At 51.4% G+C, this 141,553-nt stretch overlaps 3 protein-coding genes across 3 annotated transcripts; 1 reads left to right on the top strand and 2 right to left on the bottom strand.

Annotated features, from left to right (window-relative positions):
• Nucleotides 1–44,870: 44,870 nt before the first annotated feature.
• On the top strand, nt 44,871–102,547 carry ALPL (alkaline phosphatase, biomineralization associated). The gene is made up of 12 exons (XM_047084893.1): nt 44,871–44,936; nt 83,818–83,982; nt 87,845–87,964; nt 88,294–88,409; nt 89,558–89,732; nt 90,503–90,678; nt 93,881–94,024; nt 95,973–96,042; nt 98,357–98,491; nt 100,438–100,629; nt 101,074–101,193; nt 101,922–102,547. Exons 2-12 carry the CDS (start codon nt 83,922–83,924, stop codon nt 102,185–102,187), a joined length of 1,575 nt encoding a protein of 524 aa, XP_046940849.1. The 5' UTR covers nt 44,871–44,936; nt 83,818–83,921; the 3' UTR covers nt 102,188–102,547.
• Nucleotides 53,555–53,747, bottom strand: LOC124515857 (ATP synthase membrane subunit K, mitochondrial-like). Its single transcript, XM_047084895.1, has one exon. It carries the CDS (start codon nt 53,729–53,731, stop codon nt 53,555–53,557), a length of 177 nt encoding a protein of 58 aa, XP_046940851.1. The 5' UTR covers nt 53,732–53,747.
• Nucleotides 102,548–115,294: 12,747 nt separating the features above from the next.
• RAP1GAP (RAP1 GTPase activating protein) lies at nt 115,295–137,268 on the bottom strand. The gene is given in 25 exon segments (XM_047082385.1): nt 115,295–115,359; nt 116,600–116,710; nt 116,713–116,869; nt 117,602–117,705; nt 118,051–118,153; nt 119,143–119,266; nt 120,808–120,921; nt 121,871–121,980; nt 122,707–122,790; nt 122,793–122,963; nt 124,750–124,881; nt 126,726–126,863; nt 127,301–127,387; nt 128,031–128,102; nt 128,539–128,694; nt 129,740–129,869; nt 130,003–130,103; nt 130,310–130,393; nt 131,475–131,528; nt 131,887–131,965; nt 132,227–132,330; nt 134,475–134,660; nt 135,124–135,162; nt 136,092–136,139; nt 137,236–137,268. Coding segments are annotated over 25 exon segments (2,571 nt in total). The 5' UTR covers nt 137,254–137,268.
• Nucleotides 137,269–141,553: the final 4,285 nt, after the last annotated feature.

Genomic DNA, 141,553 nt, shown 5'->3' with positions numbered 1-141,553 from the left:
GATCCAGCAATTCCACTCCTAGGTACATGGGCGAGAGATATGAAAACATACGCCCACATAAAACCTTGTTCACGAATGTTCATCGCAGCACCGTTCCTAATTGCCAAAGAGTGAAAACAGCCCAAATGTCTACCAGCTGACAAACATATAAATAAAATGTGGGATGCCATTACAATGCAATATTATTTAGCAACAAAAAGAAATGAAGTAATGATTCGTGCTATAACATGAACAAACCTCAAAAATATATAGTACTAAATACACGGAACCAGACAGGAAAGGCCACATATTACATGATTTCATTTATATGAAATGTCTAGAACAGGAAAATACATAGAGACAGACAGAAAGTAGATTAGTGGTTTCTAGGGTCTGGTGGGGTGTGACTGCTAATGAGTATGTGGTCTCTTTGGGGATGCTGAAGCGCTCTGAAATTAGATAGTGGTGATGGTTGCACAACCTCGTGAATATACTAAGAACCACTGAATTGTTTTCTTTAAAAAGGTGGACTTTAGAATATGTGAATTATACCTCATTTAAAACAAATCTGTACACAAATTTTGATAGCAGCATTATTCATAATTGCCAAAAAGTAGGGGGGAAAACCAAATGTCCATTACCTGATGAAGCTATTTTAAAAGTTTATTGAGGGGCGCCTGGGTGGCTCAGTCAGTTGAGTGTCAGACTCTTGATTTCAACTCGAGTTGTGATCTCAGAGTTGTGGGATAGAGCCCTACGTTGGGCTCCATGCTGAATGTGAAGCCTGCCGAAGATTCTCTCTCTCTCTCTCAGATTATAAAATAAAAAAAAGTTTGGAGCACCTGGGTGGCTCAGTCAGTTGCCGGTTCAGTGTCCCAACTTCAGCTCCGGCCACAGCTCAGGTCACGATCTCACAGTTCATGAGTTCAAGCACCTCATGACATTCTGTACTGTCAGAGGGGAGCCTGCTTCGGACCCTCTGTCCTCCTCTCTCTCTGTACCTCCCCCATTTGCGCGTTCTCTCTCTCAAAAATAAACATTAAAAAAAAAGTTTAGGGTCACCTGGGTGGCTCAGTCAGTTGAGCATCTGACTCTTGATTCCTCGGTCATGATCTAATGGTTCATGGGATCGAGCCCCACATCTGGCTCTTTGCTCACAGCGCAGAGCCTGCTTGGACTCTCGCTCTCCCTCTCTCTCTCTGCCCCTCCCCTGCTCACACTTTCTTTCTCAAAATAAATAAATAAACTTAAAAAAATTTTTTTAACTAAAAATTTACAAAATGTTTATTGAATGAATGAATGAATGATAAAGTAGAGGAGGAAGATATGGGAGGAAAATCAACTGAGAAACTCTTCCCTATGTCTGGGCGGAGCTGATTCCCTAAGACACCCTCGCTGTGGAGCCCAGGGCACCTGTTAGTGCCCTTCTCTCCCCTCTTCTGCTTCTCACCTGCACCTCCTCTCCCCGCCCTCCAAGTCGGAGATTCTGGTGGAAAGAGGCCCTTGCTGGGCTGGAAAGGGAACGGGCTGAGACGGAGCACCGCTGCCCCCTGGTGGTGGCCTGACGGGAGCACTTGCGGCAGAGGGGACGGCCTTGGGAAAGGAGCCAGCATTAGCCAGCCAGGGAGGCCTCAGGGACAGGCTGGGGGTGGAAGAAACTTCCCAAATGCCCAGAGGCAGGGACTTCTATGGATGGCGCCTAGGACACTTCGCTAAGTTTCTGCGGCTGATATCAGGATTCATAATTATTACTGGACTTTTCTGTTTGTTTCCTCCTCCTCCCAAAGTGATGTGGGCACCAGGAGTGCGGGAACGTGTCTGCTGCTTCACTCTGCTTCCCCAGCTTCCAGCACGGTCCCTGGCACTTAGTAGGTACCCAACCAAAGTGCGCGTGCTGTAGTTTGTTGTAGCAGAAAGAACAGGTGGAGAAGCCAGGCTGTGAATCCAGCATCTACCTTGTTCACCCAGGGACTTTGGGTACGGCACGAGACCTCAGTAGGGATGGTGGCGGGTGCCCTCTGCAGGGTCTACAGACCTGGGGTGAGATCCCAGAGCTCCACTGACTCGCTGGGTGACAGCAGGCAAGGCTCTTGACATTTCAGCCCTCTGCCACACCCCCTTTAAAAATTGGGAGAGTAAAACTTTCACCTCTGCTCCTTTGACCCCTTTAATGAAGATGTACTCAGAACCTGCCGCATGTCAGGTGTTGTGCTAGTGCTGGGTTCACAGCAAACAAAGAGCCGTATCCGTCTCTGCTCTCAGGGAGCTTGTATTCTGGCGAATGGAGCCAACAACAGTCAATTATCACACACCTAACATATTCCAGATGGAGCCTGCAGGTTATAAAGCACAGGTAGCTGTAGGAGAGGACAGAGGGAGACGGCACCCAGGATTAGGTCAGAGAAAGCTGCTCTGGAGAAGGACGTTCAAACTGAGACCCAAGGAAGGTGAGGCTTGGTGAGAAGAACGTTCCAGAGATGTGGGAAGGTATTCAGGAGAATAGCAGCTCCACCTCGCATCACAGGGAGTCACATGGAAGCCAGGGCTGTCCCGGCCCAGAGGGAAGGAAGGCAGGAGAGGTGGGCAAGGGGCCTGGTGGGCAAACTTCAAGATTTGGATTTCATCCTAAGTGCAACAAAAGGGCATGAAGTAAAGAAATGAAAATCATGGGCCACCTGGGTGGTTCGGTCAGTTAAGATTCCGACTCTTGATTTCAGCTCAGGTTGTGATCTCACAGTGATCTCTCGAGTTCAAGCCCCACATCGGGCTCTTCACTGACAGCACGGAGCCTACTTCGGATTCTCTGTCTCCCTCTCTCTCTGGCTCCCTCTCTCTCCCACTGGCTCTCTCTCAAAAATAAATAAGCATTAAAAAAAAAAAAGCAAAAATGAAAATCATGCTTCCCCCACCCAATGCCTCACCCTCCCAGATCCAGTCAATATTGACTTAACTCTGGAGAAGAGACCAAGTTGAGTGAGACGGAAGTTTGGCAGTATGGCTCAATCATCTTTATCAGTGTACAAGACCACCCTGAGAATCAGCTTTCTGAAATAATCTAGAACATTTGCTAGGGCAGGCATAAGATTCTAACTGCTGCACAAAAGATATAACAAAGTGTTGGATCCTCCCTTTGTGGCAAAAAAATATAGAGGATTTGGTTCAATCAGTGGTTCCCAGCCCTGGTATGCCTGTCAGAATCTCCAGGGGAAAATTTTAAAGTAGCATTACCTTAGGGCGCCTGGGTGGCTCAGTTGGTTAAGCATCTGACCTCAGCTCAGGTCATGATCTCACAGTCTGTGAGTTCGAGCCCTGCCTCGGGCTGTGTGCCGACAGCTCAGAGCCTGGAGCCTGCTTCAGATTCTGTGTCTCCCTCTCTCTCTGCCCCTCCCCCACTCACACTCTGTCTCTCAAAAAAATAGATGTTTAAATAAATAGATAGATAGATAGATAAAAGTAGCAATACCTGGGACCCACATCAGAATCTCCTGAGTGTAGAGTTTGAAATCTGTATCTTAACATGCTTCCCAGATGTTCTAATGCAGCAGGCCCACTGAGAGAAAACCTATGCTCTTGACATATAATGGGATATTTTGCCGAAAAAACAATATTACAGAAATATACCTTCTGAGGCCTATTGGTCATGTTTTATTGCTTAGGATAAAAAGTAGTTTGCAAAATAGTATAGGAGTATATCTTCCTTGTTTTGTTTTTGTATTCTCTGGTTTTCCACAAGCATTGATTGCTTTGGTAAAAGGCAATGAAATATAAGAAGGAAGGGAAAGGAAAAAAAAAGAAGAAGGAGAAGGAATGGAAGCAAAGCCTTACAGGGCCGGAAATGTGATAACTCAGATACTTCTTGGTGTGATCATTGTGTGTTTAGGTGGAAAGATTGGATTTCACTCACTCTATCCTTCAAAGGTTGTATTGACCCCCTCTATGCGCCCTGCCTGAATTAGGGGCTGGTGCGCAGACACAGATGCGGTCTCACTGTAGTGGGCACAGAGTCAAGTCAAGAGACAGACATTAATCAAGTCATTGTGTGAATGAGCAGAATTACAGCCCAGACTAAATTTCTGGCAGGAAAGAAACATGGGTTTTTTTAGAGAGTTTACCATAAGACTTGACCTAGACTCCAGGGTCTCCAGGGTCATGTAGGATCTCACTGAGGAGGTGACCTCTGAGGTGAGATCTAAAGGGTGAAGAGTAGTTAACTAGGTGAAGGAGTGGAGGTGGAAAGGAGAGCAGTCCAGACAGAGCAGGAACAGCATATGCAAGGGCCCAGGGGTGGGAGGGAGTCCAGTGGATTTGAAGAACTGAAAAATAGGGCCAGAGTGCAAAGAAGTGTGTAAGTAGGGGCCCTAAGAGAGGCTGGGGAATTACCAGGGGCCAGAACATGTAGGCCTTGCAGGCTGTGTTAAGGTTTGGGGTCTCGGTCCAAAGAGCAATGGGAAGCCATCAGTGTTTCAAATGTGGAGATGTCATAATCAGATCTGCATTGTGACGTGACCACTCTGACTGCTGTGTGGCGAAAAACCTGGAGGGGGTCCCTGAGACAACGCCGGGAGACCACACGGGATGGTTTCGGTCATGTTTCTTCATAAAAGCCTAGGCCGGAGATGATGGTACCTGGAGTAGTGTTGGATAGAGGTTGATAGAATGGGCGGTACCCGGCGATGGACTGCATATTGAGGTGAGCGCGAGAGAGGTTTCCAGGATGACTCGCAGGCTGATGGTGGGAAGGATCCTTAGACAATCAGGTTGGGGGAGATTACGAGTTGGATTGGACAGGCTGGGTTTGAGGTATGCTTGAGACACCAGGTGGAGATGTGGTACAAGTGGCTGGATGTACTGACCTGGGGTTCAGAGGGGGAGCTAGGTTAGAATGGGGTCCTCAGTCTTGGCATTGCTGACAGTTGAGGCTGGGTAATTGTCACCGGGGCTGTCGTGTTCACTGCGGGATGTTTAACGGCATCCCTGGCCTCTGCCCACTAGATGGCAGCACCCTCCCGAGCTGTGGCAACCCCACAAGTCTCCAGACGTTTCGCTGAAGGTCCCTTGGAGCACCCAGTCACCCGCGGTTGAGACACCCTTGGCTAGAGGTGTTCGGGAGTCATCAGCACCTACGGGAGTGTGGCCACGATTGCCCAGGGCGAGAGTGTGAGACGGAAGAAGAGGGTCCAGGACCCAGTGCTGAGGAGTGCCAGCCGCAGGCGCAGGAGGCCAGGTCAGGAGGTGGGAAGAGGACCGCAAGGCAAAAAACTCTCAAGTGAGGGAGTGCTTCCAGAAGGAGCGTGTAGCCAACAGCGTTATGTGCTGCTGAGGGAGCGTGAGTGCCCTGAGCCTGAGCCGTGTCCACTGAGCTTGGTGACCTGGACAGTGTGGTGACCTCAGGGTGCTTTGGTGGAGCTGAACCCAAATGGCCAGGCCACAGAAGATAGAGGAGGAAGCGGGGAAGTGAGTGCAGTGAGAGCAGACAGCTCTTCCGGAACTGTTGCCAGGAGGAGAAATAGTGGGGAGAAACAGGAGGGTGGCTTGAGTTGAGGGCTGGGAGTGGGGGAGGTGGAGGTTGTTTGCAGGTACTTTTAAGATGAGAAAGACTTAAGCATGCCAGACATGCGGGGACAGTCTGGCTCAGAGGGCGGAATGTGCTGCACAGAGGCGATAATTAGATGAAGACAGGAAGGAACGGGACCAGGGGGCTGGGCCGACTGGCCAGTGGTGGGCGGTGGGAGGGGGAGCCGGGGAAGGCGGCAGGAGTGGGGAGTTTTGCCTATTTTGTGGGTGATGTGAGGGTCCCCAGCTGAGGGGGCAGGCCTGCGGCTGTGTTTGTGGAAGGAGTGCTGAAGACGTGGGGCAAATGGAGAACCTTGATAGGGTGGATACCAGGTTGCGGAAAGTGGGAGAGAGGGTTTAAGGAGACATATTTAAAGAGCCAGTGCAGTTCTGGATCCCGAGGAAGAGGCAGGTTATGAGCTGCTCTCCTTGTTATCCATTGTCTGGAGTCCAAAACTGGCTCTACCCTTTAGTTCAGTGGCATACCGTCTCAGTGTCTTAGTTTCCAACCTGTAAAATGGGGATGATACCAGAACCTACCCCGTAAGTTTGTGGTGAAGATTCGATTAGATACAGTGCGTCGAGTTCCTACAACTTGGAAGAGCACAAGGGGTGACCCCATTGGCATCCCTGGGTCTGGAAAACCCAGCAGGTGTTACAACAGGCTGACCAGCAAGGGGCAGCATGTCCATGCAGGAAAGCACTTGGAGCTTGCCTTTAGGTCAAGGCACCTAAGCCAGCAACGACGCAGGCCCAGGCTAGCGTGGATCCCCATTTGGGTGGGGAAGAAGGTTAGAGTGTGGTGGGGTGCCCCAGCTCAGGTGGGATGGGGAGCAAGCAGTGTGAGGGCTCACGGAGTGTCTCTGGGAAGAGGAAGGACAGCTTTGTGGGCAGAAAGGGGCAATAGCCTTGATGCGCCAAAAGGAAAACAGACGAATTCATACTAGCTGTTTTCCTGTGCCCAAAGCCAGACTATGCTGGGTGACCACGGATGTTCTGGGCAGAACAGGATGAAGAACCCAGTCTAGCTTAAGAAGTAGCCTTGCTGGATATCTGGCTGGCTCGGTCGGTGAAGCATGTGACACTTGATCTCAAGGTTGTGGGTTTCAGCCCCACATTGGGTGTAAAGATTATTTAAAAATAACATCGAAGCAGAAGGAGGAAGGAGGAAGAGGAAGGAGGAAGAAGGAAGAAGGAAGAAGAAGAGGAGGAGGAGGAGGAGGAGGAGGAGGAGGAGGAAGGAGGAATAAGAAGAGGAGGAGGAGGAGGAAGGAGGAAGAAGGAAGACGAAGAGGAGGAGGAGGAGGGGGAGGAGGAGGAGGAGGAGGAGGAGGAGGAGGAGGAGGAAGAAAAGGAGGAAAAGGAGTTCGCTGAGCCTGGGGACGGGAAGGGAACTATGCTGACTTGAAGAGGGCAGAGTTCAGCCTGGGATTTGGGCTGGGAGTTGGGGAGTGAAATGGCTGTTAGGGATTTGCAAGCTAGGAATTAGAAAGCAGAGTGAGAACATGAGACAGAGAAGCCAGATTTGGGGGCCGGGGGCGGGGGGAGGGGTGGTGGTCTAACAGAGGAAGGATGGAGAGAACCAATCAGACTCCGGGAGGCCCAGGGCCCCAGACACAACCTTCTGGCAGAGTCCCAGACCCAGTAGCCAGAGAGCCAGGCTGAGCAGGCCTCACCCGGCCTGAAGTCCTCCCCTGCCTTAATGAAGCCTCTGTAGAGCCAGGGAGGTCCTGGGCGGGGCCGCTGCCCTCCAGGCTTGATTCCCCTGCCAGGAAGTAGTAAGGCGGCCTCTTCTTTTTCCTGGTCCTTCTCCCAGGTCCCTTTGCTCCCCTGCCTGTTGTCACAGTGGACATACCACCCAGAGCCTATTCTCTCAGATATGGGGATCCATACCAGGGTGCAAACTCAGCCAAGGCTGGGATTATAAACAAGGCCAAGGCTACCCGCGTGGACCATGCTCCCACCCGGTTACTCCTCTTTACCGGATTCCATTTGTGCCTGGCCTAAAACCCTAGGAGGGTGCCTGAGAATGAGATGGCCTCAACTGTTTGGGATAGGGCAGTCCTCGGGGCTACCTGATCCCATGCCCTCATTTTACAGGGGAAGAAACCAATGCACAAGATCACAGAGGCAAAGTCTTGTGGCAAAGCAAAGACTCAAACCTGAGACCCCAGTGTTCTTTACCCTGATTGGTAGAGCTAAGAACAGATAGCCATGCAGTGGCTGGAGAACTCCTGCCTGACAGAGGAGCCCAGGCTGGGTGTCATCTCCAAGAGGGATCTTTTTCAGGACAGAGTATGTCCCTAGCCCCCTGTGTGATCTTTGTCAAATCCATCCCTCTCTCTGGGTATCAGAGCCTCAACTCTAAAGAAGGAGGATCAGAAGAAAGGTGGGGGACAACTGTTTAACACATTTTATTACGTGGTATAATCTTACTTTCAAAATTGGAAAAACGAACAAGAAAAGAAAATTACAGGTTCATTTTACCTATGAACATGAAGATACAAATCCTAAATAAAATACTGGCTGATTGAATCCTTTTTTTTTTTTTTTTTAAATCATGGCCAAACGGGGTTTATTAGAGAAAAGAAAGGGGAATTAACAATCAGAAAATTCATCCATTAGGGGCACCTGGGCGGCTCAGTGGGTCCAAATCTTGATTTCGACTCAGGTCATGACCTCTCGTTCATGAAATCAAGCCCCATGATGGGCCCTGAGCTGACAGCGTGGAGCCTGCCTGGGATTCTCTCTCTCCCTATCTCTCTCTGTCCCTCCCCCTGAGCCACCCAGTCACTCCTAGGGCAAATACAGTCTTAATGGACAAACTTTAGGTGCCTCTAGGATCACCGACAACTCAAAGATACTTGGTATCACAGCTACTATTAATTTAGCCCTGGGGTTGTGGCTGAAATTACAAAGAAAAGGAAAAGAAGTGGGAGAACTGGAAGATAAGAGGTAAAACTGTCATTATGTACAAAGTATATAGTCATCTACAAAAAAAAAAATAATGCAATAATTACGCAAGAAAAGACTTACCTATAAGAATTCGTAGCATGTTTCCATATCAGCAATAACCAACTGGAAAATATAAAGGAAAATAAAATACCTAAGTATTTAGGGAATTTGCTTCTTCTTCCTTTTTCTTCTTTTCCCTTTCCTTCCCAAAGAATCCAGTCCTAGAGCCATTAGATGGGGCACAAGGTGACATCTGTGCAGAGGGGTGGCCTGTTGCGGTCTTGGGGCCCAAGTGGGGCAAGGAGGATCCAGCATGGGGGAAGCTTGGCATGAGATGTCAGAGCCTGAGCAGAGTGAAGAGAATGACATATATTCTCTTGCTCTGTCCACTGAGGGCGGGGGGGGGGGGGGGGGGGGGGCCGGGCAGTAATACTCGAGCAGCAATGAGCACTCCTAGTACTCAGATCTTAGCTTCTAAAGATCATTCTCCACTAGGGGCACCTGGGCGGCTCCATCGGTTAGGTGTCCAACTTCGGCTCAGGTCATGATCTCACAGTTGGTGAGTTCGAGCCCCATGTCGGACACTGTGCTGACAGCTCAGAGACTGGAGCCTGCTTCACATTCTGTGTCTCTCTCTTGCCCCTGACCCACTTATACATGCTCTGTCTGTCTCTCTCTCTCCTCCCCAAAAATAAACATAAAAAATATTTAAACATAGGGGCACCTGGGTGGCTCAGCCATGAGCCACCTGGGTGAGATCAGTCATGATCTCACGGGTTTGTGAGTGCGAGCTCTGCTTCAGGCTCTGCACTGACAGTGTGGAGCCTGCTTGGAATTCTCTCTCTCTCTCTCTCTCTCTCTCTCTCACGTGTGCATGCGCTCCCTCTCTCTCTGCCCCTCCTGTGCTCTCTCTCTCTCTCTCTCAACATAAATAAACTTAAACAAAATTTTTTAAACATCTTTAAACATAAATAAATAAATATCATTCTCCACTAAAAGGAACCAGGTCTCCTTGGATGAATGACTGATTTCAGGATTGGGGCAAAGAAAGTAGAAAATAAACATAGCTCATGTTGTCATAAGAGAAAGCAAGGAAGTGCTCAGAGAATGATGGGACGTGCCAAACGGACATGTCCAACCTGGAAGGGCTCCCCCACAAAAATGAGACAATTTGAAAGCAAAATATGTATTAGTGATACACTGAATAAAATAGAAAACCCATGACTCCATATTGCTACAACTAAATACATGAATAAATTGAAAGTTTGGTAAAAATAGAATATATATGGGTGCCTGGGTGGCTCAGTCAGTTAAGTGTCAGACTCAATTTTGCTCAGGTCATGATCTCACAGTTTCATGGGTTCAAGCCCCGCATCAGGCTGTGTGCTGACAGTGCACAGCCTGCTTGAGATTCTCTCTCTCCCACTCTCTCTCTGCCTTTCCCCTATTCATGCTCCGTCTCTCTCAAATAAAGAATATATATTTTTTATTTAAAAGTTTATTTATTTATTTTGAGAGAGACAGAGATAGCATGAGTGGGGAGGGGCAGGAGGAGAGAGAGAGACAGAGAGACAGAGAGACAGAGAGAGAGAGAGAGAGAGAGAGAAAGAGACAGAGAGAGATCCTTGGGGCTTGAACTCACTAAACTATGAGATCGTTTCCTGAGCTGAAACCAAGAGTTGTATCCTTAACCAACTGAGCCACCCAGGTGTCCCGAGAATATTTATATACTTGAAAAAAATTTTTTTAATGTTTATTTTTTATGTTTAAGAGAGAGAGAGCGAGCGAGCAGGGGAGGGGCAGAGAGAGACACACACACACACAGAATCCGAAGCAGTCTCCAGGCTCTGAACTGTCAGCACAGAGCCCAGTGCGGGAGCTCGAACTCACGAACTGTGAGATCATGACCTCAGCTGAAGTTGGATACTCAACCAATTAAGCCACCCAGGAGCCCCTAGAATATTTATATACTTTTAAAGAACCACTCCACCAAATACTTTCAATTACAAAGGGAAAAAGAATAGCTTGCCAGTGGCAACACCTGGCAGATACGGCCTTCATCAGATGATCAAAGTAAACACCATTAGCAATGGGACAAATCGAAATTGTGTGCCATCTGATAGGATGCCATGGGAAGGATGCAGCATTGTCACTGTGATGTTCCTGCCAAAGATGCACAATCTGAATCCAATTGTGAGGAAATATCAGACAAACCTAAATTCAGGGACATTCTGTGAAATAATGTGAAAAAACAAACTTGTCTGTGCTCTCCAAAAGTATCAGGGTCATGTAAGTTAAAGAAAGACTGAGGACCTGTTCCAAACCAAAGGAAATTAAAAAGACATAAAAACCAAACGCAAGGTGTGGCCTGAACACGTGATTCCTTTTGCCATGAAGAATGTTATTGAGGGGGGCACTTGGGTGGCTCAGTCGGTTGAGCACCCGACCCTCGATTTCAGCTCAGATCATGATCCCAGGGTTGTGGGATGGAGCCCCGCATTGAGCTTCAACCTGAGCATGGAGCCTCTCTCTCTTTAACAACAACAACAACAACAACAACAACAACAACAAAAGAAAGAAGCAAACAAGCAAGCGAGGGAGGGGCACCTGGGAGGTGGCTCAGGTGGTTGAGCATCTGACTTCAGCTCAGGTCATGATTTCACGGTTCTTGAGTTCAAGCCCCACTGACAGCTAACAGCAGCTTCAGATCCTATATCTCCCTCTCTCTGACCCACCCCCATTCTTGCTCTCTCTCTCACTCAAAAATAAATAAAACAGGGGAGCCTGGGTGGCTCAGTCGCTTAAGCATCTGACTTCAACTCGGGTCATGATCTCAGGGTTCATGAGTTTTGAGCCCCACATTGGGATCTGTGCTGATAGCTCAGAGCCTGGAGTCTGCTTTGGTTTCTGTGTCTCCCTCTCTCTCTGCCCCTCCCCTGCTCGTGGGTTATCTTTCTCACTCTCAAAATTTCAAAAATTAATAAACATTAAAAGATAATTTAAAAATAAATAAAACATTAAAAAAAAGATTCTCTCTCTACCTCTTCCCCTCTTCCCTGCTTGTACTCTCTCTAAAAAAAAAAAAAAAAAAAAAAAGGGAGAGAGAGATTGAGAGAGAGAGCGAGGCACCTGAGTGGCTCAGTCAGTAGAGCATCTGACTGTTAGTTTCAGCTCAGGTCATGATCTCACAGTTCATGGGTTTGAGCCCCACGTCTGGCTATGCTTAGCCTAGCAAAGCCTGGTTGGGATTCTCTCTCTCTCTCTTTCTGCCCTTCCCCATGCTTGTGCTGTCTCTGTCTCTCTCAAAATAAATAAATAAAACTTTAAAAAAATGTTACTAAGATTATTGTTGAAACTTGAATAAGGTCTCAGGATGAGATGGAGATGGTGGTAATGTATCAATGTCAATTTCCCAATTTTGATAGTTACGTTGTGGCTACATGAGATTGTCCTTGTTTATAAATACTCAATATTAAGTATGTGGGAATGATGGGGCATCAGATTGGCAACCTCAAATAGTTTACAAAGAAAACCTCTTTGTATTTTTCTTGCAACTTTCCTGTATAATTTAAATTGTTTCTAAAATTTTTAAAACCTAAACTTGACATTAAAATATCTAAAAGTTGGGGCACCTGGGTGGCTCAGTTGGTTAAGTGTCCGACTCTTGGTTCTGGCTCAAGTCATGATCTCTTGGTTCTTGGGTTCAAGCCCTGCTTCAGGTTCTGTGCTAACAATGTGGAGCCTGCTTGGGATTCTCTCTCTCTCCCCCCCCCCCCGCCCCTTCCTAACATGCACGTGCTCTCTCTCTCTCTCAAAATAAATAAACTTAAAAAAAATCCTTAATATCTAAAAATTAATTTAAAAAAATTTTTTTTAACATTTATTCATTTTTTGAGAGTGAGAGACACAGAGCATGAGCAGGGGAGGGGCAGAGAGAGAGGGAGGCACAGAATCCGAAGCGGGCTCCAGGCTCTGAGCTGTCAGCACAGGGCCCTACGCAGGGCTTGAACTCACAGACTGCGAGATCATGACCTGAGCTGAAGTCAGACGCTCAACCGACTGAGCCACCCAGGCACCCCTAAAAATTAATTTAAGGAATGGAAAAGATCCCTAGGGTGAAAGCTTTAAAATTCTATTAAAGAGGAGAGCGCCTGGGTGGCTCAGTTGGTAGAACATGCAACTCCTGGCCTTGGGGTTGTGTTCGAGCCCCACATTGGGTATAGAGATTACTTAAAAAAGAAAGAAAGAAAGAAAGAAAGAATTTAAAATTCTATCAAAGTTCATAAAAGAAGACATAAATTGGTACCTAATTCCATTTAGGGAGACGTAACATCATAAAGTTACTGGATCCTCTCAAATTCATCTACAAATCCAGTACCATCCCAAGCAAAATTCTACATGGACTCTGTTTAGGAGAAAACAAATGAGATTATTCTAAATTATATAGGGAAGAATGAAGCCCAGAAAGAGTCAATCTGTAAAAAAAAAAAAAAAAAAAAAAAAAAAGAACTAAATGGGAGAGGTTGTATTTCATCAGATATATAAATATAGAAAGATGGATACACAGATTATAGATATAAAGACAGATAATAGATGATAGAAAGGTAGGCAGGCAGGTAGGTAGACAGATCTGCTATAAAACAAGGGTAGCACTGGGAATGCAAACTGGTGCAGCCACTCTGGAAAACAGTGTGGAGGTTTCTCAAAAAACTAAAAATAGAGCTACCCTGCAACCCAGCAATTGCACTACTAGGCATTTATTCACGTGATACAGGTGTGCTGTTTCGAAGGGACACATGCACCCCCATGTTTATAGCAGCACTATCGACAACAGCCAAAGTATGGAAAGAGTCCAAATGTCCATCGATGGATGAATGGATAAAGAAGATGTGGTATATACATACAATGGAGTATTACTCGGCAATCAAAAAGAATGAAATCTTGCCATTTGCAACTACGGGTATGGAACTGGAGGGCATTATGCTAAGTGAAATTAGTCAGAGAAAGACAAATGTCATATGACTTCACTCATATGAGGACTCTAAGAGACAAAACAGATGAACATAAGGGAAGGGAAACAAAAATAATATAAAAACAGAGAGAGGGACAAAACAGAAGAGACTCATAAATATGGAGAACAAACTGAGGGTTACTGGAGGGGTTGTGGGAGGGGGGATGGGCTAAATGGGTAAGGGGCACTAAGGAATCTACTCCTGAAATCGTTGTTGGACTATATGCTAACTAATTGGGATGTAAATTTTAAAAAATAAAAAATAAAATTAAAAAAAAAAACAAGGGTAGCACCATAAGTCGAAGAAGGAAGGAGCACACTTTTTAGTAGATGGCATTGGGAAAACTGGCTCACTATCTTGGAAACAATGAAACAAAACTGGCTTCATACCTTTACCCACCACAAATGTAGATTTCAGATGTATGGAAGCCCTAAATGTGAATATCTTTATGATCTAGAGATGGGAAAAGTATTTCTTAAATTAGACCCAAAACACAAGCCATAAGACAAGAAATACTGTATTTGATTATATCTAAGATTTTTGCTCAGTGAAGGACCATAAAAACAAAATTAACAGATAGAAAACTGGTAAGAGATTTTGCTATGTCTGAGGCTGACAACGGATGAATACTTAGACTGTACATGGAACTCCTGCAAATCAACAAGAAAAGGAACTAAAACATTGGGGAAAATGAGCAAAGGATATGAATAGGCAACTCACAGAAGGGAAATCCAAATGACTAACAAGATGTGAAGAGATGCTTAGATGCATACATAATCAGAGACACACAAAGTAAAGTATCAGTGAGATGCCATTTCACATCCATCAGGCTGGCAAAAACAACAGAGCTGGACAATGCCGAGCATTGGGGAAGACTTAGAGAAACACCCACCCTTGTGAATTGCAAGTGGGAATAGAGAACAATCAGGTAGTATGTAAGTGAAATTAAGCATGCATGTACCCCAATGACCCAATACTGAGTTGATATCTGTGTAGATGGAATAATGGTCCCAATTTTTCACCCCATGTCCTTGTCATAGCCTCAAGATGGGCAGAGAATTTCCCCAGCCATTGATGTTGGGCTTGGCCATGTGAATTGCTTTGACCAATAATGTGTTAGCAAGTGAGACACATGTGGATGCATGAAAAAGACTTATGCATTTGAGCTTGTGCTTTTACACTTGTGCCATCACCATGGGAACACTGGAGTAGCCCCCTGCCCTTCCAGCCTAGGCTGGAGACGTGCCTGAGAATTAAATGAATATAAGAAGAAGAGAAAACACATGAAGAGCCATTGTTGCAACTCCATTTGGACACGTAGGGTCAACACTGCTTTGCACACAGAACTCAGAACTTTGCACAGAGCCAGAACTCACTCTGGGATTTTCAGTTATGCAAACAAAAGGTCTCTGCTTAAGGCAATATGATTTTGGCTCTTCTGTCACTAAAACAGAGTCCAGAAAAATTCATCTCCCTTTGCAGTATTTTAACTACAACCAAACTGAATTACTTATTATCCCTTAAATATTCAGCGTCTCTTTGCTCTCACTCAAATTCAATGTAACTAATATTTTTATGAGCATATATCATTTCAAAGATAGAAGTTTCTAGAAATAGATACTACCAAGAGCAACTGGCTGGCTCAGTCAGTGGAGCATGCAACTCTTGATCTTGGGGTTATGGGTTCGAGTCCCAGGTCGGGTGCAGAGATTACTTAAAAAAATAAATAGAAATAAGAACTTAAAAAAAAAAAAAGGTTCTACCTGGCACATGTTATGTCATGATCTAGCCTATGGTAGATATGACCTACTCAATTTTATTAATTCTTTCAAAGAACCAATTAGCATTGTTGATTTGCATTTCTGCTCTTTACTATTATTTTCTTTAGTTGATTATTCTTAGATTTTTTTAATATTGGATATTGTTCTTTTTTTTATTTTATTTTTTAAATTTACATCCAAATTAGTATATAGTGCAACAATGATTTCAAGAGTAGATTCCTTAATGCCCCTTACCCATTTAGGCCATCCCCCCTCCCACAACCCTTCCAGTAACCCTCTGTTTATTCTCCATATTTAAGAGTCTCTTATGTTTTGTCCCTCTCCCTGTTTTTATATTATTTTTGCTTCCTTTCCCTTATGTTCATCTGTTCTGTGTCTTAAAGTCCTCATATGAGTGAAGTCATATGATATTTGTCTTTCTCTGACTGACTAATTTTGCTTAGCATGATACCCTCTAGTTCCATCCATGTAGTTGCACATGGCAAGATTTCATTCTTTTTGATTGCTGGGTGGTAATACTCCATTGTGTGTGTGTGTGTGTGTGTGTGTGTGTGTGTGTGTGTGTGTGTATATATATATATATATATATATATATATATATATATACCACATCTTCTTTATCCATTCATCCATCAATAGACATTTGGGCTCTTTCCATACTTTGGCTATTGTTGATAGTGCTGCTATAAACATTGGGGTGCATGTGTCCCTTCGAAACAGCATAACTGTATCCCTTGGATAAATACCAAGTAGTGCAAGTGCTGGGCCGTAGGGTAGTCTATTTTTAACTTTTTGAGGAACCTCCATACTGTTTTCCAGAGTGGCTGCACCAGCTTGCATTCTCACCAACAATGCAAAAGAGATCCTCTTACTCTGCATCCTTGCCAACATCTGTTGTTGCCTGAGTTATTCATGTTAGCCATTCTGACAGGTGTGAGGTGGTATCTCATTGTGGTTTTGATTTGTATTTCCTTGACAGTGACTGATGTTGAGCATTTTTTCATGTGTTGGTTGGCCATCTGGATGTCTTCTTTGGAGAAGTGTCTATTCATGTCTTTTGCCCATTTCTTCACTGGATTATTTGGTTTTGGGGTGTTGAGCTTGATAAGTTCTTTATACATTTTGGATACTAACCCCTTATCTGATATGTCATTTGCAAACATCTTCTCCCATTCCGTCGTTTGCCTTTTAGCTTTGCTGATTGTTTCCTTCGCTGTGCAGAAGCTTTTTATTTTGATGAGGTCCCAGTAGTTCATTTTTGCTTTTGTCTCCCTTTGCCTCTGGAGACCTGTTGAGTAAGAAGTTGTTGCGGCCAAGATCAAAGACGTTTTTGCCTGCTTTCTCCTCGAGGATTTTGATGGCTTCCTGTCTTACATTTAGGTCTTTCATCCATTTTGAGTTTATTTTTGTGTCTGGTGTAAGAAAGTGGTCCAGGTTCATTCTTCTGCATGTCGCTGTCCAGTTTTCCTAGCACCACTTGCTGAAGAGACTGTCTTGATTCCATTGGATATTATTTCCTACTTTGTCAAAGATTAGTTGGCCATACGTTTGTGGGTCCATTTCTGGGTTCTCTATTCTGCTCCATTGATCTGAGTGTCTGCTTTTGGGCCACTATTATTTTCTTTTTTCCGTGGGTTTGATTTGCTGTTTATTTCAGCCTCTTGAGATGGACACTTTAATCATTATTTTTCAAGCCTTTCTCCTTTTCTAGCATATACATTTTAAGGCTACAAATTTTCCCCTAACAGTTGTGTTAGCTACATCCCACAAGTTTTGGTATGTCATATCTTTTTTTTTCTTTTAAAGTTTTTTGTTTTTGTTTTCTTTTCTTTTTGAGCAGGGGAGGGGCAGAGAGAGAGGGAGAGAGAGAATCCCAAGCAGGCTCCATGCTGTCAGCACAGAGCCCAAGGTGGGGCTTGAACTCATGAACTGTGAGATCATGACCTGAGCCAAAATCAAGAGTTGGACGCTTAACCAGCTGAGCCACCCAGGCGCCCCAGTATGTCATATCTTCATTATCATTTAGTTCAAATGTTTTTTTTTTTAATTTCCATTTTGATTTCTTCTTTGACCAGTGTAATGTTGAACTCCAGGCAATTGGGGATTTTCCATTTTTCTTTTGCTATTGATTATAATTTTGTTCCCTTTATGACTACAGAATATAGTCTGAATAATTCCAATCTTTTGAAATGTGTTGTCTTTTTTTATAGCCCAGTTTATGGTTGATTTGGATAAATGTTGCATGCTTACTTGAAAATGCGTGAATTTTGAGTTCTCAGGCCAAATTTGTTTAGCAGACATCACTAATTGATCATAGCCCTTCTAACATTCTATCTCAGAGACAACGTCAGAATCCTTCTTGATGCAGGGCTCCAAGCAGTCACTATCAATTGATAGGAATAGGCACTCCATATGGAACCTATTTCCTGCCTGTATAGTGTCGGGATTCGCGGCAAGGTGTCAGTGCTTGTCTTCAAATCCCAGCTCCTCCGCCTTCTAGCTGTGTGATCTCGGGCAAGTTGACCTAACCTCTTTGATTCTTAGAGTCTGGTCTGAAAAATGCTAATAGCTCCCTTGCTACCTGCAGCTGTGAAATGAAATGAGAATGAAGTGTTTTGCTCAGTGCAGATCATCTAGTAAACACCCTCTAGGCAGACATATCGGTGCCTGCCCGGATTCTAAACTCTTCCACCTTTCCAGCTGGGGTTCTGCTCACTCTTCAAGGCCCTGGTAGAATCAATCCCTCCTCTGGGAAGCTGTTGATACTGAGCCTCTGCTCATTCTTGTTTTGGCTGTCTGGCAACTAAATTCTGGTTCCTATTCTAGAGGAATCCCTTCCTTAGGAGTCATGGCAGGAGATGGAAATGCCTCTCATTTTAAAGGCAACAATCTTTAGATGTGTGTTTTCCCAGCTTCCTTTGCAGATTGCGCATCGTCATGTGACACTGATTCTGCCAATCAGACATTCCTGCTTGGAATTCAAAGCAGAGACAGAAAGACAGTGCCCCATGGGTTGCAGCAGCAGCTGGGAGGAAATGGCCTTTGTCAGCTGGTGTCCTTTGTGGATGAGGATTAACACTGCAGGCTGTGGCTTTGGGGCTGGGCTGTTACTCACCTGACCACTTCCATGGGTGATTTTGGTGGTGAAGGGGTTCAAGACAGCCCATCTGCTCCTGAATGTGCCACTTTGGCAGTGGATTATTTAGAGCTGAAGGCACTTGAGACCCCGCAGGCTGAAAAGAAACTTGTCCCTCCTGTAGCCACATAGAAGAATCTAAATTGGGGGTCTTTCCTAGAATAAGGATTTTAACAAAGATAGATGTAATCTCAGTGACCCATCTGTATGGCACCGCAAACATCTAATTACCAAACATCTACTCTTCTCACTGCCCTGGAAAGGGCATTACCCTTTGAGCCGAGATCCCAGACCTCTACTCCCTTCTCCTTAGTTCAGAACGACAAGTATATCTCATTTCGCCTGTTTTTGGAATTTCCGTGTCTGTGTGGTTTCCCTGTACGTAGTCTATTCTTTCTCCTGTTAATCTGTTTCATGTCAATTTGATTCTTAGTCCAGCTGGAAGGGCTCTTGAAGGAGGACAGGAATTCTTGCTTCCCGACAGTGGCTTCTTGGCCCAGAGGTCTGTAAGCCTGGTTCTCCCACATACCAATACCCTGGAACAAACCCAACACCCTTCCAACAAGTTCCCTTGCTGCTTAAATCAACCAGAGTCAGTTTCTGTCATAACCAAGATCCCCTCTGCTAGGCCTTCCTTCCTCCTCCTTTTCTCTCACCTCTAAGGCTCCTGTGGCACCAAGGGTTTCCCCACTCCCTGCAGCCAGGAAGGCCTGGCTTTGACCAGAGCCATGTCATTTTATGCCCCTACAACAAGCTCAAAGTCCTCTATCCAAAACTCGATGGGCCAGAGGTCATTCAGAATTCAAAACCTTTCAGATTTTAGAAAGGTGATTTGGTGCTTATTCTGGGGCCAAATCCAGTAATCAACTACATTAATATGTTCATAATAAATGGCTTATCCCAGTAAGATTATAAATAGCTTGGTGTCAGTTCAGATTAGGTTTTTGCTATCAATGACTTTTGATTGCAAACTTACAAAAACACTTTGGAGTTTTCAGAGCTATATAAATTTCAGACTGCAGATTAAGGGATTGTAGATATGTAGAAAAAAAAAACTTAAAAAACAAAAACTCTACCAACGAAACTTAAAGATCTAATTTGTTTTATTAAATGATTCATGAACCATGCAGCATCCTATCCGGCAAGAAGAAGAGTGCTCCAAGGAGTTTTACAAAATATAACTCTTTTGCAGGAAGCAAAGGGGCAAGAAAGTTGTAAGCAGAAGAAAAGAAAGGTTTATTCCAGCAAGATCACCTTCCCTTAGGAAAAAGAGCAGGAGGGGGTTACTTATCATGCAGATTACCTCTTCAGCCTTTGGGGAAAGGAGAGGGCCCAGATGATAGATAGCTTCAAGAGTGCTTATCAGCAAATTCCTGATTGATAGGTTAAGATTTATTTTTCTGGGGGAAGTTGAAAGTGCAATTAGGTTAAGTACTAAACTCTGGTTTGGTGATTGGGCCTGGCCCAAGAGAAACCATTTGGGGTCTGTGGTTTTCTTTTTTCTTTTTAACATTTATTTATTATTGAGAGACAGAGAAAGACAGAGCATGAGCAGGGGAGGGGCTGAGAGACGGGGAGACAAAGAATCCGAAGCAGGCTCCAGGCTCCCGAGCTGTCAGCACAGAGCCTGACACGGGCTCACACACCTCGAGATCATGACCTGAGCCAATGTCTGACGCCCAGCCTACGGAGCCACCCAGGCTCCCCTGTGGTTTTAACAAAGCTTAATGGCCAGTATTAGCTGGCATTTATTAAATACCTACTGTGTGCCATGAAACGTGCTGGCAATCCTCACCTCCATGCTATGAAGTAGGTGTGATTTTTATATCCATTTACAGCTGAGAAAACAGAGTCTTAAACATGAGCATAACAGCAGAAACTATCTGACTTTGGGAAGAGATGTTATTTTATTTTAATGTTTTTATTTATTTTTGAGAGAGAGAGAAAGAGAGAGAGAGAGAGAGAGAGAGGAGAGAGAGAGAGCACGAGCAGGGGAGGGGCAGAGAGAGTAGGAGACACAGAATCCGAAGCAGGCTCCAGGCTCTGAGCTGTCAGCACAAAGCCCGATGAGGGCTCGAACTTATGACCTGAGCCTAAGTCAGATGTTTAACGGACTGAGCCACCCAGGTGCCCCAAGAGATGTTATTTTAATGGATGAGAAAATGGGAGGCTCAGAGAGGTGAACTGATTTGCCCTGGGTCACAAAGCAAGAAATTCACAGGACAGAATCCGGAACCGTCCTGCAGTCTCCCTTTGAAAGAGAGCATTCCAGTGCCCGTAGGGGTCCAGTCCAGCCCAGTTCTACTCCCCCGCCTCCAACCTCCTCCCCCCACCTTGTCTCTCTCCTGCTACCTAGAGCCTCACCTCACCTTTGCCCTACTCTATCCCAAATCTGGTAACCCGGATTTGGCAGGCACAGGAAGGAAGTGCCAGCTTCCTACCCCTCCCAACCCCACAATTGCTCAAACAAAAGATAATGCAAATACCTTCTCAGGAACAACCACGAGCAAATGTCTACGCTTCCCTGACCGACTGGTTATAAACATGCAAATGTCTGGCTCATTTCAGTTTATTGACTCCTGGGCTTGGCTATTTCTGGCCACTTTCTCCTTCACTACTCCCAAGCCCCACCCCCGATTTCCAATATCTTTTGAATCAGTGGTTCCCAGACTGGGGGTTTCACAAACCTGTGTGCCAGCAAAACAAAAAGAAGCAGGGGTGGATGTAGAATTGCCATTAAGGGCGTTAAAAACCACAATTCCTGGCAACCCTTCCAGAAACTCGGGACATTTAACATCAGCATAGGGGCACGCTTAACTTCACTGAAGAGTCACAACACTTGTTCTTTGTTCTTTTGTTGTTGCCGCTGACACAAAGAAGCCACAGTTGCCAGGATGGCTATCCTGGTCCCCCAGCAGATGGCTGACCATTTGACACTGGAAACTCCTCAAAATAAGAAGCTAGGCTGGTTAACCTGCAGTCTCAGCCAGCCCATCTTTCTTCACTCTAGAGCAATCCTAGCTGCCTATAATTATTGCTCGTTTTGTGCTAGGACCAAAGATAAGAGCCTTCCATAGGGCAAGAGGCAATTACTATTCTCAGCCTCATTTTACAAGTGACAGCAGGGATTTAAATGTGAGTCTTTCTAGCTCCCAAACCACTACCCTGTAATACCTCTCCGAGAAATGGGGATGAACAGGGGTACGCAGAGCATCGCATACTATGCACACACCTCACTGTAGGGAGAGAGCAATCTGGGAACAAAGTGTTGAACAAGCAGAACAGACTGTTGGGAAAAGGATCTCGAAGCTGGATCTGGAAGTTGCCCAATGTAGGGCTGGAACTAAGAACCATGAGATCCTGGCCTGAGCCAAAGTCAAGAGTCAGACACTTAACCCACTGAGCTACCAAGGTGCCCCTGCATTGGGAACTCTTTGCCATGTTATCATTACTATCCCTCTGTTGAAAGGAAAAATGATACAAGAAACTGTGGAGGCTGCTGTCAGGCTATGGGCTTGAGCAACGGAAACCTAAGTAAGTTAAAAGGGCCCACAGTGACCACCTAGCTGAATGCGAATAGGCTCCTTAGGTGACCCGCCTCAAGATATCTATAGGCCCTAGTTGATCAGTGGGCTACTGAAAACCAGGCACAGGTACCAAATAGGAAAATTCCACATGTTACCGTACCTCCTCACTCCCCCCTTAACTGTGCTCCTCACTACTGCCTCCCAGCAGACAGTCTCTCCTTTGCTGTCCTGCCTGCACTGCCTTCTTGTGGTGTGTTCAATAAATTTCTATCGCCTTTGTTCCGCCTCAGGTGAATTCTTTCACCACCCACGCTGCTGGCTTCCACCTGATCCGGCTGCCCCACGGAAACCCCGATATATGTTTCACCACGTTTTACCATATTTGCTAATATTTTACCACATTTGCTTTATCTCCATACATGTCAGCACTGGTCAGTAGGAACTTCTAGGATGATGGAAATGCTTCATTCCTGCACCGTCCAATACAGTAGCCACTAGCCACATGTGGTTACTGAGCACTTAAAATGTGGTTAGTGTAACTGAGGAACCGAGTTCTTTATTTTTAATTAATGCAACTGTAAAGAGCTACATGTGGCTGGTGGCTACCGCTTTGGATGGCACAGCTCTATGTGAACACGTTTTAATTTTTTTTTTTTTTAAGAGAGTGCGAGTAGGAGAGAGGGGCAGAGGGAGAGAGAGAGAATCTTAAGCAGGCTCCACACTCCGAGTGAAGCCCGACACAGGCTCGATCCCACAACCCTGGGATCAAGACCTGAGCCAAAATCGAGTTGGACACTCAACTGACTGAGACACCGAGGCGCCCCTTGTTGCAAATTGCTATATTATACACATGAAACTAATACAACACCGTATGCTAATTATACTGGAATTAAAATAAAAAACCATTTTTCAATGTTTACTTATTTTTGAGAAAGAGAGAGCACAAGTGAGGTGGGGCAGAGAGATAGACACACACACAGACTCTGAAGCAGGCTCCAGGCTCTGAGCTGTCAGTGCAGAGCCAGAGGCAGGGCTTGAACTCACCAACTGTGAGATGATGACCTGAGCTAAAGTCAGAAGTTTAACACACTGAGCCACCCAGGTGTCCCTAAAATTAAAAACTTAATAAAAAATAAATGGGGTACCTGGGTGGCTCCGTTGGTTAGGCAGCTGACTCTTGATTTGGCTCAGGTCATCTCACAGTCCATGAGATCGAGCTCCACGTGAGGCTCTGCACTGACAGCATGGAGCCTGCTTGAGATTCTTTCTCTCTCTGTCCCTCCCCTGCTCATGTGTTCTCTCTCTCAAAATTATACAAATAAACTTAAAAAAAACAAGCTTAATGAAAAAGAAAAGAAGTTGCAGACATCATGACACTTAAATACTTAAGTTTATATATCTTCAGAACAAGGACATTTTCCTATATAACTAGGGTACCAATTTCACACCTGAGAATTTTTTTATAACAAGTTTATTGAGATACAATTCACATACCAGACAATTCACTCACTTCAAGTTCACGATTCAGTGTATTCACAGAGGTGTGAAACTGTAGGGGTCTAGGGCAGGCTGCCCCAAGATGAGCCATTCCGGCATAAAGATTATTTTGAGTTAAAAGTAATATCCCCCCCAAAGTAATAAAAACCCAGCAGATGCAGGAAAAGCTCTCTGCCTCCCCCTCAACTGCCTAAATTTATGTTGGAAAGGAGAGCCTGTACCAGGAAGAGAGCTATAAAAAGAGACTCCCTTTACCTAAGAAACTTATCTGCATAATAGAGAAACTTTTTCCAAACATCTCCCTTCACCTTCTTGCTAATGGTCTTCCTCCCCTTTGTATCCACAGCCCCCTACCCCTCTCCTTAGCTCACATAAACTTCATGTTACCTCACTGTCTTTGGAATTTCTTATCTGTGTGGATTTCTTATTCTGTGTGTACTTGTGCCTGTTAAATTTTATTTTCTCCTATTAATCTGTCTCAGGTCAATTTGATTCTAAGTCCAGTTAGAAGGACGAAAGGGCAGAGGGAGGTCTTCCTCCCCGACAAAACTGTCACCACAATCAATTTTAGAACATTTTTATCACCCTAAAAAGAAACCTGTACTCATTAGCAGTGACTCCCCGTCTCCTTCTCCAATCCCCAATTCCTCCCTCAACCCCAGCCCTAGGCAACTACCAACCTACTTTCTGTCGTTATGAATTTGCCTGTTTCGGACATCCATAAATGGAATTACACAGTATGTGGCCCTTTGTGACTGGCTTGTCTTACAAAGCAGAACGTTCTTGAGGTCCATCCATGTTGCAGCAAGCCTCAGACCATCATTCCTTTTTACTATCACTAGTGAGGTAAAATTCATACAACGTGAAATTCGCCACTTGAACCCGTACAATCCAGTGGCTTCCAGTAAACTCACAATTGCTGGGCAACCAAAACTACTTTCTAGTTCCAGAACAGTTTCATCACTCGCAAACCCACAAACGAATCCCTAGATCCATTAAGCAGTCCTACCCCGTTCCCCCACCCCACCCCAGCTCTAGGCAACCACTAATCTGCTGTCTCTGTGAGCCCTTTTTTACCTTTGTGGGTCATAGAAATGGTATCACGCAATATGTGGCTTTTATGCCTGCCTCCTTTTACTTACCATGTTCAGCATAATGTCTTCAAGTTTAATCCAGCTTGTAGAGTGTACCGGGACTTTGTTCTGTTATGGCTGAGTAATATTCCGTTGCATAAATGTACCACACTTTGTTTATACATTCATGAGCTAGTGGACATTTGCACCGTTTCCACCCTTTGGCTATTGAGAATAATGGTGCGATGAACATGTGTGTAAGTTTTTGTTTGAACATCTGTTTTCGATCCTCTTGAATTACTCATCAGATCCTAATTCTATGCTTAACTTTTTGATTAACTGCCAAACTGTTTTCCAAGCAGCTGCACCATTTTGTACGTCCCACAAGCGATGTGTGAGGGTTCCAACTCTCTGCATCCTTACACTTGTTATTTTCTGTCTTTTTCATGACAGCCATCCTGGTGGGTATGAAGTGGCACCTCATTGTGACTTTGATTCAAATTTCCCTAACGACTAATGATGCCGAGCACCATTTAATGTTACTGGCCCTGTATATCTTCTCTGGAGAAATGTCTATTTAGGGGTGCCTGGGTGGCTCAGTCGGTTAAGCACCTGACTCTAGCTTTCAGTTCAGGTCATGATCTCATGGCTTCGTGGGTTTGAGCCCTGCATTGGTCTCTGCGCTGGCAGTGTGGACAGAGCCTGCTTTGGATTCTCTTTCTCTCTGCCCCTCTTCCACTGCGCTGTCTCTCTCTCAAAATAAAAAAAAAATAAACTTAAAAAAAAAGAAAGAAATGTTTATTTAAGCCCTTTGCCCATTTTTAAAATTGGGTTGTTTTCCTTTTTGTTGTTGCACAGTAAGTATTCTTTATACAGCATTCTGAATACTAGACCTCTATCAGATACATGATTTTTTCCCATTCTGTGGGTTGTCTTTTCACTTTCTTCATGGCATCCTTTGATGCCTAAAAGTTTTTCATGTTGATGAGGTCCAATTTATCTACTTTTTCTTTTGTTGCTTATACGTTTGGTATCATACCTAAGAATCTACTGCCAAATCAAGGTCATGAAGATTGACCCCTATGTTTTCTTCCAGGAATTTTATAACTTTAACTCTTACATTTGGGCCTTTGATCCATTTTCAGTTAATTTTTGTACATGATGTGAGGGAAAGATTCAACTTCATTCTTTTGCATGTAGATACCCAGTTTTCCCAGCACCATTTATTTGTTGAAAAGACCCTTCTTTCCCCTACTGAATGGTTCTGGCACTCTTGGAAAAAAAAATCAGTTAACCATAAATTTATGGGTTTATTTCTGGACCCTCAGTTCTATTCCACTGGTCTCTGTCAGTCCTTATGCCAATACCACACTGTCTTGAACAATGTAGTTCTGCAGTCGGTTTTGAAATCAAGACTTGAGTCTTCCAACTTTGTTCTTTTTCAAGATTGCTTTGGCTATTCTGGGTCCCTTGAGTTTCCATATACATTTTAGGATCAGCTTGTTGATTTCTGCAAAAATGGTTGGAATGTTTCTAGGAAATGCAATCTTTAGATCAATCTGGGGAGTTTTGCCACCTTATAAATATTAAGTCTTCCAAACCATGAACATGAGACGTTTTTCTATTTATTTAGGGGTTAATTTCTTTCAACAATGTTTCATAGTATTTATGTATGTATGCCATTTTTCTTTCTTTCTTTTAAATTTTTTATTTGAGAGAGAGAGAGAGATAATGAACTGGGGAGAGGGGCAAAAGGAGAGAAAGTGAGAGTGAGAGTGAGAGTGAGAGTGAGAGTGAGAGAGAGAGAGAGAGAGAGAGAATCCCAAGCAGGCTCCACACTTACAATGGAGCCCAACATGGGGCTCAATCCCATGACCCTGGGGTCATGACCTGAGCTGAAATTGAGAGCTGGACACTAAACCGACTGAGCCACCCAGGCATCCCATTATTTTCTTTCTTAAGTTCTGTGCCCAACATGGGGCTTGAACCCACAACCCTGAGATCAAGAGTCACATGTTCCGCCCACTGAGCCAACCAGGTGCCCCTGTTTTGTAGTTTTTAGTGTATAAGTCTTGCACTCCTTTGGTTAAATTTATCCCTAAGTATTTTATTCTTTTTGATGATAATGTAAATGGGATTATTTAATTAACTTCACTTTTGGATTATTTTTTGCTTAGTGCATATAAATACTATTTATGTTTGTATAGTAGTATTTTATATTGTATTTTGTTTTTATCCTACAAAACTGTATCCTGCTAAACTTGTTTATTAGTTCTAATAGTTTTTTAGTGGATTCCTTAAGATTTTCTATATACAAGATCATGACATTTGAGAATATAGTTTTATTTCTTCCTTTCCAATCTGGATGCCTTTTATTTCTTTTTCTTGCCTAACTGCTCTACCCAGAACCCCCAGAACAATGTTGAATAGAAGTGGTGAGAGCAGACATCCTTGTCTTTTCCTGATCTTAGGGAGGAAAGCATCACCAATATACCACCTGGGAGTTTTTCAGAGATGCCCTTTGTCAGACTGAGGAAAGTTCTCTTCTCATTAGTTTGTTGAGTGTTTTTCTCATGAAAGGATGTTAGATCTTTTGGACTGCTTTTTCTTTTTTGCATCCATTGAGATGATCCTGTAGTTTTGTTCCTTTATTGTATTGATATGGTAAATTGCATTGATTGGTTTTTGTATGTTAAACCAATCTTGAATTCCTGGGATAAGTCCCACTTGGTTATAACATATTCGGTTTGTATTTGGTTTGCTGTTTCCTTGAGGATTTTTGCATTTACATTCACAAGGGATATTGGCTTTGTAGTTTTCTTATGTCTTCATCTGGCTTTGGTATCAGGGTTATACTAGTCTCAAAGAATGAACGAGAAGAGTTCCCTCCTCTACTTTTTGGAAGTGTTTTAAAAAGACTGCTGTTAATTCTTCCTTAACCAGCTGATATAATTCACCAGTAAACCATCTAGTCCTGGGCTTTTCTATGTTGGCAATTTTTTGACTACTGGTTTATTCTCTTTACTTGTTATATGTCTATTCAGATTTTCTTTTTCTTCTCTTTTCTTTTTTTTCTTTTAACTTCAGTTTTGGGGGCACCTGGGTGGCTCAGTTGGTTGGGTGACCAACTTCGGCTCAGGTCATGATCTCGCAGTTTGTGAGTTCGAGCCCTGCGTCGGGCTCTGTGCTGACAGCTTGGAGCCTGGAGCCTGCTTCGGATTCTGTGTTTCCCTCTCTCTCTGCCCCTCCCCTGCTCTTGCTCTGTCTCTGTCTCAAAAATAAATAAAACATTAAAAAGAAATTTTTTTAAATTCAGTTTTGGTAGTTTGAGTCTTTTTGTATTTTTTAAAAAAATTTTTAATGTTTATTTTTGAGAGAGAGAGAGAGAGAGAGAGAGAGAGAAAGAGAAAGTGTGAGTGGGGAAGGGGCAGACAGAGGAGGAGACAATGCAAAGCAGGCTCCAGGTTCTGAGCTCAGAGCTGTCAGCGCAGTCACCCAGATGCCCCAATCCTTTTTATCTTTGTAAAATACTCCCCACGTTAATTTCTGATTTTAATAATTTGAGTCTTCTCTTTTTTTTTTCCTTGGTCCGTTTAGCTAACGGTTTGTCAACCTTTTCACAAAACGGATCTTCTTGGGGCGCCTGGGTGGCTCAGTTAGTTAAGCATCTGACTTCAGCTCAGGTCATGATCTCATGGTTCATGATGTTTGCAAGGTTCGTGAGTTCCAGCTGGATGCGGACAGCAGAGAGCCCTGTCAGTGCAGAACCTGCTTCAGATCCTATCCCTCTTTCTCTCTGTTTCTCTCTCACTATCAATAAGAAAGAAAGAAAGAAAGAAAGAAAAAGAAAGAAAGAAAGAAAGAAAGAAAGAAAGAAAGAAAGAAATTTTTTAAGTAAAAAAAATTTTTTAATTGAAATTAAAAAAAAATTGTAAAAACATGTTGGTCTCAAAGAACCAAATTTTGGTTTCATTGATTCTTTCTATTGTTTTTTTTTTATCCTCTTTTTTCTTTCTTTTTTAATCTCCACTCTAATTATTTCCTTCTTTATACTTGCTTTGGAGTTAGTTTGTTCCTTTTTTCTAGTTCTTTAAGGTGGAATATTAGGTTATTGATTTGAGATCTTTCTTCTTTTTTCTTCTTCTTTTTTAGTGTAGGGATTTACAGCTATATACTTCCTTCTGAGCACTGCTTTTGCTACATTTTTATTGCCAAATAACATTCTACCGAGTGGATATGCCACATTTTATTTTTTTCAGACTGAGAATCTGTCTTTGAAAATTATTTATTCATACTCTTTCAAGAAAACGTTTAACCACATTTTATTCATTCCTTCATCAGTTGATGAACATTTGTGTTGTTTCCACTTTTTAGCTATTCTGAATATGCCCCTATGAACATTTATGTACAAGTATTTGTGTAGATATGTTTTCAATTCTTTTGGGTGTATAGCTAGGGGTGAATTGCTAGGTCGTACGGTAACTCTACAGTTCTTTGACACTCAAGAATTTAACTTTGATACAATATCATTTACATATTCAAATTTCCCTAGTTGTACCAAGAATGCCTTTTATAGCTGTTTTTGAAATGCAGGTAAAGTTACATATGGTGGAATTCGTACATCTTAGGTGTACATTTCAATGAACTGCAATAAATGTATACACTTGTGCTACCACCACCCCAATATATAAGCAAAGATACAGAACATATCTATTGCCCCTGAAAATTTCTTTTTCCAGCTACTCCCCCACCTCCCTCCATTTCTATTGTTATTATGGTGATGGCAGTTCTGGAGATGGTCATAAAGGGCTAATATTTATTTCAACTTCAGAATCTGCAAAACACACTCCCTTCACTTTCTTTTTGTTATTTATTTATTTATTTACTTACTTACTTACTTATTATACTAGAGAAAGAGAAAGCATATGCAGGAGCAGGGAAGAAGGGTAGAGGGGCAGAAGGAAAGAGAATCTCAGGTAGGCTCCACACTGAACAATGCAGGGCTCGATCCCAAGATCCTGGGATCATGACCTGAGCCGAAATCAAGAGCTGAACGCTCAACTGACTGAGCCACCCAAGTGCCCCTAAAGATTGTTATTTTAAAGTAATCTCTACACCCAGCATGGGGCTTGAACTTGCAGCCCTGAGATTGATCACATGCTCAACCCACTAAGCCAGTCAGGTGCCCCTCTCTTCACTTTTGCTTTTTAAGTTTTTATTCATTTATTTTGAGAAAGACAGAAACAGCATGAGTGGGGGAGGGGCAGAGAAAGAGGGAGAGAAGAGAATCCCAAGTAGACTCCGCAGAACTTGATGCGGGGCTTGAACTCACAAAACCATAAGATCATGACCTGAACAGAAACCAAGAGTTGGACGCTTAACTGACTGAGCCACCCAGGCACCCCTCCCCTCCCTTCACTTTTTAACTTGGAGGCAGACTGTGGGAAGGGTGAGACCATGAACATTGATGCTAAAAACACCCTGCTCTCATCCTAAGTCTACCATTTATTAGCTGCGTACTATGGGTTGGTTACCTAAAATCTCTGAATTTGTTTTCTCAAATATAAAATATACCATTAGTAAAAACTAGTTAGAACAACGTATCTAAAGCACCTGGCACCATGTGGCCACCTACCAAACATTAATTCACTCTCCATTTCACCTTCTTTTTCCTTATTTAATTCTCAAAACAACAACCTTCATTCAATCAGTTATCTACTGGGTGTTAGGTGCTAAGCTCTGAGGAACAATGTGAATTAAAACAGCCACCATCCCTGCCTGCCTGAAGTTTCCAGTCAACAGGGAAAGATGGAAGAGGAGTGTTAACTGAATAACCATACTGAAGTTAGGAATATGAGCCCAGTTCTCTAAAAGGGTATAATGGGAACCTGAACTCTCTCAGGACTGCTAATCAGGGAGGACATTTGGAAGGAAGTGACTCTTTAGCTGGAAACTGAATAAATAGGAGAGAATAAGGCAAGGTTTTTGGGGAGTAAAGAGGGCTATCCAGGCAGAAAACACAGGATGTGCAAATGCCCAGTGGCAGGCGAAAGCATGGTGCATTCCAGGAACCAAAGGAAGGCTCAGATAGCTACAGCAGCAAAGAGCTAAGTGTAGCTAAGGTGGTGAGAGTGAGACTTTGCAAGGCCCAATCGGCCAAAGGAAGAAATCAGGTCATTAGCACGAGAGCAAGGAGGAGCTATGGATGGCTTTTCAGCAGGGATGGAGATAGGAGCATAATGTGATCAGCTTTGCCCTTAGAATAGAAAGCAGGGTTATATCCTGAGACCACCGGGAGGCCTTGCAGTCATCCTGAGGAGGAACTGGTTGCCCTGAGTAGGATGGTGGGTGGGGTGATGGAGGGGAGTGGTCAGAATTTAGAAATATTTAGGCATTTATTGTGTAAATCAAACAGGAACCGGAGATGGTCTGGACACAGGGAGGGAGAGACAAGGAGGACATTCAAGTTTCTGGTGTGACTGCGGATGAAAGGCTATTCCAGTGAGATAGGAACTCCCAAAGGGGACCAGGATGAGGTGTTGGGGAGAAGCTGGGTACTGTCATCTCCACTGAGTTGAAGAAACTGAGGTTCTAGAAGGCAGAGAGACTGGTTATGGCCAGGCAGCTGGAAGAGGTGGGCGGGGGGTGGGAGGGAGGTAGTGATGCAGTTCTGAGAACCTGCTGCTACTGAGGAAACTTCCAGCTGGTGTGTTTATGACAGGGAGTGGGGGTGGGTGTTAGAAATACTCTATTGCTTAAGATCTGGAAACATCCCTGTCTGGGCATTCTGGAAAGGATTTCAAACCTCATATGGAAGACAGAGCCAGCAAGAATGATGCCAAGAAATGGTTGTCCGAGAGCACAAAAATATTCTGGGCAGCAGTCACCCTGCTGACAGTGTGCAGTGCCTGGAATACAGTAAGTGCTCAGTAACCAGTGACTCTCTACTGAGGCTGGCCTGGCACCTGAAGGCTGGGGCCGTGGAAGTGATGCTTTACCCGCTCACTCTCATCTGCCTCAGATTCAGGGATCATATTGGGAATAGTGGTCCCTTCCTCCACTGGGAAAACCTATGCGCCAGGACAAAAAGGAAAGGGAAAGCCAACTTTTTTGAATACCTGCTATGTGCCAGGGATGTGTTAGGCTTTTACAGCTATTGTGAGGATTTGATAACTAGATTGACCTAAAGAGTAAATGAATTCCCATTTGAAGTTCAGACAGAGCAGTACTTTTGCTCAAGGACACACAGACTGCAAGTGGCCAAGGTGAGGTTCCAACTTGGCTGTCCAACCCCTCAGGCAAGATGGAAACTATGTATCAGACACAGAGATCAAGGTTGGTTCTCAAACCCCTCAGGCTTCAGGGATTTGAAAAAGTGAAACTGATGCTGCCATAATTGTCAAAGCTGGATGTCAAAGCACCCCTCCACCCAAGGATGGGGAGGGGATAAAATTCCAGAACTGGGAAAATAATTACATCCCACTCAAACCCTTGGCAATTTGCCCCCAAAGGTAATTAGCACTGAATGCTGGAAACAGGGAGAAAGCACACACTGGCCAGGGGCGTGGGGAGAAGCAAAAAATTATTGTTCCTTTAGAATTACAAATATCAACTGGCCAATTCAGGGATTGTGTTGGGGCCTTGGGCTCCCAGAGAAGAGATCTGCCTCACCCTGCCCTCCAGTCAGACTAGGCTGACTCAAATCCCTAGTCCCACCCTGCTTGTAAGACCCCCAGGACCCAGCAGCAGTTCAAGACAACGAAACTCTGCTCCATTCTTCGGAATAGGCTCCTCCACCCCTCACCTAACTAGACTTCCAAGGGAAGAGCTGGCCCTGGGGGCTGCTGTGGTCATAAAGGACATCCGTTCATTGCTCTCCCTCAGGGAACTCACAGTCTCATAGAACCTAGGGTAGGAAAGTATTTGGGGTGACACCAAGACGTGGTCTTAAGTAACCTCAAATCACATATTGAGAAAGCTTTCCTTTTCCAGTTTTACTTCAATCTATCATCTATCAAGATCCCTGCCACACCTCCCTAACAGGTGCTCAAAGGCAACAGACTCAAGCTAGAACTCACTGAATCCACGGTCATGGCTACCTTCTATTTAGGGAAAATGAGATCGGTTTTCCATTTACAACAGAGATTTTAATTCTAAAATAAATCAGCCGCATTTAAAGCAAGGGAAAACGCATCTGCTGAAGAAGTATGCCAGGTGCTGACACGGCATGTCGTCATCTAGAGGGAAGCAGAAGAAAACACTGTTTCTAGCCAGTGCCACAGTCTCAAAACTATCCTACGGGATCCCTGTCCCACCTAGTTCCAAAATACCCTAGAGATTAAAGTGTCTGGAGTCCTCTCTTGTCCAGCAAGAGAGTGGACACAGAATTGAATACGAGAGAGGCTAATGTCCGGGAGGAGATGAGAGCCCCAAACAAGGGTTTTGTAGGGGTTTTGTCTCTGTATTTTTGAGCTCACAAGATATTACCCACGTGGTGAACGTGAAGAAAACAAGGTCTTACACACGGGAGCATGGAGAAAACAATCAGACAGTAATCATTAACTGTGTAAGAAGCAAAGGGTCTAGGGGCTAAGTGGTGTTTGTGATCAAGGTACATTGGTGCCAGATGGAAAGTAATTTCCTGCATGTGATATAACAAGTTACCCGTGGTCCCATTATAATATCTCGCTAGCTAAGCTCGGGTGCTTTCACCCCCACCCCGTGGTGGTGGCTTTCTGCCCTAAGCTTTTTACTAACCCATTTATGTAAGTAGAACCTATTTCCCCACATTAAGGGATTTTTCTTTTGGTCTAGGATCAACTGGCAAAGGACCAGCTTGGGATAAAAAAAAAAATAATTGAAACGTTGTTATTGTTTTCTTTAGGGACTGTTTTCCTCCCTCCCACCCCTCCCCCTGGGAAAAAAATAATATAAACAAAACTGCCTTGTTTTGCAACTATGGTCTTAAGATATTTTAAGAGACAGTGATAAGAAAACAGACAAGTCCTTCCAATCAGAGACAGAAAGGTGATGGCTTGGGGCCACCACTCCCAAGGCTGGGGACCTGACTCCCAGCACCAGGACCCCACTTTAGACCTTTAGATGCCTAAGCGCTGTAGTGTCCCTTACCAAACTCTTCTTGTGAGATTAGAAGTATAAATAACATTAAACCACAAATATATACCTAACAGGTATGCCAAAATTAAAACTAGTTTATACCTCTGTATTTTAAGTTTACTGATTGCAAAGTTCTGAATAAGATTGTCAAAATGAACTTCTGTTCTTGGTTTTTGTTTGGATTTGGGGAGATTCCTTTATTTTCCTGGTGTCCTGGGCCTAACCACTGCTTGCTAAGGGAGGGTGGGTTGGGATGGGAGTATGACACAGCCCCACCCAGGGACTGCTGCTGCACCCAGGATTAGAATGTTGGTATGTCACCTGTCAGGGTCACTGCTGTCAGTCTGACCTCAGTCTTTTAGCCAGCCAGTCAGGAATTTGGGATTAGCTGGATTCTCAGCAAGCAATCAGAGTTTCCTCCATACACACCCTCTGTGTTGGGGACCTGGAGAGATCAGGAACCACAGGTGTAGAGAAAGGTCAAGATTAAGAAATAAAATAGTCTTAGGGGCACCTGGCTGGCTCAGTCAATACAGCATGTAACTCTGGATCTCAGGGCTGTGAGTTTGAGCCCCATGTTGGTGTAGGGATTACTTAAAAATTTTAAATCTTAAAAAAAAAAAAAAAAAAAGAAAACAGCCTACCATTCATTACCATAATGCAGATCTCACAACTGATGAGATACCTCATTCCTAGTCTATCAGAGCAGGACAGGGCCCAAGATCATGCCTTGTTCAACCTTGTCATTTCACAAATACAGGAGTTAAGATTTCAGAGTTACTGGTGGCTCCTGAAAAGGAGGGACTTGGGGCATCTGGCTGGTTCAGCCAGCATAGCATGCAACTTTTTTTTTTTTTTTTAATGTTTATTGATTTTTGAGAGACAGAGACAGAGCACAAGCAGCGGGGGGGGGGGGGGGGGCAGAGAGAGAGGGAGACACAGAATCCGAAGCAGGCTCCAGGCTCTGAGCTGTCAGCACAGAGCCCGACGCGGGGCTAGAACCCATGAACTGTGAGATCATGACCTGAGCCGAAGTCGGATGCCCAACCGAGCCACCCAGGCGCCCCACAACTCAACTCTTGATCTTGGGGTCATGAGTTTCAAGCCCTGTGTTGCTCCTGGAGCCTACTTAAAGAAAAAAAAAAAAAAAAGAGGGACTAAGTAAGTACATGTATAATTTAATTATGGACAGGTCCTAGCACACAGTAGGTGCTAGAAAAACAAACAAAAACCAACCAACCAAACAAAAAAAACCTTCACTGAATCTGAATAAATCTTCATCGAAGATCTGCTGGAGGAAAGAAGAGGGTGGACGGGGGTCTAGGTTGAGCTTCTTAGGCATGGTGAGGAGCTAGGTAGAGCCACTCCCAGGCATTGTGACCCCCTCCCACCCAGTGAATGGTTGTCTGGCGGGCAGTGGTTTCGGCATCAGCTTCTGCATATACATGCGGAAGCACCGATAGTGGTGGAAATAGTTTCCTGAAAGTCCTTACTCCAGTCCTGCTTTGACGTGTCATGGCCGGCCCAACTCTGAGGCCGGGAGAAGGTCCCCCCACCCCATGGACCCTCCCCTGCTGCCCTCAGGAATGCAGTGCCCACGCTCTGGGGTGGGAAGCCATACTGTTCATTTCTACAGGCCATTTTGGGCAAGTTGCTTTCTGTCCCCTCCTCCCTGGGAAGATCAGGTGATACTGGGACAAGAAGAGTATTGTGGTGCGAACCAGCATTGAAGTATCCTTAAATGGCTGTGGTTCTGGTGCACGCTCTAGGCACACACATGGGCACATGCCTGCACATCCCCCACCGGCTTTGCCCAGGAGAAATAAGGGGGTGGGTTGGTTGTGCCTTCTCTCCCTGAAGAAACGCGGAAGTTGGATGATTTGTGGCTCATTTTAAGGAGAAATGGGGAAGTGAATTTTCCTGGGTAGGGCATTTTTGGTAACACAAAACAAAAATCGGGGTGAGAGGGAATTGTGAGGCTGGAACTGGAAATTCCAGGGATCTCCACGAGCCCGGGAGAGTAAGCTCTGCCAGGCCTCCTGCGCTGGAGGTGGGGACTGGAGAGTGGGAGCCTGGGGGACTCGCTCAGGGCCTTGGGCAGTAGGTCGCTCTTACCTCAGTTTCTCCCTGAGTGGCTGTGCTCTCCTCCTCCCTCCGCTGGCCTGCTCCACGTCCTGTTTCCACTCGGTTCCACAAGGCGCCCCGCCCCAGGAGAATCTGACGTTGCCTCTCTCTTGATCGATAACTGCCCTCCCCTCAGTTTCTTAGTTCACATGGCCATGGGGTCAGCAGACCAGTCTAGGTTTGGGCTGAACCTGCAGCGTGTCCAGGTGTGCGTGTGCGCGTGTGTGCGTGTGGAGGGGTGTCCTGTGGTGGCTACTAAGAGCAATGGGTAGGGCGGTCGGGCCTCCCCCAGGAGGAGGGAAACTGCGAGCAGGCCCATTACGTAAGTCGGGATGAGAGCTCGGCCTCTCACTGCCAGAACCGAGCAACAGCAACAGTGGCTTCCACGAGGAGGGAACTCATCATCCGGGTGTCCGGTCCCAGCGCTAAGCCGACTACTTCCTTGGGAGCTGCCATCTTGGCACTGTGTGACTCCAGCCCCGCCCAGAGTTGATTGGCCCAGGAGTGGACATGTGACCCAACTGGGCCAATCCGATTCTCTCCTCTGGCCACCCCAAAACTGCTATACCATGTGCACTTTGGCAGGCAGCCCTGGGGAGGCCAGGTCCTGAGGCAAAGACTGGGAAGAGGGGTCAGGGGGTCTGCAGGGAGAGAAATGAAGCAGGTGCAAAGAAACTCAGAGACAGGAAGTGGTCTGGTTGGTGATTGATCAAATCCCTGCTTCTAATTTCTTCTGGAGGCCTGGCAGCCTCCCTGCCTTTGGCTCCTTTGGACAAACTTCCTTTTAATAAATTCCTCCTTGCAGCAGTGGTTTTCTATTACCTGCAACTAGACTCCTCATTACAGATATCTGATAAAATAATAGTAATAATCAGTAATAGCTCATATTTATTAAATGCTTATTAGGTATCATACACTCTTCCCAGGTGTTTATGTAGTTTGTCTTCAACTTCTCAACAATGCCATGTGGTGTGTATTAATATGCCCATTTCACAGCAGACGAAATTCAGGTCACACAGCTCACTTGCTCAGGGTCACATAGCCAGTGAAGCCAGATCTGTCTGAATCCAGGTAGTCTGATTCAGAGTGGGCTGATCATCACTACAGCCTTTTAACTAGAAGCTGTTGGGAGGTAGGGACTCAGGCCTTCTGAGGCCATGTATCACATGCTTTTACTCCAGTCCTGCACCCAAAACTCAAGCAGGGGGAGTTGGCAGCTGAAGTGAAGTGTTTGCCCTCTGCCCTACCCCCAACACCACCCCCACCCTTAGAGGTAGAGGAAGAGTCTGGAGTCCCTGGGTTTCCATGACACTGCACTTTGGGGTGGTAAAGATTAAACCACGGGCGTTCCTCCGAATGCCCAGAGCCCTCTGGAACCACCAACGAGGAGGCTGGAAAGGAGACCGAACTGTCCCGGAGGCATGGCATGTGGTCAGTCTTACCTTCCAGAAACACTTGCTGGCACTTTGTAAAAGAGCGGCAGCGCACCCTTCCTCCCCCACTCAGAGACTGTGAAGCACCATGGTTAGGGGCTAGGAATTGTGTGCCAGCTGCCTGCTCCTGACTCGTTCCGCAAGCCTCTGTTTCATTGTCTGTAGAAGGGGATCATAGTAACCCCCATCCAGAGGAGAAAGTGAATTAATGGCATCCAGAGGATTTAAAAACCTGGGAGGGATTGGGAACATGTGTACAAGTTACATGAGAAAAGCAGGGACCTGCAGTCTGTCTCCTATGATCCCATGCTTTTAGAGTTTTTGTTTTGTTCTCTTCTGTTTTTAAATCTGGAAAGATAAATACCGAGGTGTTAAATGCGATATTTCTGTGTGATAAGATTACAGGGCATTTTCATTTATTTTTCCTTTTTGCATTTAAACTTTAAACTTTCTAGCATGAGCATAAATGAGCATATGTTTTAAAACCTATCACACTTTACACATATCAAATATTTTTATTATTATTTACTTCTAAGTGCTTTGGCAAGTACAAAGTCATCCATAAATGCAAGAGTGTGAGTACTTGCCTGAGTCCTAAAGCCATTGTGTGTGGGGGTGCTTGTGAGCTGCCTCCCCAACACTCACTCCCGTCTTCCTACAGAGCAGACTGGGTGAGCTGAATCCCATTCCATCTCCACCAGCGGGCCTGGATTGGCCGGAATCAATCATTGTGGTGACTTTGTTAGGGAGTCCATGATGGACATTGGGTCAATCCTAAGATTTGTGTTTGTTTGGGTGAGGAAATAGATTTCTACTTTTTAAAAATATCTTAAAGGAGACTTCTGTAACTTGCTGACATTGGCTTGAGTGAGAGTGGGGCCAAGAAGGAGGAAGAGGAGCTGAGACATGGAAAAACAGAGCAAAACCAAGTCCTGATTACATCACTGCGCCACTGCGAAAAGCCTCTCTGAACGTAGACTTTTTGTTTTTGTTTGCCAGAGAATTCCCTTTATTTTCAAAACCAGTCTGAGAAGTTGGATTTTCTATGAGTTACAACTTCCTAGCTGATAGAGAAACTGGGACCAGAAGTGGGATGTTGTGAGTAATAGACCCAGAGCGTGTGGGGCTCAGGAGATAGGAGGGGCACAGGTGGACCCCAGGCTCCCGGCTGAGATGTTGGCAATTCTAAAATAGAAGGTGAAGGAGTTGGTTGTGCTGTAGTCTGTTGAATCTTGGAATTCAAACCAGTGCCTATAAGGCTGCTCTTTAAGGAGACTTGTGGGAAAATCTCAGGATTTTGGAATAGGTGTTCATTTTTTGTCGTCATTGGTTAATTTCTGCAAGAGACAGGACTCCGTGGACATAGGCCTGTTTAAAAGGAGGGAAGGAAGTAGGAGGGCTTTGCTAAGAGAAGCCCTTTATACCCATGGTCTGCAATCCAAGTTGACGGTGAGTTCAGGATTCCTGTTGAAAAGCAGAATGTTCTACGTCAAGCTGTATTTGGTGTAAGCAGAGCCAGGAAGTAAAAGCCTTGGCAGGAGATAAAACTGAACACCCCTCAGGTCCCTCACAAGCATATCCTGTTAGGCACTCTTTGTCTGACAAAGATGCCCAACTCCTACTCTTTTGCTTTTGCTGGGAGTCAAGAGGCCAGTTAGTGGTACGTCTCCACCCCTGCCATGGCTTTGACATGTCAAGGTAGAGGTCATCGGTGAAAGCAAGGGCAGGGGGATGCACTGAACCCAAGGCCAGTCGTCGGGAGGTAGATATCCTCAGCCCACGTTCTGGAAACAAAGATGTGGCAGTGACATCTGGCTTGGGTTACTACTATATGTATTTGATTAAAAGCAAATAGATTAGACACCGACTAAGCCTTTATGAATATCGCTAAAGTAAACCTCAACCTACCAATATCGGCCTGCCATTGTCCACGCCCTAAAGCATGCTCGGGTCCCTGACTGTGTCTAACAGGAAGTGAGGGGCCAAAGGGGTGCAACCTCCAGTGAGAACATGTCTGAGAACCATCTCAGATGTGTCCGTTGGAAGACAGGGAGGTGATAGATAGGCTGAGGCACAGGCAGGAGGATGGACAAATCTTCAAGGAAGATTTTATCAGAGATGATGAAAACCTGGTGTGTTAGGGCAGGATGGAGAGTGGAAAAGTTCTCTCCCCTGCCATCCTGGGTGCAGCCAGCTTTTCTTCTACTTATTAGGGATGGCTTGTCTCCTGCCTCCATTCTGGAAATGCCACGGGACTGCTAAAGCCAGGCCTGCCTGAATCTGCTCTGGCCTCTGGAATCCAGCCCCCAGTAGATGGCCTTAGTCCTTCCTTTTGGCCTACGGGCTTCTCTAAGGCTGAGAATAGGAAGCAACATGCTCCCTTTCAGAGCTGGGAGCTCAGAGCTCAGAGCCTGCTCGCAAGCCCTTTTAGAAATAAAGGACAAAATGGGGACATTGTTCCCTGGACAATGGGGTTTCTCACAAGCGGGCTTCCCCTTTTGTGAGGAGGGCTCCCTTTAAGAGCAGCTGGGACTGGCCAGTTCTTAGGGTACTGAGCGCCAGCTGCGAAGCTGACTGATGGGAGGGACCCGGACTGGGGATGGAGTTGTCCGTGTGAAGGGACGCCTTGGGGTAGTACTGCCTGAAAGATTGGACTAAGAGAGATGGGGACTGGAGCAAGCGCTAGGCTTCAGATGGGATTCAGACAGGGGCTGGGGCAGGATTAGGGAGTAAACCTAGGCCTGGGGCCAAAGCCAAGGCTGGTGTGAGGCTTGGAGGGTAGAACTGGTCTGGGAGGGCATGTCACACACAGCGCAAAAGCCCAGGCATGAGACATAGGCAACTCAGGTTCTCCGTTGACTGGTTGTCCTCAGACGGGCTCTCTCTTGCCTTTCATCTTTGTTCCAGTGTTATCTTCTTGGCCTTCAACACCCTATTTAATGCCACAATCTGCCCCCGGGAGGCACTCTTGTTCTTCCTTATAGCTCTTTATCCACATCCTTAACATTTCTTTTTTAAAAATGTTTATTTATTTTGAGGGAGGGGGAGGGGCAGAGAGAGAGGAGAGGGAGACTCCCAAGTCGGCTCTGCACTGCCAGCTTGGAGCCCAACGCAGAGGTTGAACTCACAAACATGAGATCATGACCTGAGCCAAGGTGAAGAGTCGGTCACTTAACCAACTGAGCTACCCGGGCACCGCCCCCCCCCCCACCACTTAACATCGTCTAATGTACCATATAACTTAGATATTTATAATGTTTATTATCTGTCTTCCCTAACTAGAATGTCAACTCCATAAGGACAGAGATCTTTGTTTTATTCACTTGTGTCCCCAGTCCCTAGAAGAGTGCCTGGCATGGAGCAGTCATCCATCCGTTGGACGAATAAAATTGTTAAGCTTCTCTGAGCTGAGAGCTTCCTCCTTTGAAAAGCGAGGAGGACATTCATGACGCAGCCTCAGTGTTGCGGATTTAGCGGACATAGCGTTTTACACCCGCCCGGCAGGCACTTGCGCAAATGACAGCCTGTGTATGCCTGAGTTTCCTCACCTGTCAAGTGGGAATAAAAGTCCTACTCTGTAGGGTTGTTGTGAGGATCGGATAGGTTAACAGGTGCAAAGCACGTAGACCAGGGCCTGTCACGAAGTCAGTGTTCAGTAATGTTGGGCGTCATGTTGGTCGAACGAAACCGTCTTCTCCTTAGTCTTCCAGAGCCTTTCAGTTCATTGTTCTATGGAGCTGAAGGTGGGGCTGAAAGTGGTACCGGGACACACGTGGCTGAAACTTTGGTTATGCCTGGGCTTGAGATGGAATGATCGTTTGAATACAGGGGTCAGAATAGACAAAGCGTTTCCAGAGCCCAGCGCCCTTAAATGTCAACCTAGAGGGGCTCCGGGATGGCTCAGTCCGTTAAGCGCTGGGCTCTTGGTTTTGGCTCAGGTCATGATCTGGTGGTTCGTGAGATCTAGCCCTGAGATGGGGTCTGCACCGGTGGTACAGAGCTTGCTTGGGGTTCTCTTTCTCCCCCTCTCTCTGCCCCTTCCCTGCTCGTGTGCTCTCTAAACAAACAAACAAACAAACTTTAAAAAAAAAAGTTAAAAAAAATATCCACCTAGATTTCAGGCGGTCTTTCCCCAGCCCCAGGTCAGAGCCCACTCCTCACTGCCCCCCCTCCCCCCACCAACCCCTGGAAACAGACCTCAGAGTTTTGTCTCTTTTCTCTCTGTCCCTTCTCCTTCCTCTCTCTCCATCCAGGGCCTGAGCCACCAGTGCTCTCCATCTCAGCATTTCCCAGTGAAGGAGACTCCCCAAGGGGCAGTGGAAGTCAGAATTAGAACTCTGGACCTCCTGGCCTTCTCATCTCAAACCTGGCTTCTAAGGCCTGGTAAACTTCAGGCCTTGTTAAAAGCAGGGGGCTCATCACATGCTCTTAATAAATATGGAGTAAATAGATGAGTATAAAAAAGTAGAAGAAGCCCCAGCTTTGACCCTGACCTTTATTTTTTAATTAAAAAAAATTTTTTTTAATGTTTATTTATTTTCGAGAGGGGCAGAGAGAGAGAGGAGGATAGACGATCTGAAGTGGTCTCTGTGCTGACAGCAGACAGCCCGATGTAGGGTTCGAACTCACGAACCTTGAGGTCATGACCTAAGCCGAAGATGGACACTTTAACCGACTGAGCCACCCAGGTACCTCGACCCTGACCTTTAAGTAAATAACATCTTTGGACTCCAGTTTCCTCATCTCTTGTGGGGACTATAAATGCCTGCCCTGTCCACCATATGAAAGTGTTGTGAGACTCATTAAATCATTAGTTCTTTGGGCAAAGGGAACTTGGAGGTCAGGCAGTCCAAGTTGCTTACTTTTCCAATAAGGAAACAGAGCTCCAGAGACAGGGGATGTGTAGACGTAGAGAAACCTAATATAATGAATTGCTTTCTACCAGCCAAGTGGTCCCAGAATCCTGGACTCTCATCTGGATTTAGATATTGTCAGTCCATCCAGGCAGAGGGCATCTGAGCCTAGGCAGGGAAAGTGACTTTCTCAGCTCCCCCAGAAAGCTAGGGCAGAGCTGGAAGGTGGGGATCCTGGTTTCCCATCCAGGCCTCCTTCCTGCTTCACTGACAGTACTGGGAAGGGAGGTACCCAGGGAGCATGGGCAGCAGTGGCTGCTGGGTGCCCCCTGCCCCTACTTCAGTTGAATTTTCCTTGTGGGACAGAGCCCAGGAGCAGGCTAGGAGAGGTAAGGCAGGAAGGAGGTGGGGTTGCCCAGGCAGTGGTTCCTCTCGGTGGACCCCCAAGGTGGGATAGTACCTTGGGGAAAATCACCCAGACACAGGGGCCCCAAGCTGGCCACGTGGTGCACCCAGAAGATCCTATCCCTCATAGCTTTGGGGAGATCAGAAGTCAGGGGTTGGTGCTGGGGACCCATGACAGGTGGAATGGAGTTCCCCCAACTTCCTGCTGGCTCAGCCTCCCAGCATCTGTCTACGCTGTGACAGGTAGACTTACCATGCCTGGGGATTTTCCCCTGGCTCACTGATGATGACACCATCTCAAGCCTCCTCCTATCCCTAGACCCTTGCTTGGAGTTTGTAAGCAATGACAGAGGCCTTCTTAGCTTCTGGTCAGTTCTGGATGTTTTCACCCACGATGTCTTATACAAACGTGTATTTCCTAAACTTCACTCATGTACCACATCCATGATTTTTGCTGTAATAACCTAAGCCATTAAATATATAAATAACGCTCTTGAAAAAGAAAAGGGTTGTGCATGGCACCTGGGTGGCTCAGTCAGTTGAGAATCCGGCTCTTGATTTTGGCTCAAGTCATGATCCCAGGGTTGTGGGATTGAGCCCTGCATCAGGCTCTGAGCTGAGCATGGAGCCTGCTTGGGATTCATTCTCTCTCTCTCTCTCTCTCTCTCTCTCTCTCTCTCTCTCGCCACCCCTCTCCTCTGCTAAAGAAACCTTGTATTACTCCTGTAAATGAAGAAACAATATCAATTGCTAAAAATACAGAAAGCAAAAACAAATGCAAAGACATTCTTGGTTTCTGGTGCCAGGTCCCACTTCTGGCTCCAGTCTTACTGGCAAGTCATGTACTCTTTCTGGGACTCTGTTTTCTCTTCTGTAAAATGGGATTGTTGGGAAATAATATATGCAAGATGCCTGGCCCTGGGCTGCCATGGAGCAGGTCAGAGAGTTCTGGGCTGGTATTGGGTTCTGCTGGTGCTGACACCATCTCCCCTCTGCTCTAGACTTGACCCCCTTCTCACCTTTAGGACAAGGTGGCTGCAGGAAGATTGGGGCTTAGATATTGAGGATGGCAGAGATCTGGGGGACCCAACGTCCGTGCCTTCAAATCTCCGACTGGCTTTTGTGGGTTAGAGGCACAGATTGCTCCAGGCAGCCCTAAAGGCCACCGAAAATACCCTTTTCTCGGGAGGCAGTCAGGTCTTTGTCACTGAACGCATTCAGACATTGCTGGGAGACTTGGCAGAACATTGTCAGGAGAATTCAAACTCAGTCTGGTTCTCAGGGAAAGGAGGCAGATCCCCCCTGCTCATGGGGCTGGTCACTGGGGAGTAGGGACGAGGCCTATAGTGCTAGGATCTACTCCTGTCCACCCCCCTCACATTCATCTAGAATTTTAGGGTTTCCTGTGCGCTTTTCAACTATTCCCTCATATGACTCTCCCAGCAAGTGGTGAGGGAAGCCAGGGAATACAGTGGCTATGGAACAGGGGGATCCACAGGGGCCAACCAGGGTGGAGTCTTGAACCCGGGATGTCTGACTCCTTTTCTTGGGAAGTGTGGTTCACTCCTCTGTCACCCAGGAGGCTAGTGGCTGGGAATCTGTCTGGGACAAGTCAGCATGGACCCCGGCTGGCCCTTTCCCTCTCAGGAGAAAAGAGGGAACAGCCCCTGTTTAGTGGAGGCTCCCTTCTGGAAGCCACCCCTCCTAGGTCACCCTCTGCTTCCTGTGGCCCTAGCCGAGGAGAGAACCCAAGGGCAGGGAAGAGAGCTAGCCGGGAAGAGTGTTAGCCGTCTGGTCTGAATTGGAAAGGAGAGAGGGCGGCAGGGAGAGTCGGACAGACAGGTGGACAGAGACAGAGGACACGTGCATAAAGACGAATAGAGATATGGAGAGACCCGAAGAAAGGTAGACAGACACAGACAGACACACAGAGAAGGGCAGAAAGACAGAGGGCAGGAGAAAGACCCACAAGAGACACAGAACGAAGTTAGAACCAAAGATAAAGACAACTGGGCTACGCGAGCGCAGAGACCTGAATCCGCCAGACCTCGCAGACAGGGAGGCAGAGAAGGCCCCGGCGGGAGGAGGACAGGGACCGAGAGAGCGGGGAGGGGAGGGGGCGGTGGGACAAGCCAGCAGCTGGGGCCCCCCCGCCGTCCCTCCCCCACGGGCCGAGGAGCCCGACGGAGCTGGGGCGCCCCGTCTCCCGGCAGGGGGCGCCCTGGCCGCGCTGCCAGGTCAGCCAACACAACTCCGGCGGGGGGCGGGGCGGGGAGGCCCCGGCCCGGGCCGGGGGAGGGGGCGGGGGCGGGGGCGGGCGCGGGGGAGGGCTGCCCTGGCCTCCGTCCCGGCCCCGCGGCCGCCTTTATAAGCCCGCGGGGGAGGTGGCCCCGGCAGCGTTGCGCTCCCGCCACTCCGGGCCCTCGGTCCCAGCGCACCGGCCCCACGTCACTTGTGCCAGGACAGACCTTCGCCCACGAACTGTGCTCAGGTAAGGACCCGATGCCATCCCCCGGCTCTCCGGGATCCCTGGGGACGTGGTCGACACGGGCCCCTCCCACATCCTCCCTTCGTCCGGGACCGGCGGCGAGAAGGGATAGAAATGTCAGCGCGGACCTCCGCGCCTGCACACCACCCAGGGCGGCCCGTTCGCGACCCTCAGCCACCTGTCCCGCTCCCGAACTCGTGCACATCCGAGGCTCTCGGCAGCGCGCTGGGCCAGGCTGGAGGTTGGACGTGGCGCCCACGGGGACCGCGAGCTAAGGGGACCGCTCTCGGGACCGCCGCTGCAGTCCTAGGGTCTCCTGCCTCCTAGGTCTCTGCCTGGGACCTACACCTGTCTTCGCGCCTCTCCCCGGTGTCCCGTGACCGAGCTGCCCTGATGATACCCACCTGGTGGGAGAGATCCAGAGACTCAGGCTGCCAACCCCAGCACCCTGCCTGGTGTCTTTCCATGCCTCCCACCTAGGAGCCTCTAGATCACGCTCAGACGCTTGGGGAGGAGGCTGGCGTGTCCACGTGGGGTCCAAAGTAGTTTGGGGCAAAGCTGGAATGAGCAGAGGGAGGGAGGCTCTGGGGTCCCAGAGCCGCGTGGTGGCGGGGGAGGGGAGAGGGGACAACTGGCGTGTGAGTGTTTGCTGGGAGTTGGGGTGGCCACAGCAGCGGGGGGGCGGGGGGCAAAGCCCTGGACCCCTGGAAGCAGGGGGAGCCTACCCCTCACCTCTGGCTGCCCGCAGGTAAGTGGGTTGCCCAAGGCTGATTCCCATGCCCAGTTTAGGTTAAATGCATGGTCACAATGGTGGGGGAGGGAGCTGAGAAAAGCCCCATCATTGTCCCTTCTGACCCTTTTCTAACACATAATGGGGTTGGGGGAGGGGGGCCTTTACAAAGACCTCTGGGTGGAGGAGGAAAACGGCTGGAGATCAAAAGAAGCTTCAGATTCTGAGGCCAGAAAGGGCTTTTGAGCCCTGGGGAAAACTTGTACAGGTGGGCAGGTTTCCCAAGGAGGCAAGGGTTGGCTCCTTGACTTAGTGAAGATGCCAGAGACTGCATTGAGGGCCTGAGGTGTGCCAGGCCTGCCCCAGCCCTTCACGTGCACCATGTGGTTTACACATGGGGAGACTGAGGCTTACAGAAACTAAGCAAGTGAGGACACCAGGATTTGAACTCAGAGTTCCAAGGCTCCATCCCTTCCCACCCTCCAGACCTGCCTTCTCCAAATGTCCAGCCCTCCCCACCTGTGTTGTCCTCTCTCCACCCACTCTACTGCTCCCTGCCCCTGCCCATCTTGTCCCTCTGTCTCTCTTTTTCTTCCTGAACTTCGTGCCTCTGAAGTCCCTAAGCAGAAGAGGTCCCTGGACACAGCTTCCCAACTTCCCAGCCCCTGGAGTGAGACAGGCTCTGTGTCCGTGTCACCCCCTGTAAAATGGGAGTACGTCTCTCTCCTAAGACTCTTGTGAGGAATAAAACTGAACTGAGGCCAGAAAACAATGCTATCTTTATTCAACAAATACTTATTAAGCTTTGTGCCAAGCCCTGTTCTAGGTGCTGGCAATGGAGCAGGAGAGAACAGACAAAAGCCCTCTTCGTGGAGCTGATATTCCGACATTCCCATAGAATCGCAATCAAGTAATTCACAAGAGAGAAGATGAAAATGCAGTAATACAGGGGCTCCTGGGTGACTCAGTTGGTTGAGCATCTGACTGGATTTCGGCTTAGGTCATGATCCCAGGGTTGTGGGTTTGAGCCCTGCCTCAGGTTCTGTGCTGAGTGTATAGTCTGCTTGGGATTCTCTGTCTCTCTGTCTCTGTCTCTGTCTCTCTCTCTCTCTCTCTCCCTCTCCCTGTCTCTCTCCCTCTCTCCCTCTCCCTCCCCCCCTCCCCTCCCCCTCCCTCTGGCCCTCTCCCCCACTTTCTCTCTCTGTCTCTTTCTCTCAAATAAAAATAAAAATTAAAATGCAATAACATGTATAAAGTTGATTGGCCAAGGAGCTCCTGGGTGCCTCAGTCGGTTGGTTCGGGGCCTAATTCTTTGGCTCAGATCATGATCTCACGGTTCGTGAGTTTGAGCCCCATATTGGCTTCTGTACTGACAGTTCAGAGCCTGCTTGGGATTCTCTCTTTCTCCCTTTGCTCCTCCCGTGTGCTCTTTCTCTCCCAAAATAAATAAAATAAACTTTAAAAAAAGTTAAAAATTTTTTAGAAGTTTTTTTTTGAGAGAGGCAGTGCGAGCAGAGGAGGGTCAGAGAGGAAGACACAGGATCTGAAGTAGGCTCCAGGCTCTGAGCTGTCAGCACAGGGTCCGTTGTGGGGCTCCACCCACGAGCCGTGAGATAATGACCTGAGCCGAAGTTGGATGCCCAACCAACTGAGCCCCCCAGGTGCCCCAAACTTAATTTTTTTTTAATTGGGGGCTCCTGGATGGCTCAGTTGGTTAAGCGTCTGACTTCAGCTCAGGTCCCAATCTTGTAGTCTGTGAGTTCGAGCCCCGTCGGGCTCTGTGCTGACAGCTCAGAGCCCGGAGCCTGCTTCAGATTCTGTGTCTCCCTCTCTCTCTGCCCCTCCCCCACTCACACTCTGTCTCTGTCTCTCAAAAATGAATAAATGTTAAACAAATTAAAAAAAATTGATTGGCCAACATTTTATTCTAACAGAAAAAGCAACCTAGTGGTGTGACCTGAGACAGGTTCTGTCCCCTGCTGTGCTTCAGTGTCCTCCTTGAAGCTGAGGACATCAATAAACAGTACCTACTGTAATTTGAGGCATCTGAGAGGCTCAGTCAGTTAAGGGTCCCACTTGGGCTCAGATCCGGCTCAGATCATGATCTCACGGTTTGTGAATTTGAGCCCCGTATTGGGCTCTTTGCTGTCAGTGCAGAGCTCTCTTTGGATCCTGTCTGCTCCCCTCTCTCTGCTCCTACCTACCCTGCTCGGGCGTGTGAGCTCTCTCTCTTTCTCTCTCAAAAATATTAAAAAGCAACAAACCGGTACCTACTGATGGTGAGGTCTATACATGATTAATGCATGCAAGGTGTTTAGCTAGTGCCTGTACTTAAAGAAAATATTGACTATGATCAGCTCTAATCTCAGCAAAAAATGCAACTCTGACCCTGGGTGTGAGGTTATGTCACTACCCCTGAACCCTGGCCACCCACCTTCGCCTCGGCTCAACCCATTCTCTGATTGGCTGCCCTATTGGATGGCATGAGATACGGCCTTGCTCAGCAGCCTGGAGCTTTGTGCCGGGCACAGGTTTGGAGCTGTCATCATGCATTGCGCCCCGCCCTCTGCCTGTTCTTGTGCCTCGCTGTGTCCCAGCTTGGAACTGGGGTGAAACCAAGCTCAAGTCCTGCCTGTCCCTCGGCTTACTTATCTGACATTCCCTGCAAGCTAGATGCTGTCCTCGATTTACATATGAAGACACTGGTCTTAGAGAGAGGGAGGGATTTGTCCAAGGACACACAGATGTTACCTGGGAAGTGGGGGTGAGGGCTCAGGTGGCTAAAATTCCAAGTCTGGTGATCTCCGTGTCGTACCCATCTCTGGGGATGGGGCCTTCCTAATCCAGGAGTAGGATCCAGCAGCACAGCTCAGAGTTCTCACCTTGAAATAGGTCCGGCTGAAGTTATTAATACAAATCCCAGAGCTCCGAGAGAGCTTTGCGGAGAGAGTGAGCAAGCTGGGCTGAGGACCAGTGCTCAGAAGTCTTCCTGCGTGGCCACAGGAATGCTGACTAAGCTTCCCAGGGCAACGTAGTCACAGGCAGGCTGGAGCTAGGCTAAGAAGCATGGCTTCCTTTTTTTTTTTTTTTTTTTTTTTCCCTTCTAGAGGTATCCTGGCATTTAGAGGGCAGCTGGGGGCAGTAGATGAGAGGTTCATTCCCAGCAGTTCTTTGTGACCCTGAACGAATCACTTTCCCTCTCTGAATCTCAGATGAAGAAACCATCGGCAATGTGGGTTTGCAGCTGCTATGAGGGACCAGCAAGATCATAAATGGTTTTCCAACACTGGGCTAAGTGTTGGTGGCTTAGGAGTTCTATTCCCAGGGCATTTTCCTTCATCACTAGCAGATGGTCCATAAGGGCCAGAGGGAAGGCCCTGTTTAGGTTAAGAGGCCTAGAGAGCAGGGAAAATCCTGGCTTTGGGGTTGGCATTTTGGCTTCCAGTCCTAGCTGTGTGACCTGAGGCAAGTCACTTGGCCTCTCTGAGTGTTGGGTTCACAGTCGGCCCTCAACAACTTTTATAGAATGTTCACTGTCCAAAGAACATTTAAGAGTAGTCTCTACGTTTTCCACCTCCCCATCCCACCCCCCAACATTTCATAATTGCTCCCAGAAAAAGTTCCTGCTTAAAGTTTTCCATGCTGAAATTCTCAACCTCACTGTGGCATGAAATCAATTGTTTGCATTTAATTTGACTTCTCAAATTAAGGGGTAAAATTTGAGATGAGGGTAGGGGGTTGGGGGAGGAGAGAGGAACATGAAGTTAAACCAGATGTGTTTTTGTTTAACTGTCGGATGGTGGTTAAACTGCCTGAGTATTACCCTTGTTCTTTCTGAATTCCAGTAACCAGGAGTTAGGTTTCACTAAAAATTGTAGTGTTCCTTCCCAGCTAATGTGGACTTGTCTTCCCCATTATTATTATTATTTTATATTCATCTGAGGCCACAAAGTACTGACCAGTGAGGATACCTCATAGATGCCTGGGATTTCAGAGCTGGAAGGTGTTTAGAAGCTGACGCAGTCAGCTGGCTGCTTTGCAGACCAGAGAGACTGAGGCCCAGAGAAGGGAGTGCATCTGTAGTGTATCTATTTTTTGAAAAGAATTGTTGAGGGAGGATGCAGGGGGTGTGGATTAGTAGAAAAAGATCCTCAACTCAGGAGAGCAGAGTTGATATGCTAACTACCAGTGTGACCTTGGGCAACTCACTTCCCCTCTCTGAGGCTCAGTTTCCTTATCTGTAAGCCAAGACGCCTGACTTCTCCAAGACTTGGAACGGGTCTAATTCAATCAATTGGCCTTCAAATATTTATGGCCCAGGTAATGGCAGGTCTGGCACAGGCTGCCCTCCAAAGGTGGCAGGGGACAGCTGTGGCAGCTTAGTGACTCCTACGGTGATTTAAAAACATTGATTGAGTAGTTGTTGTTGTTCAGCCAAGTGATTTCATTTTACTTCTCTTGAGAGATCAGATGTGGCCACACGGGCCCACATTCCTGCCTGGCCACTGTGGCTGGAGTGGATTAGCCGCTGCTCTGTCCATGTTGCCACAGTCCTCACGACTGCCTTCTCCCTCACACCCACCTGCCTCACTGACATGACCTGCCTGCCTTGTGAGTTTGCAGTTTCTGAGCAAGGTGCTGTGCAGCCTTGGAAGGAGGGCTCAGATCTCATCTGAATGACTGCATGAGGCTTGGGCCGGCCCTCAGGAGGCTGGCAGTAGGAACGTGGGACATGTGGACATCCTTCTGTGGCTACACGTAGGGGTTTTCTTCCAGCTCTAGTGGTCCCTGGGGAGAATCTAAGGGCTCTAGAGGTCTAGGGGTGCCACCATCGCCTGTCAGGATGCAGATAGCTGGGCCTGGGGCCTATCTCCTTGGGGACAGGCAGCCCTGGGTGCTCCAGGGTACAGATTAATGCAGCTCCCTCAGGAAGGGACTCCCTGGACAAGTACCAGCTCACCTAATGCTCCCAACAGCCCTGTGCTCTGGTGTCACTCCACAGACAAGAAACGCCATCTTGCGCTCTGAACCCATGACTCTGTTGTGTCCCCTTTCCTCGGTGCCAAGACCCGGCCGTGATGGGCAGGCACCATGGTGGCAGCACAGATCTCCAAGTCCACGTGACTGAGCTGGAGGGCAGTGTGGGAGGCCGAGAAGCCTCGTGGTTAAATACAGGGGCTCTGGAGGCAGCTGCCTAGACGTGAGATTCTAGGTGTCCACAAGTGCTCTGGGGATACAAGACGAACAAGCGGGAGCCCTCGTTCCTGGGAGTAACCACGGGCCCCCTGGTCCTTGCCCTTTTGGAGGAGCTCAGAAATGTGCCCTGTGTGGGTTTGCATTTTGTGAGTGCCTGCTGGGTGCCTGTACCTTCAACATTATCTCTGATCCTCACCTCCCCACCTCCTGCTGCTTTGCTGTAAAGACGGAGGCTCAGAGGGTAGATATGTGGGAGTCAAACCCTTTCCCCCAGTACCTCTGACCCAGGGAAGGGAGGAGAGGAGGGGGGCTGGGAAGCTATTTCTGGGAGTAAGACCTCCACCCACCCTGTAGTGAGGCCCTGCCCCCAGGCATGTTTCATAGAAGTATCTTCATCCTCCCAGACCTCATCTTGACTCAGGGGGATGAACTTCGCCAGGTCAGGTGCACAAGCCTCTGGGCAAAGATCAGCAAACATTTAATGTTCTTCAAAAAAGTGTTTAGGTGGCTTTTATTTGAAAAGCCATAAATCTAATCTTTATTTTTTTTTTTTTATTTTTAAAGTTAATTAAAAAAAATTTTTTTAATGTTTATTTATTTTTGACAGAGAGACAGAGCATGAGCGGGGGAGGGGCAGAGAGAGAGGGAGACACAGAATCGGAAACAGGCTCCAGGCTCCGAGCCGTCAGCACAGAGCCCGACGCGGGGCTCGAACTCACAGACTGCGAGATCGTGACCTGAGCCGAAGTCAGACGTTCAACCGACCGAGCCACCCAGGCACCCCTAAAGTTTATTTATTTTTGAGAGAGAGACAGAGCGCTAGTGGAGGAAGGGCAGAGAGAGAGAAGGAGAGACACAATCTGAAGCAGGCTGCAGGCTCCAAGCTGTGAACACAACCCGACTCAGGGCTCGAACTCACGAGCCATGAGATGATGACCTGAGTCGAAGTCAAGACACCCAACCAACTGAGCCACACAGGCGCCCCCATAAATCCAGTCTTTAGGGGCGCCTGGGTGGCGCAGTCGGTTGAGCGTCCGACTTCAGCCAGGTCACGATCTCGCGGTCCGTGAGTTCGAGCCCCGCGTCGGGCTCTGGGCTGATGGCTCGGAGCCTGGAGCCTGTTTCCGATTGTGTCTCCCTCTCTCTCTGCCCCTCCCCCGTTCATGCTCTGTCTCTCTCTGTCCCAAAAATAAATAAACGTTGAAAAAAAAAAATTAAAAAAAAAAAAAAAATAAATCCAGTCTTTAAAAAGGATCTACCATGTGACTTTTTGTTAAGTCAGCCTCTTGCCTTCTTTGGTCCACCTTTTCACTTTGTCTCTGAAACAGCAGGGTGGGTACCCTTTCAGATCCCAGGCCAAGTTTCCTGGGATTTCTGTCCTGTAATCCCCCAGGCCTCTTGTTGGCTGTCACCAAACTGTGTCAGGCTTGGCCTTTCTGAGTATCATTTGTTAATTTCTCCCTCCACCTGTCCCCACATTGACTTAATGGTCTCTTAACATACAGGAGTTAATAACTTACCCATCTGCCACCCTCCTGGGCAGAAAGTGCCTCAGTGGATTGAGTCTCCCTCTTCTCACCCATTCCTATTTAGCAGTGCAGTAACTGCTCTCTTTTCTCTGCCTCCTTAAAAGTGAGGTCCCCACTTACTTGCTAACATTGCCAGGCCAGAGGTGGCCCAGTGGCCGCACCTGGAACTGCTCATTTGGTGTGGCAACAGCCCTGTATGGCCAATGCTACATTACAAACGAGGAAACTGAGGCATGAAGTCAAGCAGCTGGAAAGTGGGAAGCACACCCATTTGTCCCCTCCTGTTGCGAATCCGCCACTCGAGCCTGCTTCCTCCTCTGTGACACGGATGACAAAATCCATTTTCCTAGAAGGATCTGGTTCCTTATTTATTTTGAAATCATCAAACAGTAATTCATATTTCAGTTCAGTTAGGCAGATATCAAAGATGAACAGGCTTGCTCTCCAAACCCTTGCCCGCATCACCTGAATATTTTTGGTGTGAAAATGCTGGGTTTTTTTTTTCCCCCTTTGACCTAATTCTTAAAATTAACATTTAAGCGTTTACTCTGTGTCAGGACTGGAGCTAATCACTTTGAATGATATTATTGTATTTTTGTCCTCCTCCATTTTACAGAGGAGGAAACGGAAGCTCAGAGAAGCTAACTAACTTTTTCAAGGACACACAGCTGGAAGGCGGAATCACCAAATCCGGGTCTCAGGCTGTCCTGCCTAATCAGATAACCAACTGAATTCAAATCTTTGTGGTGGGATCCAAGCCCTTGGGGGACCTTGGTATCTACATTTGTTTGCACTGGAACCATCTGCCTCTGGGATTTGCTGGAGGTGGGGTTGAAGGCTGGGGGTTGGGGGGAGGGTGGATGAGAAGGAGGTGATGGTGCTGAGTGGAACCAAGCTTAGGTGGCCCTGTTTGGGCTTTTATTCTCTCAGACAATGGGTCTTGGGGCCTGGACACCCCCTCTTCTAGCCAAGAGGAAGGAAATGACAGTCCTGGCAGGAAGCATCCTCAGAAAGCCAGAGGACCCTGGGTGTGGATCCCAGCCCTGCCATTCAGGCTGTGTGACCTTAGGCAAGACCCTTTCCCTCTTGGCTTTCAGTTACCCCACCTGAACACTAGCTTCTCCAGGCATAGGAACTTAGCAGATGAAGTACACTTCAAAATCTGCTTATGTTGCTTCCACAGCTGGTGTTTTTTTAGACCTTGACTTGAAGTATGAGACCATCAAAGCGATGCCTCCATATGTGGCCAGTACACAATTCATTCTACCTGTGAGAGTGTAAGAGTTGAAATATTTTCTGATACCAGTGAGTTGGAATTGGGTATCAGTTTCTGGACCTGCCATGATTCCAATCTTGCAAAAGACACCAGTTCCGCTTGTTGTGTTCTTCAGCCTACCGCCTTAGGACTTTTCTAGTTCATGTGTGGCAAGCAGTTGGCTTTCATGCTGCTACTTGCTTACTTTACGCCCATGTCAGACATCACTAATCAACCACTGCTCTGTTTCCTTCCAACCTCAAGTACCTTCTAAACGCAGCGCTCCAGGCAGCCATTATCAACTAATTTGAGTTGGCAAATAAGACTGAAGGATGTCACAGAACCAAATTAGATTTAGTTATTGGGTGGAAGGTGGGGAAGGGACAGGCCCAGGGTGGCCTCCAGGTCACTGTCACCCTGCTCCTCCTTTGTATGGGAAAGCAGGAGGAACTCCGCTAGATTGGGCCAGAACTCACCTCTGGTGCAGGGTGAGGACCTTTCCAGGGCCATACAGTTGTGCCCCTGTTTAGTCCTCAAGGGGGCGGTGCTGGCTTCTAGAGCTGGTCACAGCCCAAGCTTTAAAAGTAAGAGTGGAAAGACAGAGGCTGGTTGCAGATTGTCCTAGAGAGTTAGGCTCACTCCTCCCCCACCCTGTGTACTAGTATCAGTAGTAGGTAATAATGGTCATAATAAGAGTTGTTAACATTTTAGGAATATTTATTATGCACCAAGCCATGCTGCTAACTGCTTTATATCTATTCACACTTTTAATCCCATTTCTCAAGTGAAGGAAATGACTCAGAGGTGAAGCAATTTGCCTGAGTTGCCCTGGCTGGTGACCCAGCGGAGGCTTGATGAACTGGTGGGGCCGCTGAGATTTTAAGTCACAGCTGTGCAAGTCTGCAGTTGGCTCCCTCGCCGGCTCCGCGTGGGGACTTCCAGACTCCACACTTGCTCACCATCCTCATTTCTCGTCTGTGACTGTGACCCTCCTTTACCTGTGCAGAGTACTCTTCCTCATGCAACACCTCTGTTCCACATACTCCTGGGGGCAGCACAGCAAATGGCATCTCTGCTATGACAGGTTAGAAAATTGGGTCTGGGGTCCAAAGGGAGGAAATGGTAATCCCTGCGCCAGGGGATTCCATGCTCTTTCTGCTTGTTCATTCATTCCTTTGTTTATTTTTTTTTTTAATTAAAAAAAATTTTTTTTAACATTTATTTATTTTTGAGACAGAGAGAGACAGAGCATGAACAGGGGAGGGTCAGAGAGAGGGAGACACAGAATCTGAAACAGGCTCCAGGCTCTGAGCTGTGAGCACAGAGCCCGACGTGGGGCTCGAACTCATGGACCATGAGATCATGACCTGAGCCGAAGTCGGACGCTTAACCAACCGAGCCACCCAGGCGCCCCTGTTTATTTATTTTTGAGAGAGAGAGAGAGAAAGAGAGAGAGAGAGAGAGAGAGAGCATGAGCAGGGGAGGGCAGAGAGAGAGAATCCAAATCCCAAGCAGCCTCCACACCATCAGCACAAGTCTGACACGGGGCTTGACCTCACAAACTGAACTGTGAGATCATGACCTGAGCAGAAATCAAGCTTAAATGACTGAGCCACCCAGGTGACCCGGATTCAATGTTCTACCTGTTCCTTGGGACTTTCTGAACTGATGACTGGGCAGGAGGTGGGAACTCAGGAGTGGTACAGCTGAGGTGGGGTGGGGTTTGATCCCGCATCCTGGATATACCAGTCCTAGCTCCTGTTCTTTTTTTTCTTTAAGTTTTTTTTAAAGATTTTATTTATTTTGAAGTTTATTTATTTTGAGAGAGCATGAGCAGGAGTCAGGGAGAGGCAGACAGAGAGGATCCCACTAGCAGTGCTGGGCTTGAACCCACGAACTGTGAGAACATAACCTGAGCCAAAGTCAAGAGTCGGGAACCTTAGCCGACTGAGCCACCAAGGTGCCCCTTAAGATTTTATTTTTTAAGTAATCTCTACACTCAACAACGTGGGGCTCGATTGAACTCACAACCCCAATATCAAAAGTTCTCTACCAACTGAGCCAGCCAGGTGCCCCCTTAGCTCCTGTTCTAATCAGCCACACGACCCTGGATAAGTCACTTTGATACTCCCAACCTCAGTTTCTAGGCTCCTATCATACTTTTCCATTTTGAAAGCCCATTCTTTTCTTTATGCTTAAGTAAGCTCTACACCCAACATTGGGGCTTGAACCCACAACCTCGAGATCACAAACAAGTCACATGCTCCACCTACTGAGCCAGCCAGACGCCCCCTTAAAGCCCTTTCTTATTCATGAACTCATTGAATCCTTAAAACAGCCTGAAAAAAAATATTATCTTCCCAAAAGGGGAAGCTGAGGCTCAGGTCCAACCAATGGCAACATCAGCCCTCAAACTCCGATTAGGATTCCAGACTAATGGGCTTTCCCTACATGCGTTCCCCAGCCTCTCTCCTCTTGGCCTTTGCACCTGCTGTCCTCTTCTTTGCAGCGCCCTCTTTGCCTGTGTTGTCTGTTGGTAGCATGGTTTTTTTTTCTAGATCTGGCTCAGAAATCTTGAGCTCTTTGTAATCCGGTCATCTGCGTAGTGTCTGCCTCTGAGTATGAGTTCCTAGAGGGTAAGAACCTCATCTGAATCCTTTGTGAAATCCAGTGTCTATCAACCCAGGTGTCTGTGTGCAGCAAATGCTTGATGTCCTTGGGTTAATGAAAGGCTGCTACACCCGGCAGGGTTTTCCCCAGCTCAGCTGCACTCGGTTCACCGTGGGGAAACCTGGGGAGGCTGTCCCACTGGGTTTGAACACCAGAGCCACCCCAGGACGAGCTCGGCTGCCCTTCCTACATCTCCATTTGTGTCCTCACATCTCCACCGGTGACACCAGCTCATAAATCGTTTGTTAACGATTGGCAGCAGGACAAGCCAGTTTCCCTGTTGGCGGCCCTTGGTCGGGAATGGGTGCCCCCAACGATTACCACTGCCCCGTCCTTTTGTACATTTTGTTCACAGATGCACCCTCGGTGCCAAACAACCTTAATTTCGTTTTTTATTTTTTTTATTTTTTTTATTTTTGGGACAGAGAGAGACAGAGCATGAATGGGGGAGGGGCAGAGAGAGAGGGAGACACAGAATCTGAAACAGGCTCCAGGCTCCGAGCCATCAGCCCAGAGCCTGACGCGGGGCTCGAACTCACGGACTGCGAGATCGTGACCTGGCTGAAGTCGGACGCTTAACCGACTGCGCCACCCAGGCGCCCCAAACAACCTTAATTTCTTTACTGATAATAGTAATGGCCATCATGTGCTGCATCTATATGAACCATGCTTCTTGGTGCATAGTAGACACTTAATATATATTTGGTGAATGAATGAGTATTTGCACATCATACACTAGGGCTGGGCCTAAACAGAGGTTTCCAGGAAGGGAAACCAAGCTGTCACCTCACCCCTGCCTGGGATAGTCCTGGCATGTGTCAGCACCCTGGTTGCCTGGAACTGCCCATGGTCAACAGCAACAGAGACTAGCACCTCTCCAGGTGAAGAAGGACCGTGACTGCCCTGAAGGAGGTATTGCTGTGGTCTATAGTGCACAGAGGTAAAAATGAGGCTCAGTGTGGTTAAATAGCTTGCCCAGGGTCGCAGAGCTAGTAGGTGGGGGAGCTGGGATTTGGACTCAGAGCCTAGAGTCTTTCCCCTTTGCTTCTCAGTCTGCTGAGCAGGTTGGTTTTGACTCCGGTGAGGGAGATAATGTCTGTCTGGGGATGTCTGGTCCAGAGTTCCAGACCTGGCTCCAAACAACCTTAATTTATTGAATAATAGTAAGCACCATCGTTCACTGAATCCCTACGTGTGGTATGCCCTTTTTCATCGGGTCCTCTTAGCCTCCCCACAGAGTAGCTACTGGAATCCCTGTTTTTAAAGGTGGAGAATAGAAGCACAAAAGAGGACTGAAGGTCATGTAGCTAGCTCATCAGTGGTTAAGCCAGAATTTGAACCTGGGCAGCCTGGCTCCAGAACATCAGTCCATGATCATTTAATACTAGATAAATCTATGTAGGCCAGATGTGTAAACTCCTCTTGAACCTCATGGTTCTTCCGGAGCCAGACTCGGGGAGGAGGTGCAAGGCAGGAACAGACTATAGGACACTTCCTGGCCCCCTGAGCTGAGGAGTGCAGAGTTTATCTGTCCCTTGCGTGATTCCTGGGGGAAGGGAGAAATGGGGGCTGGGGTGGGGGGTGGGCACAGTAGGGCAGTCCTTGTGTCTCCAGGACCAGGGTCAGGGGGAGGCCAGGGCAACCAGCCTGGCTGAAGCCACTGTTAACTCAGAGACCTCAGCGGGATATTGGCCCCAGCCTCAGTCCAGGGCTCTGGCCTCAGGCCTGACTCTCCTGGGTTTCTATCCCAGCCTTCCAATGTCTTCCTGGCGTGGGGAATCTCAGAGCGCTGGCTTATGTGAGGACTTTGCTCTGAAATTGCCTCCTTCAACACCAAATCCCTGGGCTGGCCTGCCTGTCCCACTTCCCCCTTTTGGAGGAAGTGGATCCTTTCCTCTTTTGGGTAGCTGTGTGATTTGAATAATTGAGTGTTTCCCAGCTGGCACCTGGCCGTGGAGGGCTCAGCTCTGCAAGGCCTCTAGCTGGGGCTCTGAGGCAGGCCTGCCAACTTCCTCATCCAATCGTGGTGGGCATGTTGGTTTGGCCAGGCCAGGCCCCAGATGATTCCTGGGAGAGGCAGTGCCGGCATCTGGCTGTGTCTCCTCATTTTCTGAAGTGGCTCCTGGTGGGGGAAGAAAGGGGCTGCCCCTGCTTCAGTGGCCTTTCTCATCAGCTCACCTGGGTGTCAACTTCTTAGCACGTGTCTGGGTGGAGAAAGGAGGAAGCAGAGTCAGGAAGGGGGAAAGATAAATGCAGAGGACAATATTCATTCATTTGCTCACTCATTCGACAAATATTTTCTTAGCCCAACTGCCTGCTAGGCCCAGGGCTGGGTGCTAGAATTCATGGATGAATCTGGTCTAGTTTTTGCCTTCGGGAAGCATCCAGTGTGTGAGGAGATAGTCATGTAAGGAGTCCCTACAGAGACCCATGAAAGAAAGTGTAGGAGCCATGGGACTGGAGGAGGCCACCTAACCAAGCCTTGGGCAGAATGACCACAAGGTGCAGGTGGTATTCGATTTTTTTTTTTTCCCTCCAACAAATATTTACTGAGCATCATCTATAGGCAGGTGTGGTTCTAGGTGCTGGGATACAGCAGTGAACGCCACGAAAGTCCAGCTGGAGCTCCATTGTACTGGAAGAGACAGACGATGATTTATGTTAATTTCAGACAGTGGTGAGCACTGTGAAGGGTATGAACAGGGTTGTGAAATAGTGAGGAACTGGAGAGAACCGGAGGCCTCTTCACCCCGCGTGGGCAGGGAAGGAAAGGACACAAGAGGTGGTCTTTGACCTGAAGAAGGAGGAATGAGCCAAACATCTTCCTGGGGGAAGAGTGTTCCAGGCTGATGATTGGCCAGGGTGAAAGCTCTGAGGGGAGAAAGCAGGGCAGAGAAGTTGTGAGTGGTGCAGGGTGGGGGCCAGGAGGTGCTGTCAGAGAGGCGGGCAGGACCCAGAGACGGCAGACATCTGACCAGCTGTGGAAGAATAAGCGGGGCCTGCCAGGAGAAGTAAGGGGTTGGGTGACCTCCTGTTTGCTGGATGGCCCCTTGAGAAATGTGAGTAGGAATAGCCTTTATCCCTCTCTAAGTACACATGGTGCAGGGCAGTTGAGGCCCAGAGAGGGAAAGTGACCCTCCTGAGGTCACAAAGGGAGGTGGTGGGACTAGATCTAGGTCCCATAGTCATTAACCAGTTTTTCTCCAGCGTGCCCACACAGCCCCTCTGCATTCAGGTGGACATTAATTTTGCCAAGAAAGTTCCATACATTGCCTAGTCTGACAGAAAGGCGAGGCTCCAAGAGGAACAGGGACCTGGTTAAGAGTCATTCAGACCTCGGTTCCATATAACTGGCCACGACCAAGTGACTAAACCTCAGTTTACTCATAAAATGGGGACAGTAATGGTTTCTAGCTCATAGACTGCTGAGGACACAGAGAATAGGTGTCGAGCACAATGCAAATATGGGGAGCACTTTTGTTTCCATTTTAAGTTATTGTATGGACACTGGGGTCTTTTTCAATGGATTAATCATGATCCTCATCACTGGTCCACAATGGCTCTTTGTCTATTTTATTACTAAAAATAAATTAAAAACTCCTATGAACTGTCATCCACACTACCAGGACTAGGATATTGACAGTAATTTACATCTTCCTCCAGGCTCCTCCAGCTCTCTGCCATCACTTGTCTTCATGTGGGGTCACCACTCTCCTGAATCTAGGGTTTCTCATTCCCCCTCCTCTTTTTTTTTAAAGTAATCTCTATGCCCAATTTGGGATTGAACTCACCACCCTGAGATCAAGAGTCACATGCTGTACTGACAGAGCCAGCCAGATGCCCCAAACTTTGACTTTTTTGATTGTTATTTAAGATCACATATGTGTGTTTCATACACATGAGTCATACATAAATATATATATTTAACTTCATAAAAGTATCATACTTTATGTAATCTCCTTAGACTTGTTTTCTCACTGAATCCTATAGCTGAAATTGATTCAATTGTTGCATGTAGTTATATATATATTTTTACTTTTGTATATATGATATACACCAGATAACTATTTCACAACATTTATTTGATTTCTTGTTGGTGGCATTGGGTTACTTTCAGGTGTTTTTCTAGTGTGGAAAAAGTACCTATGAATATTCACATACACATTTTACAATGCATGCATATAGGAATTTTCTCTTGATATATACCTAGCCATGGATTGTTGGGTCATAGGGTATGTGAAAATTTGTTCAGCATTACAAGACAAGAACAAAATGGGTTGGGTCTGTTTGTACCCCTTCCAGTAACATATAAGAACTGTTCTGTGTCTCTGTAACACACGGTGTTGTCCGACTTACAGTTTTTTCCGATCCAATAAGAATAACAATTTCTCTTTGTAGACTTGATTTGCAATTCCCTGATTACCAGCAAAGTTGAGTGTGTAGAGTATGTATGAGTCCTCTTCTGGTGACGTCTTTTGTCCATTTTTCTTTCTTGTCCTTTTCTTACTGATTTGTCATAGTTCTTCGTATTCCTGAGTCTAGTCATATTTTGGAAACAGAAATTCTAAAATTTAACAAAGGTCAATTTATCAATCTTTCTTTCTTTCTTTCTTTTTTTTTAATGTTTATTTATTTTGGAGAGAGAAAGAGACAGAGTGTGAGCAGTAAAGGCGAAGAGAGAGGGAGACACAGAATCTGAAGCAGGCTCCAGGCTCTGAGCTGTCCAGTACAGAGCCCAATGTGGGGCTTGAATTCATGAACCCTGAGATCATGACCTGAGCTGGAATCAGATGCCTAACCACTGAGCCACCCAGGTGCCCCTCCTTTTTTTTTTTTTAACAGACAATTTTATTTTATTTATTTTTAAGGTACAAAGTATGATTTTTTTTTTTTTTTTAAATTTTTTTTTTTTCCACGTTTATTTATTTTTGGGACAGAGAGAGACAGAGCATGAACGGGGGAGGGGCAGAGAGAGGGAGACACAGAATCAGAAACAGGCTCCAGGCTCCGAGCCATCAGCCCAGAGCCCGACGCGGGGCTCGAACTCACGGACCGCGAGATCGTGACCTGGCTGAAGTCGGACGCTTAACCGACTGCGCCACCCAGGCGCCCCTGATTTTTTTTTTTAAAGTAGCCTCCATGACTAGCATGGAGCCCAATGCAGGGCTTGAACTCACAACCGTGAGATCAAGACCTGAGCTGAGCTGAGATTAAGAGTCGGACGCTTATCTGAGCCATCCAGGAGCCCCGATGATAATTTTCTTTTGTATTTTTAGACCTTCGTGCTTTTGAACTTTTTTCTTAAAAAGTTCAGATAACCTTATTACACTGCCAGTACAATCTTAAATAAAAATGGTGATACTAGGTATCTTTGCCTTGTTTTTTTATTTTAGAAAGAATGTTCTAATATTCCCCTTTTAATATATATGTCTTGTAGATTTTTAAAAAATGTTTATTTATTTTAAGAGAGAGAGACAGATAGAAAGTGAGCAGGGGAGGGGTAGAGAGAGGGTGACAGAGAATCCCAAGCAGGCTCCGCACTGTCAGCACAGAGCCCGATGTGGGGCTCGAATTCACAAACCATGAGATTATGACCTGAGCTGAAATCAAGAGTCTGATGCTCAACTGATTGAGCCACCTACAAGGAGCCCCTTGTAGATTTTTTGTAAACTTATTTTTTTCAGGTTAAGGAAGCTCTCTTCTATTCACAACTTACTGAGAGCTTTATGAAAATAATAATTAGTGTTGAATGGTATTAAATGCGTTCAAAAAGTATCTTGAGATGATTAGATGGTTTTCTCCTGTAATCTGTTAATGAATTTAATTACATGTATAGATTTTCTAATAAACTATTCTTGCATCCTAGGAGAAACATAACATTCATTATGTATATATTGGTTATGGTCTGATAATCTCTTGCTTGGAATTATAAATAGACCTCTAATTTTCATTTTTATATTGCACTTTTTTGGCTTTGGTATTGCAATTATAATGTCCTCATAGAAGTAGATAGTAATGTTTTCTCTTTTGCTTTCTTCTGGAAAAAGTTTGGGTAAATTTGAGATGATTTGTTTCCTTAAGTCTGATAGAACTGATCTGTAAAATCACCTTGGCCTGTTCTCTTTGTGGAAAGATTTTTACTTTCCTGCTTCAGTTTTTATTTGTTTATTTATTTAAATTTTTTTTTTAATGTTTACTTTTGAGAGAGAGACAGAGTGTGAGCAGGGGAGGAGCAGAGAGAGAGGAAGACACAGAATCTGAAGCAGGCTCCAGGCTCCGTGCTGTCAGCACAGAGCCCGATGTGGGGCTCAAACCCACAAACCGTAAGATCATGACCTGAGCCAAAGTTGGACACTCAACCGACTGAGCCACCCGGGTGCCCCTGTTTCAGTTTTTAAATTTAGGTTTTTTATTTCTTCTTGAGTCAGTTTTGGTAAGTTATATCTTTAGGAATATATGTATTTAATCTACATTTTCAAATTTACTGGCATCAGGTTGCTTATAGCATTTTAAAAAATTGTATCCCCTTTTCTATAATAATTGTCTTATCTCTTTTATTGTATTTAAAAAAATTTTTTTCTTAATCCTTATTTTTGAGAGGGAGAGAGAGAGAGAGACAGAGCATGAGCGGGGGAGGGGCAGAGAGAGAGGGAGACACAGAATCCGAAACAGGCTCCAGGCTCTGAGCTGTCAGCACAGAGCCCGACGCGGGGCTGGAACTCACAAATTGCGAGATCATGACCTGAGCTGAAGTCAGACACTTAACCGACTGAGCCACCCAGGTGCCCCTCTTTTATTGTATTTTTAAAATTAATCTTGCCTCAAGTTTATGGACTTTTTAAAGGACATACTTGTGGCTTTGATCTTTTCAATTGAATCTTTGTTTTTTGTTTTGTTGATTTCTGTTCTTTATAATCTCCTTTTATTTTCTTTGGGTTGCTGTGTTTTCTAACTTCCTAAGTTGGACACTTAACTCGTTAATTTTTACCCTTTCTTTGCTGCATTCTATAATTTTTGGTGTATAAATGTTTCTGTGATCATTCAATTCTAAGTAATTTTAAATTTCTACCATGACTTTTCTTTGATCCAGTTTATTTAGAGATGTTTTTAATCTGAGTGTATGGGGAACTGTTTGTCCTTTTAAAAATATGACTTCTAAAAAACAAAAAACATGACTTCTAAATTGTACCATTGTCAGAGAATGTGGGCTATGTAAAAACCTGTCATTTAAAATGAGAGGCTTGCTTTATGGCCTGGTATGTGATCAATTTTTAAAATGTTTGAGTGTTTCTGAAAAGAATCTGTTTATGTACTTTTATTTCTGCCTGCCTGCATTTTTATCTCAATTTATCTTGCCTTTTCTTTTTTAATGTTTTATTACTTAAAAAAAATTGTCAGCTGTAGTTTTTCCCTACAAAGACCAGATTAACATTTTCTCATCTCTCTCCATCTCCCTCTTAAGCCCTCATATTCTTCACTGACTTGTCCTTCAGCCCCTGTGACATCACATTAAAATTGTTTTTAAAAAATAAACTTTATTTGTTATTTGCTCAGCCTTCAGATATCTTTAGTTTTATCTGTTCACTTTGTTTCTATTAAGTGGTTACTTCCATAAAAATTGGGGGGTGAGGTGTCTTTTTGGACAAACCTGAGCCATGTAGTGTGGTTTTCATTAGCCTTTAGTATTTGAATGACAGTTTAGCTGGATATGAAATTCTTGATTCAAATTCTTTTCCTTTGGTACTTTAGTCAATTTAATTTGATTATTCCTTTGTAAGTAATCTGTTTTTCTCTAGACTTTAGAATGATTTTGTTGTCTTGATATTCACTACAATATTTATTTTTTTTTAAGTTTATTTATGTATTTTGAGAGAGAGAGAGAGAGAGAGAGCAAACAGGGGAGGAGCAGAGAGAGAGAGAGAGAGAGAGAATCCCAAGCAGACTCCATACTGTCAGTGTGGAGCCCAACACAGGGCTCAAACCCAAACCATGAGATCATAAACTGAGCTGAAGTCAGACGCTTACCTGACTGAGACACCCAGGTACCCCTTCACTATAATATTTCTAAGAGTTCATTTTTCCTTCTCTGTCCTGTTTGGTATATTTGAGGCCCTTTCAAAGGGAGATCTTTCATCTTTCTTTAGTTCCAAGGTTATCTTCATTATTTCTTGAAATATCTCCTCCCTTGACTTATTTTCCTCTCCTGGGACTCCTGTTATCTAGATGTTGGCACTTAACGTCCATCTCTCTTTTTGTTGATGCATAATTTCATACAATGAAATGCATAGATGTTAAGTGCACAATTCAGTGTGTTTTAACAAACATACATTACCTTGTAACCATGATCTCAAACCAAGATTTAAAAAGAGCAACATTTCCATCTCTCCAGCAAGTTCCTTCATGCCCCTTTCCAGTCCATTTTGCCTCCAAAATGCAATCATTGTTCTGATTTCTTTCACCATAGATTAGATTGGTCTTTTCCGGAGTTTCATATAGATGGATTACGCAGCATGTACCCTTTTATGTTCTGCTTCTTTCACTTGGCATAGTGTTTCTGAGATGCATCTATGTTTGTTGTATCCTTTGTTCATTCTTCTTGGCTGAGTAGTTTTCTGTTTTATCACTATACCACCATTGTTTATTCATTTGTTAATGAACATGTAAACTGTTTCCAGTTTGAGGTTATTATAAATAAAGCTATGAACACTTATGTATAAATCTTCATGTAGGCATATTTTCATTTCTTTTGAGGTAGAATTTCAATTCTTTGGGGTAGAATTGCTGGATCATGTGGTAAATGTATGTTTACCTTTATATGGAACTGCCAAACTCTTTTCCAACTTCACTGTACTACACTATATTCTCATGAACAATATATGAGACTTCCGGATTTTTCTACATTCTTGACAGTGTTTAATTTTACAAGGCATACTTTCATTTGGTTTCGGTTGTTCTGGTGGGTGTGAAATGGGTTTAATTTTCATTGATAGCAATAATGTGGAACACCTTTCCATGAACTATTGGTTATTTGTTACGTTTTCTTTTTGAAGTGGCTAAGTCTTTTGCCCATTGTGTGTGGGAGGGGAGGGGCTGCTAATCATTTTATTCTCAACTTTAGTATTTTTAAATTTACTGGATACAGTCTTTCAGTCGTGTGTACTATGCATGTTCTTTTCCATTATGTGTCTCGTGTATTCACTTTTTTTTTTAAGTTCATTTATTTATTTTGAGAGAGAGAGAGAGAGAATCCCAATCTGGCTCCTTCCTGTGCTGTGATGTCATAGTGTAGAACCTCACACAGGGCTCAGTCTCACAAACTGTGAGATCATGACCTGAGCCAAAGTCAAGACTTGGATGCTTAACTGACTGAGCCACCCAGGCGCCCCTATTCACTTTTTTAATGCTATCATTTTTTTTTTTTTACTTCTTTTGCTTTTTTAATTTTCTTAACGTTTATTCATTTTTTTTTTTTTGATAGCAAAAGACAGAGTGTGAGTGGGGGAGGGTCAGAGAGAGAGGGAGACAGAATCTGAAGCAGGCTCCAGGCTCCGAGCTGTCAGCACAGAGCCTGATGCAGGGCTTGAACTCACGGACCGTGAGATCATGATCTGAGCTGAAGTCGGACGCTTAACTGACTGAGCCACCCATGTTCCCTCCTTTTTTTTTTTGTTTTTTTAATGCTTATTTATTTTTGAGAGAGAGGGAGAGGGAGGGAGGGAGCGCTCATGCATGTGCCTGTGAGCGGGGGAGGGGCTGAGAGAGAGAGGGACAGAGGATCTGAAGCAGGCTCCACGCTGAAAGCAGCAAGCCTGCCCAACTGGAACCCACAAATCGTGAGTTCATGACCTGATCAAGTCAAGACTTGGACACTTAACCGACTGAGCCACCCAGGTGTCCCCTTAATAGTATCTTTTGATGGGCAGAAATTTTAACTATTGATGAAGTCCTGTTTATCAGTTTTTTTCTTTTTGAGGTTTCACCTTCCCCAAAGTCACAAAGATAGCCTCTTATGTTTGCTTCTAGAAGCTTTGTGGTTCTGGCTTTTATAATTAGGTTTATGATCCATTTCAAATTAATGGAGTAAGGTTGGGGGCGGTGTTTTAACTTATTTATTTATTTATTTATTTATTTATAGTGCAAGTCGGTGGGGGGGTGGGGAGAGAAAGAAAAGAAAGGAAGGAAGGAAGGAAGGAAGGAAGGAAGAAAGAAAGAAAGAAAGAAAGAAAGAAAGAAAGAAAGAAAGAAAGAAAAGCAAGGAGCCTGATGAGGGACTCAAACTCATGAACTGGGAGATCATGACCTGAGCTGAAGTCCAACACTTAACCGACCAAGCCACCCAGGTGCCCTGATGTTTAACTTTTTAACTTAAGTTTTACCATCTTTTTCATATTTTCTGTTTCCTAAAGTTTCCTGGCCTCTTCTTGGAAGTGTTCCTCTATCTGGTATCCCAGTTCCCTATTTCTACTCTACCTATTACGTTTGTTATTTCGACAGGCTTTTCATGCAGAATATTTTTACTTGGGTCCTCTAACACTTTACTGTTTTTTTATATTGTGAATATCTCCCTTCTTTTCTGTGTTTCTAAGGCTTATTTAATTTTTAAAATGTTTATTTATTTTCGAGAGAGAGACAGAGAGTGAGTGGGGTTGGGGAAGAGAGAGAGGGAGACACAGAATCCGAAGCAGGCTCCAGGCTCTGAGCTGTCAGCACACAGCCCTATGCGGGGCTCGAACTCACAAACTGTGAGATCATGACCTGAGCTGAAGTCGGACACTTAACCGACTGAGCCACCCAGGCACCCCTCTAATTCTTATTTAAAATTCTCAGTCCATCTGTTGAATACAGCTGATTCCAGTGATATCTTTCATCAGTTTGTTTTGAAGCCATTGTGTTCCTTGGATTCCCTGTTCTTTAACCTGTGAGCTCATTTCTCGGGGGGCAGGGGAGGGGGGTCAGCTATTCTGTCTGGTGCTGCGCACTGGGCTAAAAATCTAAGCCTGACCCTAGTCTCTGTCAGCACCAGTGAACCCAAGGAGATGACAGTCCTGGAGTGGAGACCCTCAGTCTGGCAGAGCCACTCCTCTCTCCCAGGTAACCAACTCCACAGGACTGGGCTTCACTTCCAGCACTCCAGAAAGAAGCCGCCAGGGGAGGGGGCTGTCTGGTTAGGTCAGAACCCACCAGCCATGAGGAAGGGAACGGGTGGTAGAGGGACTGGAGGCCTGTCAGTTCCCTCTTGATTCCTGCAATCCCACTTTGCCCGCTGTACCGCTGTGACTTTACTCCAGAAGACACTCATGCCACCTGCCTGGGCTGCCGACGTCCAAGTGAGAGCGCTGGCTTCGGTTGTTCTGGGGCACTGGGCTTGTTGGGGACGGGAGTGTATGCTGGGTAAGGCTTGATACAAAGAGCCAAGAGCAGAACTCAAATCCGATTTTGTTTTCTATTCTAGTATTTTCTACCACCCTAAAGACTAGGCCCCGCTCCTTCTTCTGGCTGTAGCACCAAGCCCCTACATACACCAATTTAAACAGAGCCCAATGCAGGGTTTGAACTCATGATCTGTGAGATCATGATCTGAGCTGAAGTCGGATGCTTAACCGACTGAGCCACCCAAGTGCCCCCAAAGTGGCAATATTTAATATGAAAAACTGGCCTCATCATCTGCCCTTGCCCCTTTGCATGCACCTCACAGCTCACTAGTCTCAAAAAAAAAAAAAAAAAAAAAAAAAAGACATTCATGGCCCCCAGAACTTTGCATGGGCTATTTCCTCTGCTTTGACTGTCTTCCCCCCACTTCTGGAAAAATTCCGGTGCATACTTGAGACTCCTTCCCTGATGGTCCCTTATGGTCACTGTGATACTCAGTGATGGCATGGGAGTCTGGAGTTAGGAAACCTGGCTGCTTGTCCTGATTCTTCAATTCACTGGCTGTCAGTTTTGGGGAAGGTCACACTACCTCTTTAGGTTCCTGCTTGGGAAAAAAAAAAATGAGTGTCAGGGTAGATCATTCCTTTTTTTTTTTTATTTTTAATTCTTTTTTGAGACAGGGAGAGGCAGATCATGAGCAGGGAAGGGGCAGAAAGAGAGGAAGACACGGAATCTGAAGCAGATTCAGATGTGGGGCTCGAACTCATGAACTGTGAAATCATGACCTGAGCTGAACGAAGTCTGCCGCTTAACTGACTGAGCCACCCAGGAGCCCCTAGGGTAGATCATTCCTAGACTCTCTTTCAGTTCTGACAAGCTGACACGGTAGTGAAGAGTGAAGGTCATGGAGTGGGGCTGCCTATGATCCCTTCCGGGGTTAGCGCTTAGTGACTGTACTTCAATGCCTCCTTTGCTAACCTAGCATCATGGTTAAAAGTTTCTACTTCAGAGTTGGGCAGTTTGGGTTCCTAGTCCCAGCCCTACCACTGCTTGCTGTGTGATCATTGGCAAGTGACTTAACCTCTCTGTGCTTTTTTTTCTCTTCTGTAAAATGGGGTTGATACTAAGGGTGCCTACCTCAAAGTGTGAGAGCACAATGAATGCAGCTATTGTTATGCTGTTGGTGGTGGTTCACCATTATGCAAATCTCTATTCAGTTCAACAAATTCTTTGTTTGTGCCCTGCTAAATGTCTTCTAAATACGCTTTCTATTGGATTTTATCTCTTAACAGATACTCTCCATTGCATCTTATCTTTACAACAACCTTGCAAGATGGGGATGACTAACCTTGTTTGACAGATAAGGAACCTGCAGCCCCAGAGGCAAAGTCACTTTCAAAGCTGCACCGACAGGACTTAACCCTTGTCTACCTTCTCCATGGCCAAGATCTTTCCACTATGCTCCATGTTCAGAAAGATTAGTTGGGGGTTTTGGGGATTACCGGATAAACCCAGATGGGAAAGCTCAGTGAGAAGGTCCCCCACCCCCCTACACATGTATTCCAGCTGTCTGCCTGCCCTTGGCCATTCACAAGCTGTCTTTTGTAGATTTCACGCAAATGTGGGTTTAGTGATGGGCCAGAAGTTAATTGAGGAGGCAGAACAAGGGTGAGTTGGACAATTAGGGACTCCTATGACCTGGGATAGAGAGCCAGAGGGTCTCTGGGAAAGGGAGGGGGACTCTTGGAGGACAGGAAATCAGCAAAGAGGCGGTCTGAGTTTCGACAAGCCCAGAGCTGAAGATGGAGGCAGATGTGGGCCTTGCCAAGACGCAGCTCCAGAGGGTGGCACTGGGGTTGAACCCTGACCTCTTTGTGCTCCTGCGGGTCTGGGCATGTGGCTTCACCTCTGAGAGCCCCAATTGCGTCATCTGCAAGACGGCTGCTAGTGCCGTTTGGTAGAGTTAGGGGAGAGGGCATAGGGGAGCCCAGTAACCCCTGGTTAGATTAGCATATGCAGGTGGACCTGAGATTTAATCCTGAAGCTTCCCGAAGTTTCCTTATCCACAGTTTGGGAGTCTCCTGCTCAGCTGTGTGGGATTATTGCAAAGCCACGGGGTGAGGGGTGAGGAGTTCTGCGTGAGCCTTTCTCTGTCCTCTCTATTTAAAACTGCAAACTGCAAACACCATGTCCTCCTCCCCACCCCCCTCCTTTTCCTCCACCACGTGGTATCCTATTGACTTTATTTCTTCTTTGTTGTCTGCTCATGCCGGCAGCCCACCCAGGATTTGGGTTGTTTGGTTCTGCATGTAGAACAGCCCCCAGCTATAGCAGGTGCTCAGTAAATAGCGGTCAACTGATTGATTGTTGGTTCGATAACAAGTAGGGAAGGGCCCTCGTGTATAGGGATGAGTCAGTATCAGTTGGATCTTGGAAATGTAGAGTAGAGGTCGGGACAGCTTGCTTGAGGTGTCCAGGGCTGCCTGGGAAAGCATTTGGGGCTTCGGGGCCTAGATTTCAAGGTGGTTCCTGGTCCCTCTCTGGCCACAGCCGGTGGGAGGTGAGTCCCGTAGGATAGTAAAGGTGTTGGGCCTGAGTACTGGGGCTTCTTGAGGAGCCAAGAGCCTCAGACAAACAGGGAAGCCATGATACTTGGCTTTCTCTTTAGCCTTTTTTTTTTATTGAATTTTTAAATTTTTGTATGTGATTTTTTTGTTTTGTTTTGTTTAAAGTAATCTCTATACCCAACGTGGGGCTTGAACTCACAACCCTGAAATCAAGAGTTGCTGGGGTGCCTGGGTTGCTCAGTTGGTTGAGCATCCAACTTATGCTCAGGTCGTGGTCTCGAGGTTCATGAGTTTGAGCCCCTCATCGGGCTTTGTGCTGGCAGCTCGGAGCCTGAACCCTGCTTTGGATTCTGTGTCTCCCTCTCTCTCTGCCCCTCCCTTGCTCATACTCCTCTCTCTCTATCTCAAAAATAAATGAACATTAAAAAAATAAAAATAAAAGAGAGTTGCATGTTCTACCAACTGAGCCAGCCAGGTGCCCCACTTCTTTAACTTTTTAAACCACTCTGACTTCCCCTAAGCAGAACAGACTACCTCAAAGAAATGACAGCCCCCAATGCCAACCCTGCACCGAAAGGCCTAGGAGAAAAAGCACTGGGCTTGGAGCCAGGCAGATCCCACAGCATGGCCTGGCCTTGCCCCTCTTTAGCAGAAGGATCTCGGGCAGGTCACTTCACCTCTGTGTGTTTCCTCTGTGAAATGGGTGTAGCAGGACCCCCTGTACTCCGACCTTCTAGGGCTTTTGTGTAAAACCCAGTAAAAATGTGTATTATGACCAATTGTCACTAGACCGAAGGTCCCACAAGGAAGATCTTGCACCTGCAGCCCCTAACACAGGGGCACTTGGAACGTGGTGATCCAAGAGCTAAAGTCCACTGACAACAACTTTTGGAAGGGGAGGGTCTCAGTCCTGCCTGTAGTAGGGTTGTTACGTCCTGTTCAAGGATCTCCCACGGTTCCAAGGGTTTATAGACTCCAAAAAGAAAACCTACCTTGTGTTCAGTTGGACTTTTATTTAGCCATGCATTTGAACTTTACTGACCCATCTTTAACTTGTTTGCAAGATTTTTCCTTTGGTGGGAACAGCTGGCTGAGTATGACACGATGCGGTTGCTTACATTATAAGGGGCTCAGAGAAACCCACTGAACTGGAGCTCTAAGGTCAGACTGTGTTCCAAGTAACAGTAAATCCAAGGCAAACAATAAGGGGTATTAATTGGCTCACGGAACCTGGATGTTCAGAAGCGAGCTTCAGGCATGGCTGCATCCAGGGACTCAAGCAATGTTACCCAAGACTCCAAATTCTCTGCGTCTAGTTCACCTTCTAAGGAGTTGCTTCATCTTCAGGCTCCACACAGCCCTCCTCCCCACTGCCTCACCCTTACAACACACCATCCAGGCGGAGAGAGTCTTCCACTTTAAGCCAGTCAGGACCCACCTGCAGCTGCTGGGGGTGAGATCAATCCCATCCAAACCACATGGCCAAAAGGGGGAGGGTTGCCGTCCAAGGAAACTGGGACATTGTCAGGAAGGGGAAGTGGATTCTGGGTGGCCAAAGATTACAGCAAATATCCACGATCGTCATCAGAAGGAATGTGAAAAGCCAGAGGAACATCTGCAGAGCACTTTACAGTTTGCAAAGTTCCTCCCTTCCAAGAAGCTGGTATTGGAGGCAGAATGGCATTTATTATCCCTGCTTCACAAATGAGGAAACAGCTCTTGAGTATTTGGCCAGGACACTGACTTGTACCCCCCTGGCCTGCCCCTGCCCCGTCTCAGCCCCTCTGAGGAGTTATAAACCCAGAAAGGCTGACCTGGGAGGGAGGGGGCCCAGGGGGCGTGGGCCAGGGGCGGAGGCCTGACTTCAGGACCTGTGGTGGGGTGGTGAGTTAGTGGCCGGGCACGTACACTGTGGGTATTCGACAGCACTCACAGCCAACACTCCAGTGCACACACAGACACGGGCAGAATGAGATCACGCAGCACACTGGTGCGGGGCTCCCCGTACCTAGCGGTGGCTGAGGCCTCCGCTGTGCCATCGGTGATGGAAGCTGCCCTGGCAGATGACCCGGATGGCGGTAGCAAGCTGGAAGTGGAGCCAGCCAGGCCTGGCCCGGATCCCAGCTCTCCCACGCGGTTGCTGTGTGACCCTGCTCCTCCCGCCCATTTCCCGAGTCTCCGTTTTGCCTTCTGACCCAGGGCTGATAATTCCCACCTCCCAGGATCCTTGGAAGGCGGAACCCAAAGCTCCGGCACATAGTAGGTGCTCCATTAAGAGTCCTTCCCTTTCCGTCTCCGTGGCGTCCTGTTAATAGCTGTGTGACCTCGGCCAGGCACCTGAACTTCTCTGTACAGTGGGAGCAACGATCGCACACGCGAGAGTGCTGCTGTGAGGGTTAGGCGAGTCGGTGCATGCGAAGCGCTTAGAACCGGGCCTGACACGCTCACTGTACCTATTACTACCAGCTAACGTTTATTGTGTGTTTCATGGGCCGAGCCCTCGGGATTTATCTTCCGGTTTTTTGGTCGTGTTCTCATGCTTACAATCGCACAGTGACATCGGCACTCACTGCGATGACCTCCCTTGCACGAGTGACGAAACTGAGGCCCAGAAAGGTGAAGTGACGTGCCCAAGGTCGTGAAACCAGTAAGCAATGGGGACTCTGCCGAGCTGTGCGCCCTTGGGTGGGACCCTCGCTTCCGCTGGCCCAGGTTTCCTGTTGGGGGGGGGGCGGTATCCCTGCCCTGATACCTCCTGGGGTCACCAGCAAATGCAATAGCAGCAGGAGCCGCCGCCTCCTGCTGCTGGAAGGTTCTCTGGGAATGTAAGGAACGCTGTTATCCAGCGCCAGCTGCAGAGTGCTATCTCTGGGAACATCCGTGTCCTCCCTGCTCTGACGCGAGCAGGGTGATCGCGACCCCCCCCCCCCTGCACATGCCACCCAGGGATGCTGCTTGTGTTGGCTGGCACCCAGCAGGCTACAAGTTCACCGCCTATCTCCCCAATCCGGAGTTGTCACGGCCTCTCTCAGGGCGCACGTGGGGCCTGTGGAATGGCCGCTTCCTCTCCTAGGGGAAGGCTGCCAAGGTGCGTGGGCCTCGAGGGGCGGGGAGCAGAGAGAGCCATGGTGGTCCAGTGACCTGCCTGAGGACCAGCTGGAATAGGAGGCTTCTGGGGGGAGGAGGCGTGCATCTAGGGTGTCACCATGTATGACCCCGGGTAGATCCCCTCACCTGACCCCTCTTCTGTAAGTGGCGCTGAGGAACCCTCCTCCAGGGGCTGGGGTGACATGGGATGTAGTGAGCGTTTCCAATAGCAGCTGCATGCGGTCCATTCGTCCACAGACGCACAATGTCCATGCCGTAGCCAGAACAAACGTGGTTCATTTCCAGGCTCACCTGCTGCTTGGGAGTTTTTACACTTGGCCCTGGAAGACAGAAACATCCACAGGGAGCGTTGAATACTGGCGGTGTGACCTCGGGCAAAGGACTTAGCCTCTCTGTGTTTCTGTTCTGTCACCTGTAAAATGGTAATAATAGCACCTATGGGGTAGGTTGTTTTAGGGATTAAATGAGGCAATAGAGGTAAAATGTTTAGAACAATGGTTGGCACATAGTAAGGGCTATGAAAAGGTTTGCTATTATTTAAGGGTACAATGACAAAGTGCAAAACAAGGCCTTTTTTAGAATAGTCTCAGTTTGAATTGTTCTTTTCAATTGACACAAATCATTCATGTCTGGAATTCCAAGACATTGGCACCCACGCGAGGCCTCCCAGACTGCTTTGTGCTTCCAGTAATAGCCCCCAGATTGTAGCTGGTTACTGTGGAGACTTGTGCCTGCCGTTGGTGTGCTGTGTGGCCCTGGGGAGCTCGTGTACCCTCTCTGTGTCTGCCTTTTCGTGTTGTCGATGATGAGAGCAAGGATGGACAGTCCTGTCTGTCTGTCTCCTGGTAGCAGAGGGGCTTCTGCTGCAGGAGTGCTGAGTGAAACACCCAAGTGCAGGGGGTGGCAAACACCTTAGAAACACACAGCACATGCTCCCCTCCCCCCACCCCCCTCAGCTTCCAGGCTCGGCCCAGAACAAGGTGGTCTGGGACAGAACGTAACTTCTCCGTGGGATGGTAGAAGCCCGTGTGCCCATAGAGGAGCCATCCCTGACCCTCCTGTGCCCAGGCACCCCAGCCATCTGAGCTCCCAGGAATGGGTTTCTGGGCCCCGCCCCCCACTCCCCACCCTGCCAGCTCTCCTACCAGCTGAACCTTGACTGGCTCTAGTCTTCTGCCCACAGAGCCAGTTTGTGGCATGAAGACCATCCAGATGCCCCAGGGAGCCCCAGAAAAGCTTTGGCTGCAGAACCCAGGCCTTTGGGGCTTCTGATTCTCGCTCTGCTGTGTGGTCTTGGGCAAGCAGCAGACCGTCTGAGCTTCAGTGTCTTACTTAACCTGTAAGATGGGCTGGCATGTAAGCGGGCAGGGGACATGCAGGGTGTGCTCTTGACCCCGTGAGCTCAGCAGGCAGAGCCCGTTGTGGCTGGTCTGGGCTGCCCCTCCTCCCTCCTGTCAGGGGCACCCTCTCTCTCTGTTCACCTCAACCCCCACCGTCCTTCCGGCCTGCCTTTCCTCCCACTCTGTCCGTGGAACCCTCCTGGCTGATCCTGGGGGTTCTCTCTTTCTCCCCTTCAAGAGGAAAAGAACACGTTGCACTGCTGCTGGTGGATGGTCTCTTCCCATGTGGAAACATGGAGCCCCTTGACCATGAGAACTGGAACCTCTACCCCTTGCCTTTAGTTAAATACCCACCTCCTGCCAAGTGGAGGGCCTGTGGGGCCTTCCAGGCAAGCAGGTCTGTGGGAAAGCCCTGGGGGCTAATGCCTGCCTGGCCAAGCTGAGCCAGCAGAGAAGGGTCTGTCCATTTTCTGCTCCAGGCGTTCACGGGCTCCTCTTACCCACCATCCCGCCCCCCCTTCCCCCATCCTAGCTGCAGGCTGATATTCACTGAACACTTACCATGCCCTGGGGTCTGTTTGAATCCTGTCCATCTATTAACTCACGCAATCCTGACAGCAACCCTGTGGTTTCTGTTAGCCTCCCACTTTGCAGACACAGGCCGGGGGTCCGTGGCCCTTAGCTACTCTCCCTGGCTCAAGAGGGGCAGAGGCAGGATCTGAACCCTGTGGCCTGGCTGCACAGCTCGCTCTTTCTGCGGCTGAGCTGTCTTCAGCCGCTCACGCCTTGACCCCACCACCCTTCAAACCCACCTACCTACATTCCCTGGCCACCCAGCTGTGTGCCAGACTCTGCCGGCCACGGGGCGGCCACCATCAGCAGAGCTCACGCCGCAGGAAGAAGTGACAACTGATGGCTCTCTAAGGCTCTGATAGAGGTGACCAAGGTCTTGAGCGCCCCAGGTTCCAGAAGCTTCAGGAAGAGTCAGAACTACCACATGGGCTGAGACGGGGGTGCAAGGCAGCTCTGTGGAAGGTGGAAGGATGATGGGAGGGATGCGTGGAGTGGACAGCAGGGAACATTCTAGACCAGAGAACGCTGTGTACAGAGCTGCTGAGGCTGGAAGTGCTCAGGGGACAGCTGGTGTCTCAGCTGAGCCCTAAAGACAGCAATGGCTTGGCAGTGAGCAGGGTTGACACCGTGCCTCCCTGGGCACTCCCACATCTGCTTTTTGCCGGGAGAGAGTGCTGTCAGCAGCTGAGGTCTGAGCCTTGCCCTGTCCCTGGCATCTGGCCCTCCTCCTTCTGGGGAAGCCCCTCCTTGGGTCTGACCTGCAGCCCACTCTGACCACCACGCATTCCTTCCTGAGCCCTATACCCAGAGGCTGCTTCATGGCGGCCATAAATAACTTACGTCAGTGAATGAATAAAGTCCTGGCCAGCAAGGCTTGCCAGAAACTCCAGACTTGGCTGAGAGAGGGATTCTGTGTCCCCTCTCTCTGACCCTGCAGCTGAAATGTTCCTCCCTGGGCAGCTGCCTCAGCCCAGTTTGGAATTGTAGGCGGCCCCCAACCCCCATCCCAATCCCCAGCCTGCTGGGAGCTCAGGGAGCACTCCGCACTTCCTGCAGCCACAGCTCCCTCACAGAGCCAGGAGGGGCCAGCTGACAGCCCAGAGGGCGCTGGCTCTGGCCTGTTCTGATTGTTCCCTGTGTGGGGGGAGTAGGAGCTGGGCAACCAGGGTAAGTCTTTTCTCTTTAGGCCTCAGTCTTCCCATCTGGGCAATGGGACACTGTGTAAAGGTGTATTTCCCAAACTAATCTGCTCACAGAATGACTCAGCACGTCTTGCCCTAGGAGATTCTGACTGAGTAGGTCTGGTGGGGGTGGGGGGGCAGGGGAATGGGAATTTGGGGGTTGGTATGTATCTTTAATCTCCTTTTTAAAATTTGAATAAGTCACACCCTTTTCTTTCTGTACACTCCCTTCGCTCAAACCTCATCAGGTCCTCAGTACCTAGCAATCCAGGCAGGGTGGGGGCTCCTGGCTCCAGGGTGGAGTTTTGCATATATGGGAACCTGCACTTTTAACTGCCTCCCAATCATTGTAAAACACCCCCATCACTCATTCTTCCCAGTCTGTCTCTCCCCACCACCCCCCCAAACCACTTGGGAATAGGGTTTTTTCCGATTTGCCCCCAGGTGATTCCTGTGGCCTGGTAGGTTTGGGGAAATGTGCTCAAAGGACCCGCCACAGCCCAGACTTTCCAGGTCAGTGACTTCTAGTCTGGAGGCTCCCTAACGACAGATAACTGTCTTCTGGCCCAGCAGAGTAAGGCTAGGGAGCACATGGTGATCCTCCTTGAGACTTGTATTGATTTGTGAGGCTGGTGGGTGGGGGAGCCTTAGAGCTGTCCCAGCCCTGGGAGCTGGGTGGGCCCGGAGGGTCTCTGGGTGAGCTGTGGTGGAGAGACCCCGCAGCAGGGGTGACCTCCGGGTAGGTCCTGTGAGGAGTCCCGTGCAGGGCGTGGCTTAGCACCTTTCATCTGTGTGAGCCTGGACCATCACCACTGTCTGCCCCCCTCCCACATCCCAACACTGCCCAGGCCGCTCTTCCCTCATTGGGGAGGGGGACAAGTTATCCAGCTCAGGGTTGTTAATGAGGACTAAACTGAGGCCCCGTATGTCACACAGTGTCTGGTACGCTACAGGTGCTCTCCTAAAAGGGCAATGGGTGTCAGGGTCAAAGGTGCAGGGACTGACCCAACATCACGCGTGCTGGCCATATGACAGCTGACCAAGTGACTGCACTGATGAGTCTTAGTTTCCCTGTCAACAGGGCCAACGAGCCAACCCTGCTTGTATCACTGGGGTGTTGTGAGGGTCTGACACGATTTGAGGTAAGGGCCTATTGAGAAAGACAAGGCTTTCATGGAGTGATACCACTGGATTTCCTGTGTTCGTGGTGAGCTTAGTGGCCTTTCTGGGACCAGAAAGAGGGGCCCTCTCTTGGCATGAGTGCTGACCTTGAGTGCTCTGTGCCATGACCTTGAGTGCTTTGTGCCATGACCGTGAGTGCTTTGTGCCATGACCTTGAATGCTTTGTACCATGGGGTCTGAGGTGTCCCAGATGGCAGGAAGTGTAATCAGAAAAGGCCTGGTCTCACAGGCACACAGGCTGGTGTTCATCTGGGCTCTGGACGTGTCTCATGGCTTCACTTCTCTAAGCCTCAGTTTCTTTCTTCTTTTTTTTTAATGTTTATTTTTGAGGGAGAGAGAATCTCAAGCAGGCTCTTCACTAGCTGTGAGATCATGGCCTGAGCCGATAGCAAGAGTGGATGCTCAACTGACTGGGACACACAGGCACTCCTGAGCCTCAGTTTCTGAATCTGGAAGATGGGAGCTATCACTACCGTCCTCACTTGATGAGATGTTGGGACGCAGGAGAAAGGGCGATGAATATGGGAAGGGGGGACTTTGGAAGCAGAAAGGGACCCTCCGGGCAGGCAGCATCTCAGCTACCTCTAGCCCGTGTGTGTGACAGGTGGCTTTGAGCCAGCCCCTGGCAGTGATTCACTGGAGCCTCCCTGCTGTCCTGCGGGGCTGCTGCTGTCCCAGTTCTGAGGCAGTGCAGGGCTTGGGGTTACAGGCCATGGAGGTTGGCAGATCTGGGTTCAAATCCCAACTCTGACGTCACGCCTCTGAGCCTCTGTTGCCTTCATTTGCAAGCAGCGTTGCTAGAGCCTCTCTTATGGGGTGAGGCACACAGTTGGCCCCCAATAAGAATAGTTCCTCTTAATCTGGACATAAGTTCACCCCTCTGGCCGATTCGGCGCAGTCTCATTCCTGGGCTTGTAAACGGGGGTGGAACAGCCACTGTTGCTGCTTCAGAGGAATAGCCAGCCATGACCTGGGCCGGCCAGGCATCCCTTCCTTCTGTGCTTTTATCCCACAGGGTGACCGGCACAATGGCTGGTGCGTCGTAGTAAGTGCTTTTTCTACCCTGGCCAGTCAGGAATCTCCAAGATGACAGAGACCATATCTATCCTGTTCCCCCAATGAGTCCTTGGTAGTTAGAACAGAGCCAGGTACACAGCAGGTGCTCACTAAATGTTTGGGAATGAAGAATGAATGAACAAAGTTGAACAGGCATCATGTGGGGAAGGCCTGGCTTGGGGGAGGGGAGCCTCACGGGCTGTGCCCCCCTTCCTGCTTCATCCCCCCTGGGCTAATCCCCAAAGATTAACCCCAGGGAACAAAGCCAGGTCATAGCCACTGACCCAGGCCTTTGGAGCGAGCATCCAAGGCTAGGGTGACCGGGTGTTTGCAGGGTACTGAGGCCGCCCTGTGGGGCCCTCTGTGCCTCAAGATGAGCCTTCTGTCCCCCACCCTGGACATGGTCCTCACGGCGGTCCTCAGCCTCCTCCTCCTGATACTGACATTAAGCCTGCTCTGTTTTTTCACCTGCCGCCTGGCCAGGCCCCTCAGGTAGGAGAACTCACCAGGGCCCAACTCCCCTGCCTCCAGATCTCCTGCCCTAAACTCATTTGTCTACTATTTGCTCTTGTGGAATAAAGGGCGGGCGGGCGCTGGTCTCTCTCCTTCTCCGTGGTGGGGAAACTGAGGCCCAGAAAGGCTGAGTCAGCCTGGGCTTGAATTGCACTTGGCCACGGATAGCTGAGATCCTTTGCTCGGTTTCCTAAACTGTCAAGCGGGCTAACAATACTTGCTGTGAGGAGTAGGTAAAATCACAGATGTCAACAGTTAGCACAGTGTTCAGCACAACGTGTGCGCCCAAGGAATGGTAGTGATTTTTATCTGGCAATTGTCCTGGACCTTTTGAGACCTAGACGCCCAGGACTGGCTTTTTCCTGACTCCTAGGGGCTCCCATGTCCTCTGCCCCAGCTCAGTCCTTAGGGCCCAGGCCCCACCCCTCTGCTCTTTCTCCTAACCTGCCAAGTAGTTGCTCCTTCTCCGGGGCCCAGAGCCCAGTCAGGACTTCTGCATAATTGTCATGAATAATCAGGGCATGTAGCTGGGAGCCTGGCAGAAACAGTCCAGCTGGGAGGTGGGGGGCAGTGGGGCCGGCTCACCCTTGGAGGCTCCATTCGGAGCTCGTAGAGCATTGGCAGAGGGTGGTGGGCAGCTGGGGCCTCTGCGGCCCCAGACTGGGCCCCACGGAGTCCATCACCAGGGCTGCGAGAGAGCAGACTTGGAGACTCAGGGTGGGGGCAAGAACGGGAGCCAGCAGAACAGATTCTGGCTTCTGAAGGCTTTAGATTCCAACCCCCTCTCCTTTTCGGGCAGAGGCAGTGGGAGAAGGCACCTGTCTGTCTCTAGGACAGGGGTCTAAAGACCACATCCCTGGGGTCAAAATTCCAGAGCATTCCAGCCTGAATCCTGAGGCTTTTCATTAAGTTAGCATTTACAGGGCTGCTTCTGTGTGCGTAGGGTTGGGGATTCAAAGATGTGGAGTGGTGTTTACTCTCACAGAGCATCAGGCTAGCAGGGAAGAGAAATAAGAATAATCATGCAGGCTGGATGAGCCCTGTAGATCTCCTGGAGCCACGCTTCACTTTTGTTTTTCCTTATTTTCTTGTCTGTATTGGATGGAGAGAGAATTAAGTCCTATTTCTATGAGCCTTGATTTTTTTCACAAAGGAGATCATGGCAAATAATAATAATAATAATAATAGTAATAATAAAGGAGATCATAGACCCCCTCTGTCCACTACATAGGTTATTAGTGAGAAATCATGGTGAAAGTCATTATAAACAGAAGTGCAGTACACAGGTCATTTTCATGTTGTCTGTGTTTATAGATTATTTATAGATCGTTTATGTACGCTCTCAGAGAGTAGTGCTCTTATTTTATTGAAGTATAATATACATTCATACAGGAAAGTGTCCTCATCGGGGCGCCTGGGTGGCTCAGTTGGTTAAGCATCCGACTTCCGCTCAAGTCATGATCTCGCGGTCTGTGGGTTTGAGCCCCGCGTCGGGCTCTGTGCTGACAGCTCAGAGCCTGGAGCCTGTTTCAGATTCTGTCTCTCCCTCTCTCTCTGCCCCTCCCCTGCTCATGCTCTGTCTCTCAATAATAAATAAATGTTAAAAAAAAAAAAAAAGAAAAAGTGTCCTTATCAATACATTGACAGCTTATTGGGTTTTCAGACAGAATGCACCCATGTAACTAGCTCTCAGATCAGTCGCAAGTCCTCTGTGCCCCCTTCTGTCTCCACAACCCCAAGTGTAACCTTTATCTTGTCTTCTAACACCTAGCTTTGTCTTTATACTTTATCGTGACTTCTGTACTCTCGGATTGGCTTCCTTCATTCAACCTTCCCTTTGCAAGATGTTGTTGTATGGATTTGTCCATACTCACTGTTGTGTAGTTTTCCAGCCCGTGAGCCCACACAACGTATTTATCCATCCTGCTGAAGATGGAACTGTTCTGAGGCCGTTACAAGCAGGGCTGATATGAATGTTCCCATAGATGTCTTTTGGTGAACACATGCGTGTGCGTGTGCGTGTGTGTGTATCTCTGTTGGAAATAAATGGGTTAGAGGGCATAGGTACAGTGTCAGCTTTGGTAAATGCTGCCAGTTTTCTTTTTTTTTAATGCTTATTTTTTTTGAGGGAGAGAGACAGAGCGCAAGTACGGGAGGGGCAGAAGAGAGAGAGAGGGAGACACAGAATCTGAAACAGGCAGAGCCCAACGCGGGGCTCATACTCCAGAATGGCAGGATTGTGACCTAGGCTGAAGTCAGACGCTTAACTGCCTGAGCCACCCAGAAGCCCTGATGCTGCTTTTCCAAAGTGGCTGTACCCGTCTACGCTCCTCCAGCAGTGAATGGCTGGTCTAGGAATACCATCTCCTTGCCAACACTTGCATTTTCTGCACACACAAAGGAAGGATTTGGGGTTGATTCTTCCCTTCCCCCTGCCTCCCTCTTTAGAGCATTAGCTTTCAACTGATGTCAGTATTTACTGTGTCAAGCACTGGAGTATGAACAAACAAGGCAAAGTCCCTGCCTTTAGAGACTCCCAGTGTGGCGGCGGAGATGGACCAGAAAAGAGTTACTTTCAAAACATGTACCTGCATACAATGATTGATGTGGCCACTGGAATGAGTGGCCATCCTGAAGACTTCCTGAAAGAAGGCGACTTTGGTTTTTAAGCCATTTGGAATAATATTATAATGTATTGATATTGTGTAATAATTTTTTTAAGTTTATTTTAAGAGAGAAAGTGAGCACACGTGAGTGGGGGAGGGGCAGAGAGAGAGAGAGAGAGAGAGAAGGAGAAAATCCCAACTCACAGCTCCATTTCACAAACCGTGAGATCATGACCTGAGGTGAAATCAAGAGTCGGACACTTAACCGACTGGGCCACCCAGGCGCCCCGATATTGTATATCAATTTACTAACATTTTTTTCTGATGTTAGGGTTTACTCTAGAAACACTTGAAAACAAAAGTAGAGTAAAAAGAAATCAGGGGGCCCCTGGGTGGCTCGGTCGCTTAAGCATCTGACTTTGGCTCAGGTCATGATCTCACAGTTAGTGAGTTCAAGCCCTGTATCTGGCTCTGTGCTGACAGCTCAGAGCCTGGAGCCTGCTTCAGATTCTATGTCTCCCTCTCTCTCTTCTCCTCCCCTGCGCACGCTCTGTCTTTCAAAAATAAAACATAAAAAAAAAAAATTAAAAAAAGAGAAATCAGAAATCGTCTGAAATTCCACCTCAGAATTAAGTGCTGGTAGATGTCAGATGTAGAGTATTTCCTTTCAATTCCCTCCTGCCTCATCAAGCTGGGTTTTTAAGGGAGCCAGATGGATGTGGAAGAGGGGTGGTAAAAAGCACAGGGGTGCAAATGAATGGCACATTTGGTGACTGCTGGGTGTTTTGTGGGTGCGATACCGGTGAGCCCTCACCTCTGGGCACTGAAATGCAGGGCACACGTTTTAAAGATTGAATCAAGATCCCCTTTTCTAGGGGCAGAGTGGTTTCTTATCTAACGTGACACTCAACTGTACAATGTTGAGCATTGTTGCCGTTTCCCACGACAAATGAAATGATCATTTTTATCTGGGTTTTGGTGGCAGTACTGTTTTCCTGTGAAACTCTTGCCATTTAAAATTTCTCATCTTCCAGCAACATTTATGCGCAACAGGGTTAGTACATTTCTCAGCTGCAATTGGGGTTATCCTTTGTGATCCTGACAGTATGACCACAGTTTAAAAACTTTCTTATGCCATTTCATACATGCTTATTTTAGGCAATTTGGAAAATTCAAAAAAATAATAATAAAGAGAAGAGTAAATAATCATTCATAGTCTTCCTGCCCAGAAAAAACCACAGTTAATGTTTTGATGTATTTCCTGCTAGAGTGTGTGTGTGTGTGTAACAGTTTTTTAAAATTATAAAGGTAACATCTTTATTTGGGAAACGCAGAAAAGACAATGAAAAAGCAACCGAGCCATCTGAAATGTCACCACCCAGAAATGGGCACCTTCAGTAGCCAATCTTCCTGGGTATCAGTTCTATTCCTTTTATATCTCTCACCATAAATGACAAGCTCTAGAAGAGAATGTGGCAAGTGTGGTTGTCTCTAACAAAGGGTGGACTCTGTTGTGTCTCCAGTGTGCTTGGGAAAGGTAATTCAAAGGCTAAAGACCGGTTCAGAATCAGGAGCAGGAGCATCCTTACCTGGGAGCTTGTTGGAACCGCACTCGATTCTGGGCGATGGCAGGTGGAAACTGGGTCTATTTTAACAAACCCTCTACGAGCCCAAAATGCATGCTGCATTTTGGGAAGCATTATACAGAAAGACTGAATTCTGGTGGGTTCCAGGCTCCAGACGGACTGAGAGTGGGAGTTCACTTGGAAAATGGGGAAGGAACCATTTTGCTTCATGGAACTCGTGTATTATACTGCCACAACCGTATGTGATTAAGCTTCCTGAGGGAGGGACCACTGGGGTTTACATCCTAGTGCCTAGCCCTGTGCCTGATTGGTGATAAGTGTTCAACATATAATGAATGAATGAGCGAAAGTATGAGTGGATGGACAAATGAATTCTGGAGCTGTGGCCCACATGTCTTTTTTTTTCCCCCTTTAATTTCTAGGATCGGAACATCGGTTAGCATCTGACCACTGCCAGCCCATCCCCTCCCACCCACGTTGGTCATACCTCTGGGCCCGAGAGAGAAAGCAGGTCTTGGAGTGCACCATGATTTCTCCATTCTTGGTGCTGGCCATTGGCACCTGCCTTACCAACTCCTTAGTGCCAGGTATGATGGAGGACCCAGGCGGAAGGGTGGGAAAACCTGGTGCAGGTGGGATAGGATGAGGGCAGTGTTTATGTTGAAGGTCATAGAACTGTCCAAGTTAACAGCTGCAGACAAATGTTCACAGAGCAGGAGCCCCCAGCTCTGCTACTGCGCGTCCTAATGTTGGACGGGCCACTCTTTTTCTCTTTATATTATCCTTCTCTTCCTTAATTGGGGCATAAACTATTCCAAGTCTTGGGAGGCTAAGTCTCCTGTTGGTTTTGTCTATTTAACTCTCCCTCATGGTGATACGTTTCCTTGTGGTTGGTAATTTTTGCTGGTGAGTTTGATAATTTCATTTTTTGTTGGTTATTGGGGACTAACCTAGAAGTGTTTCTATGGTGCAGTGTTGTGTTTGATTCTTCAACTGATTCTGGACAAGTTTTTTCTAGACAAGTTAATTCCTCAGTTTTGAGTTCTTACACTATAACTTTGGACCCCCACTTAGACCGGGCTCAGATCTGGAGTGTTATCCACGTTTCCAAAGACTGGCCTTCTTTCCCCATCCCTTCCGTAGCTCCAAGGTAACATATGCACGTTACCAACCTAGACCTGTATCTGGTCGGACACCCCAGGGCCACTCAGCAGCAGCCCCAAGTGGAAGAAGGGAGCCCATCTTGGCTCAGTCCACTATGTGGGTAGAAGTCCCTGGTTGCCCTCCCAGAATCTTAGTTTCTCCATCTGCCGGGTGGAGACAGTAATTCCTCCTCCTTACATCTGTTATAAGAATCACACAGTATTGGGGCACCTGGGTGGCTCAGTCGGTTGAGCGGCCAACTTCAGCTCAGGTCGTGATCTCCCAGCTCGTGAGTTTGGGCCCCACGTCAGGCTCTGTGCTGACAGCTCAGAGCCTGGAGCCTGCTTCGGATTCTGTGCCTCTCTCTCTCTCTGCCCCAACCCACTCGAATTCTGTCTCTATCTCTCAAAAATAAAAAAAATAAAAGAAAAAAGAATCACCCAGTATAGTCAGTGTCAGGCAGGGAGTGGGTTCTCTTAGGAAGAATATTTTCTTCTTTTTTTTAAATGTTTATTTTTGAGAGAGAGAGAGAGAGAGAGAGGGAGGGAGTGGGGGAGGGGCAGAGAGAGAGAGAGGGAGACACAGAATCCAAAGCAGGCTCCAGGCTCTGAGCTGTCAGCACAGAGCCCGACGTGGGGCTCAAACTCACGAACCATGAGATCATGACCTGAGCCAAAGTTGGACGCTTAACCAACTGAGCCACCCAGGCACCCCAAAAATATTTTCAACAGATGAGGAAATTAGGGTTCAGGGAAGGGACTGGCCTTCCTCGGGGAGAGAGTCAGGGCTAGGGATAGAACCTGAGCTGCTGGATCCCCAGGCCATCACCCCCTCTGTGGTCCCATGATGCCTTTCGGTGTGTATCCTTGGGGACCAGCGGTGGCTCTAGGACCAAGTCCCTGCTTTCTCAGCACTCATAGCCCACCTGGGTGAAAGGTGCATGAAACAGATGGATGAAAAGTGAAAAGATGAAAAAGCAATGAAATGAAAACTCCTCAAATATTCAGCAATTCAGTCTTTTGTATTTGTTCCTTTTTAGACATTCCATTGGGTGTGTGATGGCATTAGCTTGTCCTCTCGCTCTTTTTTAAGTTAAGTATAGCTTAAAGTAAAGTGCACCAATTTAAAACGCATAGCTTGATGAGTTTTTACGTATTGTATGTCCTTGTAACCACCACCCAGATTAAGACAGAACATTTCCAGTCTTGGGACACTTAAGGGCCTTCCTGTGTGCTCCCCAAGCAACCCTACCCCCAAGCCAAAATGACACAGGCTCACTCCTGCCACCGTAGATGAGTTCTGCCTGTTTTAAACTTCATGCGAATGGAATTATACAGTACACATTGACAAGTACTTTTCATGTGGCATTATATTCTGAGCATTTGTGCATGTCATTTAATGTTCTCCAAAAACAATGGCCTTTTGATACTTGGTTGTCCAAAGCCATGATTGCTTAAGTCAGTCCCCTGACAATGAAGTTGGTTTGACATCCACTAAACCCTTCTCAGGTTCAGGCCCTAGGGTGGCTCTGGTGAAAAAGACTGAACAGTCTCTCAGTCCCCAGGGACCAACCACAGTGGGAAAACTGGCAAACTGGTATCAGAGCTTGAGTCAAGACGAAGGAATAAGTGCAGGGAGGCTGATGCCAGTCCAGCCCCTGGGGGTCTGCCAAGCTGTTGGGCAAGGGGGAGGGAGGGCCTGGTTATAGGAAAATCGAGACGGCAAGAAGTTCATCACCACCCAGATGGCACCCAAATGGCCGAAGAAGCTCCTTGACCGAAGCCTTGCCACTGTGGTATGCGTGGAGGGAGGCAGGAAGGAGATGGGAACCAGCGCTGAGCCAGTGGGATCCCTGATCAAAACCACTGGCTCAGGCATTTGTTGAGACGTCATCTCAGTCCTAAAACTGTCTATGCACTCCCGTTTTCCTGGGGGGCAGAAACTCAAATGGAGAGAACTTGCCTAAAGGTATACAGCTAGATAGAAGGGCCGAGGCTCTCCAGACTCCAGCTGGGGACTCCGCCTGTGGGGTCTGAAATTGGTGAGCTCAGCAGATACCTTCGGAAGAGTGGCAGCATTGGAGGCTGCCATGGTGAGGAGGTGGGCTTGGCTCCTGGGCCTCTGCTTGCAAGAGAAACGGATTCCAGGGGGCATCTGGGTGGCTCAGTCAGTTAAGCCTCAGACTCTTGGCTTTGGCTCAGGTCACGATCACATGGTTCCTGAGATTGAGCCCTACGTCGGGCTCTGCGCTGACAGCACGGAGCCTACTTGGGATTCTGCCTCCCTCTCTTTCTGCCCCTCCTTCTGCTTGCTCTCTACCTCTCTCTCAAAATAAACAAAAATAAACTTAAAAAGAAAAATAAAGCGTGGGGGGATTCCAGTTCTGGCCTGGAATTACTGGGGGTGGGGGCGGGGAATGTTGATCTCCTGTGGGTCAGGAAGTCAATTTCTCGAATCCAGCCCTCCTCGTGACCCTGGGAGGAATAGACAAAGAACCACATCTGACAGGGAAGGAAACGGAGACTCAGGGAGGTGACCTGGCCACACGGGGGTACTTGGCGTAGTTGTGGTTTCCACTAAAGTCTGTCGGGCACTACAGTTGCGTTCTTTCTGGACTACTGGACACATGGGGGGCGGGGACGGGGGCGGGGAGAAGAGCATTCCTGGTTCCCAGTGTTTCTCAAGGTTAGGGACACAGAACAGGCTCTTTGCTAATTTATCCTAACAGGAATAAGATTGTGCGTGGCTACTTTAAATTTGATTCATTAAACAAAAGGCAAGTCCTGCTTTCCAGTACTGCTATCGATGCTGTTGGTAACTCAGGTTTCTGCTGACTTTAATGATTAAGCCAAGCAGAGTTGATCATTGATGGCTGGATACATCTGGGGACTCCTTCAGGTGAAAGTAGTTCTCTCGGACAGATTAAACATTACCCTCCCAGTTGTGCTTGCAGAGTTAATTCATTTGCTGCCTTAGCAGAATGTCTCTACTGGGTGGAAGGAAACAGCATGGGTTTTGGGGAGTGGAGCCAGAGCTGTGTGGCCTTGGGCAAGTTGGTTGGCATCTCTGGGCCTCGGTTTCTTCAGTCTGAGACATGGGGAGAAGGCCCAGCGTCCACCGGCTTGTTTGGAGGGTTGGCCTGGCAACTGTCGACGAGCCACCTGGTAGCCGTCTGAGACTGCTGCTTCCTCCCCCAAGTCCAGGCAGTCCTGCCCTCAGGCACGAGAAGTTGGGGGTCTGTAATGTCTGGGGATGGGAAGCTGCCCCCCATCCCTGCCGGATAACTCTGCCTCTCTGTCTATATAGAGAAAGAGAAAGACCCCAAGTACTGGAGGGACCAAGCTCAACAGACCCTGAAAAATGCCCTAAGGCTTCAGAAGCTCAACACCAACGTGGCTAAGAATGTCATCATGTTCCTGGGAGACGGTGAGGCCTGGGGGCCCGAAGGAGAGGGCTGGGTGGGGGCACCTAGGGAAGGGCCTGGGGAGCCAGGCTGTGTTGAAGAGGCTGGGGCCCTGGGAGGCATGTTTAAAGGGGATGGGGGTCCAGGCTGTGGACCCAAGAGGTCTGCTCTGCCAGGCGGTCCCTGAGGGTCTGGGGAGGGAAGGGAGAAAGGGGCCTCCTGGTCACATTTACAGAGCCGTGCTCCAGTGCCCACTGCCCAGCCAGGCCGGGCAAAACTAGAATTCTATAGGTGCCCGAGATGGAGAGGCAGGGAGCCCGAGAGACTGAGGCGCCCCCTTCCCCTGCCGCAGGGATGGGTGTTTCCACGGTGACGGCCGCCCGCATCCTCAAGGGTCAGCTCCACCACAATCCCGGGGAGGAGACCAGGCTGGAGATGGACAAGTTCCCTTACGTGGCCCTCTCCAAGGTGAGCTCCGGCCCCAAGCCCGCAGCACCGAGGAAGGGCAGGGGAATCCAGCCTGCGGGCTAGGCGGTCAGCCCTCCTGGGGTCTCCGCGGGCCCCCCTGTGAAATGGGCATGGCAGCAGCTGCTTCCCGAGACTTTATTTTGAGGGTTTTAGCCATTGATTTAAAAATCAATTGAAGTATGAAGCGCACAGAGGAGAGCGTGCGTGCGCCAGCGTATAAACCGCACGTGTCCGTATGACCAGCGTCCAGGCTGCGACACTGAACGTGACAGCCGCCGAGAGTCCCCCAGCTCTCCTCCAGTCCCTCGTTCCACCCCCCACCCGACGCCCACTGGCTTCCGACACCGCAGATGAGCTGCCCTGCTTTTGTCCTTGCTGTCGACGGAATCGCGCAGTTTATATGCTTCCGCGCCGGATCCCTTGTGTTCGTTCTCTCCCCAGGCGCCTCCGGAAGTGAATTAGATTTCTCCCTACGGCTCTTGCTGCTGGGGTCGTAGGGGCTGGTGCTGGTGGTGCTCTGTGATACTGATCCTCTGGACCCTCTGGGTCAGGCCCAGGGCTCACTGCTGGGGGAATGGCAGGGCCTGGAATGTTCTCCGTGGCTCTCAGGCTGGTGGGAAGGAAGACGGGCAAATAGTTTCAGGGTCTCAGCTAGAAGTCTGAATGGGGGAGGGGGGCTCTTCCCCATTTCCTCCGTTCTAGATCTTGCTTCTCTTCCCTTTTCCTTTTCCTTTTCCCCAGCCTCCCTCACCTCGCTTTTTCAAGAACTCAGCAGCCCTGTCGCCCCCTCCTTACCCCCCTCCCTGCCGCTCCGGGACTTACTTGCTTCCCCCTCCCCGTTGCTGGTTCCCATAGCCCCAGACCCTGAGGGAGGCCCGAGTGACCAGCCCCCACTCCTCTGCATGTTGGAGGGTTGTATTCAGCCCTTCCTGCTGCCCTGGCTGCCAGGGCACAGGGAGTGGGGGCAGGAAGCTGGCAGCCAGGTGATGCTGTGGCTCTGGGGGGACCTCTGCAGGTAGCAGGGCTCAGCCAAGGCCATAGGAGGCCTCTGTCTCCATCATGCCCCAGCCCCCACGGTGTGAGTGGGGGTGATGTGAAGGCCACCAGCAAGGCCCGGCCGACTCCTGCCCCTCCTTTCCCACCTGCAGACATACAACACCAACGCTCAGGTCCCGGACAGTGCAGGCACCGCCACCGCCTACTTATGTGGGGTCAAGGCCAACGAGGGCACCGTGGGGGTGAGCGCAGCCACCCAGCGAACCCAGTGCAACACAACTCAGGGGAACGAAGTCACCTCCATCCTGCGCTGGGCCAAGGACTCTGGTGAGTGGGGGTAGTGGCAGGGAATGGGGCCCAGCTGTATTTGGGCCTCAGTCTGCCCCACTGTATAATGGGGAGAGGGCAGAGAAAGATGCTCTCCAGGGATCTTCCAGCTTTGATGTCTGGGCATCTGTGAGATATTCATGGGACCCCTTCCATGACAGGGTGGGCTAGTGGCTTAGGGGGTTACTCAGCTGTGGCTCTGGTCCCGGCTCATTTCCCTGAGTCTATTTATTTGACTATAAAACGAGCATGAAAACCTTGCCCCCTCATACATCTGGTGTGAGGAAAAGGTAAGGGACGTAGCCCGGTGGGAGTTCAGTGTCTACTTCTCCCTTCTTCTCCCTGGAAGCAGGGGAGGCCCTGGCCCGTGTCCCAGGACCTCTGGGGTCAGAGTATGAGTCTGACTGGGAAAGTGACAGAGCCACACCACCTGAGGGCCCCTAGGAGAGCCCCCGTGTTCTTGCAGGGGACCCAGGCAGGGTCCGTGGGGTGTGTGATGGAGGGGAGGATTCTGGCCCAGGTGCTCACAGCTTGAGGGCTCTCAAGAAGGGGAGGGCCACAGAGGCAGAGTGTCTGAGCTGTGCTGCCCAGATATTCAGAAGCCACCACTCCCCCTACCAACCCCTTCCTTCAGTACTGGTGGGGAGACTGAGGCCCAGGCAGTCTGTTGAACTGACGGGAAGCCAGTCTTTAGTCAGGAGAGGGAGGGAGAAGGCAGCTGGGACATCCCCATTCCCAGACAAAGCCAACTGTCCTCTCCCGCACCCCAGGCAAATCTGTGGGCATTGTGACCACCACGAGAGTGAACCACGCCACCCCCAGTGCCGCCTACGCCCACTCTGCTGACCGCGACTGGTACTCAGACAACGAGATGCCCCCGGAGGCCCTGAGTCAGGGCTGCAAGGACATCGCCTACCAGCTCATGCACAACATCAGGGACATCGAGGCGAGTGTGGGGGTGCAGCTCAATCGGGCACGGGCGGGCTTGTGAGGCCGGGCCTCCGGTGGGCCTCGGGCCTTGGGCCTCAGGCCTCTGCTGGCTCAGGAAAAGCAGCTCGGCCTGGCTCCCCACACACCTGGGAGGCTCCCGGCCCATTAGGGGATTTGCGGTTGGGGCAGGGAAGCGCTGGAAGCTGTCTCCGCGGTGGGGCCGAGGGATAAACCCTGATGTGGCTATACCACCACACCCCAAGAATCAGGCGCCCAGGGATTATTCTGTAAATTGGAATCTGGCGCTGCACCACCAGCCCCCCACCCCCACACGGGGAGGTAGGGGTGACACAGTGGCCATCTGAGGGGAGTACCTGCCCTGCACACTCACACGTGCACTGACAGGCACGTGTCCCACGCACTCAACTAGCGAACCCAGAGGAAGGGTGGTATGGGCCGTGGTTAGCACAAGCTCTCATTTTTAAACTTCCTGGCTTCAAATCCTTGCTAGCTGTGTGACCCTGGGTCAGTTACTTAACCTCTATACCCATTCCTTTTATAGCCCGTTTGTAAAACGTACCTAACTTGTAAGCCCATTGAGAGATCCAAATAAAATAATCCCTCAGAGTCGAGTAAGTCCTGACACCTAGTGAGGGCTCAGAAAGTGCTAGCCTTATGCACGAGCCGCATACCCCTGCCCTGCAGCATAGCTTCGGCAGACTGAGCAGGCTTAGGCGTGCAGGTGCACACCTACAGCCCAGATACTGTCCACGTGGTGCTCAGAGGGGTCCCTACTCTGTTCTTACATGAGAACGTCCAGCTGTTCTTTTCTTAGGCTCTTGTTACCCACTGCTGGGGTCTGGTGAGGGGGCGAGGGGACTTTAGCTCCCTGAACCTAAAATGGGGTTTCGGCGAGGCTCAAAGAAAGCCCCCGGGTCCCACCTACCCCTCACCTGCTTCTACCACCACCAGACACCAGCCAGTTTGCACTGGCTCCCAGACCTGCCTTCTGTCCCCCATGCAATGCTTCCCCCCAGCCTCCAAGGCCCTTCTACCCACCTATGACTTCCTTTTCCCAGGCGGTGGGTTGAGCACCCCATTTCAGGACCAACAGTCCCGTTGATCCCTCCTCGTGAGCCTGTATCTGTATCTGAGCCTCTGTCCTGGTTTTGCCTCCACCTGACGCGCATCCTGGGGCAAGCTGCTTCTCCTTCCTGAGTCTCAGTTTCCCCACCTGTGCAACAGGAATAGAGAGCCCCACCTGCCCCCTCCCGGGGCCGCTGGAGGCCGAGATGAGGTCATGGATGTGAGAACATTTGTTGTACAAGTGCAGGGTGTAATTACGGGGCTGCTCCTTGGGGAGATGTGCCAGGAACAGCCGGAGAGGGGGACAGGAGCTTAGGGAAGAGTTCTCCGTGGGGTGTGGGTGGACGGGGGTCCTCAGGCCGCTGGAGCGTCAGCTGGGGCATGAGTGAAGAGGTGGGCCAGGGTGAAGACTGCCCTCCTTCCTCTCTCCTCTCGCCCTTTTCCCTCCCGTCTGCTCCTGCATCTCAACCTTCCCAAAGCCCCCCAGCCCCCCGGCTGCACATGAAACACAACTCCTGGTGTCCGCCCTGAAAATAAATATCTTTTGCTAAAAAAAAAAAGGAAAGAAAGAAAGAAAGACACAAACCCAAACCCCAAAGCCAAACAGCAAGTCTGTTATTTGGGAGTTTAATGAGCGTGTGAAGTCCCTGCTGGGGCTGGAAATGATGAGGCTCCAGGCAAGAAGATTGGGGGCTTCATTTTCCACTCTGAAAATGCCAAGGGGTCAGGTTCTGTGGGAACAGGGGTGGGGAGCCGGGGCCGGTGACCCGGGGTCCCCTCTCCTTCCCCTCGCAGCCTGCCCTGCCCCCAGAGCTCCTGGCTGGGGCTGGCAGTGAGGAACTCGCCTCTCTGGAAATACTCTGATATCCCACTACTTCTGCTAGCGAGAACACTGCCCACTGGGGCTGCAGCCGGGTGCTGGGACTATATCGCATCACTGCATTTCCTTCCTTAGCAATCCCGTGGGTGGTTGTTACTTCCATTTTACAGATAAGGAAACCGAGGCTCAGAGAGGTGAAGTGACCGGCCCTTGGTCAGTAAGCAATAGAGTCAGAGTCAAACCCAAGTTGGACTTCCAAGCCCGTGCCCTTTCCAGCTCCCCGTGACCCAGGGTGGCCGCGGGTGCCATCCCCACCTCCACCGTCGGCCCAGACCCCTGGGTTCTGAGGAGCGAATGAAGCGGAAGGGCGAGAACAGTACTAGGAAATGCCAGGCCTGGGACAGTGGAGCTGAGGCCAGCCATGGCCGGGTTCTGCTCTCCCAAGGTGTCGAGGGGCGGCGGCCTGGCCTGGCGCCCGCGGTGACAGGAGGACACCGGTGTGGCGGTCACCGCAGGCGGCGGCTGTTGTGTTCTTGGCCCCATTTTAAAAATAGTCAGGACTTCAAACATGGACTCCCAAGGAAAACAAACAGTCCCGCGTCCGTCCGCCCGCGCACGCCAGCCGTGGTGAGTAAAATTAGCCTGGCGGGGACTACACAGACGTGAGCACTGGCCACTGTTTGCCCAGGCTTCCAGCTGGGCTGTCCCGAGACCTCCCTGGCAGAGGCCTCTCGCCTGTGGCATTCTGTCTCCCACAGGGGAGAGGAGGCTCTTGGAGGCCCTGTCCTCGGCCCTACAGATGCACCAGGGTCCCAGTGCTGGGGTCAGGGAAGCCTCACGATCAAATCCTGGCCGTGTCCCTTACTGTGTGGCCTTAGGGGAGAAAGATCACATTTCTGTTTCCCTTTCTTTAGTTGGAAAATGGGGACACAGGTTCCCCTGCAGCCTTGGTATGAAGTGGATTAAGATAATGTATCTGAAGGGGCACCTGAGTGGCTCAGTTGGTTAAGCGTCCGACTTCGGCTCGGGTCATGATCTCACGGTTTGTGGGTTCGAGCCCCGCATCGGGCTCTGTGCTGACGGCTTGGAGCCTGGAGCCTGCTTTGGATTCTGTGCCTCCTTTTTCTCTCTGCCCCTCCCCCACTTGTGCTCTGTCTCTATCAAAAATAAATAAATGTAAAAAAATAAAAAATAAAAAAATAAAAAAAGACTCTCTAAGCTGGAAAAGCATTCACACTATTCCCGGTGCCTTTAGGAGCCCAGCTCTTGAGGCTTGGAACCCTGGGGTACTGATGTTTCCTGTCCCCTTTAGGTGATCATGGGGGGTGGCCGGAAGTACATGTTCCCCAAGAATAGAACCGATGTGGAGTATGAGATGGACGAGAAGGCCAGGGGCACGAGGCTGGACGGCCTGAACCTCGTTGACATCTGGAAAAGCTTCAAACCGAGACACAAGGTAACCCATTGAGGGGCCAGGTGGCTGCAGGAATGGGGCTCTGGGGAGCCTCTCTCTGAATCTCAGTTTGTTTCTTCCTCTGTAAGTGGGGGGTCATAATTCTTACCTTGAGGGGCTCCGATGATCTAACAGATACATGAATGGCACATAATACATGCTCAATTAATCCCTCCCTTCAGAGGAGGGCACCCAGGAGAACTAGGCAGTGAAGAGAGGGGGCCAGAGAGTCATCTGCACGGACATTGAGGCCACTTGAGCCCCTACTGTGTGTGGGACCCCTCGCCGGGCATGAATTCCAAGGGATGAATCAGATGGTCAAAGGAATGTGGATCTCTGTGTGCTTGGATGGCTGGAAGCCCAGGACCTACGGGAACCCAGAGGGGACAGACCACAGGGAGGGGCTGAGAAGCCTTGAGGAGGAGGAGGAGTAGAGGAGGAGGTGGCAGGAAGGGGAGGGTGCGAGCCACGGTGGGAGGTGGAAGCCGTCCGTCTTGAGTTGGCTTTGGCCCTGGTGAGGGCACGTGCTGGGGACGGGAGGCTGGAGCGCTGGAAGGGCCTGAGCGCTGGCTCCCTGGAGTGGTTCTGGCAGCCGCTGGGCCTGGGGCAGCTGGGGTCTGGAAATGACTGTGGTCAGGGCTGAAGACAGTGGGGAGCAGCGTGGGAGCCACTTTGATGTCACTCTGGGGTTGGGTTTCTGAGGGTTCCAGGACTGGCCCCCAGGGAGGCCTTGTGGGATGGGGCTGGGCCAAGAGTGAGGTGGAGGCAGGGGCCTGGGGGTGGCCCCCACAGGGTAGATGAGGGTGGGACTGAGCCGCTTTGAACCTTTTCTGTTTCTCTGAGTCAGCTCTGGCCGGGCCGAGCCCCTTCCTGGCCCAAGCCAGAGAGACACTGCCCCTCCCAGCCTCAGTTTCTTTGTGCGGGACATGGGGCTAGGATTTAGTCCTTCTGGCCTGGGCAGGTGCTTAACCCTGGAGCTCAATCTAGACTCCAAGAGGGAGAGACAGGACCCACACCAGTCAACGGACAGGGTGTCCCTGTGGGTTCCCAGGTAGGCCATACATACCTCGAAAATCATGCCTGAACAGTGGATGCTGAAGTCAGACTCCCAGTGGCTCTGTCATCTGTGACTCAGTATCCTTGTCTGCAAAATGGGAATAACAGTATCTCCCTCGTAGGGCTGACGGGAGACCTGAATGAGGTAACACAGGAGAACCAGCTCAGCAAAGCGGGGGTGGGGAACCCCGCTTCCTCAGCCTTCCCGCCCTCCTTCCCTAACAGTCACTGAGGCTCCAAAACCGCAGATCCCAATGCCATTGCCCAGAGAAGGCAAGGGGCTGTCCTGAGGATGCACAGCTGAGTCCTGGCGGTACTGTAGCCCCTGGCTCTGGTGCTGAGTGGTGACATCTCCAGTTAAGTCAGCCAGCCTCTTCCTGCGGCCTCTGTCCTGGGGAAGCAGCACTTCCTTTATCAGCCCCTTAGATGAGGTTGCTGGGGGAGACCTAGGGTTTTACTTCCTCCTTAGCTCTCCATAGCTTCTAGAACACACACAGCCCACACCCCTCAGTGGGTGCTCAAGGCCCCTGGTGACCTGCACCTTCCTCTTCTTGGCTCCATGATCCCTCCCTGCTATTTGAAACTCTCCTCCCTGACCCCAGGCTGATCGATGGCTTCTTGTCCTCCAGGGCCCCATTAGGACATCACCTGCACCAGGAGGCCCTCCCTGATCCTGCCTCTGCGCCCACAGTGCCCCCTGGTCTCTCGGAATTCTCTTCCCTTGCATTAGAATTGCCTATATGTCATTTCTTGAAGGCAGAGATGGGAGGTCCTCAGGGAGGGGTTAGTAAATGACTGAAGGAAACAAATATGTGCCCCGGTCCCTGAGACCCACCGGGCTCTGTCCTCCCAACCCCCCAGCTCCCACGTGGCTGACGCTGGCCTTTCCTCCTAGCACTCCCACTATGTCTGGAACCGCACCGAACTCCTGACCCTTGACCCCTACAGCGTGGACTACCTCTTGGGTAAGTGGAGGGTGTGGAGTAGGGGACACCCAGCTGGGTGCCCTGGGGCTGGGGCTGTGAGTCCAGCACCTGAGGGGCCAAGGTCCCAGCCCTCCCTCTACTTAGGGATCTTTGCTCTCAGGTCGAGGACCTGGGAGAGGTGAGGAAGGGGGTCTGGTTCATAGAACTGGGCCTGAAATCTGCTGGCTGTGCAAACTGAACGGTTCCGTTGAGCACAGAGGGAAAGTCACGCTCAGGTAGGGGAAGGGACCTGTGGCATCCCACTCAGCTCATTAACATCAGGGCCCAGGTAAATCCAAACCCCGGCTGGGGCAGGAGGCCTGGAGCCAGCCCTGCTGTGTGGCCAGGGCAGAAGCCAGCCGGGTTGTCTCTGCCGGTCTTGACTGGGGGATGTCCCCCAGGGAGTGGGGAGCCAGGGCCCTGGTGAGGTGGAATGAGGCCCTGAGCACCACCACGCCGACACCTGGGTCCCCTTTCCCACCTGGCTGCTGTGCCCAGTGAGTGGTGGCAAAATTTCCTACAAACCTTTTCCAAAGAGCACACCTCTAGGTCCTGGGTGTATCATTGGAGGTTATGGGCTCAAAGCTGGGCACCTGGGAGGATCCCCTAGACAGACCACACACACACACAGCCCTCTGCTTGCCTGGGTCACACAGCACATGCCCTATATAGCACACACAGGTGTGTAGAGTTACACATGTTCCCATGCAGCACAACAGGCCCACTCATGGATCTTAGAGCCAGAGTGCTGGGTTCAAATCCCACTCTACCACATATGAGCTCTGCAACCTTGAGCGGGTGGTTTCTCCTTTCAGCGCCTCAGTTTTCTCTTCTGTAGAGTAGGACTAATGTAAAATGAGGCTAATGATGGGGTCTACCTCAGGGCTGCCAATGCACTGTGTAAATTACTTGTTGGGGCTACTGGGTGGCTCAGTTGGTTGAGCGACCGACCGACTTTGGCTCAGATCATGATCTCGCCATTCTGGAGTTTGAGCCCCGCCTCGGGCTCCGTGCTGACAGCTCAGAGCCTGGAGCCTGTTTTGGATTCTGTGTCTCCCTCTCTCTCTGCCCCTCCTCCACTCATGCTCGGTCTGTCTGTCTGTCTGTCTGTCTCTCTCTCTCACAAATAAATATTTAAAAAATAAATAAATAAATTACTTGTTACCGTGTAGCAAACGATCTCCAAACTTAACAGTTTAAAATACGAGTTAACATTATTACTTCACACAGTTTCTTGGGGTCAGGAATTTGGGAGCAGCTCCACTGGGTCTCCCATGAGGTTGCAGTCATCCGAAGGCTTGACTGGGGCTGGGGCTTCCGTAATGGCTCACTCCTAAGGTTCGCAAGTTGGCGCAGGCTGTTGTCAGGAAGCTTCAGTTCCTCGCCACATGGAGCTCTCCATAGAGTTGCTGAAGTGTCCTTATAACATGGCAGCTGGCCTCCCTCAGAAGAGTATGCGCGGCTAAGGCTGTAATATTTTATGCCCTGGCCTGGAAGTCACATACCATCATGTCTGCAGTATTCTGTTGGACACACAGGATAGTCTTGGTGTGGGAGGGGACACACAAGGGCGTGAATTCCAGAAGACGGGGACTATTGGGTGCCATCTTGGAGGCTGGCACCTATGTGCTTCCAAAGCACTTAGGACGGCCTGTGGCACACGGTGAGCATTCTGTCCATTAGAGCTCTTGCTTGACTGTGCCCCCACTCACAGAAGGGGTAAGGTGTTCTAAAAGAACATCCAGGACTAGAAATACCACCCCGGTACATGTGGAATCTTGTGACATGGTCAAAGAATGGATCAGTCTTATTTCACAAGTGAGGAAACCCAGACGTGAGCCAAACCTTCTACCATTTTACCACACAGGACACTATACCCTTCACACCTGACCTGTAAATGACGCGTAGGTGCACACGCAATCTGCCCCATTGAATCTGTGCCCTCAGCCTGGGGGCTGTGGTGCCATGCCTGGAGGCCTTCAGGCTTGGGGCTGGGCTGATGGGCTTAAGTCCCAGATCTCCCACTTAGCAGCCGAAGATACCAAGCTACTGAGCACCGGTGCCTCAGTCTCCTTCTCTGTAAAATTGACTTCGGTGAGCCCTTCCCCGCAGTGTGGCTGCAAAGGCAAAAGGAGGCATGTTCTCAAAGCACTGGGCACATGTGGGCCCACAGGAGCTTCTCCCTGCCCCCCTGCTTGCTCTCACCCCAAGCTGTATGCGCCCAACCTGTGTTCCCTGAGATAGCCCGGGCTCCTTCGGGGCCCTCCTTGCAGAGTCATGAGAACTCACCATCCATATCGTCCTGTGTCCTCAGGTCTCTTTGAGCCCGGGGACATGCAGTACGAGCTGAACAGGAACAGCACGACTGACCCGTCACTCTCCGAGATGGTGGAGATTGCCATCAAGATCCTGAGCAAGAACGCCAAAGGCTTCTTCTTGCTGGTGGAAGGTAGGGCCCCAGGCTTGGCCTCAGGGCCACTTCCCTGGGAGCTTCCTGGGGTCGGGGGATGGGGAAGACAGCTGTCTACTTTTGGGGAGAAGGAGATTCCTTTTGGGGAAGATGGGGCACGCAGGGCGTTGAAGCCCCCAGCCCAGCAAGCCGTTCTCCTTTGGGCCTGAGGATGGCCCGTCAGGCTGACTAGTCCAAGAAGACTTCCCAGGAGCCTTCCTTTTGGGGGTCCCTCCCCGAGGCCCCTGAGCTTCACTCCTTCCAAAAGACAAATTAGTAGGCCCTGATGGACCCCCCTGCATCTGAGCGGCTGCCTGGCTGGGCTCAAGGAACAGGCCCGGGGTCCTCGTCCACACACGCCCATCAGTCTGCGGGAGCCCTCAGCTGGATGGCGCGTATCTGCCGTTCCTAGGCACGTGTGGGGCCAGCGTCAGATTCGTGAGTCCTGTGCCTGAAAGGAGACCCAGGGCAGGCCCTGGGATGTCCCGCGTCCCCCCGATTAGGACAGCCAGAACTTTGGGGATTGGCAGTGCTGCGTGCCAACGTCCACAGGGTTTCCCAGCGCTGATGGGAAGCACTGGAGTCGGGCTTGTGTTCTTTGCTGCTGCGGCCTCTGCCTGTACATTTCTGTAAAATGAGGCCAAAAATAGTCTTCGAAGTGTTATTAGCATCCATTGCGTTCAGAGACATAAAGTACTTGGAACAGGGCCCAGCAGAGAATAAATCTTCCGTGTTTCTATTATTACCATTATTATGATTACACAATAGCTAAGTCAATAACAATAGGAAGTGTGAGGAAGTGATAAAGTTTCCGGAATCTTCCAAAGTTCTAATAGCCATTGTCTTCTGTGGTTCCTGATGTTGCCTCACTGAACTCTAGAGGTACACACACACACACACACACACACACACACACACACATACACACTTGCACATATACTCTCACCACACATATACACACACTCAGGCCCCTCTGCCTTCCAGAGGCCAGTGGCAGCCAAGCCGGCTTGGCCGCTTTCTCGCCAAACCCCAGGGTTCCCACTTAAGCATGGCAGGTCTCAGCCTGGCCTGAACAGGCCTCTGACGCCAAGGACCCAGCCAGGAACCAATGGTGGTGAGCACAGGCTCCCCTGGGAGCATTTCTCTTTGTGACTGCTCCCAGAGCCACAACAAAGGGAGGACCCACCCTGCCAGCCTGCCAGGCCAGAGTGGTGAGGCTCAGGCCAGTGGGAAGGGAGGGCGGCCAGGCCGCCCCGGCTCAGGACCCTCAGAGTTGGGAGTGTCCACTCAGGCATCCTTCTCCTGTTAGAGACAAGGAGGGGTCCCCTCAGGTCATGTAGCCCTGAGCCATGACCTTTAAAGCCAGGCTCAAAGCCAAGCATCTTGCGCTCATGTAGGAGAGGCGGCACAGGATCCAGGCTTCAGAGGCCTTTGTGAAGGCTTGCCACGGGCACTGAGAATGAGAGTCATGCCTGAATTCAAACCCCGCTACTCCCACCTTGGTCGCGTCACTTCTGCCCCCAGGCCTCATTTGTTCCATCTGTAAATGGGGCCGATTGTGCCCATTTCTGCCCAGGATTGTTGTTATGGGGAAATAAGACACCAGCTTGTTATGCCTGGCACTCGGTAGGACCTCAGGCTTGCTGGTTCCCTTCTCTGTCTGTCTGAGGTCTCAGACTCCTCCAAGCAGCTGAAGATGCTGCACTGAGAGCCCCATGGGGTCACAGACAGAGCACAAAGTTTTCAGTCAGGTGGATCTGGCTTTGCTCTCTCTGTGCATGAGCCCTTGGTCTACAGCCAACCTTCTCTGAGCCGCCGTAAAGGTTGAACGCCGCATAAAGTGCCTGGCGTGGTACACGGGGCCCATCAAAGAAAGGTTAATCCAGCAGTAGTGTGGTGGGGCCTTCCGTCCCCTTCACCCGAGCCCTCCGCCTCGGTGTCTCAAGGAGGCAGGATTGACCACGGGCATCATGAAGGCAAGGCCAAGCAGGCGCTGCATGAGGCAGTAGAGATGGACCAGGCGATTGGACGGGCAGGCGCCATGACGTCCATGGAAGACACACTGACCATCGTCACTGCAGACCACTCCCATGTCTTCACTTTCGGCGGGTATACCCCCCGTGGCAACTCTATCTTTGGTAGGTGGGCCGCTGTTGGGGTGGACACTGGGCACTCCCAGGGCTGCCCGTCTGGGAGCAGGCGCAGGGTGGGAGAGCCAGCAAGCTCGGGGCCTGGCCCGTGTGGGATCCATGAGAATTGGGTAGGACAGAGAAGTTACGGATGGGTGGAGGGTGTAGGGTCAAGCGCATGCGTGGGTGGATGGGTGGCTACCTGTGTGATGGGTGGATAGAAGAATGAGAGGATGGATGGATGGACTGGTGAGGGCTGGGTGGATGGACAGACGGACAGGTGGAATACCAGATGAGGGGGATGTGGGCACAGTGAAAACTGAGGGGTGGTTAGTTGGAAGTAAGCCAGGTTTAGAAGGTGGCTCCATGGAGTAGTTCAAAGGGGACTTGAGGGTTGCCAGGCTGGGGCTTGGAGACTCCAACATGACTCCGGGCCAATCCCTTTCTGTGCAGGTCTGGCCCCCATGGTGAGTGACACAGATAAGAAGCCCTTCACCTCCATCCTGTATGGCAATGGGCCTGGCTACAAGGTAGTAGGTGGTGAACGAGAGAACGTCTCCATGGTGGACTACGGTGAGATTGTCAAAGTCCAGAGCTGGGAGGGGACACGGTGCCCCTTGGGGATGGGCTTGGGAACCCTGCAGGCTCCCTGTAGGAGACCCCAAGGTCAGGGGTCCCCTAAGAGCCAGGACTTGAGTCAGAGCAATCCCAGTTCAAACCCCCTTGTACGATTGAGCAGCTCTGTGACCTTGGGCATGCAACGTGGTCTTCCCCAGCTTCCCTTTCCTCCTTAAAAGAATTCTAGCTCCCAAGGTTGTCTGAAGGACTAACTGGGTCTGAGGAGCTTCGTGTAGTGCCCGGCACATGCAGGTGCCTGCTATGTTACACTGCCATCTTTATGGGCTATATAATATTCCAAAATCTGAGCCTTCTCAGTGTATTCATCTGGTTCCCTCCTGTTGAATATTCATTTGCTCATGATGGCCCCAGTAGCCCATGGGGGTCTAACTGTGCAGCCAATGTAGGAGGCTCTCCCGGGTTGACTGTTCCCTTCTAATGGAAACAGCCCAGCTGAGGTTGATTTTTCTCTTCTGGGGGGTTGAGGGTACAGGCTTCTGTGTCAGAACGGACTCAGGCCCAAATCCCATGGCCTTACACAAAATGACTTCCCGGCACTGAGCCTCGGTTTCCTCCTCTATGAAACGAGGGCATGTGAACCAGCCTGAAAGAGCGGGGAGGAAGTGGCTGCAGACTGCCAGTCCCCTGGCAGGCTCTCAGCAAGTGTTTCTTCTGGCCCACAGCTCACAACAACTACCAGGCGCAGTCTGCTGTGCCCCTGCGCCATGAGACCCACGGTGGGGAGGACGTGGCGGTCTTCGCCAAGGGTCCCATGGCGCACCTGCTACATGGCGTCCACGAGCAGAACTACATTCCCCACGTGATGGCTTACGCGGCCTGCATCGGTGCCAACCTTGACCACTGTGCCTCGGCCAGCTCGGCAGGTGGCCCTTCACCAGGTCCCCTGTTCCTCCTGCTGGCCCTGCCCTCCTTGGGCATCCTGTTCTGAGGGCCCGCGGCCCAGGCACCCACTAGCCTATGACAGATGGCCAGCCTCCCTCTCTCAGCACTGCCCACCACTTGGGAGCCCACACCTCAAGGGCTGGGGAGGCGGGGGGCCTTCACAGCCTCAACAGATGCCAGAAAGAGGACCCAGGAAACCAAAGTCTGCTGCCCGCCTCGCTCCCCTCTGGAATCCTCCACTGGCACCAGACCCATTCCTGGCCTCCGGCCTCTGCTCCCTCCCTGCTGCCCCTTTGGCCAACAGAGTAGGTTTCTCTTGGGCAGGCAGAGAACATAGACTGCCGAAATTCTCAAAGCATCTTATTTTTCTAGCAAACATATTTCTCCAGGCCTGGAGGCCCCGAAGCTTCCATGGAACATTCCGGATCTGACCTTCCCACTCCCCTCCCCTCTTGGAACCACCAGGCCCCATCATGCTCATGTCCCTACCCGCAGGGGAGACCGAGTCCTTCCCTGCAGGATGGGGGTTTGCTCACTCATTCCGAGGCCTCCAGGGGCTCCCAGGAAGTAAACTGGGACTGGCCATCCAACCCCAGGGTGGCCGGACACTTCCCAGCTCTTACCACGCACGCCCACTCCTCTCTGAAGCGACACCCCTGTTTGGAACGGCAAATTTTTTTTTTTTTTCTCTTTTTGGTGTTGGTTAAAAGGGAACACAAGACATTTAAATAAAACTTTCCAAACATTTCTGAGGACAGAACTGAGTCTTTGTGGTCAGTGAGGAAGAGAATGAAACAAGCTTGTTTCTCTGGGAAGAATTGGACTCCAGGCCCAGGAGGGCAGATGGAGTCCGGCGGGGAGGAAGGGGCGTCCTGCCGACCTGGGGGCTTCTTCAGTCGTTACCTGCGTGACTTTGGACAAACTGCTTTGTATCTCTGTGTCTCCGTCTTCTTAGCTATAGAATGGGACGCAGTACGGTCTGGGTTGCTATGAGAGAAAAGTATGCCTCTGGGCCCTGAAACTCACAGCAAGAAGGCCTTCAACGGCCCTGTGACACTCTTGCCACACAGCTCCGACAGACAGAGCTCCGTGTCCTGGTCCAGTGGAGCTGTTCGTTCGTTCGTTCGTTCATTCATTCATTCATCCAGTAAATCCAGTTGACCCTTGAACAAGACAGGTTTAAATTGCATGGGTCCACTTACATGCAGATTTTGGGGGGATAAAGACAGGAAATGTATTTTCCTTAAGATTTTCTTTTCTTTTTTTTAAAGATGATACTTTTTTTTTTTATGTATTTATTTTGAGAGAGAGAGAGAGAGGAAGGGGCAGAGAGAGAGGGAGACAGAGAATCCCAAATAGGCTCCAGGCTGTCAGTGCAGAGCCTGATGTAGGACTCGATCTCACGAACTGTGAGATCATGACCTGAGCCGAAATTAAGAGTGGGATGCTCGACCGATTGAACCACCCAGGTGCCCCTCCTTATGTTTTTTTTATTTAAATAACAGTTCTTTTTCTCTAGCTTACTTTATTGTAAGAATATAGTATACGGTGCATATAGTATCAAATATGTCAATTGTTAACATTTATTTTAACATAATACAACATAAATATGTTAACAGTTAATTGACCGTTTTATGTTATCAGTAAGGCTTCCAGTCTTTAGGAGGCTATTTGCTAAATTTGGGGAGGGGGTCACAAATTATACACGGATGTTTTACTGCGCAGGGGGTTGGTGCCCCTAACGCTCATGTTCAAGGGTTAATTGTGTTGAGTAGGTGCCAGGCACCAGACCAGGTCTTAGGAATTTTGTGGCAAACAACACAGACATGCTCCTTGCCTTCACAGAGCTTCAGCCTAGCTTGGCGATGGTGATCTTTCCATTCCTGATTATCTGGCCTGAGAACTGGGCTCAGGATTGCACCTGATACTGGGTATACAGGGTTCTCCAAGTCTGCTCCTTGCCTCACTGGAATGATAGTCCCTATAAAGGTAATAATCATAATCGTTAACATTGAACACTTACCAGCTGACAAGCTCTGCTTGGTGATCTATATGGATTCAGTTCATTTGATCCTCACTAGGAAGTAGGCCCCTGTCATCCACATTTATAGATTAAGGAAGCCGAGGGTGCAAGGCGTGGTGTGATTGCTCAAGGTCCCCAGGTTGTGGGGCTGGGATTTGAATCCACGTACATCCGATTCCAAAACCCCTATACTTAATGACATCCTTTGTTTATAATACGTTTCCGACTTCCTGACAACATTCGAACGCAGCCAATACTAGTGACTCAACACACACTAGTCAAATGTGAACTCAGAAAGATGAGAAACCGCGTCAGAAGTGTGCCCTTCTTCAGGGGAGAAAATGCAATCAAGCTGATTTCTCTCTGAACTTTCTGGCAGTCCTGGCAGAAAGGGGAGTCCAGCCACGCCGATGCTGGGAGAGAAAATTAAAACTAAGGGGTGCTTGGGGGCCCCTGGGCAGCTCAGTTAAGCATCAGACTCCTGATTTCGGCTGAGGTCATGAACTCACAGTTTGTGGGTTCAAGCCCCACATCAGGCTCTGCACTGACAATGTGGAGCCTGTTTCAGATTCTCCCTCCTCTCTCTTTGTCCCTACTCCGCTTGCACTCTCTCTCTCTCAAAATAAATAAACTTAAAAAAAAAAAAAAAAGCTTGGGTGGCTCTTGGGGCACTTGGGTGGCTCAGTCAGTTAAGCATCTACTCTTGATTTCAGCTCAGGTCATGATCTCTCAGTTCATGGGTTCAAGCCCCATGTCGGGCTCTGTGCAGAATGTGGAGCCTGCTTGGGATTCTCTGTCTCCCTCTCTCTCTGTCCTTTCCCTTCCCTTTCTCTCTCTCTCTCTCTCCCTCTCTCTCTCAAATACATACACATTAAAAAAAATTAAAACCACGTGCGTACATTCTTGCCAGGGCAAAAACACAACTCCTACCACCTTCACAATTTATATGTTATCTCTACTATTATGTCCTAAACAGTTGTTTAAATCCACACGGGAGCTGTTGAGCTTTAAACGTTCCCCAGTACCACCTGAAGTCAGCTTACGTGTCTCCAGGATGCGCAAGCCATACTTTGTGTCTTGGGTTGGGCTTTCCAAAGGCAGACCCTGGGAAAAGAATTTGTGCACCTGTGGTTTGTAAAAGGAACGCAGAAGGCACCAGGCGGAGAGTGGGGAAGTGGGACAGGAGAAGGAGGGAAGCTGATAAAAGGTAAGTTATGTAGCAGCTCGCCATCAGGGGCAACCAGGGCTCAACCCCCGCCCCGGCTCCCCGCCCCGGGGCCACCAGGAGGCCCAGCAGAAGACGCCCCTCCATCCATCCTCCTGCCAGCAGGTGAGGGAGCTGTGGCGTTTACTCACCAACTCTCATCCTTCATTGACCAAGGGCTGCTCCCGGAAAGATGACAGCTCGGCACTTCCAACCTGCCCTTGAAGGGCTGAGAGAAAGCCCCCGGGCACGTGCTGGGACATTAAATGCTCAGAGGATACAAACAGGGCACCAATAGCATCTGTTTAACTTTGCGATACGCGGAGGAGGCTAAAACGCACGGACTGTGGGTCAGAGAGACGGGGGTGCCTGCCTCTGCTCCATTGCACTGTCGTTTCTATGAACGGGGGCAAGTTCTTTCACTTTGCTGCTGTTCCATTCCTACACTGGAATGGCAGTCAGTACCCACAGCACAAGGGTTTCCGGAACAAAGAAAGGATGGCAAATCCACATGTATTCATCCAGATAACCCTGCCTTCTGTGAAAGATAAATCCGGAACTTAACCCAGGAAGAGTTTATTTCTATCTTAAACATCTGGTGCCTCTGGTCGGGGGCCTGGGACCCAGGCTCTTTCCACCTCGTAGTTCTGCCTCCTCCAAGTCCCGGATGCACCATCTCACTGGGACTACCGAGGTTCTGCGTGAGCAGCACATCGATGGGGGGGACCCTCTTTTTAGCCACTTCTTCCTGGAAGTGCTGCACATCACCTCCACTCATGGTCCATTGGTAAGAAGTGGTCACATGACCACCCAGATGCAAAAAAGGCTGAGTAGTGACATCTTCAGCTTTGGAGCAGGTTTCCAACCTCAGCATTATTGACTCTCGGAGCTTATGCTCACTCGCTCCCCAGACATCACTACATCCTCAGGGTGTTTGAAAACATTGGGAGATTTCACATCACGTGATATTTGGACTTCTGGCTTTTTCGAAAAATTGGAAGGTCTGGCTGGCACGGCTGCACGTTTCTGCAGGGCAGTGGCTGATCTGAGCCGAGAGATGGCGGCCCATCCAGCGTGTGGCTCTCCTGTTTGCCACCGTCCCCAGCACTCAAGGAACTCACACTAAGCCCCTTTCGGCCAGGTGGAGACAGAGCTCGGGACCCATGCCTGTGAACGGGCCGTGCTTCTGTCCTTGGAAAGCTCACATCTCACAAGATGGCCAGAAGCAATCCCAGTGCACAGACGAAGCAAGGAGCTGTGGGGGCAGCTAACCAGCAGGGGGCACGGTGGGGCGGGCACTGAGGCAGAGAGGGCAGCAAGCAGGCTGGGGCCTGACTGGCCAAGGAGCACTGAGGCAGAACGTGGGGGTACAGAGAGGATTCCAGAGGAGACCTTGTGGGGACAGATGGGCAGGAAGGTCTCGAATGCCATTCCAAGAAGCTGGAGGTGAACGAAGACCCTGGGGAGCCATGGAAGGTTCTGGAGCCTGGGAGTGAGCCTCATTTTTGAAAGATCATCATGGCTGCCCAAAGAAACTGTGACGGTGGACCAGGCAGGAGAAGCTGGGCCCATGGAGATGGGAAGGGGGAGCAAACCCCAAATATGTGTCTGAAAGTCCCAGCTCCTACCTACCAGCCGTCCAGAAGGCCGTCCAGAAGGCGGCTGGAGCAGCTGGTGAGTGAATAGTTCGTCAGCAAACTGCGCTGATATTGAGGGACGGAGGGAGCAGCACATCAACTGCAGTGAGGTTGACACCTTGCGGGCACATGTGTCACGTACACGCCCCCCACCATCCTGTGAGGTGGGCAATATCATCCCCATTTCGCAGATGAGAAGGGTGAGGCGTGGCAGAACACAGTGACCTGCTCAGGGCCCATGGCTTGTAAGTGACAGCTGCAAGTTGAACCTAGGTGTGCCTGACTCCCAGCCCGTGTCCCCTCCCTGGCCTCTGGGTGCTAATCCCTTCAAGGAAAACAAGCCAGGCCCCATCAGCCGCAGAAGCCCTTCGATGGGGGAGTGAGAGCCCCAAGCCAGCAGAGTTTATAATTAGCCTTGGTGGCTAACCCAAGACCTCCCACCAAGATCTAGCACCAGCCGATCGGGGGGTGGGGAGGGTGGGCTGGGGAGATTAAGTTCTTAGAAGAGGATTTGGGCTCCCGAGTTTCTGGGTGGCTCCCTGGGGCCTCCTTGTGCTGCCGCCGTGATCATGACTCCTGGCCATGGGGTCCTGCTCCTCAGCCATCTGCGCCGGCCTCAGGATGGGGAGGACACACGTGCCCCACCAGCCAAGCGGGGGGGGGGGGGGGCAGGCGCGTTGGGGTCTGCCACCAGCCAGGCCCACGCGTCTCTCCTACCCGCGGGAACAGAGGCCTACGATCGTTGAGGTAGCGGGAACCCAAGCCAAGGCACGCGGGCGAACATTTCTATGGTGTCCCCAGAGCGCCAGGCACTGTTCCTGGTGCCTCACGGGGCACTTAGCCTATTTAGCCTCCCCACCACTCTCAGAGAGGGCAGGACTGTTTCTGTCTCCATTTTACAGAGGAAGAAACGGAAGCAGAGAGAAACTGGCCACTTTATGCAAAGTCACACACTACCAAGGGATGAAGGACGGGAAGCTGAGCGCCGTGGAGCCCGAGCGCGGGATTCAATCATGCCCAGACCTCCTCTGGGCATGGTGAGCAGCCAGGAGAGGTCGGGAGTGTCACTGCAAAGGTGGCAGGGGCGGGACATCACGGGCGGAGATCCTGGGCCCTTGTCCTGGTGGGGAATGCCCGTGGGCTGCCAGCAGAGCCTCTGTCCCCACCTGCCCCCGCCAGGGTGGCTGGCTCCAGGGCGTCAGAGGGCAGCCTGGGCTTGCACACCCTGGCTGAGGGCCCTGTGATTAGGCTCCTGCTCACTCAGCCCACCTGGTTGGGAAAGGATGGCAGCTGAGAGGCTGAGCCCTGAGGACCGTTGGCCGGGGCAGAGTGCAGGAGGGTCCTGAGGCAGGATCTGGAGGAGCGTGAGATGTGACCATTCACCCCGCTCCCTCCCACCCACAGCCCCCGCGGCCGAGGCCTGAGGGGCTGCTGCCCGCTCCCCGGGCATGAGCGGATGCCGTCCTGGCATCCTCCCTCATGGCAAGTTTTGGTGCTTCGTGTGCCCTTTGTCTGCCTTCGCTCCTGAGGGATCTCCTGGGGCGCAGGCCTCTCTCCACCGTCCCCCAGACCACGCTCAGGGCTGGAGGCCAGGGAGGAAGGCAGCCCAGAAAGGGTCAGACACCAACTTGAAGTCACACACTAAAATGGCTTAGACACAGAAGGTGACGTGGTCCAGTCTGTGCTTTGGAAAGATCACTCTGGCCACCGTGCAGAGGAAGGACCGGGAACACCAGGAGTAGACGCTGGAGGCAGTCTGGAGGCCTTGCTGTCGCTGGGGGTGGAGCTGGCTTGGGCCAGCTAAGTGTGGTGGTGGCGGGAAGCAGCTGGAGCCCAGACAAGTTTGGGAGTTAAAGCCAGCAGGGCTTGCTGAGGGACTGAATGTGGGGAGCAGAGGAAGTAGAGGAACCGGGGATGCCCCCTGAGCTTTTGGCCTGGGCACTTGGGAGGAGTGCATTTATGGACATGGGGGAAGAGATTTGGAGGGAAAATAGAGAAGTGGTTTGGGTCGCGTTGGCTTAGAGATACCCGTTGGACTCGGGGGTGGACATGCCCGTGGGTAGTTGGGAAGGATGAGTCTGGATTCAGTGGAGGAGCTCAGCCAGAGACACAAGGAAGAGGGTCGTGATGGTATTTAAAGCTGCAGGGCACAGAGAGAACGTGATGGGCCCAGGATCACAGCCAGCCAGTGGCCAGGATTTGAACCGGGGTCCGTCAGACTCCAAAACCCACAGGAGCCTTTTTCACTCCAGCAGGTGTTCACTTCTGGGATTCCTCCAAGGTGGGAGAGGGAGGAAGGGAGGTGGTGCCGGAAGCTTCTGAAAACAAATCCAGGAACAACTGAGATCCTTCCAGTCGGGGCTACCCACCCCCCCCACTCCCGCCTACCCAGCCAGAGGAGCTCTTGTCAAACGTGGAGTCCTGTCCCCTTCCCATTGTACAGATGGAGAAACTGAGGCCCAGAGGCGGGCAGAGCTGGGATCTAGGTCTTCTGCCTGCCACCCTGTCTTCTCCACCAGCCTCTAAGGCCGGCTTCTGTCTGAACCAGCTCAATGGTTGAGTGGAAGCCATCCAAAGGAGACAATCCCGAAGGGGATGGATGTTTCTCTTGGGGCCCTCAGATGGAACTGGGGCCTGGGGCCTTCCCTCCTGGGCTCCCCTCAAGGCAGCGTTTGCCCCATGCCTGCCTCTACCCCTTGTCCAGCCATCCCCAGCCTTCAGGAGCCCTCCGAGTCCCTGGCAGGGCAGCCTTGAGCCTGACTCCAAGCCTGGCTCCTGTCCCGCAGCCCAGATCGAGGCCCCTCCTGGCCCCTGCCCAGACCACCCAGCGCCAGGGCCTGGCAGACCCCAGTGGGGCTGGTGGGCAGTGCTCCCAGGTTGGCCAGCCGCGGTCTGGCTCCACCCGAGGGGCTGTGGCCTGGGAACCGCTAGCTGTCTCCTCAGGGAAGCGGCTGGGATCTCCAGAACAAACAGGGAAACCACAGGCCCCCGCCCCACCCGAGGAGAGGGGGGCTGCCTCTGGCCACGTCCACCGACACCCTGTTCTCCAGTCATGGCCAGTAGGGAAGAAGCAGAACGGCTGTGGTCACCTGTGGACGGAGAAGGCTGCGACCGGGGCTCTGGCCATGCTGGCTGCCCCTGCAGAGCCCCCCGCGAGGGAGGCTGGACTGAGCCGGGGCAGGGCGCATCTCAGCTTTAGGCTGAGAACAAAGCCCTGGAGTCCAGCAGATCTGGGTTCAAATCCGGACTCTGCCACATCCTAGCTGAGCAGCCTTGGGTAAGTGACTACACTTCTCGGTGCCTCAATGTCCTCTCTGCAAAGTGGTTTCAGTGGCCCCTGCCGCCCACAGTTGTAGTGAGGTGACCCAGAGTCCTCTGGAGGGAAAGTGCCCGGCTCAGGGCATGACACACAGTAGGTCCTCGCGAGACCTCAGTCCCTGACCCGTCACCGGCTCAGTGACAGCCAGAGTAATCTCAGGGGACTCCTGGGCCTGGCAGGGCAGGCTGGGACAACCTCCCTGATTCAGAGCAGCTGGGGGAGGGGAGCATCTGACTCCACTAAAAGCCGCAATTAGAGCCCAATTTAAAGAAACGCTGTGTTAGTTCTTCCCAGGGCAGATGTGATTATAGGCTCGGAGCTAAACCGTTACTAACAGGATGCCACACAGGTCCCTTCCCGGGCATGGAGGATGTCCAGCCCCACACCCTCGCCGTACAACTGGGGAAACCGAGGCCCAGGGCAGGAAGGGACAAGCTCCAGCTCACACGCAGGTTAGAGGGGGCCAGGCCCAAGCCCTGCCTTCCGACGGCCGCTCCAGGCTCTGTCCCCATCTCTTTGCTTTTCTCTGAAGGATTCATTGCTGCATCTAGAAGCCAGAGACACCTTGGAAGAGATGACATTTCTTGAAAAGGAGGGATGGGGGCTGAGGTGGCGGAAACCCCTGAGAGGAGGTGGGGCCTCAGGGTGACACTGGCCATGAAGCCAGGGCCTCGGGGCCAGTGACAGCTCCCTGCCCAGCCCAGAGGGACCTCGAAATGATACTGATGATAATTACAGCGATCATGAGGGCCCCCTTCCTGCGGCACCTACCGTGGGCGGGCATCAACTCCTGTCTTTAGTTACCCCGGGAGGGAGCTGCTGGCGTCGGCTCCACCGCAGGGAGGGCAAAACCAAGGTCCTCGGTCTCTTGCCCAGGATCCACCGGGAGTTGGTGGCAAGTGCAGGCAGTGGAACAGGTGTTCGAGCCCAGCCAAGTTGCTAAGGTCCTTTAGCGCCAGACCCGAAGTGAGTTCCTCTCAGCAAATGGTGACAGTGGGTGAGTCAGCGAATGAATGAATGAATGAATGAGTGAGTGAATGAAAAGGCTACTTAAGGGACTCTGTTTCTGGGGAGGTGTGGGAGGGCATAGTCATCCCCGCCAGGGAGACCCCTGAGATTGGTAGTCCACGGGAAAATGCCCATTTCAGCTCTCCAGAAACACGAACTCACAACCCTCTGGGTCCCAGGAATCTCCCTGGCTGTCCCAGTGCCCTGCAGATGAGCCCTGCCAACACCCCTGCGGCCTGCCCCTCCACCTTAGTCCCAAGCAGCCCCCCAAGGCCAGAAGCCAAAAGTCACCCTGCCCTCATCCCCACCCCCCTCCACACTCTTGCCCAGGCTGAACTCCGAGTTGCAACTGGGGTCTGGGGCAGGGGTGTGATAGGGAAAAACTGGCCTCCTCTCTCCGTCTGCCCCTTCACTCTCTTCCTGCAGCGCACTTTGGGAGTCCCCAGGGTGGGGGCACTGCACTCACCAGTTAGCCTCAAGGAGCTTGGGAGGTAGGCTGCTGGAGCCCCCTGCTGGCCAAGCATCCCCATCCCCGTGGGGGTGGGTTGGGAGGATTCCTCATTCAGCAAATATTTATGAAACCCCTACTATGTGCCGGGCCCTGGGTTAGGCACTGGGCTCAGCAGAGAACGTACACAGACCCTCCCTTCTGATGTCCATGGTTCCACTGAGGAGGTAACTGATGTCGGGGTCACGGCCTCCCAAGGACTGTCCCCACCCCCAGAGAACTGAAATCTCTCTGGGCAGGAGGTGTGCCCGCGCTGTGACACTGGGGTATGGTTGTGCTACCCCCACCAGGCTGGGGCTCCCACGGTCTGTGTATAAAACCTGTCATTCCTAAGAAACCTCTCCGCTCCCTCCAAGAGCCTCCCAGGATAGGGTTGCCAGACAAAATATAGGATGACCAGTTAAACTTGAATTTCAAATAAACAAGGAATGATTTTTTAGTATAAGTATGTCCCAAATATTGCATGAGGTGTACTTAAAACTAAAAATTATTTCTTGTTTATCTGAGATTCAAGTTTAACTGGGCTCCGTGTTTCTACTTGCTAAATCTGGCAATCCTACCCCTGGAGCTCATTCCTTCTGCTGGCACCTGGCCTGTCCAGATGGCCCATGTCGTGCCTGGACATGGCCCCCTGCCTGCCCAGTTATAGCTCCTGTCCGCCCCCAGGACTGCTGTCCTCCCCCACCGGGCCCTCAGCTCCCAGGTAGACACCCACTCCCACCTGGTACACAGAGTCCAGCCTACGGACTGTCAGGAATGCTGTCTGACCTCCTTCACGATGGGCCCCGAGAGAGGGGGACAGAGCCACCGCTGCAAAGAGGGACCTCGAGCATCAGAGACAGGGAGAGGCAGAGATCCAGAGATAAAAGAACATAGTCAGCAATGGAGACAGTGGGAGAGAGCCAGAGAGCTTGAGTCCCCCCATCCAGTGCTGCTTCAGGGAGACCAGTGCAGGTGCCGGAGGGTCCTGAGAGCCCACGGGAGTTCTCCCTGAGTGGATCGGGACAGAGGCTGGGCCCCCGAGCCCCAACATTGGGCCTGGGACTCTGGGTCCTGGATGGGCAGGCCCTGGGAGGCAGCTTGGGGTCTCCCGCACTAACAGTCAGGGGTGGGAGTCCAGCCCCAGCCCCTGCCACTCTCCCCTCACCCTGCTTCCCAGGGGCAACACAGGGATATTCATGGCTTCCCAGAAGGGCCTATGGGGCGGCCAGAGTGGCTTTTAAAATTAGCCTCACTAACCAGATCTGGTTATTTCAGGAGACTCCGTCCCTGGCTGTCCCCTTGGCAGGGCGGGTACAGGGAGGGAGGGACCTCTACATTCCAGGGTCCCTGGCTAAGTACCCCCTGTGGCCTAAGCAGTAGAGAACATCCAGGTCCCCGTCCCCTGGCACTGGGCGGGCCTGAGCCTGCGGCCGTCTCCTTGGCAAAGTCGCCTCAGGGTTAACCATGAACGTCCAGGGACACCCCAGGGGACAGGGGAGGACCCCTCCTACTAAGCCAGGCACCCTAGAAGCCATGACAGTCTTTTCACAGCAATAGGTAAGGCTTTGTCCTCCTTTGACAGGCAACAAACCTGAGGCCTGGAGAGACAGGTACCAGCTCTGAGGCACGGGGGACGGGGACGGTAGGTCAGCCAGGTGCCCAAGTCCCTCCACGGGAGGCCTCTTGCCTCCTGCGTCTGGAGAAACCTCTGGCTGCCATTTCCACCACCAGAGCTATTTCTAAGTAGAGTCCGGTGCTTCCCGGAGCCCGGTGCCCCCCACCCAAGCCCTAATTCCAGCCTCGGGTCAGTGTCCTGGCTCGCCCTCCCCACCTCGGAGCCCAGAGTGAGCACGGAACTGGCGCAGGCACAAGAGAAACAGCGTTGGACACTTTGATCCCAGAGGCCAGATTCCTCCTCAGCCTCCCCTGGCCCCATCTTGGAGCCTGGAGAGGTGGGTGTGGGTTGGGGCCCAGCCTGAAAGCCAGCCCAGATGCCTGCCCTTGCCACAGACGGGGGGCCGGCACAGACCGGGCAGACAGGGGGGCAAAGGCAAGGTCTGCTTCTGCCACGACAGCCCCCAGTGCTCTAGCCCTGCTGTGGGTCGGAGCTGCATGAGGGAGTAAGGGCCATGAGCAGGGGTGCCCAGACTCTTTTATAAAAGGATCGTCAGTCCCAGTAAAGCCTGGGGAGCTGAGGCTCAAGGAAGCAACCCGCAATCGTATGTTCCCAAAGCCTCGTGTCCGGACGCCCGTGTCAGGCCCGACACCGATTACTCCATCGTCCACACAGAAAGCTGACCCCACATCCTCTGATGTGGGCGGGAGGTCTGGTTCCCATTCATGGCTAATCACGGCTCCCACTCCCAACACGCACACTATTTCTCAGAGCCTATCACGTGCCAGGGTGCACTTTTGAATCTTCACGTCAGGGTTTAGCGTTCCCACTGTACAGTTGAGGAAACTGAGGCCCAGAGAGCCAAAATCATGTGCCCCAACTCACATGGAGAGGAGATAAAGGAACTCAGAGCCAAGCTCCTGACCTTGGTGCTGAACTGTGGCTGCCGGCCCTTCGGCGGTGGGATGGGAGGAGACCCGACCAGAGGTGGAGAATGGGAGGGGGTGCGATGGCTGGAGAACTGGGGTGCGGTTGTGCAGGGAAGGGCTGGGGCTAGTAGGGGACCCACAGAGCCCAGGGCAGCCTAGAGCCAAACCAGGTGGGTGCGGTTAGGCATCGGGTGTGAGTCACAGCCCCCGGGTGGCCCCAGACATCCTAGCGCCACAGAAGGGCCCTGGCAGGAAGAGCATGGGCTGGTGGCAGGGGGTGGGGGGCTGCAAAACTGTCAGGGAGGCCAGGGTACGTGGCCATCCAGGCTGCCCTTGCTCCTGCACTCCAACCTCAGAGGGGGCCCCCCTCACCCAGTACCCAGGCTGGACTCCCCACTCAGCCCCACATCCCATCAGGTCCTTCACCCAGATGTTCACGCCCCACCCGACCCCCGTCCTTCCAGGCCTGTCCACTGTCCTCCTGCCCTCTGTCCCCAACATCTGCCACCTTGATCCTCCCCTCCCTGCCTGACACTGCTCAGCTGGTCTACACCAGCAGTTCCCAACTGCTATGACAATCCCTCCCAGTTTCATATCCTCCATGGCTCCCCGCTGCCCTCAGCACAGACCCCTTGACCTGGCATTCAAGGCCATGTGGCCCCTGGCTTCATCTCTACCCTGTCAGCTTCCCATCACTCAGAACTGTTTGCTACCTTCCCAGTTCCACTCTCCTCCATACCTCTGCACCTGCAGTTTCCTGCCCTAGGGACAGATGCTCGGTCACCACTGCTGCGGAGTCTTCTCCATGTCTCCCTCACCCAGCCTGGGCCCCCGCCTTGTGCACATGCCCCCCCCCCCCCAACCCCGTGTCACTCGGTACCTTTGATTGTAACTGCCCTGCGCGGCTGAGCCCCCACCCCTGCCCCCATCAGTCCTGGTAAGCGATCCCTTGGCGCCCCCTGGTGGCCACATTGAGGAAATTCTTGGACTTCACTGAGCAAGAGAAAGGAGAGAGGGAAGCTGGTCTCTGAACATCCACTGTGAACCAGACGCTGTGCCAGGTATTTGATATACCCCGGCCCAGCGAACCCTCATCACAAACCCTTGGGAGAGGTACTACTGCTCCCATTTCACAGAAGTGGAAACTGAGGCTCAAGTTTCTCAAGCCCACCCAGCTAGTAAGAGATGGTACGGGGACTCAAGCCTGACTTCAGAGCTGTATTCTCCACCCCTCCCCGCCCCCCTTGGAGATGGGGAACAGGGTGGAGGGGAGGGCAGCACGGTGGAAAGGAAGCACGCCTGGTGGTCACAGCACCCGTGGTTTGACCGTGGAGGTGCCCCCAGAGCTTAGCGGCTCTGAAGGGTAGGGTGCGGGGGACGGGCAGGCTGGTGCCTCGGCACCACTGAGATCTGTCCGGAGTCGGGCGGGGCAGGGTTCACACAAAGCCAGGCCCAACTCGGGGTACAATAGCGATAAATAGAATTTATTTTGTACAACTGTTACCGACATACACACAGCCACGGGGGCTTCCAAAATGGGTGTTGGGGCCGGAAGGCTGGCCTTTGGCGTGGTGCCTAAAAAGTGTGGACAGACACACACAAGGATGTGGACTCACAGCAGCTGTGCCTGGCTGCCCCTCCGTGGGAGTTGGGTGGAGGGGTCACAAAGGCGAGGCCCATAACTCTAGGCCAGCGAGACCCCGCGACCTGGAGTGCCCAGAGCATGGGATGGCAGGGGTTAAGCTGGGTGCTGGCTGAGAAGCCAGGGAGGTCTCCCTCCCCCCTAAGGGGGTCACTTGTCTGTCACGTGGAGGCAGTGGCCAGGGCATCGGCAGATCTGTGGTAGAGCTTGAGGGTCCAGGAGGGGCAACAGGCAGAGCCAACTCCCAGCGCCTCAGCCCACCTGGGGTCCCAGGGAGCCCAAGAAGCAAGGGAGGGCAATGGGGGCCCCTGGGAGGACAATCCCCCATTCTGGGGCAGGTGCATGGAATCACAGTCATCACTGACCTCTGAAATAATCTTGTCCACGTGTAGCAGAGGCGCCCAGAGAGGGAGACTGACTTGCCCAAAGTCACACAGCAGAACCCATACTGGAAGCCAGGACTCGGGACTCCCAGCCCAGTGCCCATCCCACCACGTTTCACGTCCCACCGCCTCTGCAACGGGCTCTGTGTACACCAAGATATCTCAATCCTGCCCTCCCGTCCTGCTCCCCAGGGGTCCGGAGATGCACCCGGGTGTGACAAAGGGCCCGGAGCGGGGGCAAGCCAGGCCTGGAGTTCTGCTTCAACTGACCACTGCCTGTCCCAGCCTGGGGGGTGGGGATGATGCCAGCAGCTTCCCCCTCCTGGGTCCGGATGGCTCCGCCCCGCAGAGACAGTCCAGACAGGTGGCCAAGGCGGGGGCAGGGGACAGCCCACAGGCTGGTGCTGGCCATGGGGGCAGAGGTCCTATCCACCTGGAGTTGACACTGCGTCTTCACCTTGTGCTTCTGCGGCCTCACCTGCAGGGTTAAGAGAGAGGAACACACCACGATGCGGGGAGACGGGAGCGGGAAGGGCCTGCCCCAGATCCAGGCTCTGGGTCTTTCCATCCCACCGGGGACCCTCCAGGCCCCTCCCTCCCGGCAACCACCTAGTCCCTTGCAGGCTCCCACCAAACCCTCCCGCTGACTCGTGGGCAGAGGTGAGGCAGCATTTATTAGCCCGGCTGCACAGAAAAGGAAACTGAGTTCCGGAGAGGGGCCGATGACCTGCCCAAGTCACCCAGCATTTAAGTAGCAGAGGATTCGAATCCAGGTACACAGCTCTCGGCCCAAGGAAGTGACAGAGGAACAGGAGGAGTCACCCCCCTCCTCCCCACTCCCACCCACTCCCACCCTCTCCCCCCAAACAAGAGCTGAGGACTGGGTCTGACCTGCTCAGTTTCACCTTCAGAGCTGGAGCCTGGCTAACAGCCCTGCACAGACAGAGTGGCAGCGAGGCAGGCGACAGGACAGGTGAAGACATGGGGCAGGAGACACAGGCAAGCAGAAGACACTGGTTGTGCCCAGGCCAGATGAGCCCAACCCCTCCTGGCCTCAGGGGGACCTCGTGGTCCAGCACCCACCCCCGGTCCCCTGGGACACCTGTCCCCTTCCCCCAACAGCTAACCCCCTCCTGGGTGAGTGTCCCCACAAGGCAGCCTCTAGGCTGGTCACATCCGCCCTGGCCAGCCCTCTGGCAGCTGCACGTACCAGCTGGGGCGTGTGCTGCTCAGATGCCTCCAGCTGGATCTTGATCTCGGGACACGCAGGGTCCCCCGACTTGCTGGCGTCGGGATGGGGTGACCGGGAGGGTCCTGGGGAGGGGGGCAGGAGGGAGCCACCTCACTGGCCGCGGGGAGGCACCAAGGAGATGGACGCATGGATGGGCGGTAGGCACTGGTGCTCCGCGACCCTGCCCCACCCTTAACTCCCATCTTCACCCACCCCTCTGTCATCCTCCGAGACCCTTCCAGAAGCCATGAGCCCTCAACCGTCTTAGGCCAGATAATGACCCACCCACAGTCCCCTATGTCAGGGGAAGTCCCGTCACACACCCACCACCTGGGGCATGAGAAGTCGTCTCGACCCTCTGTGCCTATCCCTGTCCCTCTCCTGCCACAAGAAGGCCTTGGCAGGGGAAGCTGTCTGCGGCCTGGTACCTGGGGAGCTGCCCCCACTCGTGGTGCTGACACTATCCTCCAGCCACGTGCTATAGATGAAGGAGTCCCGCTTGTGGGGCGTCCCTGAGGACGAGACGCTCTCCTGGGGATGGGAGGAAAAGGGAGGTTAGCCCTCGTCCGTGGCACTGGCTTTGCTTCCCTCCCCTCTCCCAGCGTCCTCTGCCTGCTGCAACCCACACACCCTCACCCTTGTGCTCCTGCAAAGAGGATGGGGGCCCAGCAACGTCTGCCCCGGGGAGCCCCGGAGGACAGAGTAGGAACAGGCACAGTCCCAGCCGTTACACCACACACCCCCATGCGTTCATTCAGCAAACATTCACTGATGTTCTCCTGGGCCAAACCGCTGAGAGAAATCAGGCCCGGTTCCCGCCCTCAGACAGTGAGGTCTAGGAGGCAAGACAGACTGTGAAGAACTATTACAATCCTAGAGTCTGAGCCCCACCGGGCAGGGCCGCGGTCTGCCCTGTTCCCTGCTGCACCTGCAGCACCTGGAACAGGGCCTGGCAAGGAACACGTGGCCGCTAAAGGTTTGATGAATGAAGAATGACACAAGGGTGCTAGGGGCAAAGCCCCGGGGGGCCTGCGAGAACATTAAACGGGGGGCGGGGGGTGGTTCCTAACCTACCCTAGGACTAGGCGGCTTTCAGAGGTGATGTGAGGCTGAGTCAAGAAGGATGAGTAGGAGTCAGTCGGACAGAGAGGGAAAGAGGAGGCAGGCAGAGTCTTCCAGACAGAGGAAATGGCAAGTGCAAAGGTCCAGAGGTGGGGTAAGCCTGGTATGTTGGAGGGACTGCAAAGGAGCGCAGATTGGCCGAAGTGGTGAGAGATGCAGGGGAAGGGAGGGACCAGATCTTCAACGGTCTCAGAGATTGGGTGCTCTGTGGGCAACACTGGGGAGCCATGGAAGGCTTTACAGTAAGGGAGGGTTAGTCTGCATTGCTCCTTTGGACTGGGTCCCCTGATCTCATCTCAGTCACACCCAAGCTCATGTTTCTGCCTGCAGCATCTACGGGGACCAAAGAGCCCCCCTCCAGGCCACTGCAGAGCGCCAACATTCCCTGGGCCTCTCACCAGGCCTGTGTCATCCGCGTCCACACCCTCGGTCTCCTCCACCACGCTGGCGAAGCTGCTGGCACTGGACGAGGAGCGGGAGAAGTCCTTCAGCACTTCGGCTCTCTGGGCTGCCGTCTCCGCTCTGCCAGACAGCACCCCGTGAGCCCACGTCTGCTCTGGGCTCCTCCTGAGCCAGACCCCGGTTCCCTGCCCCGGGAGGCCCAGCCTACAGCCGGCCAAGTACCTCTGTGTCCCCCATGACGGCTGCCTAGGCCTCAGGCTCCCCACCACCACTGTCCTTCCTAATTCATGGATCTGAGCATGCCCCTCCCCTGTACAAAGCCCTCTCGTGGCTCCCCGTTGTCCCAGATACAGTCTAATTTCCCTGGCTTGGTATTCAGTAATAATAGTAACTATTAACAATAAAACTATGGTCTAGTGCATGCTTGACTGGGCCAGGCACTGTGTCAAGTGCCTTTGCCCGAGTGGTCTCATTGCTATCATTATTAGACCTGCTCTGCAGATGAGGAAACACTGAGGAAACACCGTTCAGAGAGGGTGGGTGCCCAGCCCAAGGTCACCCAGCCATAGGTGGGAGAAAGGGGCTTGGACCCGGGCCTTCCAACTCCACACTCTACTCTCAACCCTCTCAGTTTTGCTCCAGGCCCAGGACTTTGTGTCTCCCGCCTGGAGTCTCACTCCTTCCCTCAATTCCCAAAAAGCAAATTCATCTTTCAAAACTCAGCCAAGGTTTTGAAGCGTCTCCTCCCTGATTCCTCCTCTCAAGGTGGGAATAGACCTCCTCACTCTGGGTGTGCGAGCCCTGTCTCTCCCTGTCCCTGCCATCCATTCCCACTTCTCTGTTTACCTGCCTGACTCTTCAGCAGAGCACAGTCCTCTAGAGCCACAGCGTTGAAGGGAGGGGTGGCCCCTCCTGCGTCCGTTCTTCCCCACCCCACCTCTTCACATCGTACCCACAGTCAGGTTCGAAAGTCTCACTCCTCTTAACTAAAATCCCAAAGGCTCTTTCCTGGCCCCACTGATGGTAAAACGCAAAGTTCTCAATATGGCTTCCAAAGCCTGGCTCTAGCCCCCGCCCACCTTGCTGACCTCATCCCCGACATCACCCAGCACAATGTCCGCCAGGGCCCAGCTCCTCGCTCACTCAGCTCCAACCATGCCACCCTTCTTTCAATCCTTCAAGCACGCCTCAGGGCCTTTGTGCTCGCTGTGCTTCTCTTCCTTCTGCCATGCCAGTCCTAGCAGGGCTGACTCTTCACTGAGCTCTCAATTTAAGCCTCCCCCATATCTGGATGTCTTCCCTGAGCACCACCTACCCCCCGCCCACCTGATCGTTCCCCACTGCACCCCCAGCTTTGTTGTTCTCTTGTGGCACCGTCTAGAAGTAGCTCATCAGGTCATGCTACTCTGGACTGTCAGCTCCGCGAGGCAGGGGTTGTGTGTGCCCAGCTCACTGCTGGACCTGGAGACTGGCATGGGGCCCGGCATGAATGAAGCTCTCAGTGGGTACAGGTACGTGTCAACGGAGGGCCTGCGAGAGTACCCAGGCCCCCCTGACGCCCTGGTGTGGCAGCACCAATGCTCCCAGGCAGCCCCAGGCCCACGCAGGGACTGGAAAGGGTGAGTCCGAGCCCCCTGGCTCGGCGTGCCCCAAACCCCAACCTGTTCTTGGTCGTGGGCATCTCTGGGGAGCTCTGAGTGGATGAGTTCTCCGACTTGGGCTCTTGTGAGACGTGCCCGCTGTCTGGGGTCTTCTGGCCGGCGGGGGGACTCTCCCTGCGGGGCACACGGGGGCAGCGGGGGGATTCAGCACCGGGCCTGGCACCAAGGGTAGAACGAGGCCCAGGTGGTGAGAGAAGGTCACGGGCGCCTCCTGCCTCGTCCCCGCACCCTAGATCCTCAGGGGCCAACCCCAGAGCAGGCCCTGCAGCTCCCTGGCTGGCCTGGCCGACGAGAGGAACAGGCAGTGATGGAGCGCCCTCCTTATCCCTGGTACGGATAAGGAAACTGGAGTCCAGAGATGGGAAGGAATCCGTCCAGGGACGCACAGCTAGGACATGGCAAAGCCAAGGCTTAAATCCAGGGTTCACAGGATTCTGGGCTCTCGTGGCCGTGAGGACGGCACCACCTCCGCTCTGGGGGCTCAGCGCACCTGCCCTGCTTCATGCGCTCTACACCATACCTCTGCCGCAGCCCCGGGTTGTTGCTCATGTGCTTGTCCTCATTTTCCAGATTGGGACAGTGGGGCTCAGAGAGGTACGGTGACTTTTCCAGGGTCACACAGCCCCAGTGTGGTAGAGACAGGACTCACATTCAGGAACTATCCTCCGCTTCCCAGGGGCTGTTCCGCTGCTCGTATGGCGCGCTGCCTGCACCCTGCCCGCACAGACGCATCCGCAGACCCCCACAGACCAGGCCGTAAATCCCGGCTCTGCCTCTCCCGGGTTGCGTGACCTGGGCAGGCAACTCCTGAGCCCTCTCCCCTACAGCATCTTGACATGCAAGGTGTGACCCCCTGGGGAGCCACCAGAACCGCTGAACCGATGAAGGCATCTCACGTTAGGTGACGAGCTGGCCCTGGGGCCTGACACACAGCAGGTACCTGACTGTCCCCAGAAAGGGACAGGGAGCAGAAGAGTGGGCACTCCCTCCTGCCTGCGTACCTTTGCCACAGCACGGGGGTCAGGGAAGGGGCTGGGGGTGACAGGGGACCCATCCCACCCACCTTTTCTCCTGCACTTCCTGTATATTCTCGATCCCGATGGCGCTGCTGCGGCGAGAGCCAAACGGGCCCGACTTCTTCCTCGTGGGGCTCTTCCCAGGGACGATCAGTGACTGCAGGGAAAGGGCCCAACTCAGTGCCCACCTGCCCTGGGAGAGCCACTGTCCCCCACATACCACCTGGGGCCCTGCTGCCCCAGGCCCTGAAGCAGAGGCAGTGAACAAGAAAGAATGAGAGGAATGCCCATCTCCAGAGACAGCCCTGCAAGTTAACAGAGAGGGAAGCAGGCCTGGTGAGGGCGAGGGCGCTCGAGATCACATAGCAGGGCAGCGCCTGGAACCGCATCCCAGGCCGAGTCCTCAGAATGGCTACCGGCTCTCGGCCCCTCAGGGGTATCATGGGACCTGAAGCCTCAGGGCAGCGGGGAGACAGTGGATGTAGCAACATAAGCCCCTGCCCCACCTCGGAATCTCCAAACTGGCTGGGGGAGATTCGGGCCCAGCAGTTGCAAGATACCTTCCCTCCCCCGGTTTCTAACCACACGAGGTGGGGGATGCCCCAGGCACCAGAAGCATGCCCCAGCTTCTCCGGGGAGGCGGGAAGGCGGGCCCCAGGGAGGCACGGAGGGGCAGGAAACCCTAGGCCAGTTCATGGTGCGGAGGGGGAATCAGGGCAGAGGAGAGGGATGGAGGTCCATGCAGAACTGGCGATATTGGGGGACGTGCGGCTGGGCATAGGGTCTTTGGGCACCAGATTCTGGCAGGGACTGGGTGAGGGTCCCCAGGGCCAGGGCAGGGCCAGAAGCCCCTGGTGGGGGGCGCTGGCTCTGACACAGGTACCAGGCCCCAAAGCAGGTGCTGAGTGCCATCAGAGCTGCCGGCACCCCATCCTGCACACCCCCGGGCCCAGCCCGGGGGAAGGGGGGGGCAACGTCCCCAATATGGCCTCCGTCCTGAGAGCGAGCAGAGAACAGCACGTGCAGGCAGCCTCCAGAGCCGGTGGCCCCGCGGACGACAACCTCTTCCACCGTTCCTATGCCTATGGCACTGCCCCGGCGTCCGAATCTACTCGCGCTTTTCCCGGGAATAAGCAATGACTGGCAAGCAGCAGAGGGCAGGGGCAGAGAGAGACAGACAGACAGACATGGAGAAAGACAGAGAGAGATTGAGATGGGGTTGACAGAGAGGGACACGGCCAGGAAGGGGCGGCACAGCGGACGGGGGAAAGATTGGCCAATAGACAGAGACACAGGTAGGGACACGTGGGGGAACACACGGAGGTCACAGAGTGAAAGACAGACAGAGAGACAGAGATGGAAAGAACGGGGAGGCAGAAAGGAGGAAGCAGGGAGAGAAAAGTGTGGGGAAAGAGGAAGAAGAGGAGGAGGACGAAGGTGTCAGTGGGGGGGAGCAGGAGGGAAAGAAAGAGAAGGGAAACCAGGGAAAATGCAGACGGTAGAAGGAAAAGGAAACAGCAGGAGAGAAGAGAATTGTACAAAAAACAAAAACAGAAACGGGTCTGGTTACTGCCATGGTGGGTGCTGCTGGCCTGGCCCGGCCCCAGGGCCCCTTCTACAGCACCCACAGGAGGCTAGGCCACTCGGCGGGAAGGGAGGGGGTGGGCCCGCTTCTCCAGTGACAGTGGGCTTGGTGACTGCAGGACGGCAGAGGTCCCGCCTTGTTCCCCGGGCCGGGCCAGACCATGGGGCAGGGGTGGCTGGGGGGTTGGGGGTTGGGGAATCTCCTGCCATGTGACACGGCCTTACAGCACTGAGCACAGGGCTTGGCATGCAGCATACAGCGATAAAGGACAGAAGTAAGGACGGACAGATCAGTGGAAGAAAGATGGACGGACAAGGAGGAGCAGAGTTGCGTGTGCAATGCCAGGGGTGGCCACTAGGCGGCGGAAAGCCGATGAGCCCACAGCCGAAGGCCTCACCCACCCCGTGCGCCCAGCACCCCCGCTCAGTGTTAGCAGCAGAATCCCACAGAGGCTGGCAGACAGGAAGTAATCACACAGCAGGTGCTCACACAGAAGCCCAGTTCCTGACACACAATAGGGAGCCACAACCACAGAGGCCCTGACACACAGTAGGTGCTGACACAGCAGTCTAGGGCCAGGGACACAGAAATAGATGCTCACAGAATAAATGCTCACACCACACAGCTCACTTCCTGGCACAGAGTGCAGATTCACTGATATCCAGGGCTTGGCACATATCGTGTGCTCAGTCAGGAGTTCATCTCCTGACATACGCTGGGTTCTCACAGAATAACCCAGGGCTGGGCATACAGTAGATACTTACAGAGTCGATGCCCGCACAGCAGCCCGGGACCTGACACACAGTAGGCGCTCATGGAAACTCAGGGCGGGCCCACAGTAGATGCTCACACAGTACACGTCCATACGGCAACCCAGGTCCTGACACAGTAGGTGCTCACATAGCAGCCCAAGTCCCAACACACAGGAGGCACCCACCAGCATCTCAGAGCCAGGCACACAGCAGGTGCTCACACAGAAATCCAGGTCCTGACACACAGTAGATGCTCCCGGCAACTCAAGGCTTGACATTAGGTGCCCACAAAGCAGCCCGATTCCCAGCACATGATAGACAGTAGGTGCTCGATAAAGAGTGTCAGATAGAGAGAGCCCCAGAGCTGACCCACAGAAAGCCACCTGAATAAGGGGCCAGGAGGAGGGAAGGGGGCTGCAGGCTCTGTGCACCTCAGTGTCATGGCCCGGACATTGGACCCCCATGGAGAGCAGTGGCTAGACTGAGTCTAGAACCCAGGCTGGGCACTCAAATGCCAGGGCAACGGGAGGAGGCGGGGCCGGGCCTCGGAGGTCGGGGAGAGCGGAGGGCTACTGGGGGTGGCACTCACTATTCCAGCTGCCTTGGCCAGGTCGGGGTTGTTGGGGGCAAAGCTCCCGCTGTGGCTGGTGGACACGGTGTTGGGTTTCTTGTTGCTTAGTCCCATGGCATCCATGGACTGGCTGCGGCTCCGGATGACCCGCTGTGAAGGTGGGGTGGGAGTGGAGGCGGCACAGACTTCATGAGGTCCCACCCCCCCACAGAAACCCAGGAGCCCAGGCGTCTGGCCCCTCCCCACCAATGCCACTCCAGGGGACCCCCGGAAGTCCCTGCCTGTGAGGCCCCAGGAGAGGTGAGTCCACATGGTGCCTAAGGGCAGTTTGGGCCTCAGCTCTGCCACCAGCCTGCTGGGGGCTGTTGGGCAAGCCACTTCACCTCTCTGAGCCTCCCGGGACTCTCATGTGGCTGCTGTAAGGACTGCAGAAGATGCTGGGGCATGAGCCAGAGCACGCAGAGAGCCCTCCAGAAACCTCAGTTTCTTGCTTTTAGGGTCCTTTAGGGCTTCCTCTCCTTGCTCTTCTTTCCTCCTTCTCTCCTTTTCTCCCTTGCTTTTTTCAGCCAATCTACACTGAACATTTCCTATGGGGCCAGGTACTTTATTCTCATTTTCTCACTCAATGCACCCTACCAGGTGGGCACTATTATCATGCCCATTTTACAAATGAGATGAGCCTGGAACTACGGCCTCTAAGAAATTCTTTGACCTAATCCGGCACCTACTAGATTTGAGACCACTGGAGCCCTCCCTCAAGAGCCCCCAGACCCATGTTCACCCCACCCATTCCCGGTCTCTGGTGGGCACAGGCAGGGCTCTCCTCAGGCCCCTTTCTCAAAGAAAGTCTGTTCGCCTAAGTCCAGGGCAGGCCCGGGCAGCTGGGCCAATCCCCTCATGCAAAGCCGCGTCTCCAGCTTTGCTGTCTGCCCTGGGGTGACAGTGAGGCCCAACCAGCCTGGCTGGGCACCCAGAGGATGGGCAGCCCCCCTCCTGGGAGCGGAGAAGGTGGCAAAGGAGCCACAGCCTGGGGACCTGCAGCTTGGGGGCGTCCAGGCCCTACGGGGGAAAGAGACGCTCCCTCCTCCTCTCTCACTTTGGACAGCAGTTGCTGAGGGAGGTTGGCTTTTGAACTTACGTTGCACTAATCTAGCTGCTTTACAAATAATTCTCAACAGTTGTATGAAGTAAACGGCCATTGCTCTACCCAGTGGATAGAGAAACTGAGGCTCAGGGGTGCCTGGCTGGCTCAGCCGGAAGAGCATGCGACTCGATCTCAGGGTCGTGGGTTTGAGCCCCATGTTGAGTGCAGAGACTACTTAAACAAATACAACTTGAAAAAAAAGAAACGAAAGAAACTGAGGCTCAGAGGATGCTCAAGCTGGTTAAGTGAACCCAGGCCGTCTGTACTCTTAACTCTAAGATAATGCGGAGACAGCCATGGTAGGTCACACAGGCCTAAGGTCATACAGGCCAGGTTCCTCTCCTACAGCCACTCAGTTCACAAATGGCATCTCAGACTTCTGTTTCTCTCCCTCAGTGAGGACGGAGACCTCCTCCTCCCTTCTCTGCCTGCTGACCTGGTAGCCACCACGAGAGGCACCAGAGGCACTTGGTTGCCGCTCAGAGGGCTCGAACCTTCGCGGAACTCCCAGGTAGACTCCACCCCCAAGCCTAGGCCCCGCCTCCAACCATTAACTCCTCCCAAGTCAGAGCCCCACCCTAAAGCCTAGGTCCGTCCTGAGGCTCGCTGTCACCTAGACTCTCGCTGTCACCCAGACTCCACGCCCAGGTACTTGCCACCTAGCTCCTAGCTCTTCTCACGTCTAACAACCCCACCCCCAGACTCCACCCAGAGCTCCGCCCCCACCCGACTCCACCCCCAATGCGAGCCGCCTCTAGCCACCCCTCCAAGCCTCGTCCATAGTCCCACCCCCGACTCCACCCCAGCCAGGTCCCAGTTTCTCTGCCCCAGGTAGACCCTGGCCCTTCACCTTAAAAGACTCGAAGAATCCGCCGCCCCCGCCGCCATTCTCCATCTTGTCCTCGTCACCGCCCAGGCCCATCATGGACTGGCTGTGGATGTGCAGTTCCTCATAGAGCGTCTCCAGGAGGGCAGCCCGTGTCCGCTCCTGTGGGCCAGGTCGAGGCCATCAGGAGAGACCCCAGTGATCGGCCCTCGGTTCTACAATTCGAATCCTGACCACCTTCTCTGAGTCAGTAGGGAGTGGGCCTGGGCCCCGGGCCCCGGGAGCCCATGCTGGCTTCCCTGGGACCCCCACCTCGCAGCTCCAGCAGCGCTCAAGGCTGCTCATGTCCCAACCCACGGTCTGCCCCTTCCCTCATGGTGTGCTCTGTGCCAGCCTGCCCACCTGCGAGCACCTCCTGGGACATTCCTCACATACCCCTAGAAATGCCCTAATTCCTCTCCCTGGACCACAGCCCTGCTGCCCCTAAATCCAGACAGCTCTCCCGGAGGCCAAAGTCTGAACCTGGCATTTCCCTCCCCAGGGGCAGGGCTGAAATGCCAGGTTGCAGGCAGGGGTTCAGCCCAACAGCCCATCCTCACCTCCAGTTTGGCAAACTTCTCTGCCTTGTAGCAGGCATATTCAGCATTGATCAGCTTTGTCAGCAAAAACTCCTGGAACTCAGGCCCCTGGGAGCCCCCGAGCGTGGAGAGGAGAGAAAGGGCTCGGGTGAACACAGAGACAAGGGGCTGGAGCTCCTGAGCCGCACCCTGCTGGGGCCCTGGGGCCATCCTCATCTCTCTCAGAAGGGGGCCTCCTTGGCCTCAGCCCCCCAGCCCAGGTACCTGTGAGGGCCCCCTAGGCCCTTCTTGGTTGCCCACCCCTTGGAAGAGCAGACCTCACAGATGCAAGGGGCTGGCTGGGGTCTCCCACTGCCTCAGTCTGGGGGAGAAGTGAGGGGCCTGAAGCCAAGGCTCGAGGTGTGGCTTCTGAGAGATGAGAGAAATGTGTTGCCCCCTTCCCAAACATTTTAGAAGGAAGAAGACTGTAATTGTCAAAAAGATAATACAAGTTAGGAAGGGCCACAGAGCCTCTATGAGAAATCTAAAATAATGATGCAGATTGTTCCCTGACTTTATAAATAAAGATCACAGTGTGTATCCATCCGTGTGAATGAGAAGCCAGTCCCCGGTGACAGGGTTAGGGGAGCCCAGCTGCCCTGGCACACAGTGGGGCCTCAGGACCTCTTACAGCAGACTGTGCACCCCTCCTTCGGCCCCCACCCATTTTGTCCTACTCTGTCCATGACTGGGGCTGGGGGCTGCCCCTCACCTTCCTGAACACAGCAGGGTCCGGGAGGGGGGGGCCAAAGAAGGGCACGTCGTCTCTAGCGGTGACAGAGACCTGGAAGGGAGAGCAGCAGTCTCTGTGGAGTCCCCACCCCGGCCAGAGACCCCTAATTCATCCCTGGCCTGCCCCCTGCTGGGGAAGGTTCAGTGACTGCAGACTGCATGAGTGAACCCCAGGATTTCAGCTCCTCCACCCTTGGTCCTGAATTTGAATGGTGAGAAAGGGTGGAGGCTCTCAGAGGTCACAGAGGATAGGGAAGGCCTAGGAGGCTAAAGGGTAGAGCAGGGCAACCAGCTCCTTTGAGGCGGGAAAATTGGGGGAGCAGGGAGGGTGGGATGGGAATCCCCCATCAACAGAGCAAGGGGGGTGCTCAGAGCCCTCTGGACAGTCCCCCTATTTACAGGTGGGAAGACTGAGGCTCAGAGAGGTCTCAGAGTGACTCAGGGAGGGGCTGTGGCTGAGAGCCCTGGGAAGCTCCACGATCACCCACCTTGTAGAGCGGGCCATCGGGCCCCCCGCCCTCGGCCTGCACCACCACATAGGCATGCAGGAAGTTGGATGCGATCATGTCAGGCACAAAGGGTGTGTTCTCATCCTGGAAGACTACAGCGACAATGTCGTTCCCGATGTGCCGCTTCCGCTGCAACTGAGCACAGGGCCACAGGCCTTCACAAGCTGGCCGGAGAGGGGCTCCCTGGGCACGGGGGAGGGTGCCCGCAGGAGTGTGGGAGGGCTTGGGGTAGGCAGAAGGGCACGTCTAAGAATTTGCTTCCCCTCAAAACAAGGTCCTGAAAAACTTGTTTCAAAATTATTTTAGTTTGCTTGGAATCCCGAGACAGATGAGGAAACTGAGGCCAAGAGAGCAGTGACTTGCGAGGCCCTGCGGTGAGTCAGAGGACTCGAACAAACTCAGGGCTCCTGGTCCCCAGGCTCTACCTCCCAGCCCTTCTCCTAAATGCCCCACACATGGCCTCTCATGAGCAAACGGGTTCCGCTCGGTATACACTCATGTTGCTGAGATGAACGGAGGATCTTCTTAGAAGAAAATCAAAAGACACTAAAAACAAGTATTTCCATTTTTCTCACATTACCCTTTTATCCCCCTGGGGTGGGGGCACGGAGGAAGGTAGACAGCCCTGCAGGCAGCCTAGGACAGGAGTTCAGCTCCCAGAATATGCCCCACACTTCCTTGCCTCCAGGCCTCTGAAGAAGGTGGAAGCCATTTTCTCCACCTGGAACATTCCCCCTCCTTCTCCCAGCAACTTTGCAGGCTAAAAATCACTTTATCTGGAAAGCTTTTCTTGACTCCCACCTCTGCCACGTTTAAGTGCCCCCATGTCACCCCACAACGCCCCTTCCCCCCGTAAAAATACTAATTCACATTTATGGAGCTCTTGATATGTACCAGAGACTGTTCTAGCCACTCTAGATGCATCCCGTCTTATGCTCACCTATGAGGTAGGTGCCATTATCATCCCCATTTCATGGATGTGGAAACTGAGGCTTTCCCAACACTGTAGCAGCTTGTCACCCTGCCCCAGCTAGAGCCCACGAGTTGGGAGAATGGATCATTTCCATCTCTATATCCCAGGGCCCCCTGAACCTGGTGTGGTGAACACTGAACAGACAGGCAGATGCGAGGGACAGGAGGACAGGTGGGAAGCAGGTGGGGGGGGGGGTGCCCAGGCTACCTGCTGGGCGTCCCCTTCTGTGTAGGGCAGCTTGGTGGACACGTGAAACATGATCTCCTTGTTGCGGAAGTTGCAGTACACAGACTCGGTCCCCGTCTGCCCGTGGGTCACGTCCAGGCCTCCTCGGAACCTGCCCCGGCCCCCCCCAGGCCATGGCTCAGTCTCCAGCCCCAGCCAGGCCTCTGTGGGGCCAGGACAGGGGCTCCCTCCCTGCCCGAGGGCACGGGTCCAATTAATCGATGCTTGTCCCGCCTAATGCTCACCCTTTAAAGTCCTGCAGTTTGACCTTCTGGCCGAGAAATTCAAGAAACTCCACGAAGGCAGGGCTCTCCTCATTGGTGCTGAAGAGCTCTTCCTCGGAGGTCTGGGGACACATGGAGAACTGAGGTCACCGAGCTAGCGCTGCTAAGCAGCTGCTGTCCCTCCCCCCACCTGCACCCAGAGAAGGCTGGGAGCCTCTCGCACCCCACCCCCAGGTCCTGGGAAACGGAGTCCCTGGGCAGGTGCTCCCAGTGGCAACACATCCACAGCCAGGCGGGTCGGAGGGCAGGGAGGAGAAGGTGAGCGCACCTGCCCCAGCTTCTGATAAATGACTCCAAACTTGAAGTTATTGCTGATAACATGCTCATCAAAGGTGACGATGAGGCGGGAAGCCTGGGGGGAGAGGGTGATGGGTGAAATAGGCCGCTTTTTTAAGTTGCCATTTGTTGCTCTTCGTGCCAAGCACTGTGCCGCGAAGTTTACCTGTGTCATCTCATTCAGTCTTTAGGACAAGCCCACGAGGGAGACAATGCTGCTGTTCCCATTTCCCAAAGGAAGAAACCAAGGTTCAGAGAGCTTAAGTAACTTGTAACTTGCCTAAGGTCAACTGCTGACAAGTGGCAGCACTGGGACTTGAACTCATGTCCAAAGCGTAAGCTCACTGCTCCTGAGTGTTGCCCACAGGCCCCCTGCCCTATTCCATCCACTCTGTAACACCTAACTTGTTCCTTGGCTCCTCTGTAAACCCACAGCGTCATTCTAGAATGAGCCAAGTCTCACCAACTTGAGTGGAGCCTTGAGAAGTAGCCCCTTCCCTCACCTTGGGCCTCAGTTTCCTCTTTTGTACCCAAGAGGTAACGTCTGATTTCTGAGGCCCCTTCCTTTGGGGGACCTCTCCTGGACCCCACCACCCCTCTCCTCACTCCAGAATTCAGTCAGAGCCACAAGGGCTTACATGCCTTTCGGGGCCACCTTTTCCGGGAAGCACCCCTGACTCACTGAAGACAAGCCACCATCCCTTCCCCACATGGTCATAGCACCTCAAACCCAGCACGAGAGCTGGGAGCGTGGCTGCTGTCTACGGGGCAGCATTTACAGAGGTGCCTGTGTTATTATTCCCCCTCCCCTTTTCCCCTTGGGTCAGAAGGCAAGGCCAGTGGAGTCCCCTGGCTCGGGAACACTGACTGCCTTGGGAGGGTCCCTAAATGGCATTGAGAGTAAGGCCGGCCTCCAAGGCGGACAATACCAAGTTTGAAGGCAGGCCTCCTTTATCCACTGTGCATCGCCGGATAAGACACAGAACAGTTCTGAGCCTCTGCTTCCTCTTCTGCAGACCGGTGACTTTGCAGCATTGTTGTGAGGGTTAACTGAGAGGACTTACGGGAGACACCCGCTACACAACAGGTGCCCAATAAATGCCCAGTTCCCTCATTCCCTACCCACCCCAGTGAGCAGGGCCCAGATGCAGCCATACCTTGGGGTAGAGCACAGGGTAGAATCGATCCACATTCACATCTTCACACACCAGCTGCAGGAAGAGAGAAGGGAGAAGCTGAGCCTGGGGCCTCAGGGCCTCCCTGGCCACCGGCCGCGCGGGCTGGAGAGGACAGCAGCAGAAAGGAGAGGGAACAAGAGAGTTTGCAGCAGGACTAGGGGCTCGCTGTTGCTCAGAATGGGGTCTCCTGTATCCGAAGGTGCTCTAAAGTGACCCAAAAGCACCGGGCAGGGGACAGGAGCCCAGAACACATGGCAGCATGCCAACGTCATGGGACACGTGAGAGGTGGGACCTTGGAGACAGGGCTGCAGCACACAGGGCTGGGATGTGGGGCTACAGATGACAGCGTGCCAGCTGTGTGCCCACCTAGGGTGCCCAAAGACGCCTCACCTTTGCCATCTGGACCACATTGGGGAACTCAGTGAGGCAGGAGATGGGGATGACATCATGGTGTGTCCGGCACTTGGTCCTGGGAGGAGAAAGCCCGCGCTGAGGGGCGAGGCAGTGGGAAGGAGAGATGGAAGGCCCTCCACACACAATAGGGGCAGAGGGGACACACCCCAGGGAGGACCAGAGGTGACGATGGGGCCAGGCCTGGTTGGGGTGCTAACTTGCTGAGCAGCCTCAGGCAATTCCCTGCCCTCCCTGGGCCTTGGTTAGAAGAGTGGGCTCTTAGATGACAAGACCTCAGCCCCTGCTGCTGTCGCAGGGCCCCTCACCCCACCCTCACCTGAGCAGCAACCGCAGGTGCTCCTGGTCCCCGATGACCTCGTACTTGAGTGAGAAAACAAGGTGGCCCAGGGCAGTGTCCAGTGAGTAGTAATTGAAATGCTCCTGTGGTGGGAGGAGGGGGGGCGGACAGAGGGCAGAGCTGAGCTTGGGGCCTCCAGAAACCAGGCCAGAGAGCCAGCTCGCTCCCAGATGGGGGGCTTTCACCCAGCAGCTGGTGTCATGGCTAATGGCAGACTCTGCATCAGACGGATCTGCCTTCAAATCCTACCTCTGCCACCTGCCAGCTGGGGAGCCTGAGAAGGTCACCTCACCTCTCTGTGCCTCAGTTTCCCGTTCTGTAAAACGGGAGGCCAACTACCTCGTGGGATGCTGGCAGGCGCTGAAAGAGATAAACAGTCTAGCATAGAGTAGGCGTTCGGTGAAGGTTAGTTACTTTGGCTGTCGGGGTCCTCATCAAAGTCAGGACCACATTTGTACCTGCCTCTCTGTCTCCCAGCTCCTGCCCTTCTCGGGCCTGGGCACACAGTAGGTGCTCAATAAAAATACTCTGATTGATTGCTCAATTTGTGGCTCTCTGGCCCCTGAAGCCAGGGCTCGTGAGAAACAGGAAGTGAAACATCTCATGAACACACTGGGCGGCTCACCGGACAGGTTCCCACCCTCCTGCCTCACCTGGAGAAGCTACAGGGTTGGGAAGAAATCTTGCAGAAGGCCCGAGGGGAAGCTGTGGCAGGAACGGTACCCCCAGAGAGGAGCCCGGGGCTGGCACCTCCAGAGGGGGAAGTCCTCAAATCAAGGGCAGGCCAGGAGTGCCAAGATATTCCACCTCAGCCTGGCCCTGGGCTCCCCCTGCTGGCCCTGGCCCTGGCAGTGGGGCTGGCTCCCAGCCACACCCTAGGAGTCATCCTGGAAGTCAGTTCTGTTGAAACGTGAACACCTGTGCTCAGAGGGCAGGAAGAGAAGGAGGCAGGGGCAGGGGATGTGCCCCACAAATCTGCAGCTCGGGGACAGTCTGAGTGGGCCTGGAGCCAAGAGTCCCCCTCAGCCCTGCCTGGGGACAGAGTGGCGGAAACCCCCAAATGCTTGGCACCATCTGCAGAGAGGGAGTGGCAGGTCCTTGGCAAAGAGGGCTGCGCTGAAGTCCTCGAGTCCTCTGAGCCAAGAGCATAAACCCTCCCGGCATGTCTTAATGGAAGGTCAGCTGGAGGTAGGTCCAATTCCTGGCTCAGTAATTGTGTGACCTTGGCCAAGAACTTCACCTCTATGAGCCTCAGTTTCCTCTTCTGTAAAAACGAGAGCAATCCTGATCTCACAGAGTAACTATGAAAATGTAGTAATAGCTAACGTTAAGTACTTACTATGTGCCCGGCATGGTTCTCTATACTTCACATGTACTTTTGTTATCCTCATTTTTACAGATGAGGAAACGGGCTCAGGAAGGTCAAACGACTTGCCCAAGGTCACACCATCAATAAATGGAAGAGCCAAGATACACACGCAGGCCATGAGACTCCAGAACCCACACCCCACTCCACCAGCTGGGCTGGAGACGGACAGAGGTACAGCAGCTGGCATGGGGCCTGGCACGCACTAGATCCCAGCATGGGACCTCCCCTCCAGCTACCACAATCTCACCCGGTAACTTCTGCCTGCAGCACTGCTGGGTGACACTCTGACCAGTTGTTACTGGGCAGGATCCCTGCTCTGGGGCTGGAGACGGGGCAGGGGTTTGTGCCAAGCCAGGTCAGGCCATGACACTACACTAGTCTCCCAGCCCTGACCTCACGCTACCTGAGGGCAGGGCCCGGGTCTGTTTGGTTTGCTCCTGCACTCCTGGTGCCTAGAACACGGCTGGCACACAGCTGGTGCTCATTATTTTCTAACCTTGACTGAGCACTCACTCTATGTTGGACCCCATTCTAAATACCTTACAAGCATCGTTCTCATTAAAGCTGTGCAGCATCCCCCTGAGGTGGGTGTCATCACCCTCTCCGTGTTTATGGATGAGGAAACAGAGGCACGGGGAGGGTAAGTGACTTGCCCATTGTCCCACGTAGCAAGTGACAGAGCCAGGATCGTGCCGCGGTAGTCTCTGATGTTAACCACTATGCCATAATGTTTGTTGAATGAAAGCGTGAATCCACCACAAATGTTCCGGGACGTGGGACTCAGGACTACCACCCAGCCCCAGCCCTTGGGTTTGGCTCCCTCCCGGGCCCAGCCCCCAACACCAGCGGGCCACCCACCTTGCCAAGAAAGTGCTTCCGGTAGATGCGGGCTGTGGGGTTGCACTCGAGCTTCACCTTGGTCGTGGGTGACTGCAGCGGCTCTGTCTCCGGGATGCTGGTGATTTCGTGGTTGGTGCCTTCAATCCAGTAGCCCCCGAACTGGGGCAGCAGGATGAGGGGGAAAGGTCCTTCTCGCCCCAGGACCTGACGGAGGACTCAGCTGAGAGCCACCCACACTGCACCCTACCAGGGCCCCAGGACACCCCCCAACTCAGACCCAGGGTCACTTCTGCCACGGCTTAGGAGAGCTAGGGAACAACCCAGAGCCCACGTGGACCCCAGGGCTTGCATCCACCCCCCCAGCGTACTTGCTCCAGCCCTTTCCCTCCTACTGCAGGCACAGACCCAGGCCACATGGAACCCCCTGTTCCAGTCTCCAAGAATGGGGACTTGGTTCGGGAAGGTGGAGCTGGGAGAATGACCTTGGCCAAGAGGCTGAAACGTCGGGATTAAAGGCCTAAGGGTTCACATGGACTCTAAAGACTTGGGCCAGTAAACTGAGGCCCCAGAGCCCATGGCAAGGTCTATGGTCAGGCTCCTGGCAGGGAGGAGGACCTGAGAGTCCAGACTCGGGGTGAGGACGGGCTCAGGGGGTCCAGCCAGTTACCTCATGGACGCTCGGATAGGGAATGTAGTCCTCCTCTGTCTACAAAACACAAGCAGGCCAGAGACCCAGCTGGGGTGGGACCCTCACCCTTTACTTACTTCCAGTCTCCCCAGAATGTTCCATTGCTCAGCCAGCCACCTGGGCTGGGAGTGTGGATGGGGCTGTGTCATCTCCCCAGGGCTTCCCAGGGGTGACCCCATGAGGCAGGGGCTGAGCAAGCTTAGCTTACTGAGTGCTGGCAGTCTCCCCTGGGTGTCTCTCTGCCTGGGGAAAAGGAGGCTCACCGCCTCCCCAGAAGAAACCCAGGGACCAGTGATTCTCAGTGCATCAGAATGGCCCTTGAGGGCTCCTTAAACACGCACTGCTGTGCCCCATCCCCAGTTTCCCAGGGTCTAGGTGGGGCCCAAGAATTTACATTGCAATAAGCTTCCAGGTAATGCTGTTGCTGCTGGTTCAAGGACCACACTTTGAGAACCCTGCTCTGAACAACAAATCAGGCATATGCTCACAAGCCCCCTCCTCAACCCTCACCTTGAAGCCCTGGGCGTCCCCCTGTTCCCTCCCAGGCCAGCCACCAGTCTTCTTGGATTGTTGAGGTCCCAAATCCAGCATAGAACCACATGCCTATCTGGAGGGGATGTGCAACTCCCACCCCAAGAAAATTCTGAGTCTAAACAAGAGCCTCCCTGCATCTCCTTCCATCCCCCGCCTCCTCTCAGTCTCCTCGCAGCAGGCTGGGGGGCAACCAGGCCACTCCTCCCATCTCCTCCTCTCCTCCCCTCCCCATCGCCTTCCCAGGCAGAAGCCTCCTGGGTCCTGGGTTTGAGTCTTCCTGTAACTGCTGATCACGATTGGCGAGAGAGTCTCCCCAACCCCTCCAGGTCCCAAGGCCTTTGGAGAGACTGTTCGGGAAGCAGCACAGGCAGACGGCCACAGAAGGGTAGGGTGGGGCCACGGTTCCAACCTACTTTGAGGGGTGGTGGGAAGGAGCATCGTTGTTCATCCATCCTGCTTCCCTGCAAAGAGAAGGTAACACGTCCCGTTACACGCCCCCCCATGCCTGTTGCCAGCGCTCCCATGGGAGGCTCATACCTCTTCCTGTGAAGGGGGAAGCCAGGGCTGTGCAGGGGTACTCCCAGGGCAGGGTGTTGGCCGGCTCTGTTACTCAGGCCTCTGCAGGGAGGGCTGGGGGCTCTGTGCAGGAGTGTGTGCCACTGGGGCTGGGGGCAGGGGTGGTGACAGGGTTGGGGGCACGCACTAGTGTGTGAGTATGGGGCAGAGGCCATTGCATCTACACAGATGTGTGTTTTTTAAATTTACTTACACAGATGTGTGTTTTTAAGAGAGAGAAGGAGAAAAGGACAGAGAGAGAGAGAGACAGAGGAGGCGAGAGGCGGAGACAGAAAAACTACAAGAGGCAGAGAAACAGGAAGGGGCAGAAGAGAGGGTTTGGATGGTGAACTGACATGGGGGGGGAAGCTCCTGAGGTCTGTTCAAGTTGCCCCACCCCCACCCCCGCCCACCTCCCAACATGTACCCATGCACCAGAAAGAGGCCTGGGAAGACCAGGGCTGGGCATGGAAAGTGGGCAGGGGTCAGGCCGAGGGTGTGGGGCACCTCCCCCTGCCTGTGGCACAGCTTCTGGTCACCCTGTGCCTGGTATCTGTCCCTTCTCCCATTCTACATGGGGATCCTGTAGAGCCTGTGACACCTCTCAGGGGGATGGGAGATGTGTCTGTGGATGTGTGGGTGTGTGTGCGTGTGGGTGTGTGCGGGAGATGTGTGTGCGGATGTGTGGGGTGGGGATGGGGGGATGAGGCACCGAGCCCAGCCCTGCTGGGGACCTCCACAGGAATGGGAGAAGGGGAGACACAAGTGGGGCCTGGGCCTTGGGTCAGACAGGGAGTTAGCACTGCCGGTCCCCATCCTCTACTCTGACCCCCAGACCGAGGGCTCAGGAAACTCACCGCCGCCATCTCCTGCCAGCACAGTCTGCCTGGGGCTCCCGGCCTGTCCTCAGAGAGGCTGCAGGACTGGAGCTAGAGCAAGGGCCCTCACCCCAGCCCACCCCTCTCCTTGGCTCCCCGAAAAGGGCGACAGAGCCAACCTCACCTGCATCTTCTCAATCATGTCAAACAGATCTGTGCTCTGCAACAGAGACGGGGGAGGGCAGGTCAGTCCTCAGGTGGCCCAGCCGACCCTGCCAAGTCCCCGAGGAGTCTCCACCCACCTCTGCCCTCCTGGTTCCCCCAACCCTGACTAACCACGTGGGCCTGTCCGAGCAGCAAGAGGAAGTGGAAAGGGCATTGCAGAAGGGAGCTCCATGCAGCTGACCAGCAGGCCCTGACCAACTGCTCAGTGAAGTCAGCCCAGGGCTCCCCCCCTGGCCCTGTAAGCAGTATGGACTGGGCGGGGGGGCTGTTGGGAGAGACAGTGCTGGGATGTCCCATTGGCCCAACAGCTGTGTGAGTCCACACGCACCCCCTCCCCCCTCCTGCTCCAGCCAGCCTCTCCCAGTGCCAGCCAACGGCACACACAGGGTTAATCCGGGCATCTGCCAGCTGTGCTTGGCAGCTTCAGCCTCCTGGAAGGCGGCATCCTTGCCTGCTGGTGGGGTTGGGGGTTGGGCCTGGGAAGCCCCCAGGGTCTCTAGGACAGTGCCCCTCCCCCAGCACTTCCAAGGCCTCAACTCTTTTGGCTCCTGCTGCCCAGTGGGGGCACTGCCTGAGCTCACATACATGTGCTATGGGGTTGTGCACCAGGAAACACATTCTCTCTCTCTCTTTCTCTTGCTTGAACGCACAGCCTTGTACACCAATATTTAAACACACTCTCACTGTACCAAAGAAACCAAACAGACATAAACAGCCCGCCCCCAAACCCAGGGGATCTGTGCACACCAATCCTGAGCCGCAGAACCGTGTGCTAACAAATACACACGGCAGCGTCCGAAATTACACAACAGCACACACACATAGACCCACGTACCACAAAGCCACACACACAGATGCAAACCCACCCCTGTGCAAATGTGCACACCAGTAATCGAACACGAAGCTCACAAACACCACAAAACCACTCTCGCACCTGTGCTCCGAGAGACACGATCGCAGGCGCTCGCAGACACAGGCAGCTGTGTCCACAGCAACTTGGCCACAGAGCCCCGCTGCCACATACAAGCTCACCTTCCCCTATCGGTCACGCAGCCCGGTAACAGGCAGGACAGGCCTGACCCCACAACGTTAAATGAGTTTTGAGAAGCAGGAAGAAACAAAAGCACGCAGCCACCATGGAAGTGGTCAATCAGCAAGGATGGGGGTACAGGTCTGGTCCTCACACACGCCCCCTCACATCCACCTGAGTGCACACCACCCATCACAAAGACACAGCTTAAAGATCCCGAGACACAAACACCCCAGGTGCACACTCGAAGGCCCGCCACAGAGGCAAAACCCACACTGTAAAATGCACTATGGGAGGCCAGAGGAGACACTGACCTATGGTCACCTATGGCCACATGAAACAGTCCAAGCTTGGAAGAGCCAATTCCATAGGAGCTACAGCAGAAACCACTGATGGACGCCTGCAGTCCAGGTAGACAAATTTGCCTGTTAGCACCCTGTACGACAGCAACATCGGCATCTATGCCTGGGTCACACAGTCTCAGCTCAGCACAGCCCCGGCACAAGAGTGATGTGGGCGCATTAATGTCCCCCAGAGCTCCCCACTCAGGGCCACCAGGAACAGTGCACCGGGAGTCACAGCCACATAAACATTGACACATGGTACTGTCACCCAGAGAGCACACACAGCAACAAGTGACACCCACAGTTACAGCCTCACAGGCGCAGCAGACGCCCTGACACATGGAACACTGTGAGCAAAGTGGCCCAGAGCACCACTCAAAGTTACACCGCGACATCCAGACCCCTCCTAAAGGGGGCAGGGGACGGTGGAGTGGTCCCTGAGGCTAACAGGCACACGGACTCAAGCACGCACAGTACCACTTCAGCCCAGAGCCACGGTGCCACCACGGGCACTCTGATCCGGGGACAGCTGCAGAAAGAGCCCCAGGCCCGGGACCCCAGGGCAGGGCTGCGCCCTGTGGCCGCTGTGGCCGGGTGTCAGCCCAGAAGCTAACACGCCCTCCATGACGGAGCCTCGCACACCCGCCCTGGCTGGGGCAGAGCCTGCCCGGCTCCGGGAAAGTCGGGCTGAGCCGGCTCCTCGGACCCCCTCGGGCAGGCCGCCCTCGCTCTGGTCCTCACCTGCCAGCCCGCCCCAGCGGGCAGCGAGCCCCTCCGCGGACGGCCGGGGGGCGCCAGGGGCCGCGGCTGCGCCATCCCGAGCCTGGCCCGGCCCGGCCCCCGCCCCGGCGGCGCTTCAGCTGGCCCGGCCGGCTCCCGCCCGCGCGCGCCCCTGCCCGGGCCCCGCAGCGCCGAGCTCCGCGCTCCCCGCTCCGGGATCCCGGCGGCGCGCTGCCTGAGCTGGGCTCGCCGGGCCGCCGGGCCCGGAGGGGGCGGGGCGCCAGGTACGGGCGTCGCGGGGGCGGGGCTTCTGAGATCCGGGGCGGGGACAGAGGAGCCCCCGCCCCCCCCCCCCCCCCCCCCCCCCCCGGTGCGGGCCCGGCTCGCGGTTCCCGGACACTGCGCCTGCGCGCTCTCGCCGGCGCGCTGCAAGCTTTCGGCGCGTGGGGCCCTACGGAGACCCGAGGCTCTGCTCAGCGCGCCCCTATCCCGCCTTCTTTGTCTTCCCACACTCTGGGGATCCGCCTCGGGGCCTCAAGGACGGGGTTCTTGGGACAGGCTGTGAAGCCGGGCAGGAAGAGGAGAGAGGGTTACTTCATAGAGAGCTTTCCTTGAGCACCTACTTAATGTTGGACTCTTGGCGAGGATGACCTCTCCCCACAATCCAGGAGGTGCGAGTATCATCCCCATTTTACGGAATAGAAGACTGATTCCAAAAGGTGAAAGATCATGCCCAGGTTCACACAGCTAGGAAGAGGCAGAACTGAGAATCCAGGGAAAGGCCTGGAGCTGCTCTCCCCTCCCTCCTCATCTCCCCTCACCCTCTAATGCCTGACAGTGGCTGGCGGGTTTCCTTCCTTCCCGGGTTCCCGTGCCCACACCGGACCCTAACTGCCCCTGATCCTAGGGGAGGGAGGGAACAGGGACTGCCAAGACTCCACCGTACAGAGTGCACTCCGGGACATGAGGGTTCTAGCACTGGCCTTGCCACAACTTGCTGAGTGGACTTGAGTGAGTCCCTGTCACCTCTGTGGGCTTCAGTTTCCCATCTGTAAAATAGAAGGCCACCAGTCTTCCCACCTCTGCAGACCCTTCCGGCTGACCCTGCATTGTGTCTGCCGCCACTGTGCAGTGGGGGGCCGGAGCCTCAGCACCCCTTCCCCAGACATACTGGGAAAGTGGCAATTGCTTCCTGAGCTGTGGCCAAGTCAACACCTGCTGCTTTGGACCCTGCAGGGGCAGGCCTGCCCACCAGCTCAGCGCACAATCTCTCTTCAGCTTCCTGGAGAAGCTGCCAGTAGCTGCCCATCACCCTCCATTGCCAAGGCAAGGGCTCCTGGAAGGAAGGCACTGGGCCTTCCTTTCCTCCAGACCTGGCCGTCGGTCAGGCTGGAGCCCGGCAGCCGGCGGGAACTCTGGAGATGTGTGTTCCAGACACGGTGTAGCTTTGTTTTTAATAATTAACAGCAGCAAATATTGATTTACACAGGCACTTCCAGGCCTGAGCGCTTCCGGGCACCCATCGAAATGCAGCCAGAGAAATGTCCATTCCCATACTGGGAGGAGGTGAGACCTGCTCACATCATTGGAGATGTCTGTGTGACAGGTGGAGTGGAGAAGGTACACACTCCATGGAGAATGTGCATGCAGCTGTGCGTGTGTGTGTGCATGTGTGTGTGTGTGTGTGTGTGTGTGTGTGTGTGTGTGTGACTCTCAGACCAGATGAGGCTGTGTGTGCATGGACATCATGGGTACCTGTATTTGTGTTTGTACGTGTGTATCTGTATACACATGCATGTGTACATGTGCAAGTCTCTGAATATGTTTGCAGACATGTGAATTTGTCCATGGACATGGGTGTGGGCAGACTGTGCACGTACATGTGTGCAGATTTCTGAATTCCTAAGTGGAGAAACCCCTATGGGGGGCAAGGTAGGAGGGCCCCGAATAGCTCAGTGTCTGTACAAATGTGGTCTTCCAATGAGAGGGGAATGTCCCTTCTGGGTGTTCTGTCCTGCCCTGGAAATGTAGCATTGCTGATACAGTTCGGCGTCTTGATTTCCACTTTCCAAAGTTACTTTCACGGTCATCACCCAGCTGCAAGCCAGCAAGGTGAGTAGAGAAGAAATTGGCACCTCTGTTTTACAGATGACGAATCTGAGCCTCAGAGAGGGGCAGGGACT

Source organism: Lynx rufus, unplaced genomic scaffold (assembly GCF_022079265.1).
Source record: "Lynx rufus isolate CCGP_SWC_20201006 ecotype Redwood Valley unplaced genomic scaffold, mLynRuf1.p SCAF_2, whole genome shotgun sequence".
Lineage (NCBI taxonomy): Eukaryota > Metazoa > Chordata > Mammalia > Carnivora > Felidae > Lynx > Lynx rufus.
The sequence above is the reverse complement of the archived record's forward strand: the minus strand, read 5'-3'. Positions and strand labels throughout refer to the sequence as shown.

Coding starts and splice junctions, on each gene's coding strand:
- LOC124515857 (XM_047084895.1), bottom strand. CDS start 53,731: ATGGCAGGTCCAGAAACTGATACCCAATTCCAACTCACTGGTATCAGA.
- ALPL (XM_047084893.1), top strand. CDS start 83,922: ATGATTTCTCCATTCTTGGTGCTGGCCATTGGCACCTGCCTTACCAAC. Junction 94,025..95,972: donor GCTTCAAACCGAGACACAAG/GTAACCCATTGA, acceptor CTTTCCTCCTAG/CACTCCCACTATGTCTGGAA. Junction 101,194..101,921: donor CGTCTCCATGGTGGACTACG/GTGAGATTGTCA, acceptor TCTGGCCCACAG/CTCACAACAACTACCAGGCG.